Below are 144,179 nucleotides of genomic sequence, written 5' to 3'. Positions count from 1 at the left end.
TTATACTGTAACTGACTATAATCAATAACTTAATACTAAAAGCGAAACCACTGATGACACATGTCATCCACTGGTTGAAAATTTTCCCTCCACTTTTTTTTTTTTGGTTGTCTATCGTTTATATGAAAAGTATTTATAGCCTATAATATTCACCTTCCACAATTGTATTTTTTCTATACACACTCAAATGAAATATTTTTTTACTTATTTATTTTTCCTTAGGTAATTTGGTTATAAAAATGAACAAATAAGTAGTATATTAAGATACTATAAATTTTTTAAAAGTATATAATTGTTAAATTTTGTGTTAATGTTATACTTTACTATACAAGTATAATTTAGTATTTTTTTCCCCTTTCACAAAAAAAAAAAAAAAAAAAAAAAGAGTATAATTTAATAAAAACCGTGCATTGTACGGGACTTTAGCTAGTTGCCTTATATTGTACATTTGTACTCCGTAAATGACTACGAGAAATTATCTATTAATTTACTTTACTCTAACTGTCTCACATATATGGTCTGTTTATTTAGACTTTTATGCAATATCAATTTGAAAAGTAATAAAAACTAAGCATGTTTAGTCGACATGATGGAGAATTCGTAGTTCAAGCCCTATCAATTACATTTTCTTGGTAGTAGGAGGAATTCTCTTACCCTGATCCCTCATCTTCTATCAAACGTTGACCTATAAATCTGAATTGACTTAACTTATGAGAGGTTTCAATTTAATAGGATTTTTCATCTTACGGAGTACTTTTTTTTATATAAAAAATGACAAATACTCGTAATAAATTATTAACAGAGGACACAAGTTGACAAAAGACACAAGCGGGGCCATGGGCCCATGGCCATTATTGCTGAGATATATAGTCCATAATTGAACTCGTACTCACTCAAAAATTGAAGAAATTTTCCATCCAAAAATATCTGCAAAAATTTCTCACAAAGTTTGTTCATCCAAAATAAAAAAATAAAAAAATGGAGCACTCACATTCAAATGGGCACACAAAAAAGCTTCATGCAATACTAGTAACACTTCCACAACAAGGCCATGTAAATCCATTTGTACAACTAGCAATCAAGCTAGCATCTAAAGGCATCTCCGTAACATTCATCAATACCAACCACATTCACCACAAGATCACTCTCTCAAACGCTACCACCAATGATGATATCTTTGTCGAGGCCCGTAGGCAGAGCACTACGGACCTCGACATCGAGTACATGACCATTACGGACGGGTTACCTCTAGAGTTTGATCGATCGTTACACCACGACCAATGGGTCGGGGCTACTACTCATTGTTTCCCTGCTCATTTGGAAGTGGCTGTGACCAAGATCTTGGAATCTCGACCGCCTTCGACTACTATTTGTTGCTTGATTGCTGATAGTTACTTTGTTTGGGCGTCTAAGTTGGCTCATAAGTTTGGTTTGTTTCATGTTTCTTTTTGGACTGAATCTGCTATGGTGCTTGATATCTACTTCAATCGTCATTTGCTTTTGGAAAATGGCCACATTGGTCCTGGTAAATTTTCTTTCACATTTACTATTTCTCTTTACTCGTATTTACTGTTTACTCACTCTATTCGGATTTAGTTGTTACATTGACATTTAGAAAGGAATATTTTTTATGAACACATAATGGTCAATTTGAAGTTTGAAAATTAAGTAAATTGTGCATTATTTATCCATGTCAGATCATACAAAGTAATCTACCTTTCTTTTTAATTAAGGAATTGATTAGATAGACTATACTCCATAGTAGATCCAAAATGGAATCATCATCAAGTTAAATCAAACATTAATCACATTAATTAACGCGTGATTTTAATATGTATATCTGAATAGATATCAATTTTTATCAAGAAATTTATACTTCGTATGTACGGAGTATATCATTAGTTCATTACCCTTCGTTTAATCATTAGCTAATTCGAAAATGCATTATATTGTATGTAAATGAATTAGTGTGATAGTTGAGGAAGATAGATCTAGTGATCCACCATCCACTTACCTACCTACCTTGTGAAAGATGCATCTGGTCAATAAATGAACTTGAATACGACCGACTACCTAGTGAATTGTGAATGATGCATAATGTTTGTACAAGATTCTAAATTTGGTGGATTGTCCGTTAAATGTTGTACTAGTAGTCTAGTACATTTAACTAGGAATACTAAATTAGGGAATCTATGGATTTATGAGATGAGATTAAATTAAATTTGAAATTAGAGGTCATTAACAATGCAGTTAGCATTAAATTGCCGGATGAAAATATAACATTTTCTAAACATGACATTTTTCTTTGACCGAAAAGAAATTTTGTGAAAAGGAGGTTTATTCGAAGAAGAAAAAAGAGCATATTCCTCAATAATCTAAGACATTGAAATTTCAACAATCTAAGACATTGAAATTAAATTAAAATGAAAACAATTTTGTTTTTTAATTTCTTTTTTTTTTTTTGGGGATGATAGGGGAATCATACAAGTACTACATATTTACATCGTGTTAAAGATAAGAATGAAAAAAAAAAAAATTATATTACGTGTATATGGTCGCATTCTTCTTTTTCCTCTTACTTTCACCCTTTCTTTCTATTATTAAAGACTTAAAGTGACTCATGTTTACACACAAGATAGACATATAGGAAATATAGATTGTACTCTATTTATACTCTAATAATTGATCGTAGTTGTTAACCTAAGTTACTTCTTCAATTAGGTTCAAGTTCACGTACGGATACAATAACCTACATGCCGGGAATAAGTTCACTCAAAAGGACGGATTTAACATCATATCTACAAGAAGAGGATTTGACGACCTTTCATCCACAATACAATTTAGCATCATTGGACGACACTAGAAAGGCTCATTTTATACTTGGTAACACGGTCCAAGAGCTAGAGGTCCAAACCATTTCGGCCATCCAACCACAAGTCCCATTTTATGCTATCGGACCTCTATTTGCACCCGGGTTTACTAAAAGTCCAGTAGCCACTAGCCTATGGGCCGAGTCTGATTGCACACTTTGGTTAGACTCTAAACCTCCTGGCTCGGTATTGTACGTTTCATTTGGTAGCTATGCACATATTAATAAGGAAGAGCTAGAGGAAATAGCTAATGGAATTAAACTTAGTGGGGTTAACTTCCTTTGGGTTATCCGACCCGATATGGTTAGTTCGGATGTCCCCGACCCACTTCCGGTTGGGTTTAGGGATGAGGTTCGTGATCGAGGTTTAATTGTTACGTGGACTTGTCAAAAGGCCGTGTTAGCTCATCGTTCAGTAGGAGGGTTCTTAACACATGGTGGATGGAATTCGACGTTAGAAAGTATATGGTGTGAAGTTCCACTATTGTGTTTCCCGTTATTGACTGATCAATTTACCAATCGTAAACTAATTGTGGACGATTGGAAAATTGGGTGTAACCTTTGTGAGGAAAAGCCCGTAAAAAGAGAGGAAGTGTTACAAAAAATTAAGGATTTAATCAGTGGATTAATGGGATTTGAGCTCAATGAAAATGTCAAGGAAATTAGGCGACTATTAGAAGTTACAAAGGGATCTTCAGAGAAAAATGTTGATAGATTTATCAAGGAATTGACGAATGCAGCAGCTTTGAAGAAGAATGCTGGGTGAAATTATGAGCATTTGATTGTTTTTTCTTGATTCATTTTCATGCAAAAAAAATGGATTGAAAAAAATTAATTTTGGAGAAATTTTGAATCTTCTTTACTCTAAGAGTCTTTAGTAGGATAATATAATAATGACAAAGAATTGTACACAAATTTTTATTTGGTGGACGTGGCCCATAATTGTATGATAAATTTCTTGTTCATACATAGTACTATTTAAATTAAGCATTATTCCATCTTATTGATAATTAAATTCAACTTGACAGTTTGTATTTAACAATGATCTTATTATTTGTGCCAAAATTAGTCGTGCGTGCATGAGATCAATTACATTATTTGCACCTTTTCACTAATTTTTTAATACTTTATTCACATTTTTTCACCTTAAATTACTTACGAGTATTTTTTTTCGGATACTATACTTTCTTCTTACAGCCATTTATTTTCAAATTTTTCTTGCTTTATACGAGAATTTACAACAATACATGAATTCGTTGAACTTTCAAGAAGAACAATAGACACATGGATTATAAAATTTATTTAAACGTTGCATGTAGTACATATCTTTAATCAAACAAATGACAAATGGTTTCCCAAAAAAAAAAAAATGACAAATGAAATAAATTACTCCATATAAATTAGAAGGAGAATCTACCATGTTCTCAAAAATAATAGAGTACTGAAAGGATTCCCAAACTAGAAAAGGAGAGAAAACCCTACATCGCTACCCAACAACCATTTCCACCGACTACAATCAATTAAATTGAGGTGGCTCCCACCAAGCATGAGCAGTTGAGCACTACCAGTCCACCACATGAAATACGTGGTGCAGTAAATCATAAAAACAGCTCACGGATAGTGTCCCCTCAAAAGTACTCTAGTTTTTTTAAGTGTTTCAATTTACAGTGTGTTTCCGTTTGGCTAATCACATCGTATAGTCGGTTGACACACATCAAAATAATAATCGGATAATTTCTAATTTAGTAATCCTTGATCGACTGAGTAACTTCTGACCGATTGAGCTAAGTAACCCTTAATTAAGTGATCTCTAATTGATTGACTAACTCCAAACCGACCGAAAAATAACTAAGTAACCCTTGACCAACCGAGCTAAGTAACCTCTAACCGAATAATCCTTGACTGACCGAGTAACTTTTGACCAAGTAACCCATAACCGACCAAGTAACCCCTAACCGACTGAGTTACCCCGAGCACACTGTCTGGCCAGCCACATATGAAACTTTGTGTTAAATTTAATTGATATGGAATTATGGAATATATTTGTGAACGTGAAATACTATTATATAAATCAATAATGACCTTTTATCAAAACCAAGTATAAAGTTAATTTGAAAATTATACTTAAGGTGATAAAATCTTACACAATCAACCTTTATACAAATGTCAGTGTAATAGCTTGACTTTATTTTTATATAAATAATAATAGAAATTATAGGAGTATTATGAAACTTTATTTAAATACCTATTTAATAACATATTTTATGATAAAATATGTTTTTGATATTTTAATAAATAATTATAGTCAAAGTTAATAGATGTATCCTGGAAGAAAAAAAAATTAATTATTTTGAAATGAATGGAGTAATTAAGGGCTTGTTTGGCATTAGTTTTGGTTTTCAGTTTCCTATTTTTTTAAAAACCAAAAACCAAAAACAGGAAACAAGAAAAAGGTATTTCCACTTTTCTGTTGTCAGTTTTCAAAATTATCATGATTTTAATAAATTTATATAATTTTTGATTCATTATGGGACACATATCATATATTTTTAAAAAAAACAAAAAACCAAACAACAGAAAACCACAATAATGCCAAATGAACCCTAAAATTTTTGGGTTGATCTCAACAACTGATCTCATATTCTCATTAGCCCAATTTGGGGGAAAAAATTTTGTAAGTTTGGGCCAAAATCTTTGAACAAAGCCCAATGTTATAGGTTTAGACAAAAATATTTGGAGTAAAGCCCAGTTCAGCCAGCTATATAGACCGTTGACAACTACAGTACTTGCAAAGTATATCAAGACAAGTTTTATGATTACTTGCGTAGTTGGTATATTCTAGAGCTAAAGGCCTACTGCTTGTTGCATTGTATTTATCCAAGGGCAGTGTTTTCAGCATTAGTGTTATTTGTATACTTGTATAGCTGTATGTGACTAAGGTTTCCTAATGTTATTTTTCTTACCTTTTTTCTTAAAAGAAAAAATAACTATATGCATTTTTCACAAAGGCTTGATACCAGTTTGTAGTTCTACTATACATATCATATCCTAGTGTGTGCTAATAAGATTTTGTCAGTTGGACTAATAACAAAACTATCCTAATCTATACAGAGTACAAGTTAAGACACATGACTATTATAACTAGTAGGGTATATGACTATTTTTTTTTTGTAAGGATGCCCTCTCGGTTCACCATACCTTAGGTCCAACTACATCCGACTTGGGTCTCACACAGTCACACCTGGCTTAAAGTGGGTGACTCTCCCAATAAGAGTTTTTGCATACTGTGAGGCTCGAACTCGAGACCTCCCTTAAGTGACACCAAGTTGCTTACCATTTGAGCCACCTTTTGTTGGTAGGGTATATGACTGTGTTACCCATTCCATTTTATTTTCCTTTAGATACATTATGTAATACATTTGACTATTTGAGTAATAAAAAAATAAATTTACAAAGATTAGTTGGTTACTCGGTTATTCCTTGGCCTTTTGCTTTTCAAGTGTGACTACTGTGTGAGGTTTTGATTTTGAATCTTGATTGACACATTTCTACGTGAGAAGGAGACATAGCACAAGTAGAACTTGATTTTATAAGCTCTGGATGGCTAAAAGAGGAATTTCTCTCTTAACTGCGCAATAATTTGAATCAGTAGCATTTTCAGGTTGATTTCCAACTAACCTCAGCTTAGTAACACGAAAGCAATCCAAGTCAAGATACTCAACCTAAAAAACCAAGTGAATGAACCACACCCCTAATCCCATCTCTCATGTTGTTAATGAGCAGTCTTGGCAAAATTAACTAAGTGATTTACTAATTTTAAATTAACCCAACTTGAATTAATCGATTTTCCTACTCTATACCTAGCTGCAAAGTTGTAACCTATCCCAAAATTGGCTCAACTCAACCCAATATATGAACCGAAAAACTTCCTATTAAGATTCAATACAACCCAATCTAATTGAACTTTACTCATTGTCAATTTGAACAACTCATTTGTCACCTATTGATCGAAACTAAATTTAAACAAATATCATCATCATATCAATAGCAGAAAAAAAAATCCAATCAGAAAATGAGGGATAATTTAAGTGGTTAAAGCTTTCCTTCATCTTGGAATCGATTCACATCACCCGCCATTGTGGATATCTAACCACAAATAAAAAATCCAAATCAATATACCACTAGACACTTTTCTATTGGATCATGACTTTTCAATCATAGTCCCAAAACCCAACATCAAATGGACCTCATAATAACCAAATAATACCACAACATGTAGGTTAGCCCAAGCCCCAATTTTATATTAATAAAAAAATTCCAATTATCCATAACATAAAATTAAATTAATTTTATTTTAATTTTTAAGTGGGGTAGCCTTATTTGGGCGTTAGTATTTCGTAAATTGTCAAATGCCAACAGAAAATGAGGATTCAAAGCTCTCTTCTTCCTTCAAACCCTCTCCTCTATCTCTCTATATATACTCTCCAATGTATTCTCCTTCGCATTTTCCGGCTAACTTTCTCTTCCTTCAGATCCCTAATTTCACCTTAAACCCTAGATTTTTCCCCTTTTTAGGGTTTCTTTTTCTCAATTTCCCCCCCAATTGCTTCGATTTCAATCTCAATTTCTCCCTATTCTTGACTGTAATGTCATGGCGCAGCAGGTCCCGCAACCTCAACCTCAGCCGCAGCAGCAGTCATCTTCGCGGCTCAATCGTCTCCTCACCTTGCTCGATACTGGGTCGACGCAGCAAACTAGGTTCGCAGCGGCGAGGCAAATCGGGGACATCGCTAGGTCGCACCCTCAGGAGCTGAATCCGTTGTTGCGGAAGGTGTCGCAGTGTTTGAGGAGTCGGAATTGGGATACGAGGGTTGCTGCGGCGAAGGCAATTGGGGCTATTGCGGAGAACTCGAAGCGGGTTTCGATCGAGCAGCTGGTTGATATTGCGGCGAAGAAGGTTTCCGATGCCGGGTTCGGGTGCCCTGAGTTGAAGCCGAAGAATGAGGCAAGTATTTCATCGTTTCGTAGTTTTGATATTAATAAAGTGTTGGAATTTGGGATTTTATTGGCTTCTGGGGGGCAGGAATATGATGTTAGTGATGTTAATGCTAAGAATTCTAAAGAAAGATTGGCTAGACAAAAGAAGAATCTTCGTAGGAGATTGGGGCTTGATATGTGTGAACAGTTTATGGATGTTAGTGATATGATTAGGGATGAGGATCTTGTCATGTTTCCATCTTCGGAATCATCGAAAACTGTAGGTGATTATAGTAGGAAGAGAGGTGGGTATCGGGCGTTTCGGTCGCAGAGGCCGAGTGCCAGGGAACTGAATCTTTTGAAGAGGAAAGCGAAGGTTAATTCGAATGATGTTAGGTGTGGGGTGAATGTGGGGGTGCAGAAGGCGGGGGCTGTTTCATCGGGTGGGTCTGAGGGGTTTGGAGGAGGTAGTGGTTCGGGGAAGGGATCGGTGGAGTCGGCTACTGATGATGATGGGGTGGAACTTGAGGAAGATGGGTATTGGCAGTTTCATGGGTATGTTGAACAGCTTCTTGTTGATATGTTTGATCCTGTTTGGGAGATTCGTCATGGGAGTATTATGGCCTTGAGGGAGATTTTGACGTATCAGGGTGCTTATGCTGGGGTGTCTATGAATGACTCGGGCTCTCAGGGTGGTCAGGCAGTGGATAGTGCGAGTGAGAAAGTTAGTTTACCTGTGAAAAGGGAGAGAGAAATCGACTTGAATTTGGAAGTTCCAGAAGATGGGTCTATGGAGATTTTGAAAAGGGTGAAGCTTGAAGGCAGTGAACCATCTTCGGAGCATATGGGTGTGAAGGTTGAGCAAAATGGAGAAAATGCTTCTAGCCTGTTTGTAACTGAAGCTGATGTTGGTTCTGTAATAATGAAATCTGAACCTGATGTTTTAGAGACGAAGAGTGTGAGTGAAGGTGGTGATTTGCATATGATAGATTCAATTGATGCTGCTGAGAAGAAGGTAGATGTGGTGGAAAGTCTTAGCACGAATCCTGAGCTGATGAATTTGGTTGGATCAGCTAGGAATTCATGGCTTAGAAATTGTGAGTTTTTACAAGACTGTGCTATTTGCTTCCTTTGTGTGCTATCATTGGATCGTTTTGGAGATTATGTCTCAGATCAAGTTGTTGCTCCTGTGAGGGAAACATGTGCTCAAGCGTTAGGGGCTGTGCTCAAGTACATGGCCCCTGAATTAGTGCGTGAAACTATGAATATATTATTGCAAATGCAGGGGAGATCAGAATGGGAAATTCGCCATGGCAGCCTGTTGGGGATTAAATATCTGATTGCTGTACGGAGAGAGATGATGTCTGATCTGCTGGGTTTTGTTCTACCTGCTTGCAAAAGTGGACTGGAAGACCCTGATGATGATGTCAGAGCAGTTGCTGCTGATGCTCTTATACCCGCTGCATCTTCCATTGTTGCTAACATGAATCAGTTTCTGCATCCGATTGTAATGCTGTTGTGGGATATTTTGCTTGATTTAGATGATCTTAGCCCGTCTACCAGTAGTGTTATGAATCTTCTGGCAGAATTCTATACTCATGCAGGGTTGACTGGAAATATGCTTGATACGTTGATACTGCAGGGTCCTCAGGAGCTTGATCTAAATGAAGATTTGTCATACAAAGATGATTTGGAGGTAACAGCAGCAAACGAAAACCCTTATATGTTATCAGCTCTGGCTCCACGCTTATGGCCATTTATGAGACATAGTATCTCATCGGTTCGATATTCAGCCATTAGAACGCTGGAAAGGCTGCTTGAAGCTCGATATAAAAGACACATCACTGAGCCTTCTGCTGATTCTTTTTGGCCTTCCTCGATTTTGGGCGACACCCTTCGAATTGTCTTCCAGAATTTGCTGCTGGAGTCAAATGAAGAAATTTTACAGTGCAGTGAGAGGGTGTGGAAGCTATTGCTTCATTGCCCTGTTATCGATCTAGTGACTGCTGCAAGTTCCCATATCTCCTCGTGGTTGGAGTTGGCTACTACTCCTTATGGCTCCGAATTGGATATTACAAAGATGTTCTGGCCTGTCGCCCCACCTCAGAAAGGAAGATTTGTCACTGCTGCAAAAATGCGGGCTGTGAAGGTGGACAGTTATGCTGGAAGAGGTGGTAATGTAGGGGCTGCAAAAGGGACCATTCTAGAGGACTCTGGAGATGCTTCTGCTTCCTCTGTCAAGATAGTTGTCGGTGCTGATTCGGAGAAGTCTGTGACTCGCACGCGAGTAGTGGCTGCAGCAGCTTTGGGTATTCTTGCTTCAAAGTGGCCAGAGTCATCATTACACCATATAACTGATCCACTATGGAAAGATATATCCTCATTATCTGGTGTCCAGCGGCAGATATCTTCGATGGTTCTGATTGCTTGGTTTAAGGAGATGAAAAATGGGGATGTTTCACCAGCACAGGGAGTTAATTCTGCTCTTTTTGAACAATTTAAGATTTGGCTGCTGGATTTGTTGGCCTGTACTGATCCTTCTTTGCCAACAAAAGATTCATCACTACCTTATGCTGAGCTGTCAAGAACATACTCCAAGATGCGCAGTGAAGCCAGTCACTTGCTCCAAGCTGTTGAGTCATGTGGAATGTTGAAGGATCTTCTGTCAACTACTAGTATTGACCTTGGAAACTTGGGTATGGATGATGCAGTGGACTTTGCTCTGAAAGTTGTGCTGCCTAGCTGTGATAGCTCTGCTGAGAGTCCTGGAGAAAAGCTTGTTTTAGATGATGTAGAGTCCTCAAGACAACGTTTACTGACAACCACTGGCTATTTGAAGTGTGTGCAAAGCAATTTGCATGTCACTGTTTCTTCTTTGATTGCTGCTGCAATTGTATGGATTTCAGATCTTCCGAAAAGGCTTAATCCAATTATCTTGCCCCTGATGGCTTCTCTGAAAAGAGAACAAGAGGAAATACTGCAACAGAAGGCTGCTGAAGCTCTTGCTGAGCTTATCGATGATTGTATTGCACGTAAACCCAGTCCTAATGAAAAATTGGTCAAGAACGTTTGTAGTTTGACCTGCATGGACCCTTCTGAGACACCTCAAGCAGGGATCATAACATCAATGGAAGTCATTGAGGACCAGGAACTCCTTTTATGTAGAAGCATGAGTTCTAATCAGAGGTCTAGGGGCCGTTCAGTAGCTAGTGTTGAAGAGAGATCAAAGGTTGAAGGTTTCATCAGCAGGCGAGGAGCTGAACTTGCTCTTAAGCACTTGTGTAAAAAGTTTGGGGCTTCCTTGTTTGACAAAATTCCCAAGTTATGGGATTGTCTTTCAGAAGTTCTTAAGCCCATTGATCTGCAAGGGGAAGTTTCTGCTGAAGAGAAAAAGATTACGGTAGCAATTGAATCAATCAGTGATCCTCAACTTTTGATAAATAACATACAAGTGGTACGCTCAATTGCCCCTTTGCTGGATGATGCATTAAAGCCAAAACTGCTCACTCTCCTCCCCTGCATTTTCAGATGTGTTCGTCATTCACATGTTGCTGTTAGATTAGCCGCTTCCAGATGTATTACTACTATGGCAAAGTCCATGATAGTTAGTGTGATGGCATCTGTGGTTGAGAACGCTGTGCCTATGTTGGGTGATACTGCATCCGTTCCTGCCAGACAAGGAGCAGGTATGCTTATTGGTCTGCTTGTCCAAGGATTGGGAATGGAACTGGTCCCTTATGCTCCCTTGTTAGTTGTTCCTCTTCTTAGGTGCATGAGTGATTCTGATGCTTCGGTGAGGCAGAGTGTGACACGGAGTTTTGCTGCATTGGTGCCTTTTCTTCCTTTGGCGCGCGGCCTTCCTCCTCCTGTTGGAATCAATGATAGCTTGTTACGAGACAAAGAGGATGCAAAATTCTTGGAGCAGCTACTTGATAATTCTAGCATCGATGACTATAAACTTTTTACCGAGTTAAAGGTAACCTTAAGGAGATACCAGCAGGAAGGAATTAATTGGTTAGCTTTCCTTAGACGTTTTAAATTGCATGGAATTTTATGCGATGATATGGGACTTGGTAAAACCCTACAAGCTTCTGCAATTGTTGCATCAGATATAGCCGAACATCGCCTGATAAATAATGGCAAAGAGCCTCTTCCCTCTTTGATTGTTTGCCCATCAACTCTTGTTGGTCATTGGGCATATGAGATTGAGAAGTTTATTGATCCTGCTGTTATCAGTACTCTTCAATATGCTGGCTCTGCTGAGGAACGTATTACCATTAGAAGTCTCTTCAATAAGCATAATGTTATCATAACTTCATATGATGTTGTGCGTAAAGATGTCGATTTTTTTGGGCAGCTTCAGTGGAATTATTGCATCTTGGATGAGGGGCATGTTATAAAAAATGCCAGGTCTAAGATTACTGCTGCTGTGAAACAGTTGAAAGCTCAAAATCGTCTTATACTCAGTGGAACTCCTATTCAAAATAACATTTTGGATCTGTGGTCTCTTTTTGATTTTTTGATGCCTGGTTTTCTTGGGTCTGATAGACAATTTCAAGCTTTATATGGAAAGCCCTTGTTGGCAGCAAGAGATCCAAAATGTTCTGCTAAGGATGCTGAAGCTGGTGCTTTAGCTATGGAGGCACTGCACAAGCAGGTGATGCCGTTCTTGCTCCGACGAACAAAAGATGAAGTATTATCTGATCTTCCAGAGAAAATCATTCAGGACAGATATTGTGACCTCAGCCCTGTCCAATTGAAACTGTATGAGCAGTTTTCAGGCTCCCATGCTAAGAAGGAAATATCAAGTATTGTCAATCTGGATGACTCCAACAAAGAGGCTAAGGATGAAAAAGTTGCTCCTAAAGCATCATCGCATATCTTCCAGGCACTTCAGTACCTGCTCAAACTTTGCAGTCATCCACTGCTAGTAGCTAGTGATGATGCAGTTGATTCACTGAAACATATTTTATCAGATATCCTTCCTGGAAGTCCTGATGTCATCTCTGAACTCCATAGCCTTCACCACTCTCCTAAATTGATTGCTCTTCAGGAGATCCTGGAAGAGTGTGGGATAGGTGTGGATGCATCAAATTCTGAAAGCATGATTAACTTTGGTCAGCATAGAGTTTTGATATTTGCTCAGCACAAGGCCTTGTTGGACATAATAGAAAGAGACTTGTTCCGTAACCATATGAGAAATGTGGCATATCTGCGCTTGGATGGATCCGTACATACAGAAAAGCGTTTTGATATAGTCAAAGCTTTTAATTCTGATCCTACAATTGATGTATTGCTGCTTACAACGCATGTTGGCGGGCTTGGTTTGAATTTAACATCAGCTGACACTCTTATCTTTATGGAGCATGACTGGAATCCAATGCGAGATCTCCAGGCAATGGATAGAGCACACAGGCTTGGTCAAAAGAAAGTAGTGAATGTTCATCGTCTCATCATGCGGGGAACTCTAGAAGAGAAAGTTATGAGCCTTCAGAAATTCAAAGTATCTGTTGCTAATTCTGTTATCAATGCAGACAATGCCAGCTTGAAAACAATGAACACAGATCAGCTCTTAGACCTTTTCACGCCTGCTGAAAACTCCAGAAAGGGTGGCTTAAAACTGAAGAACTCCGAGGGCAATTCAAATGAAAATAAAAAAGGATCTGGTAGTGGCAAAGGCTTGAAAGCCATTCTTAATGGTCTGGAAGAACTCTGGGATCAATCACAATACACAGAAGAATACAATCTTGACCAGTTTCTATCAAAGCTCAATGGTTGAGCATCAAAACTGGTGGAAATTTGTGTATATATTTTGTAAGTTCTGTAAATCCTTCTATTAATTGGCTTTGGTCCCTTGCCTTTGGATTTTTCACATTTTCTTTTGAAAGCGATACAGGTGGATAAGCTTCTTCTTGTTCATTGAGAAGAGCTTCATTTTATGTGTATACTTCCTCCATTTCATTTTAGTTGATATGTGTTGACTTTGAACATTATTTACGTAAGTTACTTTTGACTTCATGCTGTGATATATACTAGAGAAATTACATAGTCAATGGGGAGTCTTATTATATTCGTCTCATTGTATAGATTCCAAATATGAATTTTTATAATTTTTTGCGTATTGATCATTGAAGGTTTTAATGTTTGAAATTGTGCATTGACAAATGTGCCTAAAGAAATGTGTAGAAATTCCTTGTGGTTGTATGCTACTTTGCACCATTTTTCTGTGTTGTGTTTATTTCACAATATTGGGCAATCTAAAGGGAGTAGGAAGATAGAGGGTGGGGGGGGGGGGGGGTTGTTTATTTCACAGTATCGGGTAATCTAAAGCAAGGAAGAAGATGGGGGGGGGGGGGGGCTTTGGAATTGTAGTCAATTTTAGTGATTAATCTCCAACTTGGAACATAAAACATCAACATCTGCTACACAACTATGGCATACTAAGGGTTCTCTTTTTCTGTCAGGTATACTGAGGGTCAAAACAGCTCCATCTTTTGTAGAGTGCTTATCCTCCATTTGAGTAATTGTTGCCTGTCAGCTCTGCTGGTATGTTGTATCTAATATTTATCTGGTCAATTGTTATAAATACTGCTATTACCCAAATCTCTTTTCCTCTTTGCACACAAGATATTAATTTGCTGTTGTAAAGGTTCTAAAACAAATCTGAGACTAGCTTTTGTGGGCTTAGATAGACTTTTTTGGATTACTAATAGGGTGGGTGATTTTTATTTTATTTTTTTTTGTTGGGGGGGGGGGGGGGAGTGGAATCAATTTGAACTAAGTGATGTTTTTGGTATAAATGAGAGCTAACCTCCTGCCAGTTTTGTGACTGGGTGAGAGATGAGATTGTAGCATAACATTACTATGGCAACTAAATGTAAAATTTCCACTGGCCTATAGAATGTTGAGTATTATCTATTTAATTGGTAGCCATTATAATTATTCGTGTAAAGATGATTTACTGTGTACAACTCATCACTTGCATTTGAGAGAGTTATAGAAACAGACATGCTTTACAAGCTTCAAAACCTTTTCAACTTATCATGAGCTGACATGTTGTTACCTTGTCGTTGTCAGGAATAGCACGTTTACAAGGCCAGGGTTTGTAGGTGCTTCAGGGAAGAACAACAGGAACAATTCAAGTAACAGAGGAGTGCTTATTCTGCCTGTTGCTCTTCCAAGGTACATATTGCAAAGAGCTTAGATTTAAAAGTTTCTGGTTACGGCTACCTTTATCCTAAGACTTTTCTTTGATGACTAGATGATTTGTGTTGAGTTGTTTGTGAAATAGTTGTAGCTGCCTGTCTGTACCTCTTCTCCTTTCTGTTGTCCCTGTTACCCTCTTTCCAAGCTGCTTTTTCATGCAAATAAATGCTAATCTAATAGTCTGTCATCTATGTCCGCTAAAATTTGTTTTTTTCTTTTCAGTACACCTGCTTGGGCAAAGTCATATAGATTGTAAGAGATGCCAGATGAAGGAGATGGAGGAAGCCACCATTTCAGGTAGGCACCATATCCACTTATTAAAAGATATATATATATATAAAATCTACCGAGTTGTTAGTTATCCGTTGTTACTTAATATTTATACCTTCATATCATATCTATTTGTGCTAAACATTCACTATATGCATTCATCTAATTTTTTTTTTGTCTTTTTCCTTAACATTCTGATCTGTCTGTTATTCCCTGTTGTATGCCCATGTGTTGGTGGGCAATTGAAAATATACCTCTTGAAGGAGTTAAATTTGTTGGAGATTTTTCTGTATTTTTAGGTTTGAACCCTGAAGCCTAAAAATAAAAAATTAAAACTTGTTTACCTAGATCAGTCAATCAATCAAAGCCTTAATCCCATAAGTGGGGTCGGCTACATGAACCAAAAGTGATTATTCCGTATAGCCATCCATAAAAATCTTTCTCCACAAAAATTAAAACTTGTTTACCTAGAGTTGTGTGTATAATCCTTCCAATTTTGCAACACATATTAATGCTGTGAGATTTCCAACTTTCTATCTTAAGATGTCCTAGCATTCTATATAATAACTAATGTATAATTTACCCATGATCAGAGGGGCACTTTTTCTTTTTCTTTTTTTTTTTTTTTTTTTTTTGGTTTTTGATCTAAAGTTAATGCCATTAATTCTTAGGTATACTGGTTTTAAAATGGGGAGGTTAACACAAGATTGTCACTTGCTTCTTTTCTGTTCTCAGGTTGATCTTTTGTGGTTAAAACAAGATTGCCTCTCTTCTTATTGTTAAGAGGAACACAGCTGATGAGAGAGAATTGTTATCCAGTTTAACATTCAAATCGACAAGTGTAGTGGAAGTTTCCAAGAAGTGGTGAATTTTGAAATCATCCATTTTGTTGGATCTGAATTCTGAAGCCCATGAACATATGCAAATTTTGGAACAAGAAAACATGATTAACATTCAAATGAAGTAATGAAGCCTTTGAACTGATTATCTGGTGAAGAAAGTAGATGTCTGACCAATATTCAATTGATTTTTAGTTGGATTCCAAAGCATAGTTGGTTTTCTTGAGATATGTTGGATGTGATGTTTAGCTTTCTACTTCTATTAAATTAGAAAGGAGTCAAGGAGTCCTCCGCATATCTTCTTCCTTATGATCAAATCACACTATTCATAAATAGAAGTGTCTTATCTTGCTCTTTCCTGTAGCTTCAATTATCTTTTTATTCCAGCTAGCTTTCTCCCAAATTTTTAGCTGCTTTGCGTTTTGGTGAATGCTGTTTGCTGAATGCAATCATTGGCAGGTCTTTTCTGAAGCGTTTGTGGTATCAAAGATGCGATATATAAGTCATTGTAGTACCTTGCAATTTGCATTTACTTGCAAAATTGAATGCTGTTAGAAATCCTTTTTTTTTTCTTTTTGTTTTTGTTTTTTAAGGATTGTAACAAGTTGATTATGGTATTGATTTACCCCGAATATCAGACCATTTTTCAATAGTACAACCTGTTGCATACCACAGGAGACCGAAGCACTGATCCATGTAGTTCTGTTTGTTCTGCCAAGTATATATGATTGTTCCAATTTTAAAAAATGTTGGTTTTCTTCTCTCAAGCTGATGAATCAGTAGATTTTCTTTTCCTATTTAGTTTTGCTAACGTAAGTGGTTCTGTCACTTTGTGTAGTTTATAATTCAAGTTTTTTCTTATAGGTTGAAGAGTACAAGTTGCATATTCAGCTTAAGAACATTATGGAGATGCATCATTTTGTTTTGTACATGGTATTTTTCTGGTCTGGCACATATTTTTTGCAGAGAACTTGCAGTGAAGTTCAAGGGGTCTATTTTTCTTTTTTCTTTTCTTTTTTTTTTTTTTTTAAAGAGATGAGACAGTAGCTTTTCATTGAGATAGAGAGACCGCGCCAAGTTTTTGGAGAGACCTGATAGCCTTGGCAAGAGTTTGACACTTAGATTAGCTTAATATGGGTGTGGCGTGTGGGAGTACATTGTGGTTTGTGGATGCTAGAGTACAAGCCATGTGAGAAGTCATTCCTTGGTATTTGTAGAGGGAGGTTTGATCATTGGAACTTCGTGCTGTATAAAATCTATTCAATATGAGTACATTCTTTCACATTTCAGTCATATCTATATTTAGTACTGTACTACTTTCATCAGCTGCTTTCTTTGATTATTTCAGCAGAATATTATTCATTCAGAGCCTTCGATTTTTGGTGTATGTGCTCTTCATATATTCAATGATCGATTGTTTGTGATGGACATTTAGTGAATTGTTGGGTGCTAATTATTCCGGTGGGAAGTTTTTGTCCGAATGAACCCCTAAGCTTATAGGGAGGGGCTGTCTTAAAGTCTATTTTCTTCGGCTTAATTTCAGTTCAGCTCAGCTTAGCTCTAATCAGTTCAGTTCAATTCAGCTCCTAATTTCCTTATTTCATAAACAATTCATTTCAACTCTATTCAGTTTAGTTCAGCTTAGCTCAGTTCAGTAAATCAGAACAGGCCCTTAGTGCGTTACTGATCTTAGGGGTCATTTGGTTGAATGCGCAAGAAGTTTAGCACTTTTGTTGAATTTTATTCCTACAGAGCTCTACTTACCTTTGTGAAGTACTCCGTAGAACTTGAGGCTATGTTCATGTCAACCAAACATTTCGTTAAGCTTTCACTTTCTAAGAAGCGTAAATCTCACATTCTTGGAGAAACATTTACATAACTTGAAGCTGAAGGACAATGTCTTTTAAAATCAAAACAAAGTAAAATCTCAAGTGACTTATATTGAATTTATGAGTTTACATAAATGACCGAAAGTTATATTTTATCGTTAATTATCTCACTTTAATTATCCCTTTCTATATCACATTTTTGTATTTTCTTTTCTTCTATTTAATTCATGAAGTCACTATTGGATGTTATTAATTAAAATTCAGTTGATGATCTAGGAGATGGAGGGATGGTTAGTCCCTCCATCTCCCCCCTGTGACGGGGTTCGAAACTCATCCCCCCTCCTGTGATAGGAGGGGGCTCCCCGTACACCTTATCTGTTAAAAAAATAATAATAATAAAATAAAATCTCTTACTCCTTTATACAAAGTATGATACTTCTTATTAATTAACTTAACTTTGACTTTTATTAATTTCAACTAATTCTACATACATCAAAACAACACCAAATGATTATTTGGGATCTTGATATGGTTTATTTCATTGCATTTTTAGTAATTTTATTTGTTTAACCAAATACATAGAGTGCTACGTATGTATTTAAAGCTAGTAAAATGTATGCATTGAATGTTGTGAATAAAACAAACATGTATTTTTTTTATTTTTTTTTAGGAAAACCCCAAGTAAAATCATTCATACAGGGACGAGCAAAACATGTAAATTAGTACGAGTACTATAGTAGACAAATGAGTAATTATGAAATAATTGTAATTTTTAGTATTACGACCAAAATTATTTTCCTCAAGATGTCCTTTAACTACATAAACAAACAAGCATCTAGGTTTAAGAAAACCTTCATATTTTATGTATAACTATGAAAAATGATGGGATGAATCATTAGTACAAATCACATGATCAACTAAATAGACCGTTAAGTATATAGCCAAATATCTTAGTTGGAGTGGTATGGCATAGTGTACTAAAAACCATTAAAAAAATACCCACTATGAATCTATTATTAACAACATTAATGCTTCCAAAATTTATATTAACCTTGATAATTCAAATTTTACGTACAAATGATAATTTAACGTCAAATTAATTTAAACCTCTCACTTTCCCCCGTTTTATTACATCGTATGGGACCCACACCTAACCTAAAAGGTTGACGTTTAACTACCACGCGCGCATTAGTCGTAAATTTTTGATGAAGTGTTCTTTTCTTTGTAATGAAAATCCCACGTATATGGCCAAATGGCCCCTAATCTTTCTTAACTCCTCCTTCGTATGTTCCAGTAATAATTCTTCTTAATTTCTTATACACTTTTTTTTAGGGGGGAGTAATCTTTCTCTCCTCACTCAGTTTCACAATTGGAGTATCCATCATATTTATTGAGAATTTAGGAGGCAAATCGTGTAGCAAATTGGATCGCTACTGTGGGGACTTAGTTCCTGATAGTATGAAGTTTGTAATAACTCTAGTTTATTTTCAATTATTTGTTCTGATACATTAGAAGTACTCCTCGTGAGGAGGACATCCTAATTTTTTTTTTTAAATCTTACCTTTAAAAAAATATAAAAAATTAACATATGCGAATTTTAGATACCTTTAATTTCTTTTTAAAGGCTTTAGATATACGATTTTTTACTATTTACTACTTATATCTAGGTCCAATAATGTCGAGTTATTATATGAGGTTGATCATTAGTATACATTTATGCCTCTATATTTTTGTTTGTATTTTTTTTTATTCATAATGTCATCAAAATACATATTACTCTGTAAGTATTTTGTTTAAAAAAAATTAATAAAGTATGGCATATCTTAGTTATAGGACATAATTGAAAGTTGCATGTTCAGTGTTAGACTTTATTATCAATTTTGCGAAAATGAACCAAACGACTATAGGGCTATTTAAATTTGGTTAATGAATCTGATCTGGTCTAATTCGAATTTTTTTATATATGTACTATCAAATTGGAAAATTTTTGATATTTATCTAGATTAGATTTTCTTGCCCAACATGGCTTAATAAGTGTTTTTTTTATTTTTTTATCCATGTTTCAAAATGAGTGAATATATATACAAGCTTCTCACCTTGATAATCAATTTTTTATCCGATCCAATGGCAAATTTGTAAATAAAAAAACCAGGAGATTTGCTTTCTATATATTTAAAAAATGAATTCTTGTACTTTTGTCTAACTTCATTGGAAGAGGGAATGCACAACATCAATAGAGGAGAAAAAACTCACCTACCTTTTAGGTCAACTATGCCCTTTATTTCTCTATTTTTCTTAGGCACTTAGGGTCTTTGTTTTGCCATTGGAAATGATGATGTTTGTGTTGGTGAATTCTCCATCGAAGAGATTTAATGAAAAAGGAGATTGAGGGTGGGATCAAGTAAGGAGGAGGAATATGAAGGTACGTGGGATCGCGAGAATAAGATGAAAATAAAGGTGGGTTGGATTTCGGCGGTGCATCACATGTGGAAGGAGATATATATGAAGGAAGAAGCAATGACGAATCCAGAAATTAAATATAGACCAGGCCAAATATCGATCTCTAAAGTTAATTCTTAAATCATCCTATTTTAATTTACTAAGACAAAGAATAAAAAAGAAAGATTATAATATAGTAGATTATTATACATCCTTAAGGTAACATAAAGAACCCCCAAAAAGTCGTGGTCTGCTAGCATTGAACTCGCAACAAATCATTAATTGGGCTTTGAAGCACTAATAGAGCCAACTTAGTCAAGGTGCATTATAATTGACATTATGCAACTAAAATATACATATAGGTTTTCAGGATCATGGGGCGGGCTATGGCCTGGGCTGGCCACCCCCTAGATCCGTCATTGGGAAGAAGAAGGTAAAAAATGATTCACGATCATGCATTTTGAGTACACCATAATCTTGGCTCAACTACGTGTTGGTGTAATCCGATTTGATAATCAATGTATTTAAAAACGTTACATAAAGTAAAAAAACACACCAAAAAATCAACCCGAACAATTCATTACTTGAATAATGATCGACTCAAAAAGGGCCTGTTCTGATTTACTGAACTGAGTTGAACTGAATTGAATAGAGTTAAAATGAATTATTTATGAGAGAAGCAAATTAGGAATTGAACTGAACTGATTAGAGCTGAAGTGAACTGAACTAAAATCAAGTTGAAGAGAACATGCCCTAATAAATGTTGCGATAAATTCAAAACAAAAAGAATATACAGTTTTGCTCATAGCTAGAGTCATAGCAACATAGATTTGCTTACCAAATTTTGGTACAAGCACGTGGACTCTAAACTTCCTTGAGTGCGAGTAAGTGTACACACCTAAACCTGAAAGCGTACAACATAAAACACCTTTCCTTTATTCTCTCTCCTTCGTTTTTTTTTTTTTTTCTTTTTTAACATTTCATTTTCAAAATCAGAAAAATTAAAAAAGTTGTTTTTTTTTTTTTAATTTTTGATGAAATTATAGTGTACGCTCCTATCTCTTTGCTCTTGTCCATTTTTTTAATTTTATTTTTCTAATTTTCTCTCTCATCGCCGGCGACAGAAAGAGAGAGAAAAAATTTGAACCAAAAAATTTGAATTTCCGAAAATTTCGAACGAAAAATTTATTTTTTCTCACATTTTTCTTGCTCTCATTGCTCAAATTCAGATCGAGCTTCTGCAAATTTTATGCCCTAGAAAAAATTGTGTAATTTTCTGGGTAAATTATGTCGACGGAAGATGAGAAGTTGTTGAAGGAGGCGAAGAAACTTCCATGGGAAGATCGATTGTTTCATAAGAATTGGAAGGTTCGAAATGATGCGAACATCGACCTAGTTGCATTTTTCGACTCCATTACCGATCCTAAGGACACTCGGCTTCGTGAATTTGGTATATTTTTTAGGGTTTTTGATTTTGTTTTAGTTGATTAGATCTGATGAATTTGGGTATTTTTTTGATAATGCATTTGAATTTTGGGTTTGGATCTTATTTTGTGAAATGGGGTTTTTTTGAATTTTTATTTTGGTTTGGAATTTTTCAGGGCATTATTTTAAGAAAACAGTGACTGATTCTAATGCACCGGTGCAAGAGAAGGCGCTTGATGCTTTGATTGCGTATTTAAAAGCTGCGGATGCGGATGTTGGAAGGTGGGTTTGGTTTAAGAGAGTGAAATTGTTGGTTTTGGGTTGTTCATTGTTGCTTTGAATTAATGGGTAATTTTGTTGGTTTTGTGTTTATGATTTAGGTATGGCAAAGAAGTATGTGATGCCGTTGTTGCGAAATGTCTTACCGGGAGGCCGAAGACTGTGGAGAAGGCGCAAATGGTGTTTATACTCTGGGTGGAGTTGGAGGCTGTTGAGGCTTTCCTGGTATGAAACTTTCCTGCTAGTTTCTAGTACACAATTAAGTAGCCAGTTTTTCATTTTGTTTCGTATATGTGAGCTACTTTTCTACTGTGCGAACGAGAGCTAAGATAGATTTTGGAGCAAAAGTGTATTGCACTATGGCCTTGCATTTGTAAACTTGTAATGCAGTGGTTATTTTTGGAATTGCATTTACTTGTGTTTGGCTATGTACCTTTTGCAAGTGACATAGAGACTGTGTCTGGTTTTATCTACTCTGGAGTATTAGACAGCAGTATATGCTTCTTAGCTAGTATATTCATGGTCAGCTTTTCTAGCTGATGGGGTTCTGGTTATAAAAAACTTATCGTCTCCATTACTTTGTAAAGGGTTCTGAAGCCCAAGTTTAGGCTCTCATGTAATCTATGGAAAAGGTTTGTGGGATTGGGTTTCAGTTTAATAGAATATACATGTTGAAGTTTCACAGTAGAGAGTTTGAAGGGTGGTATATTGAAGTCTTTCTTGCTCTTGTTTCATCTAACTCAATACTCTCACTATATCTGGGGTGGCTGCAACATTAAGTTGTGATCATTTCCTTCCCTACATGGTTTTAGTAAGTTTTAGGGCGTAGTTTTATGGGTACTTTGGCCTAAATTTAGTGTTACTACCTTTGTATCTATCTTAATTGCTATTAGTATAGTATGCTTTTTGTTAAATTGCAATTGTAATAAGCTTTGGACAAGAAATGTACCTTTTGTTTACAATTATCTGGAAAAATGGTACCATATGTTTAATATATTTTGGAGGTAAGAAAACCCAATTCAGGAAACACTTGAAAGGTTAAAGTTCATATGGAGGAAGAAGAGATTAGATACCAAGCTCTATGAGATAATGAAGAGGTAATTGTATGAAATTGTTGGAACTTAGGAGTAGTTATTTAAATACTAGGATGATAGAGAGATTCAAAGACAATGGAGGTATTCTGTAAATGCTTACATATCATTCATGTAGTGTGGAGTACCAATGGCTAGACAATAAAACTTTATGTCAAGTCGTTGCATATAATTTGAAATGGAGAGTATTAGAGTAAGCCTAGTCTCAAGCCGCGCCTAGAAAACTTCAAGGAAAAGAAATTTCAATGTCTTGGATTTACCTTAGTCTAAAAGTATGTATGTAAGTATTTCAAGTTTTCTCCTGATTTACCAAGGAATGTTTAGGTTGCTTTTGGCTGATTCCTTGCTACCAGGTTCGCCTGGATGTTAATCTGTGGAAGCTCCCTTTGTTACTATTGGACATATTCATTCTCTTCTTTTCTTTTTATTCTTTTCCATAAAATAATATCTTGACTGAAAGGTCTATTTTGCAGAAAAATGTTAATATGGTTTAACCCAAATTTAAAGAGGAATGTTAAGATTATTAGTTTTAAAGTTTTTGTAATAAACGGGGTATTTTAACCAGAATTTTATTGTAACTTTATGTGAGGATTGAGGTCTGTGTGCCTCCTGTGCCAAAGTGATAGCAACTCATCTTGGGTTCCTAAATTGGTGTCCAACTTTACAATACTCTGTTTGTTTGGAATTGTATGTTAGATATGGTAAATAGTTAAAGAATGTTTTTCTTTATCCCAGGAATGGACATTTATATTTAATCTGGTTGATAAATTTATGTCCTACATGTACCCTATCGCCTATATATGCTTTTAGAAGTACTTTTAGGGTCAATCTGCCATCACATGTTCACATAAACTTCTGTCTTTGATTCATAGTAGCTCTCTATGTCTTTAGAGGGGTTTTTGTTCTTTACACTTCCTACCGTATGATTATGACAAAATTTGTATTTTGAATTTAATAACACACATGAAGCATCATGGGTTTTCTAGGAGCTGCTTATGTTTAATCATTGTAACAAAATTTTTCTCATGTATGCTGACAAAAGATGAGGTCTTTGAACTTACAGAGTTACAGTGATTGTGATTGAGCAGTTAGGTCGGTTTGGCTTTTAGTTGTTATGTGTAAATTGGCTCATCCTGCTGGCTTTAGTGTGTGTAATAATCACCTATGGCATTATGTTGCAACAATTTTTCAAATATATTTTGATGAGAGTTGAGATGTTGAATCCTGTGAACTTTCTGTGGTTATGATTCGACCTGTTTCGTTATCTGGTCTTTTGTATTCTATATTTTCATTTACACAAAATGGATTTAAGCATCAGCTGGTATTTCCGATGTGTTGTAGAATGCGCTTGTAACTTACTCAACAATGATGCAATTTTTGATTTTCTTTGGCACCCCATTTTTTTCACCATATGTGGTTGTTGGCTGATGTCAGCAGAAACATGCTTGTTGTTTCTGTTGTGCTTTCTAGCTATAGTAAATGACCTTGAAAACTCGGTATGTTATTTCTCTCTCTCTCTCTCTCTCTCTAACGTATCTTTTACTTATTTAATGCAAGGATGCTATGGAAAAGGCTATTAAAGCCAAAGTGGCTAAAGCTGTTGTTCCTGCCATCGACGTCATGTTTCAAGCGTTAAGGTTCGTGGGCTGTACTGCTTGTGCTTAATATATCATTTTTGGTTCTGTTATTATGCGATTTCTACGTAGTTTCTGTTATGCTTACATAGTTTCTGTTATGCTTACAATCTATCTTATTTTTGGGATGTTAAATAGTGAATTTGGGTCCAAGATTATACCCCCGAAAAGAATTCTTAAGATGTTACCAGAGCTTTTTGATCATCAAGACCAAAATGTTCGTGCATCCTCTAAAGGATTGACCTTAGAGTTATGTCGCTGGATTGGACAGGACCCAGTCAAATCCATCTTGTTCGAAAAAATGAGGGATACAATGGTAAAACTATCTATATATTATCATACTTTTTTCTGTGTACTTTTGTATCTAATATGTTGGAGTGATGATTTATTTTATTTTTGGGTCTTTAGAAAAAAGAGCTGGAGGCAGAGCTTGTCAATGTTACCGGGATAGCAAAGCCCACACGAAAGATAAGGTGATGCTAGTATGCAATTTAATTTTGTGCTTTCTGATTGTGACAAAAGTGTGTAGGGTCAAAAGTGATTCATTATGCTCATAGGCTGGAATTGTCTAAAACCTCTAAATTGTAGCATAGATGCTCATACCATTCCACTAGTTTCTTGATTATCTCAATTAGGCTGCTTAATTTCTGTAATAATATGATTGCTTAAGGCTGGGGTCTAAAATATGTCCATAAATTGAGCTACGTTTGAATTTTCTGAAATGTCCTGAATTTGAATGTATACTTGCCTGATGGCACAAGGGGTGATATATTTGTCAAGCAAGGTTTATCTGCTTTTATTAGGGTTTTCTTTTTCAGATACGGATTTTTCCTTAAAAGTACACTCTTTCTTTCATGGGGTTTCTTCCCATTTTCCTTTTCCTGATTTCTTTTCCTCTGATCTTGAATCTTTTTTGTTTTTAGTGTTGGCCATCTGAACGTTTTTGTTCGTATTAAAATTGGGTTGCTCATTTGATTTATGTAGTTAGATACCCTGTAATCATATTCAAAACAAAACCATTGATTCCAGTGCATCTTCTCTCAATTTACTATTTCATTTGGGAGGTAAATATTAATTCACAGCTTCCTGCATGAAATATTTTTTTATTGACCAGAATTTTAAGCTACCTGACCACCTGTGTGTTCAGCATGAATAAGGCTTTTGAATCCATAGGACTTCTCTTCTTCAGCTAAAAGGCGAATCAATTGTCTGTGAATATCACGAATATGAATTTTGTTTCCGTAGAACATTTGCTGAATACAATAATGATATTCTTTTTCATTATCCATGTAAATTCAGATCTGAACAAGACAAAGAGCCCGAACCTGAGGTTGTTGCTGAAGTGGAAAATGCAGGACCATCAGAAGAATCTACATCCGATGGTATGCAACTATATACATTGGTTCTTACTGTTCTTAATCATGTACAACCTCATATCGAATACTGTGTTGTCGATGACACTAGCAAATAAAAAATAAGGCTAAAAAGTTGATTGGGTAGATGATTTTGTCTCCTGTACTTCCATTTGGTGCTGTACTAGTGTACTGCATCAAATAGTACAATAATTCAGTGATATATGTTATAAATAGAGCAGTGCATGTCATATAGCTCCATATAATTACCATATTTGACTGGGGCAACCCCCAATTAATCTTGGCTTGCTACTGTGTTGAAATTGATAGCAGCACTTTGGTTTCAGCTCCACAGGTTATAGATGAATATGAGCTAGTTGATCCAGTGGACATATTAACGCCATTAGAGAAATCAGGATTTTGGGACGGAGTGGTCAGTTCTCTTATACCATTTTGTTCTGTTTGTAAATGTTGGTTCTCTGTACTATAAATGCAGGGTTTTATCATTTCAGTGGCTAATTGACACTTCAATCTACTGTTCATTGGTCACTTTATTCTTTGGAGAGTTGTGGGAGACTCATTGTCATTTCTGATTTGGTTTGATTAGAAAGCTACTAAGTGGTCTGAACGGAAGGAGGCTGTTGCAGAGTTGACAAAACTTGCTTCCACCAAGAGGATAGCACCAGGTGATTTCACTGAAGTCTGCAGAACACTCAAAAAGGTTGTTTTGACACCTCTTTTTTTCCTCTTATATATAATAAATCCTTTTCATTGACTGTGCTTAGTCTCTTGCTGTTTAACATGTTTGACTATGTAATATCGTTGCAGTTAGTCACAGATGTAAACATAGCTGTTGCAGCTGAAGCCATACAGGCTATTGGGAACCTTGCTCGAGGCTTAAGGGCGCACTTTGCTGGGAGCTCACGCTTTTTGCTTCCTGTTTTACTTGTAAGATATCACAATTCTTTCTGGATGGCCTTTTTTTTTAATCAGGCTGCTGTCTTTGTTGTGTTTTGTGCTGCATCTGCTTACTGTATAAGTTTGGCATTGTTATAATGATGTGTGCCACCATGTTGACTAAACATATCTATACATGACTCCTCGGTGTTCCTAATTCCACCCCCACCCCCCTCTTCTAAATGTATTTCTGTTTGTGACCTGGTGTAATGTGATTGCCTTGAAGATATAACTTTGTCTTTTCTGACAGGAAAAACTGAAGGAGAAAAAGCCTACCATCACAGATGCTTTAACTCAAACGTTACAAGCCATTTACAAGTCTGGATGTGTAAATCTCGTTGATATTGTCGAAGGTAAACTTTCATTTCTTACTTTTTAATTTTCCTTGAACTGCACAGGCAGATTTAGATGTCTGTAGACTACAGTCCACTGGTTCAAGTACTGTGATACTTGGGCCAGCTACTTGGAACATTGATGCATTACATGGTACATGCCATTTAAACCTACAAACTGTTTACGTTTGAGGCCAATTGCACTCTGAGCAGTGCTGAAAAACTGAACTTATTGATTAAGTTGTAGTCAACTGTCGTGGTGAAGGATTTCTGCATTCTTTTTCTTTAGTGACTGCCATTGGGACTTATAGGATTTCATTCATTGTTGTGATCAAATTATTTCACAATACTACAGGGGAAGATAATGGGTTCAGCAAAAAATCTAGAAAAGGAAAGATTTTTAGATTTGTATTTCTTTCCCCAGTTTTAGATTACTTAGGGTTATTAGAGGGGCCAACATTATGGCAGAGTAAAGAATTGGCATAATATAAGTGTGTTAGTAATTGTGTGAGTATACTTATTAAACATGAGAAATGTTGGGATGGAGGAAGTATGATTTTCTCTGTGACAAATTTCTTTTTTTGTATATCTCCCCGTAAGTGTTCATATACCTTTTTTTTGGTTAGCTATTGTAGATGTCGTCTAGCTGTCAATTTCCATTTTGTGCTCGTTTCTGATTCCTGTTTTATTTCTTCAGATGTTAAAACGGCTGTGAAAAATAAAGTTCCTCTTGTGAGATCGTTGACTCTAAATTGGCTCACATTTTGTATCGAGACTAGTAACAAGACTGTCATTCAAAAAGCTCACAAGGATTATGTTCCCATATGTATGGAGGTCAGTGACTTTAATTGGTGACTATATTTGCTGCTTATTTTGTATATTTATTTTCATACTAGTGATACCGGTTGCTTGAATTTGGATCTGCTATAATTCTTATAGTTCTAATCTTATGATGATATGCTTTGTGTAATGTGCAGTGTCTTAATGATGGGACTCCTGAAGTAAGAGATGCAGCCTTTTCTGTTTTGACGGCCATAGCCAAGGTGAGTATCTTATATTTTAACTTTTCCTCAGTCTTCAAGTCAACATGTTGCAAAGTAGAAACTGAAATGTTCTTCTCTTTTTTTGTTTTAGTTGGTAGGTATGAGACCTTTGGAAAGGTCACTAGAGAAACTTGATGATGTCAGGAGAAAAAAGCTTAATGAAATGATTGGTGGTTCTGAAAGTGGTCCACCTGCTGGTGGAAGCTCAGGTCTGTTCTTTTATTTTTAATTCTATTGTCCTTTGAAACTGGAGGTCCTTTGTATTAACCTCTTATTTTGATAATCGTATGTCAGTCAATGTGCAAGTCTCAAGTGGATCTTCATCTGAGGTGTGTTTTGCTGCTTATTTAATATTATTTATCTTTGTTTTCTATCTCTCTTACATTGATTTGTGTTTTTAGCTTTTGATGGTGCCTTCACTCCCAAGTCCAAATTGTAGACAATGTATTTCAAAAGCGTTTTTTTTTTGCTAATAAAGTACCCATTCTACAAAAAACAAACTTTTCCTTTTACACTGCTAATATTTTATACAATTATACCCTTGTATGCGTTTGTTAAATGCTTGCATTATCATGGACAATTTTTATTTTTTTTTATGTTAGACAATGATTTTCATCTTTATATAATTTTCTGAAAGTAAGGTACGTCCTCCGTTTTTTTTTCAGTTGCATCACTTTGCAATTTGCGGACTCCTAGGCAATTTTTGAAGATGAGATAAATAGAGAGATAAAAAAATGGACTCATGTGTTATAGGAGAGAGATAGATAGAGTTTATTAACTAGAAGGAAAGTGATGCAACTAATTTGAAGTTTTCGTTTAGGAAAGTGATGTAGCTAAAAAGAAACGATGGAAGTATATACTTTGATAAGCAATGCCTGGTTTTATGTTAATTTGCTTTTCTTTTTCAGTTTTCCTGTTTTAGTGGGCTTATTATTTTGTACAATGTGACACTGTTTTTGTTGTTGACAGGCCTCATTTGTTAAAAAGTCGGCAGCAAGTATGCTGAGTGGAAAAAGGCCTGTTCAGGCAGCTGTGAGTGTTCTTGTTCATTTGAATCCATTATTTATATAAAGTTGTAATTTTTTTTGCTCTGGGATTTTTTAAATTCATCTTGTCTGTTTTTACATTCTATTAGCCTGCTGCCAAGAAAGGTGCTACATCAAAACCTGCTGCCAGCAAAAAAGTTGATGGAGGTGGGCAGCAAAAAACCGTGAAAATTGAACAGGAAGATGTTGAGGTATTTTTTCTTTATTTCTTGATGAAGTTCTCTGGTACTTGATGTAAAAAATGTCATTTACCTGTGTTTGTCCTGGTGAGCAGCCATCAGAGATGAGCCTTGAAGAAATTGAAAGCAGACTGGGTTCTCTTGTACAAGCAGAGACTATTTCTCAATTAAAGAGTACCGTATGGAAAGAAAGGCTGGAAGGTTTAGATTCTGTTTAACCTTTATGTGTGGCATTATAATCTTTCTTTGACTTGCTTTCACGTTATTTTGATTTGTATCTGATCTTTTTAGATTGGTTTTGTGTTGCTTTGCTTTTTGTCTGTCGTTGCTGATATTGATTGTTTTAAGTGTTAGCTTTAATGTGTTATTCTTTCTCTTTTTTTCCATCTCTGTCCATTCAGCAATTTCCTCATTGAAAGAGCAAGTGGAGGGCATTCAGGAACTTGATCAGTCAGTGGAGATTCTGATTCGTTTGTTATGTGCTGTCCCTGGATGGAGTGAAAAAAATGTTCAGGTAAAAAAACAAAATTCTCATCTTATATAATCACCTGATAGCTTGCACTGATCCAAACTTTTTTTTTTTTGAAATCATATTTATTTTACAAGTAGTTTTTTGTATCGCCAATCTATATTTTGTAAAAGAATACACATTCTCTATTTTTTTGGATGAAACATATAGGAATGGCATGGGGATTTATGTAATCAGTAAAGATAATTTTTTAGCTATGTAACCCATGTGATTAAAGGGAAAGTGTGAGAGAGAAACTACTTTTTTTTTTTGTTTTTTTGACCACCAAATCCCATCATCCCACTGCTTTGCCACAGAAGCTGCACCGATCATCAACCTCTGCCATTTGGCTGCCCCAACTCACCAAACCCCATTGCGATGAACCCCATTATTCCTACTTCCATCATACCAAATTTCCAACTCACTTGTAAGCATTGCATGACCTTTAAAATTAAATTCACCAGCAACAGCTAGATGTTGGTGGTGGCTTAATGTCAATAAGTTGGAGGTTTTTTTTTGGGGTAGTATTCGTGACTTGTGTGTGAAGGTCTCATGGGCATAGAGAGAGGTAGATTGATGATGAAATAGTGGGTGGTTGTATTTTGATATTGAAAATGGTTGGAGGTTAAAGATGAAGAAATAGGTGGTTTTGGGTATATGAGTTAGTGGTTTTGTTTGATAAGGTGTGTAATTTAGTGTGTAATTCTAATAATTGATTGGAAGTTGTAACTTAATGTTTAGCTAGATAAATAAATAAGGATATTTTATCTGTGGGAAATTGTATGTGGTAAAATTTTGAAGTGTTGCATTTATTTTGAATCTTCTTTTTTAGGAAACTGTTTCCTCTGAAAAACATGGAGGAAATATCTGGCATGACATAACTATCTAACAAAAACCTTATTACTCATCCATTGGTCATATTCAGAAAGTTTAGTCATTGCTTTTGTTGCTTTTAGCCAAAAGCAATGACTGAACTTTCTTAGTGGAAGAGTGGGATCATGGAGGTAGTGGGAGACTGAAAATGACTTGGTTGGAAGAAGTTAGGAAGGATATGAAGCATATGGATTTGCATGACAATGAGGTATCTGATGGTAAAGGATGGAGGAGGAAGATTTTTGTGGATGATGATACGGAATAATCACTTTTGGTTTATGTAGCCGACCCCACTTTCGGGATTAACACTTTGATTGATTGATTGAATCGATAAAACAATTAAATCCAAATTCTCCAAAAATGACTTCACTTTTTGATTTTTTATTTCCTTCTAGATCTTACGTAATTTACATGCAAGTGTTGTAGAAATACAAGAAATATTGGTCTTCCCTGATATAAACGTTATATCCAATGACAATTAGTCACCCCAAATTTTCACTAATTCTAAATTGTTGGTTCCTTTTTTTATTGATGGGAAGACACTTGGCACATGCTATGGTGTAGACATACAGCTGTTGTCAGTCTTGTCACTTGTATTTAGATTGTCTAAACACACTACCATTAGTCCCTTGTGTTCTATGTAGAAGTTGTTAATAGAAATTGGGAAAATGGTAACACTTTTGTGTTTAGATTGTGTATAGGCTAGTTAGATAGTTTTCCGAGAGTGAGGGCTATGTGGTTAGAGCTTCCCTCCCGGTTTCAGGAAATCCTGAGATCGATACTCACCCCCGCCCTTGTGGCTCTCTAAACACCAAAAAAAAAAAAAAGATAATTTTCCCAATCCGCCTCTCTTTTCAGGTGAATGCAGAACAAAAACACACCCACATTTCTCTTAGCGCTATAACAAGTCAATCAAGTGTTAGCTTATATTGGATAATGGATTTATTTGAAATTGCCAATCCATAAATGAACATCTTTAGCTTTGAATCTTAAAATTTAGTTAGAGTAAAAAGGTACTAAACCTGACTCAATATAGGATACAAATAGATGAAAGGGCTGTATTCCGGAGCTTCCTAACACTAAAATTAGTCAATTGTTATTATCAGGGTAGAGAACAAGGAATATAGTTTGGAGAAAATTTGATTCCAAATTCCTTGCTCGTCTGTCTTATCCATATGCCCAGTCCATACTTGCTCTTTGTTTATCACTTTCATACTTCCATAGGATATTTGTACTTAGATATATCAAGAATTAAGGATGTGTTGAGAGTTTAAAGGATATCTGCTAAAGTATTGGTATTTCTGTCGTGAATGATGTATGATTCAGTATTATTCATATTTTACCTGTGGTTGTATTGGGTAAGTTTTTAAGCCTTTCGCTAATTAAGTCACCTTTTTGTAGTCAATCTTTTGCTCTATGGCAATCGTTGTTAATGTTTTGGTATCGTTTACTTACCACAGCTATGTTGTTTAGTGACTACTCTTTTGAATATCACAGGTCCAGCAGCAAACTGTTGAAGTTATTTCTTATGTAGCATCGACTGCTACAAGATTTCCCAAAAAGTGTGTTGTTCTTTGTCTTCATGGTGAGTAACTTGTTACTTTTGTCTTGCATATTAGTTTATTGTTGCTTTGCTTGCTAGTGATATCCAGAGATTCAATTTTTTTATATTCTGTATTTCTTTTTGATTGATGGTCTACTTCACAGGTCTAAGTGAAAGGGTGGCTGATATTAAGACTAGAGCCCAAGCAATGAAATGCCTGACTACATTTTCAGAAGCAGTAGGTCCTGGATTTATTTTTGATAGAGTAAGTAGTTTCTATCTTCATTCTCTGTATTCATTTCCCACCATGCAAACCCTTTTCTCATGCTCTTGATGTTGTCACTTTTCAGTGAAGGATTTTTTAATGAATTAAGTGATTTCATGTTTCTTTTTCGTGAATATGGGATATACCCCCACCTTTTCTATATGTTCTATGCTTGTTTTTTTTAATGACTTTCATTTGCTGCAGTTATATAAAATTTTGAAAGAGCACAAGAATCCAAAGGTCCTTAGTGAAGGCATTCTATGGATGGTTTCTGCTGTTGAGGATTTTGGTGTTTCTCTTTTGAAATTGAAGGTGATTATCGTTCTTCTTAAACATCCTATGCAAGATTAGGTCTATGTTATGCCATGAAATACTGAGTTATGAAATAGTTTTCTTTTGATGAAAATTATTTTAATGGAAATGCTATTTTTCTTCTGTGAAGGACTTAATTGACTTCTGCAAGGAGACAGGACTACAATCAAGTACTGCTGCTACTAGAAATGCCACTATTAAGTTGATTGGTGTCTTGCATAAATTTGTTGGCCCAGGTGATTATAGCCTCTTCCCTCGACTGCATGCTTTTTTCTTGTGAATGTGTGAAGCAGTGGAAAAGTGCTAACCAATGTTATTGCAGACATCAAGGGGTTCCTTACGGATGTTAAACCTGCACTTCTTAGTGCGCTTGATGCAGAATATGAAAAAAATCCTTATGAGGTATGTGCATTTCACTATCCCTATCGTAACGTATTTAGTTTGCAGGGTTTTTTTAGATTAGTGTTACCTGTGCTGCAGGGACCATCTATAGCTCCAAAGAAAACAGTAAAAGCAACCGATTTGTCATCTGTTCCTGCTGGTGGCTCAGATGGTTTACCACGTGAAGATATTAGTGCGAAGATAACACCAACCTTGCTAAAAAATTTTGAAAGCCCTGATTGGAAGGTATATTTTAATATATTAATTCAACATTTCAATTTATGTATTGTCATTTATTTTGTAATGTTGTGCTTCAGAATTTGCCTTATAAAGATATTGAAAGTGCTATCATCTTTATGTTTGGATAATATCCAGATACGCTTGGAATCCATTGAAGCTGTGAATAAAATTTTAGAGGAGGCCAATAAGCGTATTCAACCCATTGGAACTGGTATCACTGTGTTATGTTCATGGCTTCAATCATGTTTGAAGTTTCTGTTGTACTTTTAGTTGGCAGTGTCAGTTGTAATTTCTTCCCCCATTAGTTGTTTATGAGTATTATTTGACAAACAGGAGAGTTGTTTGGTGCTCTTAGAGGCCGGTTGAATGACAGCAATAAAAAGCTTGTGATGGAAGCATCTTCTACCATTGGTGGTGTTGCTTTTGCCATGGGTCTTCCAGTTGAGAAAGCAAGCAAGGTTGGTTTGTTCATTTTTTGATATTGAATTTGCTGGAGCTCTATCTGGGGTCTTTCCAGTGACTTTAAGTTTTTTTGTGCATTCTGTATGTTTTCTTATCTAAATTAAAATTGATTGTGGCTCTTACAGGGAATTCTTTCAGATGTATTGAAATGCCTTGGTGACAATAAAAAGCAAATGAGAGAATGTGTTTTGACAACTTTGGACTTGTGGCATGGTGCTGTCCATCTTGATAAAATGGTTGGTTTAAGATTATGACTATTGTTGGATTCTTGGGTAAATGTAAAGAAGCAAGAATTGACTGAACAGGAAATTGTTGTTTATGCTGTTCTGTGAGTATAGGTACCCTATATTACTGCTGCTCTTTTGGAATCAAAACTTGGTGCTGAGGGGCGTAAGGATCTTTTTGAATGGTTATCTAAGCATCTTTCTGTGATGAATGAATTTTCTGATGCGGTGCAGCTGCTTAAGCCAGCTGCCACTGCCATGACGGTATTCTTTGACAATTCTTTTTATGGTTTATGTTTGTTTTTATCGTGGTCCAATTAAATTTGTGTCATTTTTTGATTGGAGGTCTGTTTACCCTTTTGGATCTAATTTCAGGATAAATCATCTGATGTTCGTAAAGCAGCTGATGCATGTCTTTCAGATATTCTTAAAGCTTGTGGTCCAGAAATGGTGCATTTTTAGGCTCTGCTTTAATGATTTGTGATCAAGAAAGGTTTTTGATTGTGAAAATGGATTTGTTTTCTGACAATCATAACCTTATTGCCTTCTTAGGTGACCAAGAATTTGAGAGATATTCAAGGCCCGGCTCTTTCTCATGTTCTTGAGAAACTAAAATCTTACGGGGGTGTTCCAGGTGTGCCTTTATAAATTTTATCTCATGTCTGTTAATTTTTTGCTTAGTTTGTGCTCAAGTTTACTAAGTTTTTTTGCCATCAGACTTGCATGATTCTGCTCAAGTTGCTTCTACTACATCACTACCTAAGGGCAGCACCAGACTTGGTAAAACTAGCTCAAATGCTGCTGGGGAACGTGCGCCTAAGTACGGAGCGAAATCAGCATCATCGGTGTGTTACCTGTTTTAATTATTCTCACAGTTTAATCTTACTTATTTTGTGGCTTTGATTATTTAATGACTTTTGATCTTTCTACAGAGAGCTGCTCCAGCACGGAGCTCAAGAGCAGAGTCCATCATGTCTGTTCATGATATTGCTATCCAGTCTCAGCCATTATTAAATATTAAGGATTCAAACAAGGTATTTCATCCCGAGGTTATTTGTTTGTATTCCATTGCATCCTTTATTATTATAGGGGAGTGATAATTTATGCAGTTATGATTACGCTCTGCAGGAAGATAGGGAGAGGATGGTTGTCCGCCGTTTTAAATTTGAAGAACCTCGTTTGGAGCAAATACAAGATCTTGAGGTTCGTAACTTCTTAATTTCTCTTTGACTCTAAAGTATAACCTGATGTCACTTGGGCACATGTTTTATTAGGATTAGTGAGAAAATACGGTGGGGTTAGAGGGATCTTGTTGGTTAATATTGAATCAAAAAGTAAGTTAATGGATGATGGACAGATTGGAGACAATCAAAGTGACACGTGATGCTTCTACTACCTCTGTTTCGTATTATCTGAAACATTTTCCAAAAACGGATGCTACATATTATGCGCAACAAACCAAAAGTTTCCTCTTTTATTAAATTTTTTTGTGTATACTTACCAGCATACCCTTACTAAATTTTACTTAAGTTCAATAAACAACATATTAACTCTTTAACCTAACTTAATTTATCCATAATTAAAACCTTAACCCACATTCTATCTCCTCTCTCACAACCACATCCACCACCACCATCACCAATTTTTCTCTCTCCTCTCTCTCAACCACCAACAGCAGCCCCATTCTCTCTTTTCTCTTTTCTCTCTTCTCTCACAACCACCACACGACCACCACCACTCAGATCAAGTCGCCGACCATTTCACCTCACCCTTGCCAGTTTGCCACCGCCTCTTTTCCCCTTTTCCACTTAATCATATTACGACTTGCAATTTGGGAAAGGTGAAATTCGATGGTTTTTTTAACCAATACGAGGCGAGGTCTTGGTGGTGCTGCGTCTTGGATCTTGGTGGTGGTGAGGTGGGGTTTCAGATCTTTGTGGTGGTGAGGTGGGATTTTGATTCGTTTCCTTGGTGGTGGTAAGTTGGGGTTTCAGATCTAAATTAGTGGTGGTTTGTTGGGGTTTCAGTCCATTGGAGGTGTAAGGTGGTTGTTTTGGTTTGTTGGTGGTGGCTGGCCCGGTTACATTGGGTTTCGGTTCGTTGGTGGTCTGGTGATGTGGGGCTTCGTTTGTTGGTGGTGTGGGTTGGTGGTCTGGTGACGTGGGGTTTCGTTCGTTGGTGGTGGCTGATGACATGGGGTTTCGTTCGTTGGTGGTGGCCGATGATGTGGGGTTTCAATTGGTGGTGGTGGGAGTTGGTTGGGTGCGTTTTGGGCGGTGGTGGTGGGTTTCAGATCTTAGTGGTGGTGAGAGGGTGGTTACAAGGTGGGTACTGGTGGTGTTTACTTTCTCTCTCATCTAATTAATCACATGCCCCTTTTTTACTAATCTTTGCTTAAGAAATTTTGTCTGGGGGATTGTGCAACCAAGTTTGTTGCAGATAATACGAAACAGAGGTAGTATTTAGGGACAAGGATTTTTTGGGAGTAATGGGTTTATTATTTGGGGACAGAGGGAATATGTTTCTTAATCTAATTAAGTGGTGGGCTAATACGTTGAACTGTTTGTAAACTGGCTGTTTTGTTGCAGAGTGGGCTTGCCAAATTTTTTAGGGAAGATCTGAATAGAAGGCTTCTGAGTACAGACTTCAAAAAGCACGTGGATGGCATTGAAGTGTTACATAGGGTGAGTTAAGTTTTACTCTGTATTAAATTTAGTATGTATCATTGGGATTCAATTCTTATATCTAATTTCTTCCAACAGGCACTTCCAACTATCGTAAAGGATCTGATTGAAGTTATGGATATAGTTTTAAGGTGGTTTGTTTTGCGATTTTGTGAATCGAACACAACATGCTTATTGAAGGTGTGATATTTGCTCCCTTCATTTCATCTGAGTACCTTGAGCATTTTTTCTAATTCCTTATATAGTAACATATTCTTGCTCGTGGAATGTGTGTATAATATCAGGCATCTCTAATAGGCAATTCCCCTTTTCTTAATCACAGGTCTTAGAATTTGTTCCTGAATTTTTTGAGGCGTTAAGGATTGAGGGGTATGCATTGACTGAAGCAGAGGCAGCCATATTTCTTCCATGTTTGGTAGAAAAGGTTTAGCTTTCTCTTTTTCATTAGATATTTTTTTTTCTTTTTTTTTCTTTTTTTTTTTTTTTTTTTTGATATATCTAGATGCTGTTGTGCAATTGATGAAGCACAGAAACTCATTCATCTTTGTTTTATTGCAACTGTCTTGCAACATGAAGTGAATGATTTGGGTCTGACATATGATTTTACTGATTTTAGATCTTTTTGGAACATATTTGATATTTTCCAGTTAAAATCAGTATAATCATTTGGTTGTTGTGGTCTCTTTGTGCTTCATTCGAAGGCATGTTTCTGTCGGATGAGAACTAATTTTGGCCTCTTTTTAAATCTGTAGTCTGGACATAACATTGAGAAACTCCGAGAAAAAATCCATGAGCTCACTAAACAAATTGTTAGTATATATCCAGCAGCAAAACTTTTTCCTTACGTCGTGGAGGGACTACGCTCAAAAAATAATCGAACACGTATAGAGTGTGCAGATCTTGTTGGTTTCCTTCTTGACAATCATGGAGCTGAGGCAAGTTTGGGTCTTTTTAAAAAATATTTAGGATTAGTGTTTAATTGGTGGTGAAATTGAGCATCTACTTGTCTCCTTTTTCACAGATAAGTGGGCAGCTGAAAAGCTTGCAGATTGTTGCAAGTTTAACAGCTGAACGAGATGGTGAAACTAGAAAGGCTGCTCTGAACGCGCTGGCCACTGGTTACAAAATTCTAGGTATCAAATGCTGAATCATTAGTTCATATATTTTGTTCCTTAGTTGTTTGTCCTATTTTTACAACTTGTTCCTGGCTTGTGTAATACTGTAGAGTTATGGTGTTTTGGATGATTGGATCTCCATTTTTTTTATGAGATATGGCACCCCCTATTCCTCCATCCTTGGCTCTGATTTTTTTTCTTTTCATTTTATTCCTAAAAAGGCTTGTTTGAAGTTTACAGGTCAGAGTTCCAGCTTCTAAAAATTGAATATTAGCTCATTGAAGATTGTACATAGATTTGTAATGTGCAAACAGAATCAATAGATTTCTACACTTTTGCAAAATTGTACTTTGTATCTTTTTGGTGTGTGACCAAAGATTTAAATCTAGAAAGCCTTTTTTTAAAGGTAGATGGAGTACTCTCTGAATATCGTGTTGTCCATATGGAGTTTTTTGCCTCCACAATCTTAATTTCCCATATCATTTTTGCCTCCACAATCAACAATGAAATTGTTGTTCATCTCTGAATTTAATGTTTTCTTTATAATTATTGACTGTTCCGGCTTTTGCATGGTCATGCGCATGATAAACAATATGTAAGATACAAGAGTGAATTACAGGATGGTTCAGTTCTTCCAGTCCATCTGTGTTCATGCTTCTTTTAGTGGAATCGATTTATAAACTTCATTTAGTCCAACAGTTTTATTTAATGGAGAAGTATCTTAGTGGAGAATGAGATACCCTTCTAATTTTTTGTTTTGTGACACTGTTTCTGTTACAGGTGACGATATTTGGAGATATGTAGGGAAATTAACAGATGCTCAAAGAAGTATGATAGATGAAAAATTTAAGACAAAGGTATTTTATTTCTATCTTTCGTATTTATGGTAACTGTCTTGATTGTTTTAGCTAATCACAAGTGCTTTTCTTTAGGCTCGTGATATGGACAAGAGAAGGGAAGGGAGGCCTGGAGATGCAAGGGCTGCTTTAAGACGTTCGGTCAGGGATAATGGGTGAGGACATCCTAATATTTAACTATGCGGCTTTACTTTCTTTGTTTCTTATGATGTATTACTGTTCACAATGGTTCTATAGCAAAGGGTTATCTAATGACTCCATTTGCTTCACGATTATTGACAGTTTTGTTTGGATAAGCTTCGTTTTTCTTATATTTACCACCTAGTTCAGATTGCTTTTTGATGTGATTTTTATCTTTGCCTGATGGCCTACATGAAAGTATAGAGTTGGAGCCTGGAAGTCTTTGAGGTTGGGAGTGTATGCTTTGTGCTGAGTTATTTTTGTGCCAATCTATACTATCTGTGACACTGGGTAGGTTAGTAAAGTATTCCTGTGCCAGTTTATGTCTGTTCATTTTATGGTCATTCCAGTTTATCTTATGTTTGCCACCCTTATCTGCGGGGGTATGTTTTAGCAGCAAGAGGTGGGGACTTCCTTATTATTGGAGCTTTACATGTGAATTATGATGTGTATATGTGGTTCTATTTCTTGCTTATTCTTTATTCTCTTAATTTTTGTTGTATTTGTACCGCCTGTATTTTCAATTTTAATGCATACCATTCTTTACCTGGCCCTTAAGTTCTAGCAGGTCATTTTTCTCTCATTGCTATCCTCGTCTCACTTTAATTGGTTAATTGCTGAAGTAAAGCTTCAATATTTACTTGATTAATTTTTTATATGAACATATTATAGGTCTGATATAGCTGAACAGAGTGGAGAAGTTTCAAGATCAATTGCTGGCCCAGTTTTTGCCAGGTATTCTCTGCTTTTCTTCCTTTGGGCTCCATCCTATCTTCTGTGCTGTTCTTATGTCTGTTCAATTTTAAATTGGTTATTTGTTTGAATTGCCTGTTTCAGGGAACCCTATGTTCATCCTGAACTCCATATGGATAGAAATTCATTGCCTCGAGTGCATGCTGGTGTTAGTGGTCCTACTGACTGGAATGAAGCACTTGATATCATTGCACACGGTGCACCAGAGCAGGTACTTGTTATGCTAAAATGATCCTTTAAAAAATCCCGTAATTTTGTTGTTTGATGCACAATAAAGAAGGCCTTTATGTAGTTCTGATTTATAGCATGTTTTGAATATATATATTTGTAATCCATGCTTGTTGCTTGCATTGAACTCATTTTTCCTGTAACGTAATTCTGTGCAGTCTGTCGAAGGAATGAAAGTAGTTTGCCATGAGTTGGCGCAGGCCACAAATGATCCTGAAGGAAGTACAATGAATGACATTGTCAAGGATGCAGACCGACTTGTCATAATCTTAGCCAATAAGGTACTCTCTCCGTTTTCTCATATGTATTACAATTTGTACAGGCACATAATGTTAGCAGGTTTAATCCATATGTTATATTGTAAGAAATGATAGTGAAGATAATAGTTAATAAAATGTAAGGGATTTGAGAGGAGAGGTAATAAAAATGGAGCGGGGACCATGGGAGGAGAGAGAGAATATTATAATGTACTTCATCCGTTTCTTTATTGTTGCAACACACACTTCATCACGGTATTTAAGAAAAGTGGACTTCACATGATATAATAGTTCAATACACTTAAATTGCGGTTAAGAGGTTGTTATTAGAAGTATAATCAAGTGAGCCATGAAATTTAAATAAATGTAATAATACAATTTTCACCATAAAAACCTTCTTTTTTATAGTGTGTTGCTACTATTGTGACATTTTCTCTTTTAGAGAAGTGTTGCAACTATAAAGAAACAGAGGAAGTAGTAATTTATCAGAAATAAAAGTATAACACTTTAAATGATCAACTGAATTAGGCATGTGTAACACTTGATATTTGAGGGAATATTGATTTGCATTTTGTAATTTCTGTCAATTTTTATTTCCTGCAATGCAACCCTTAAGTTATGTGATTAATTGAAACAGGTTGCAAAGACATTTGACTTCAGTCTAACTGGGGCTTCTTCGAGGTCCTGTAAATATGTTTTAAACACACTCATGCAGGTGATTTTTTTTTTTCCCCTTCTTTTCTATGGATATTTCTTGTTGCAACTTATGCTAGTTTTTATGTCTATGTTTTTGTTGCTCTTCTGATGGTTTTTAGTATGCTGCAGACATTCCAAAATAAGACTCTAGCTCCTGCCGTCAAGGAGAGCACCCTTGATAATCTTATTACTGAACTTCTTCTTTGGCTTTTGGATGAACGGGTTCCCCGCATGGATGATGGAGGCCAACTTCTGAAAGCTTTGAATGTTTTGATGCTTAAGATCTTGGTATATATGAATTGGCCTTTTTTGCTACTGTTTCATCACCTTTATAGTGACCTATCTGAAAGTAATGTCAATTTTTGTAGGACAATGCCGATAGGACATCTTCATTTGTGGTGCTCATTAAACTACTAAGTCCAGTGAGCTCCTCAAGATGGCCAGCACCTGCAGTGAATGAATCCCTGAATGTTAGAAATCAGAAATTTTCTGATTTAGTTGTCAAATGTTTGATAAAACTAACGAAGGTAATTTTCCTATGTTTTGCTCGGGTGGGTAAAAGCCTTGGGTTGTATAGAGTGTAAGCTTTGCTGCTCGAAAACACCCAGTGCTGACACTTGTATATTTATACTCTTTTGTTTAATGATGCTCTAAAAAGACATTTTCTGTATAGTAAATATTATCAAAATCAATCTTCTTTGTCCCTCTTAATTTTCTACACAATTCTTTCTTTTTTTTTCTTAATTTTTCTCTGCTACACTGCACTTTCTTTGGATTAACTGAGGGTTGAAAGAGATCAGTTTTTTAAATTGCTTATTCCTACTTCAGGTTCTTCAAAGCACTATATATGATGTGGACCTAGACCGCATTCTTCAAAGCATCCATGTGTACCTTCAAGAGCTTGGAATGGAAGAAATAAGGAGAAGGTATTTTTCCCTCTTTGAGTTTTAAGCTCTGGTTTCTTCTTATTTGAGGATTATACTCACTCGTCCTTTTTGTTCACTCTTCTTTTTGATATAATTCTGTCTACATGAAGGGCGGGAGCTGATGATAAACCTTTGCGTATGGTTAAAACTGTTTTGCATGAACTTGTAAAACTCCAGGGTACAGCTATCAAAGGTCATCTCTCCATGGTTCCTATAGATATGGAGCCTCAACCCATTATCCTTGCATACATTGATTTGAATCTCCAGGTACTGGAATTTTGCTTTGCGTTTTGGGTTTTTGATCAGTTGTGTAGCATTTGATCTGGCTTTCACATGTTGTGCTTAATTCTTACTTTATGATTTTTACTATTTTTCCTGTATTAGACTTTGGCAGCGGCAAGGATGCTTACCCCCACTGGACCTGTGGGCCAAACTCATTGGGGTGACTCAACTGCTAATAATCCATCTTCTGCCACTCATTCTGCAGACGCTCAGTTGAAGGTAATGCTGGACTATCAATGTTGATGACATCTGGTCTTTTATGTCTTAAATATATGTGGTTGTGACTGATTATGATATCTTGGCCGTATGTCTCTTGCAGCAAGAACTGGCTGCAATTTTTAAGAAAATAGGAGATAAGCAGACTTGCAGTATTGGTCTTTATGAATTATATCGCATTACACAATTATACCCGAAGGTAACTATTGTGCACCAAGTTGGTCATCTCCTACTGCTTTGTTTTCTGCCCATTAGCCTCTTTCCTCTGTTTGCATTACACAATTGCTTGATTTTGCTCAAGTATTATGCTTCAAGCATATTTATGCTCACAATCTACTATTTGTAGGTTGATATCTTTGCTCAGCTCCAAAATGCCAGTGAAGCATTCAGGACATATATAAGAGATGGATTGGCACAGGTATGCAGCTAATTCACTATCATCGACATTAATTATTAATTGCGGTGCTGTGCTCATTTGTTCATTGCTGCAGATGGAGAAGAATGCAGCTGCCGGAAGGACACCTTCTAGTGTCCCATTAGCAACTCCACCTCCATCATCACTGAATCTTTCATCGCCAAAATTAGCTCCTTTGTCGCCTGTACATACAAACTCACTTCATGATTCAAAATCGTTGAATACTAGAGTTGAGCCAACAAGTTTTTCTTTACCCCCATCATTCAGTGACGATGAGAAGACAGCCAATGCAATCTCTAGAAGTTCAAATTTTGATCACCAACAGCTTCTAGGGGACCAAAGAAGTGACAGACTGGCAACAGGAGGTAACTTTTTTTTTTTTTTTTTTTTTGTGTGTCTGTGTGTTCTCTTCTTTCATTTCTTTCTTTTCCCCTTGGGAAGTTGATTTTGATTTTGGGAGCTGCTGTTGAACAGTTACTACTGGGACATTAGATGCTATTAGAGAAAGGATGAAGAACATGCAGTTAGCTGCAGCAGGTGTAAATCCAGATTCTGGAAACAGGCCCTTGATGCCAATGAATGGTAATGTCACTCATAATCAAGCTCAGCATGAGCTAGATGATTCAGCTGCTGACAACCTGGTTCACAGTGGAGTTCTTCCTATGGATGAGAAGGCACTATCTGGGTTGCAAGCCCGGATGCAAAGACTAAAGAGTGGGTCATTTGATCATGTATAGGACAGTAAATTGAGGATCACGTTATTGAAAGCTGCTTTACCATCTCACATAGTGCAGATCTCGTTCAGTGCCCTTTCTGGCAGACCTCTGTACACTCTCGGATTTTGTACATAAGAATATGTAACCAGGTTTGATGGGAAGCTTTACTTGAATTCCATGGTGGGTATAACGGATCTTTCTGATTGGTTTCCCAGAAAAGCTTGTTTACGAATGGTGCATGGTATACTGTTAGCTGTAATCTGTTCAGCTGTAAAAGGCCCGAGGTTTGTTCTTGGGTGATTGATGAGAGATTAATCGGGGAATAGTACAAGAAATTTTTCTTCCGCTAACCATTGTGTGCAATGATTCTTGTAAACCTTACAGCTTATCATTTTGTATATGATAATTGACATTATCTTTTGTTACAGATGTATCTTTTTGATGTAACTTAATGAGAAGTTTTGTTTTGTGTTGATGCAACTATTTCTTTTGGGCAATTTTATTTCTTTTGCTTAAATTTAGTGTATATGTTGGCACTATCCTCATATTCCTCAATAGTGCATCAAAGTCGATTAGTTGCTTTCTGCTTGCTTATAGCACAACTTTTTAAGGAAAGTGAAAAGATAGAGAGGAGGGAAGTCGGTAAATAAAAGGCGGTAAAATTCAAAAACTATGAGTTTGTTCACATTTACTGAGCTGAATTGAACTGAATGTTTTATGATAGAAGGAAATTAGGAGTTGAACTTAATTGAACTGATTGGAGCTGAACTGAATTGATTAGAAATTAAGCTAAAGTGAACAGGCTCTAAATAAAATACATAGTAATAAATTACAAGGTTGTAAAACTCGAAACTGCAATAATATGAAATGGAGGTTGGAGGTACTGTATAGTTCTTAACAAATTGGTTTTCTAAAATTAATTAACAATAAAGGAATTAATTTTCTCATAAATTATTTGAACCACCTAGCATTGCAATTAAACATGGGCATTGTGCCATCGCGGGCCGTGCCTGGGCGGGGCTCGTTCCGGGCCGTGCTGGTTTCGCGGCGGGCCGTGCCGTGCCAAATTTTGGCACACCCCAGCCCAAGACACGGCACGACCCACGTGCTTGGCAGGCCGTGCCGGACAGCGGGTCGACCTATATTTTTTTTTTTAAATATATATGTATATATAAAAAAAATCGATGTATATATTTTTTTTTTTGAACAACTTAAGTTTATATAAATAATGTTATTAATTTATGTTTATGTTAATATTAATTTTTTTTTAAACAACTTTAATTTAATTAAGTTTATATAAATAATTTATGTTTAAGTTTATATAAATTATGTTTATGTTAATATTAATTTTTTTTTTGAACAACTTTAATTTAATTAAGTTTATATAAATAATTTATGTTTAAGTTTATATAAATTATTCTTATAATGGAAAATTTTACATTATTCTTAATTAGAACAAGAAAAAAGAATTTATTGGACCCTCCCTTTCCCATTTAAGTAATACTACCAAAAAAACGGGGGACAAATCACATACTTAAAAAATAGGGATGATGGGAATTACAAGAAGCGCGTGAATATATGATAGTGGACTTCAATCTAATTTACCAAATCAATTACTTGTACTAGTATAATTTGTATTATTATAGTAAATTAATTATAAAATAAAAATCATTAATACAAAGTTCAAAACTTAATTAATTCACTAATCTTCCCCTGTATTTCTTTCTGTTGCTTCTTTTATCTTCACTCTTTCTGACAACTTCTCCTTTTACTCAACGCTTTCTCTCTCTTCTTGCTCTCACTATCTTTCTGTTTCTCTCTCTAAGAAAAGGGTTAATTTTGAATGGCTTCAACACTGTTGTTAGTGATTGTATTTGTGCTTGATTTGATTGCTTTTGCTCTTGCTGTTGCTGCTGAACAGAGGAGAAGCACGGTAAGTTTTCCATTTTTGCTTTACCCAAAATTAAATTAAGTTGAAGGTGGAATTTTTTGTGGGTTATATTGTTAAACCCCTTAAAAATATAAGAAAAATATGTTTTTCTTCCTGTAATTTGCTAAAGGTTGATTTTTTTTTCTTGGTTCTTGTTGTTTAATTTATCATTATTGGCTGATAAATTATGGCGTTAATTTTTAATTTAATGTTTTCTTTTTTTTTTTTTTTTTTTTTTTTTTGGTGTTGGGGGGGGGGGGGGGGGGGCGGGGGGGATTTTCATTTTCTCTTTGTTTAATGTCAATTTTAAGTTAATTGATTAATTAATTTTGTTGGTTTATACTTTTATGGGTTTCTTTGCTTTCAAAATACTAAAAATAAAGAAAAAATTGTTTGGGAATTTATTGTTGGGTTTTGCTTAGGTTTTGATTTTCATTTTTAGTTTATGTCAACACAAATCTGGCTGGGTGTTCCAGTGGATTTGTGTACTTTTTTGCCTGATTTGCATGAGTAGGATCCAAGTGATTACATTGAATATTAGTTAAAACTGAGTGAGTGATTGCTACAAATATATGCTCGAATAATTAAGTATAGTAACATCAACTGTTGGGTCGAATTAGATTGAAGCTGGTTGTCTTTTTAACTTGTTAGAGATTACCTTAGTAAATTATCAAGTTAAGACCGAACACTACCCCTCAATGATCATATGTCAAGTAAATATTTAACTTGACTAGGGGTTTTAGCCTGAATTGAAGAGAATAAACATGCTTGGAATTAATCCTATATGGTCAGTATCATGGTAATTACTTTCAAAACCGATGCATAATGGAAGTTTTTTTGTTCAAAATTTAACATAATTTAGGATATGGTTGATGAAACTATTAGTGTTGAAGGTTTCTTGTAGTTTTGGATGTAAAGTTTAAGCTTGATCATGTAGGGAAGACTTATCTTGGGTTTTTATATGCTATTTGGCTCTCCTTTGCTTATATTGGTCTTCAAGTTTCACATTATAAAACATGTTTATTGGATATAGCAAATGGGAAAATAGGATAGCCAATTAATTAGATATCTTAATATAACACTTAAGGGCATGCTTAGATTGAGGGAAATGTATTACTAGGGTAATAAAAGTCTAACTAAGCAAAATGAAAGTGAATAGGGATGGTGGAGATAGTGATGGTGTGCTTGTAAGAAAAATTATGTATTGATTGTGAGGTATGAGGTGAAGAAAGAGACTCATTTTGGAGGTAATAGTTACACTAGGGGGAGGGTGTGTAACTATTACCCATTTACCTGCATTATGAGGGGTAATAATTCCTCCATCTCTCTCTTTTCCTCATGAAACAACTACCTTATTTCATTTGTAATCACCATACCTCCTACAACAACTCTTCTAATTACTTATTATTTTTCAAGTTTGACTTTTATTACCCCCTTGATATATTACCCCTAATCCAAGCATGCCCTAAGGGTATTGAAGTTATGGAGAAGCGTAAGAATATTATTGATAATAGGGAAGTATGTATTCACAAACTATCGTAGTGTGAACATAATAATAGTAAAAAATCATGGGAGATCATTATTCCCCTAGTATTGTAGTGTGAACATAATTGTACAAAATCGTGGGAGATTATTATCTCCTATATTAAGAATACAAGCAAAAAGATTGAGAATTACTCGTAGCAAATAAGGTACATAAACTAGGAATGCATAAAGATAGTGATTGACTTGCTTCATCCCATCAGTCATATCCATTGATGTGTTTGTTGGTCATAGATCAATCATTAAATATCTAAATTCATGAGTTAAAATTGCACAACAGTAAGATTTCATGTACCACCAAAAATATTTTAATGCAGACAGTAGACTCTCCCTGTTTAAAATGTTACGCTATGCTTTTATTTCAGCAAGTTAGTATGATAGGTATGAAATTAGTCCTTAAGTCCTTAACTGTAAGGTTTTCCAGAAGTCAGAAAACATCTTCCATTTTCATTTCTTTTTAAGTAGATCAGTTTGGAAATACATATTGAGTTATGGGACATGAAGTAAGATATTATAATTGCTAATTTACTTTAAAACCACTTCTTAATAGATTCCATGATAAGAACCTTCGAATGAATGAAATTGCAGAATCTTATCACTGCTGTCACCAACTCACATCATTAATTTTCATAAGCATATTGAATTCTTCTGTCTTTGATTCATGAATTGGCTTATACCAAACTTGACTAGTGATAATAAAAAATTTCTTTTTCAAATATGGTTCTTCCTATCATACAATTAACTATCACCCTATGAATCTAAGATACAATATCGTTTTCAAACATCCCGGTTCATCCAATCAAAACTTTCATTATATTTCAAAATACTAGCCTTATGTGAATTGGCAGCTTGGCACAGCTCAACACCATGTTTCTACAGTGGCTTTTCATGGGATACTGACATTGGGACTGCCAACTATATTAGAGAACTGAGGAAAGTAATAGTATTAAACGTTAAATAGCTGAGAAAAGTAATAAGAAGGATTAGGAGCTTATGTGTTTATTACATGACATGAACTTTTACATTGTGTACTTCCACTAATAGATATGGCTTCAAGATCCTTTTGTCCCATTATGAACAGCTTTGTATTTTCAGTTACTTATTTGTTTTTTTCTTTTTGGTTACAGGCCTCACTGGTTAATACAGGGACTGAAGCTTATTGCAAATATGATTCAGATGTATCAACAGGGTTAGGTATTGGGGCTTTTCTGCTCCTCCTGTGTAGCCAGCTTCTTGTAATGTTAACCAGCCGATGCCTTTGTTGTGGCAGAGGTCTGAGACCTGGTGGTTCCAGGACATGGGCCATTGTGCTGTTCGTTAGTTGCTGGTATGTACCAACTTCAACTCTCTCAAAATTTGATAGCTAACTTCCATATAAGGAGTACATATGTACTAACTGCATGACGGGCCAACCTGCACATTAGCTTGTTTAATACGGAGTATAAACTAATAAAAAAATTTATTTGAGCGGGATTGTCTTTGTTAAAAAATTTATTTGATATGCTTACTTTGTTTCCTTGTATATCGTAAACATAATTGATCGCTCTCAGGGTTTACTTTGAATTACATGTTTAGATTCTAGAACTTGACCATGGTTCCCAAGTTCAATATTTAATCAAACTTAGTTCGAATAGTTAATTGTGGTGAAAAATAAAGCAATCTTAGTTTGATTGTTTCTAATAGAAGATTGTCCTTAGGTTTTTAAATGAAGGGTGTCTGAATTTCTGTAGACTGCAAACTGCTGTTTAGTTTTCAAGATGGTACTAAGTATTTATTTGGTCGTTATCATTGATCAAATATTTTGTTGCTAATGATGCAGGGTGCTTTTCCTTATCGCCGAGGCATGTCTGCTAGCGGGTTCTGTAACGAATGCCTACCACACCAAATACAGGAGCGTCTTAAATAGCCCACCTTCTTGCCAAACGCTTAGGAAGGGAGTTTTTGCGGCTGGTGCTGCATTTACAGTCTTTACTGGCATAATCTCTGAACTGTATTATGTCAGCTACTCCAAGGCCAGCGTGGACTGCATTCCTAATCACCCTGGAGACACAGGCTTGCGCATGGGCAACCTATGAGATCATTGATGCATATCCTGTTAACATACACATTTCTTGCTGATGAATTTTCTGTATCGTCTTGTAGTCTCATGGTGTTTGGCATTGCAGACTTGCAGTAGCTACTAATGAACGATTGTAAACAATGTCTGTCATTAGGTTTACACATAATTGGGTGTGATATTAACCTTGTTGCTCTACTCTAGAATTCTAGTATAGTAGTATTGGTGTGCATTCCTGTGATTTGGCTGACATTGTTGATTTGTTGTAATAGTTTTAGCAAACTTGTGAATTGTCATTCGATGAGGTGATTATTGAATTATTATATGTCGATGCCTTTTATGGATAATATATCATGCACATTGCAGCTCACAGCAGGCAAAGCTTAGGACTGTTTCTATTCAAGTATTGTTGCAGGAAAGGCGTTTAACTGATAAGAAGGCCGTCCCTTGTTTCAAGTTTGTTGGGTGACTTGAGTCGTTTTCTTATTTCCTTAACCCCTATGTGTCTCCCACTTTTTACTACCATGATCTCTAATTCAGGGGTTTCACCAAACCCTCAAAACTCTTCCGTACCATGTCCACCTTGACTATCATTGACCACCCATCACACATTTACACAACACCAATACCACCCCGCCATGGAAAACACACCCCGAAACAACCCTACCACCACAGATACCCAAAAATCTTGTTGGTAGTGGTGGCTATAAAGTGCAAGGGTGGTGGTGATAGAAGTTTCTTACCCTTTTTCATTTTCATACACAAACACATGAAAGATTTGTTTCCATTTTCTTTTTATTCCTTTCTTGAGCCATTTTCTTTTCCTTGAAGTGATCATGGATCGGACCAAACATTTAGCAACAAAAAAGAGCCGAATCCACACCAAAATTTAATAAACGGCCTAGCTCAAATTGTGCTAGAGTGGGCTTAGATCTAAAATGACATAAATAATTCATCCAAATTCTATAATCTAGCATGTTTATTATCATGTCATGTTTTCAATGTTAGGTAAGTTTGAGATATCAAAAGTTGTATTCCAAATTCTATAATCTATATATCTCAAACCTAACAATAAACAAGCTATTAGAAGCGTAGAACTAGAAATTAGCTTTCAATTTCTAAAGCTGATCACAGATAACATAAACTCTTATTTGATGGTTTTCAAGCAGTATTGTATAAATTTTATCATAATTGTTTATGAGAGAAGGAAATTAGGAACTGAACTAAATTGAACTGGAGCTGAACTTAACTGAACAGAACTGAAATTAAGCCGAAGAGAACAGGCCTTAAGTTCGAGCAACAATGTTTCACTTTTTATTTTTTATTTATTAATTTATTTAAATATTCATGTGAATAGAATAAATCTAAACTAGATATTCAAAAGGTAATATAAAGCATAATTCCATACATTCGCAATTTCGCATTTGAAAATGAAAGGTTTAAGGTGTTTCTTCAAAAAAAAAAGGTTTAAGGTGTCTTAAAAAGTAAAGGGCACAAAACAAAAAACCATAAAAATAAATGAATAAACATGAATCTTCTTAAGCAGACTGTTTTTAGTTGCTACAAATGTTAGTGGAAATACCCATAACTTTCTTTCCTATGTTTGTATGTAGCTAGACAAATATGATAATATAGTGGCAGACATTTCTACTCTGTAAATACTGTTAAGCCCAAATAAGGCCCACCTCAGGTTTACAGGTCTCATTAACTTATTCTGACAAGTGTGGATCACTTTGACCCATTTCTTCTAATTGTCTCTTCCATACAACAACAATCCTTTACATCTTTGAATAGGATCCCTATCACACTTTTAAATAATTATCGTCTTCGTTCTTTTTTAATCGTATGTTCTTTTTTAATCGTAATGTATGAAATGTACACTGTATACTCCGTAATTTAAAGAAAACCCGATAGAAAAAGAGATAAAAGAGGAATTTGTGTGATCGTAAGAGAATAGAGAGAAATGTTAATCAAATAAAATGATGTAGCAATTAGTTTGGAATTACTTAAACATAGATAATGCTTTGCTATTGTGAAGGAACTGAGAGATAAGGTATATGAGGTATTAACGAACTTAGCGTCATATTCAGGATTTTATTAAGATTTTGGAAGAAGCATTAATTAAATTAGGTATACAATGTCTTATAAAATTAAAACCTCATTAAGGTTAACGGTTTTTGAGTGATCAAATTTACTATGCAATTGACTAAGGTTTAAATTTTAGCGACTTTTACTTGTAAGTTGCTTTTTCAATCGCCCAAAATCATAAATCAAACGCATATAAAATTAATCTAGATAAGGTGAATTAATAATTTGCCTTTAGCATTTAAGCCTCCAAAACTACCTAATCTTATCTAAATTTAAGTCAAGATTGTCATAGTCAAGGCACAATTTTGTCGTTATTGTGAATCATTAGTTTGATGAGGTTTTACTAGTTAAAATTAACGGTATTACAAGGAGAGAACTTCAAGTGTTATTTTAAAAAAAATACTGATAAAATACGAGGTTTTATGGTATAATATTCAAGACAATATAAATCACAACAAATGTTTCTACATCATAACATAATTGTAAATTCATTTCAAATAAGGTTATTTTTTAGACATATAGTCATTCCAGAGTTATATTGGGAGTTCGTTAAAAGACTAAGTTTTGAAATATACCATAACATTGGCATGTTCTCTTCAGCTTAATTTCAGTTCAGTTCAGCTCCAATCAGTTCAATTCAGTTCCTAATTTCCTTCTCTCATAAACAATTTAATTCATCTCAGTTCAATTCTATTCAGTTAAGCTCCAATCAGTTCAGTAAATTAGAACATGCTCTAATTTTAAATTAACTTATACTAAGAAGAAGTTTAATATTATTGTACATTCAATTCTGCAAAACCTGTTTTCACTTCCCCTTAACTACTACTTAGTACGTACCTTTGTCCAAATATTTGTTTTGAATGACGATGTTGATTAATTAATACCTTTTTATCTGTAGTAAAATCGATGTGGAGCATAGACATGAGACTTCATAATATAGTATAATGAAAACCAATGCTTGAGGCATATGGCCTTTAAATTTTGCTCCATATTACGACTACATTAAGGTCGGAAACAATAACATCCTTGATAAAAATTGGGTATTTGTAGTCAAGCGAACTAAGGTGCACCAAAATATGACATGTACCGCTTTATTAACTTCTGTAAAAAAAAAAAAGTCGAAAAATAACATCTCTCTTGTAAAACCATCTAAATTATTAGAGCATCACACTTCTCCTTTAAAGTCTTTATTATAGTTTTATTTTAAAAACATAATTGAGTCAACAATAATATGAATACACAACTTGCATATATATGTAGAAAGCATGCTTTTATCAAAGTTAGGAAATATTCAAATTAGTTAACATGAGAATATTACACCTTTTTTTTTTTAATTTTATTTTTACTATATTTGGTAAGTGCATTGTATGACATATTTACTAATCCTAGTTAAAAGTTGGATACTTGAGATTTATACTACAAGTCTACAAGCAAGTTGTTTCAATGATAAGGATACCTTTTCTTAAGAGGTGGAAGAAAGATTGTAAGTTGCATTGTTGTTATAATGCATAATTGCATACCTATCTATTGACTTTTTCAATCACAATAGTGAATATAAGTGGCCCTATTGTACAACTAGGTCGGTACTCGGTAGACTTAGCGGCTTAAGTTAATTTAGCCGCCCTATATAATATCCACACTTTTTAACTACGATTACGAAGCATGTTGTTTGATGGTGTAACTAGTTTCACTCTTAATACGACTCATATCAATAAAAAATAAAAAAAAACATAAAATAAAATAAAAAAAAAAAAGAACTTAGATGTAATTTTCCATCTTTAATCAAAAAATTATAGCATGACCTTGTGTCCTTGTCACAATTTGCGTAGTACTTGACATAAACATACTCTATGGATCCCATAACATTACAAGTATCCTAAAGTTCTAACCCTAGCCACTCAAGGATAATGACAACAGACAATAATTCAAGTAAAAATCATTTGTTCTTCTTAGATGAAAATTGATGAGAAATGCCCTGTGGCTATCACCTACAAAACATGGACACACTTCTCACTAAGGATCTGTTCTATTCACCTTATTTTCACTTATTTCAGGTGTAATAAGTTTAGATAAATTCAGTTAAATTCAGATAAGTTCAATTCAGGTTTAATAAGTTCTGATAAGGGTTACCCAAGTACAAATTACAACTAAAATAAGTTTTAATAAGGTCTAATAAGTTCAGATCAGTGAAAATCAGGTGAATAGAATACACCCTTAGTAAATATGTATAATTGGCTAAATTGACAACTTTTGTAAAGTAAATGGTGCTAACCAATAAAATATGTAGTCTTTTGAGGTCTCATAGGGCTTATGGCAAGCACCCTGGCCTCTTTTCTTTGTAGATAAAAGTTGAAATTGTCAAAAACTAAAGAGTATAATCCGCGATATCAAACCAATTATAAGAAAAAATTTCCAAAATTGTAGTGGATACGTAGAGTGTTTCCTTACGTCATAAAAATTGGTTTGGAATCATAACAAGCCTACCAAAAAAGCTCTAAATAACCGGGAATAATTTGTTTCAATTATGTTTCAATTATTCATTATACTTACCATATATACCATTGTTGATCATAAATTATATAGATTGTTTATACTTCATATTATATTTGTGTTTGTTACTCAACACATGATCGTTGAAATGGTTGTTTACGATAATTTTTCATAATGAAACCGTTTTTTTGATTAAAAAGTATCCGTAACAATGGAACCTTATCTCACGGCTGCAAGAATAGTCATTATTGATGAAAAATCACACTTAGGGCTTGTTCTCTTCAACTTATTTTCAGTTCAGTTTAATTCAGTTTAGTTCAGCTCCAATCAGTTCAGTTCAGTTTAATTCAGTCAGTTTAGTTTAGTTTAGTTCAGTTCCTAATTTCCTTCTCTCATAAAATATTCAGTTCAGATCAGTTCAGTTCAGCTTAGTTCAGTAAATCAGATTAGACCCTTACTTGCTAGTTAGACTCAATGAAAATGTGAGAAAATAATAAGTAAATCGCAATCCCTTAAAATTCCTTATTGAGATTGATTACATGACTTAGCTTTCAAGTCATAAGTCCAAACCCATACCACGCACTAGACCAAACAAGTCTTTAGTACAAAATTGGTCGTTTGGTTAACATAGGAAGTGAAATTTCCCATGAACTTCTAATACATGGGTATTAAATTCCTCAACCAAATTCATGGGAATTTCTTTCGTGAATTCCTCAACCAAATTCATGGAAATTATTGTCAGATATTAGATTATTATTGTAAGATATATTGTACTCATCGTGAGTCCGACGACTTACCCAATTTTTTCGATATTTTATACATACAATTATAGTTTGTATGACCTAGTGTAATAGGCTTCAATCCTCCACCTTGTGAGATACTCATATCCCTTTGTATTATTTATTTGGCACGATACAGTGGTTAGACCATATTAATTTGTGTTGAACAGTCAAACCTTAACAATTAGGGTCATCGGAATTGAATTTTAGGAGATAAATAAAAATTCAATATAGACGTTTATGAACTTAAATTCTTGCATTCAAATCATGCTCGTATCTAAATTAATAATGGAGTAAATTGCTTTTTAATAAGTACATTGGTCAAGGCATAAAATTCAAGATTGAAGAAGTTAAGACCTGAAGTCGCAAATTCCACACCAAACCTTCCGTATGAAAACGACTTTAGATTGAAGTTTGTTGATGATTAATTTCGTACAATGTACCTTATAATTATCTAAGGCAACTATGTGTGATTGTACATGGTTGTATCATCTTTCCACAGTACAGTCATGCATTGGAAACTTATTATTTCCTTCATTTTGTAATAATCGCAACACTATGTATTGCACAAAGTTTTAGAAAAATTGGGCGACGAAGATGGAACATGATGAATGATGACCTGTAGTCTGTAGATGCATGCCCAAGTGACGAAAATGAGTGATAACACACGGTAGGTTGGTTGATAAACAAATAATAGTAGAATTATGGTATAATGTAAGGAACAATAGTATAATTAAGAAGGCCTAATGATGGGACAAAGCAATGGAAAATGAGAGAAGTGGACCTCTAGAAGTTGAAGCACATGATCAAACAATCAAATTGGGTATGTGAAGAGTGTGTGAAAGGACCACTTTTGTAAGGAAATGTTAGTGCTTCTAGCTTTACAGGTAGGGCATATCATACAATTCCAACATCAACTAAAGTGACCCACAACAAGGCCACAAGCTCATCTTAGTTAAACAATTTTGTTAAATCTCATCTATTTTGTTGGATATACATAATACAGGCAATTTTTAACCACCAACTTAGATTTTTCTTGTTCAATGAAATGACATATCTATTATTGTATTTTGTAGGTAGGGGTGGGCTTGGCTGAGCCGACATTATAATAGTCAGACCCATACGCATGTTCACTATGGACATTATTTTCAAATTTTGGCATGAGCTCTACATGAGTACAGTGGGTTGACCCCTTATTTGTACCAAAATACCGGATGAATAAAAAGGGTCTCAATGGCATGACTCAACACTGCACAACACACATGTGGTTTGGTTCTTGTTCATGTATGGGCTTTCTTTATGAAAGAACAAAATTTAACCATGACATTAATTTATGAGCATAAGAAAATCTGGTACAACATGTGTGTCTAAACAACCGGAATCATGCCTAGCTTTAATCATATGCTTAGGATTGAATTTATTTCATATGAAACAAGAAAATTGTACATTTAAAGAATTTGTAGGGTTAATACAACTACTTATATGGGTTAATAATTAATATATTTGATTATTCCTAGCTATCCTTTAGTTAACTTCTGAGCATGTCCATTCTGGTCTTGGTACACCCAGATACTTAAGTAGTTGCACCAAAGTTCCTAAAAAAAAGTTAGTTAAGTTCTTTCTTTTTTTTTTTTTTTTTTTTGAAAAAAATTCTTTCTTATTTGGACAACACATGCAAATCATATGAATAAATAAAATCTTCATAAATCATGTTCCAACCATCATTATAAAATAGACTAAAACAACAAAACATCATAATCCTAGGTGAGTAAACATATTTGCATCAATCCACGCACCAACTCTTGTGTAGCAATAATAATACAAATATACAATAATGTTTTATTAAATAATAGAAAATGAATGTAATATCAGAAATAGTGGCTATAAAAACCGAAAAAAAAATAATGCAAAATTTGGGTCATCTTTCTCCTAAATATCCCAACGGAAAACATGCATAATGTCCACAGGAATCTTATATCACATCTAGAGAATTATGACCATTATTCATAAATCATAATTCATTTCATAGCTGTTTGGCGACCCCATTATTTTTTGCCGTTACATCCCTATCTATATCTAATCTTATAACACTATCTAGTGCTCCTAATTATTTTACCAAATTATATGTCATACAATATAAGTCTAACTAACCCTATATAGCTTAGTTTAACCAAACATTATGTTCCCCTTCCTCCTAGGAGAATAATTTGTGTTCAAATACGTGGATCTAGTGGAGAAATCGTACACTTTCACAGAAGTATCGAGAAAGAGCTATATATAGTAAATGATATAAACAGAATTGAATCTGATCACAAGTATCGAACAATACGACTTAAAACCATCTAATTTTAAGCTGATTTGATTTTCGTTATAACAAAAACTTAATTCATTTATGACGATTAATTACATGGAAAGATGGATCTCTTATGAATGGGCGTCGAGGCATGGCTGAGTTGGCCCCCTATAAAAAAACCTTTGTTCTGACAATCGTGAATGCTTAATTTTAAAAAGCGGTTGAAAGTTTAAGTCTTAGTTCCGCATTTTCTTAATTTAATGTATGATCAATTACGTTAACTTGGCGAAGGGGGGATTGGAGAGGAAAACTACCTCATATACGACCATGTCGACCAAAAACAATGGACTAAAGGAAGGAAATCTTCTTTTGTTAAAATTACTTGTATTGGGTTATAACGAGTACTCCGTAACATATAAAGATCCACACAATTCCGTACATTTGCAATATATGTTGCGACAGTTTTCTATGAAAACAATATTTTGTTCCTAGTGAGGGCAAAATGAGTATATTGATGGTTTTCAGGATACAAAATAGTACTAGCCAATATCAGTGAATGCATTGCACATTTGTACCCGAATTTGCTACTAATATGAGTAATTTTTTTTATTGAGCCAAATACAAGCTCTTTTAGGAAGAGAATTTACCTCATAGAAGCTTAATGAGATCCCATTCTAAAGTCAATTATTCTTTATTTTTTCTTCAATATATATAAGATAATTAGTTACAATTCACATCCAGGTTTTTCATCATACGTACTCCATAATCTATTATAAAAGAAAGACGGATAGTTCATACATTAATTGTATGCATTTGCCCTCCGACATATTTTTTTAGGGAAGAGACGTGTGACAAATTGAAATTGTGGCTAAAGTATACATTAACTAACTTTGATAAGTCGTAAATGAATAAAGATCGAGTATATAATGTTAAAAATTTATCCAAAAAAACTTTTAAAAACCTAGGCATATGTATGAACATAAATTTCCCATTTTATCATCTAGCTATAAGTCCACAAAAATAAACAAATAAATCAATAAATAGCAAAAACAATGTCATAATGTCATTAAACGAGCACAACATGTAATTTCTTAATTGACTTTTTTTTTTTTTTTTAAACACATTCCTAATTATCTTCAATTTTAATCTAACTCAAGCACTACATGTAAGTATGTAACTCCATAATTGTTAACATATTCCTAATTTTATTAAACTTACAAAGTAATCAAATTTTAACAAAGGGTTGGGATTAATTTGATTTATTTCACTAGAACGGAGAAAAACTATGAAGCAATTCAATTGAACACAATTTAATTTAATTTTGAGTTTTTAAAAATTTTACATATCATTGTTGTTCAAATTATTTAATTTAATACAAGTAATAAAAGAAGTACTCCATATTATTGAAGGAGAATAAAATTCATGTCTTTAATATGCTGAGCTTAAGAATCTCTCATAAATATTCCAAACTTAGTTAAAACTAAAAATACATCATCATAATTTTGGATGACAAAAGTATGAATGAAAATTTCCTAGGAACAAGCAAGAAAACATTGAAAAACTAATTGAAACATGATTATTCTTAATCATGAAATTAATTAATGCTATACCACAATAGGAAAAACAACCCATTAAAAATGAGGGCATATTTTAATTATTCACTAATCTCTATTACATTACAATAGTCAAATGAACAAAACATTGTCAAATTTATCAAAGAGAAACTCCAAAGTCATCATTAAAAAAAAAAAAAAAAATTAAATAACCCCAAATTCCATATGAACACACATACTACAGTAATTAAGCTAAAGTAAACTCAAGTATTTATAGTTATATAATACTCCGTAATATTGTAAGATCATACTATAAAATTATAATATAAAGTTTTAATAATTATTACTTGATAGTGCATGTCCTGTCAAGTGGCTGGTGGATTGATCTCTGTTTCATCCCATGGCATGGTAAGATCAGCTTCAACTGAAACAAATTTATCAAAATCATCCCAACCCCAATTATTTGACATATCAATCACACTCATTGAGCTGCTATTACTTGTATTCATCACTGAATCTTCCAACCCATTTGCAGCATCTTGATGATTTTGTTGTTGTTGATGATGATCCTCTGTATAATTGTAGAAATTTGATGAAGAAATTGAACATGGGTTACTCTCAAAATTTCCAAGATTTGAGTATGGAAATTGAAGGTGTTCTTGATCATTGTTGTTTTGAGAAATACCCAGAAAAATCCCATCATTTAAGCTCTTGTTATTGAAGGTACTGGAGGTTTCTGGTAGTGAAGATGGTGGTTGCCTAACAAGTGTTTGATAAAATGCCTCAGAGAAACTGTTTTTCTCATCAAAAGAAGTACTTGTACGAGTACTTATTAGTGATGATGCTTCTCCAAGGGGAAGACTAAACCTTGTTGGTTGTTGTTGATGTTGGCTTTGTAATAAAGCCTTAATGTTGTCGTTTGTGGTGCTGCTATTATTAACTATGTTTGTGGTGGTTGTGATGGTGGTGTTTGCCTTCGAGGCGGTCTTAGTACCGCCATTCGACGTCTTAAGACGCTTATTCTTCCGGCCACCACCAACGGGGACGTTGCGGAGGGTGCCACCTTTGGTCCAATGCCTCTTACAAGCCTTACAAAAATGCCTAGGTTGTGATTTGTTGTAGTTGTTATAGTAGCAAAATTTTGTGTTGGATGAATCACATCTAGGGCACTTCAAAGGCTCTTGTTGTTGTTGTTGTTGCACTTGTGGTGCTTGTCTCTTTAATAATGGAGGTGGTTTTGTAAGCTCTAAGGTGCTAGCTTGTAACAAAGCTTGGTTCCAACCATGCCTATCACTTGAAACTTGTTTCGAGCTTAACCCCATTTTATGAACCAAAGAAACCAACTATAATGAACTTTACTCTATGCAAAAACAAAATTCTATGTTGTATGTTATCTTTGATGATTGATCCTAGGCTTAAAAAAATTTCTAACCTTTGGATCGCGGTATGAGTAGAGAGATGAAGTTGAAGAACAACAAGATGGGATGGTTTATTTGAAACTTATTTGTGAATAGATATGAAGAAATAGAAAGAGAGAAGGTTGATTTAAGGTTAAGGAAGTGGCTAGGAAGGTGAGGAGAAGTGAGCATATCTTATACACTCTCTTTCTCTCTATCTATCTATGTCTATGTTTTTATCAATCAATAGCCTATCTGTAAATGGAATAGTTATATGAACTAAGAAAAGAAAATATGTGATTTAGAATTATTTTCTTTTTTTACTTTGAGAATAGAGAGGTTAATTGATTGATATATAGGTGGGGTATATGAGCCATTTTTTCAAGTCTATATGTTAATAATTGGAGGTATCCCTAGTACGGAGGGTTTCTATTTAATGTCTATGTTACTCCGGCGACATAAACTTTTACATGTGACTAGTTATACGGTATGGTATGTGTTATTTGGTTATAGGTTAATCAATCGATTTGTGGTTACTCGGTCAAGAGTTATTCAATGACCAGGAATTACCAGATCAGTATTTTAATATATATTAGCCTGTCAGATCAAAAAACATTGTTTTATTATTGTAACATTTGAACTTTTGTATAATTCAATTTGAATTTTTTTTTTTGACCATTTATTAATATATACTTCAAATATTAAATTAGACGGTTTGTATTATGTTTCATACTTTTGTATTTTTTGATCAATTTTAATATATATTTTTATAACAACACAATTTTATAATTTATACAAAAAATTATTGATTAAAGTTGTAGATTGACAAGCGTAAAAATTTAAATGCTACTAAATTAAAAGAACCATTAAAATATCTGTTATTTATGTCTACATATTGTGTGATTAAATGGTCATGTAAATTTTAAGTTAAATAAATTAAATTAATATGGCATTAATTTATGATTCAGTCATTTAAAATTTAGTTTATTTAATCAAATTTAAAATATGATTTAATTTAAAACTCCATATTATAGTTTAAGTTATCTAAATTTTTTTGCAAATAATTAATTTTATATGACAATTAAACAAAATACAAGCAACACAATAAAGTAATTAAAACATATGATAAATTTCACTATCAACCAAAATTTACAAGATAATTCTACTAGGATAAATTATTAGGCAAGTTGAATACTTAGTGATTAAGGTGAAGGTGGGCTTTAGCCACGTGGAAGAAGAAGAACCCTTGATAGTGCCTTGTTTGTTTGGCCATTAGTTTTGGACAGTTTAAAAGAAGAGAAGATCTTCATACAATCCCATGAATGAATTTGGAAACAGAATATAAAAAAGGTCGGTGCTGACATGGAATGAAAGGATTGCCTAAGAAGCACTAGACTAGCCTAAGACCTTAGTGGGGCCTACTTAGTTTGTAGGTACCCCTCTTCTCTTCTCCTCTTCATTGGTAAAGTTCTTTTTAACAGTTGGCATCATGTGAACCCTCGTGGCCTTGTAACATACCTTAATGTTGGTTTAATTGATTTGATTTAGAACTAGATTATGGATGTGCCTTTGGTGGTTATGTATATCTTATCGCATTGGATCAGTTGATAAAGGAGTTATTGTACCGTAACAGATACGGGTTATGAAGTATATGTACGAAGTTTATTGATGAGGAGATTGATATAATGAAAGTTGTCGTAATCAAGATTGAATTAGTATGTGCATGGTTATTATTTTTCAATTCACTGTGTTTGTGAACTCAAATTCTGATTAGCTAAATTCTAATACACTATAAGTTAGTTGGTAACTAATCGAAAAAAGTTGTTCAGCGTTGCTAGTGTTTTTTAGCAGATTATCGACTTTGCCTAGAATTCAATGCTTAGAACACGGAATCTAAGTTAAATCTCAGGATACTTTGAACAGTTTGTAATCCTTTTAAGGCAGTTGGAAATTATTAATACGTTTAACAGTACTAATGAGGTTTTTACTTAGAATTTTCAATAGATATTGATATTAGAGGAGGCTCATAATATTGATAGCATTCAATCAATCAATCAAAGCCTTAATCCCAAAAGTGGGGTCGGCTAACATGAACCAAATTTGATTATTCCGTGTAGTCATCAACATAAATCTTTCTCCTCCATCCCTTACGATCCAAAACTTCATCCTCACGTAAATCCATGCACTTCATATCCTTCCTCACTCCTTCCAACCAAGTCATCTTTGGTCTCCCTCTTCCTCGTTTAATCCCTCCATGGTCCCACTCTTCCACTCTTCGCACCGGTGCACCCTCGGGTCTCCGTCTTACATGTCCAAACCAACGCAGACGATTTTCCCTTAATTTATCTACAATGCCCGCCACACCTACTTTCTTGCGAATAACCTCATTTCTGATTCTATCTCTTAAAGTGTTTCCACACATCCACCTTAACATGCGCATTTCCGTAACCTCCATCTTTTTAATATGCTCTTTCTTAGAAGCCCAACATTCTGTACCATAGAGCAACACTGGTCTTATGGCAGTCCTGTAGAATTTTCCCTTCAACTTTAAGGGAATGATGCGGTCGCATAGCACTCCCGTGGCCGCTCTCCATTTAAGCCACCCTGACTTAATCCTGTGGGTCACGTCTTGATCAATGTCACCATTCTTCTGGATGATCGACCCTAGGTACTTAAAACATTCACTCATGGTCAAATCCTTTCCATCCAAACTCACCACTTCATTGCTTGTCCCCCTCTGAGTGCCAAAACGACATACCAAATATTCAGTCTTACTCCGACTTAGCTTAAACCCTCTAGATTCCAACCTTTGCCTCCATTGCTCCAACTTGACATTAACCCCATCCTTAGTCTCATCCACCAAAACGATATCATCTGCGAACAGCATACACCATGGAACCTCATCTTGAATTGGTCTAGTTAATTCGTCTAGAACCGTTGCAAAAAGAAAAGGGCTTAATGCAGACCCTTGATGCAATCCGATTGTAATAGGGAAATCTTTTGTCAACCCTCCGCATGTCCTCACATTTGTTGACACATCCCGATACATATCCTTAACTAGGTCTACATACCTTCGTGGGATACCTTTCTTCAACATTGCCCACCAAAGTATCTCTCTTGGCACCTTGTCATATGCCTTCTCTAAATCAATAAAGACCATATGAAGATCTTTCTTCTTTACCCTATAAAACTCCATCATTTGTCTTATCAAATGGATTGCCTCCATAGTAGATCTCCCAGGCATAAAACCAAATTGGTTATCTGAAATGCTTGTGCATGCCCTCAACCTTTGTTCAATCACCCTTTCCCACAACTTCATAGTATGGCTCATAAGCTTAATTCCTCGATAGTTAGAACAATCTTGAGCGTCTCCTTTGTTTTTATAAACCGGGACCAAGGTGCTCTTCCTCCAATCTTGTGGGATCCTTGTAGCCGTCCATATCTTGTTGAAAAGGTTTGTTAACCAATCAATACCAATCTTACCCAAACACCTCCACACCTCTATCGGTACCCCATCAGGGCTAACCGCCTTCTTAGGTTTCATCTTCCTCAGTGCAATCTCCACCTCTACTCTCCTAATCCTTCGCACATACTCCATGTTGATTTCTTCATCACTCATAGAGGTATCTCCTATCACAACTCCATTACTTCCATTAAATAATTCATCGAAGTACCCCTTCCACCTGTCCTTGATGCCCTCCTCTTGCACTAGGACCATTTGGTTTTTATCTTTGACACACTTCACCATGCCAATATCCTTCCTTGCCTCTTGTCTTCTCTTTGCCATCTTATAAATGATCCTTTCTCCCTCCTTGGAATCAAGCTTTTCATAAACCTCCTGATATGCCTTTTCTTTTGCTTGGCGAACAGCTGCCTTTGCCTTACTCTTAGCCTCCTTATACGCTGCAAAGGTTTCATCACTCCTACATTTTCCTAAGGCTTGATAGCATTCCCTTTTTTGCTTAATTACTGCTTTCACCTCTTCATTCCACCACGAAGTATCTCTCTGTACCGAAGTTCTTCCCCTTACTTCCCCTAAGACCTCTTTGGCCACTCTTAGGAAACAGTTCTTCATTCGTAACCAGGTCATGTCCGGATCCACCTCTCCATCCCAATCCGCTTCTTCAATTACCTTTTCTGTAAAAACCTTAGCTTTTGCATCCCTTAGGGTCCACCATCTTATCCTTGGTTCTTCTTGTCTAACTTTTTTCTTCGCCTTCTCTTTCAGACGAATAGTCATTACCAATAGCCGGTGTTGGGTGACCACACTCTCCCCTGGGATAACCTTACAGTTTATGCAACTTTGTCTATCTATGCTCCTTGTGAGCAGGAAGTCTATTTGAGTTGCATTTGCTCCATTCCGAAAAGTTATCAAGTGTGAATCCCTCTTCTTAAACCAAGTATTAGCCAAAATTAAATCATATGATTGGGCAAAATCCATAATAGCTTCACCACCGGCGTCCCTCTGCCCATACCCAAAGCCTCCATGGACACTCTCATAGCCATCTCGGCTCGCCCCAACGTGCCCATTTAGATCCCCTCCAATATATAACTTCTCTGAGTGGTGGACACCCTGCACCACCTCGTCTAGGTCCTCCCAAAATTGTCGTTTCTCTTCTGCATCTAAACCCACTTGGGGAGCATAAGCACTGATAACATTCACAATCTCCTTGCCACATAGCAACTTCAGCCTTATCAACCTATCGTTCTTCCGATAGACCTCGATCACCTCTTTTGCCAACCTCTCATCGAGAACCACACCAACTCCGTTCCTAGCTCCACCATTCCTTGTTCTGTGGCTCGTTTCTTGCCCAACATACCATACCTTATACCCCAAAACCAAGCCTCGAGCTCCTTCTCCTGTCCATCTTGTCTCTTGGAGGCACATGATGTTCACGCGTCGTCTTTTCATTACTTCTACCAATTCTGCTGATTTTCCCGTAAGAGACCCCACATTCCAAGAACCAATCCGCAAACTAAATTCTTTTCTCCCACGCTCCCTCCTGATCCCAACTCCAAGTCCTTGATTATTTGACACCACAATTGGGCAATATGGCGCGTCGCTTCTGGGCGACGACCTAGCAACCCTTACATACTTATCACTGCACCCGGGTCTGGGAAGTGCAGCGCGTCGCTCAGTAGGGAACGTAGCATTAATTTCCCATTTAAATTTTCAACTAAATAGTTACGACATTTAAGAGTTTTACTCATGGAATTGGACAATACATAATTGAAACAAAATATATCTCATAAATGTTACGAGTAGCAAATATAAATTCGAATTACAATAATAAGCAAATCTTAGAGTAAAAAATTCCGTGGAAGATTAAACTATCTTATAACTTACTTGACATTTTTCACATTATTAGGTTAATTCAACCATTCGATTAAAAATATCATCTTTACCTTTATCCAAGTTATAGATTTTTAATATTGTCTTTTCACTTCTATATGTAGAATTATAGATCACAATGTTATTTGAAAATTGAGACATAAGTTTTGTGTGCAAAAATTAGTAAAGAAACCATCATAATGAAAAATGGTGGGTTGTTGGATTATATTAACTAAAAACAAGTGAAATATGGAGGCCAAAGAAGAAAAAGATGTAAAAGAACATTAAATAATGATACTAATATCTCACTCAAGAGCTTAAATAGTCGGCACTATGGGTCCCCAAGATTCTAATACACAACCTACTACATTCCTCTCTTTGGAGTGGTCAGAATTTGTCCTTTGAAGTATCAAATTTGGTATAAAATGTGAGTTTGAAAATAGGGGAATAGACATTAATATAATTAATTAGCTAACTATATTTCAATCCTTTGAAGGACTAGTGTTTAATGTGGTGACAACAAGTCAAGAGTAAAGAGTTGATTACCTAATTAATTAGAATTGAATTGAAGGGTACTTAGAATTAAATTGAAAAACCGTAGAATCCTATGTATACGATGTCCTATATATTTACTGACGTGTTTGTTAATTATATGACAAAATGGTGTTCAATGGAAAAAGTTCTATACAATTAATGATCGTAATTTAACATATGCTCCTCGTTATGGAATCTTGTATTAATTCATCTATGGAAGAAAACACAATAATGTTATAAATAACAAGCCTGGAACAAAAGAGTTTCAATAGTCAAGATTGTACATATTTGACTAGGTGTCTAAGGATAAACTTATAAAATGTTTAAATTAATTAATCCACATTTACTTCTATGTACCTGTCAAAAAAAAATTTACCTTTACTCTTATGTAAAAAACGTAAAAACAATGTAACAAGTTTTTTTGAATGCTTTCGAGTATCATCGTTTTATTATAATAAAATAAGGTATCAGTAGATGTAAGCAACCATCGTCTATTATCAAACCCGTGTCGTCCATTGTGATATTTCAAAAACAAAACAATCCACCTAGGTACATAGACTCAAACTCTAATGTTCGGTTCACTGTCAAATACGGAGTAAGTGATATCATATTGTTGTATTAGATATTAAAAATACACATGATCTTATTGTAACAAGTACAAAGTTTAATTTTATCTTACAACCAAATCACCAATTACACATAAATTCATTCTTACCATTATTTATTAATTATAGATTACAAGTACTTACTAAACATACAATTAGTGTAATAAGAATTATAATTTAAATAATTAAGAGAAATAAATTCGAAAATCTCCTTTTTATTAATAATAATAAGTCTAGCCCACAAATCGCGATTAAGGAAATCTTGGTCGGTTTGTTTGTTAGGTAAAGCAACTCTTTCTAAAGACCAATCAGAGAATATATTTTGTCGGACAACGAAGACAATGACGACCTTAGCCAATTAATAATATCCAAGTCATACTATACTATTATTATATGTTTAATTTATTCTTCTAATTATTAATCCAACATTTTTAAGTGGTCTAATCTGTCCACTCACAATTAATATTTGCCAGTCTGCCATCAAATAGGACTAATCAAAATCAATTTGCATTGATCAATTAATTTTTTAAAATAATTTAATTAAAATAAAATTATCGTACGCGTGCTACCATTATTGGCCCTTCTTAGCAAGCAACCATGTTCATAATCTAAGTAAAGAAAATTTAAAAAAAATAAATAAAATTGCGGCTTTATTTGTTATGTATTTGTTTCAATATAATCAATATGATAAATTGGTAATTTAATAAGATTACCAAAACCTTCAGCAAGTTAATTAATCTAGGTTTTATTTGACTCTATTAATTTTGTTGAATTTAACACTTGATTATTATTATTTTTTTTTTAAAAAAATAAAAGCATACTCCTTTTTTTAAATAAAAGCATACTCCTACTAGATTAATCAAACGTAATTTTACGATGATAAAACATTTTCTTTTTTTTCCAATTTTGGCAAGGTTTATGTGATTAATTAATATTATAGAAAGTGAATTATTTTTTAATGAAATATATTTTTTAAAATATATAGAAGAAAATGGAGTCTTAATAATCTAGGTTTACAATAAAGAATGTAAATATGTGAAATATTATTTAGTGTGGTATGTACTTATAGCTTTATACGTTAAATGTATTTTCTTTTAATTTTTTTCACAATCATGCTTTGATCTTATGAATACTTAATTAAAATCCATTTATATTTTCCCATAGTTATCCCTTAGGTATATATAACAATTTTCAAATAATTATAATTATCCTTAGTGATTATTGTCACAATAATGAAATTATGTTGTAGGGATTAAGTAATGGATCTTACAACATGCACGTGGTATTTTTAATTAATTAAGTGTGTGTAGGGTCACACTAATGCTTGGACCATCATACCAACTTATTATTGACTCAAGTTGTTGGAACATGGATTATTTAGCAATTGATTAATTAAGGAATGTCATGCACATTATTATGGAATATAATGTACATACTTGCTAGATACATGCTGCTTAAATATTATAATTAAGGTTATATTGTGACCAAGTGCTACTTGATGACTATGATGGCATAACACTGTCAATCTATGAAGCTCCAATGATATCTAGGATTTGCAATAATTAAATTGATTCACTTGATGTTAATGTTTCGTAGATAATTATTAGACAGCTAATACGCGCTCCTAATTCGCATATATTATAGTTACATACTAATAAGAAAAAGAACCCAATTGAATTAACACATCTCATAGGTAAGCTAGTCTAATTAAGGTCTGTTCATATTTACTGAACTGAGCTGAACTGAACTGATCGGAGCTGAACTGAACTGAGCTGAGCTGAAATGAATATTTTATAAGAGAGGGAAATTAGAAGCTGAAGTGAATTAAACTGATTGGAGTTGAACTGAACTGAACTGAACTGATTGGAGCTTAACTGAACTGAACTAAACTAAAATTAAGTAAATGTGAACAAGCCCTTACACTAGTCATTGCTTGAGAGTAGAGGAGGAGGCCAGGTAAATAAAAAAAACCTAATTCTAAGCAAATTTAGTTAGTGAATCTCGAACTTGTGACCTCAAAGCTATATATGCATAGTGTATTTTTTTTTTTTTAATCAACGTATATATGTATTACATTGGCATTGATAAGATATTTTTGTAAGAGAAAATATAAATAGGAATACTTTAGACAATTTAAGCTAATCAAACTTTTATTTAATCAACGTATATATGTATTACATTGGCATTGATAAAATATTTTTGTAAGAGAAAATATAAATAGGAATATTTTAGACAATTTAAGCTGATCAAACATCAAACTATTCAAAATTAGTTATATAGTAGTTAAAATTATACATTGTACAATTTCAATATAAATTATACATTGTACAATTTCAATATTTCACTAGATCAGATTACATCAATACATTGTTCCTACTTCAATTTGTAAGTACTAAATACGAAAAATATACATATATCCGACGACAATTTTTATTCAATTTTAATTTTTCAAGTAAAATTTAAGATGGCGACTTGATCTATCCCTATGTTTGGCCTCTAGCTTACACCAATATTAATCATACAAATCCATCAGAAAAGACTAAATTATATGTGTTTAATGATTCAAGTGTGCATGTGTTTATCCTAATCTCTAGTGGAAACAAATATGTCAATTTAACAAAACCTAGCTAATGTTTGATACATTGTACCCCACAAAATAGTATGACTTTGTAATTAAGCTAAATATAATATCTAATTAACCCTTTTTAATTGATGTTGATGAGCTTGACAATAACCTCCATGCATGTAGACATAGCCTAAGTACATATTACTCCACTCAAAATTTAAAACAAACAACTTTGCATTTTTTTTCCAAAGAAAAAAAAAAGGTAATAAAATCACCATCACTATCAATTAGATGTTAACTTTCAATTCAATTCCCACTAGTATCACAAATAGTTTGCACGTAACTTAATTTGACATATTATGATATATAATATGGTATTACAAATTGACTCATGTCCTGACTAATACATTTTGTACGGAAAGTGGGTCCAAAAATAAAGCCACAAATAATCACTAATAAATAAAAATAGTAATTTTCAATTGCCTATTTATGCAATTAAGGTTTATATTCGTGTGGCATTATATAAGAGTGCCAAAGAAGTAAGGTATTTAACGAAAAGTGTATTTATAAAAACGACATCAAATTTTATTTTTTTTTTTATTTTTTTTTTTTTTTGGCATAATATAGTGATAGTGCTACATGAAACAAAGTACATATTTTGCAATTTTTGCTTACACTTGTTATTTGTTTTCTTATGAACATAGGTTTATAAAAATAATACGAGTAATAAAAAAATATAAGGATATTTTTGTTTACACTTGATCTCCAAGTTAGGACAGCTTCCACTTATAAATTACTTGTATAATATAAAGCATTCATAGCATAAAATGGTCAATTATTTAAGTGTAATATAATTGTATTATTAGTAGTTTAAGCTTAAGTGGTAAAATCCTAATGGTTTAGTGTGATCTCATAGGCCAACAAATCTATAATACACACAATATAACTAGTCATCTCATGTTGATCATTGATGCGACAAGTAAGGAATTTTGTTCTCTTCTCTCTCCTAGTGTGATTTGCTATGTCAAGCTAAGCTAGGAGGGTTTGTCATTTAATTATAAGTGTTATTAATGATAATCTTAATATAGTTTTTTTGAAAATGAAACATTGTTAAGTGTTGATGTAAAAATCTCAAATAGTCCATTAATTATGATTTTGGGAAATTCTCTTTGGTGAACGCCAACTTTTTAATTTTCTAAGTGGTAAATGTTTCAAAATTTTATTATCAATGGTAAACTTAAATTTTTTATATTAAGTCAACTACAACATTAATGATAAATTTTAACTAGATATTTAACCATAGTTAGTTTTTTTTTCTTTTTTTTTACATTTATTTTAGAAATATTTTTTTATAAAAAAAAAAAGCAAACGCTACCCACAGCCCAGCCCCTCCCCCGTCAGCCACCCTCCCCCCGCCGGCGCTCGCCCTTCACCCGGTGCCGGAGACCCTGCACTCCTCCTTTACCCACGGTTTGCCACCACCTCCCTTTTCCCCATTCCCGCTGCTCCACCCACTGACTACCGTACCCCCTCCCCATTTCCCCCCAACCCGACTCTCACTCCACCCCAAACCACCCCAAAAACCGCCCCCTCCCCTCCCCCAAACTACCCCTCCCTTGTTTTCCAGCCCCCCAAAACCACTATAACCCATTCGAAACCACTCAAACCCGAAACATCCTGAAAACCGAAACCCTAGAAAACGAGTGGAACGAATTTTAGGGAGGTTTCGAATGGGCTGTTAAGGTTTTGAAATAGGGGAAAGGTCATTATTATTATTATTATTCCCACTTTTATATAACTTTGTTCATTTATGTGCTTACACAGTTATATATGGTACTCTTTTCGTCCCTTTATTTTTGCCCCATTGTTATTTTAAAGGTCAAACTTTGTAAACATTGACCGTAAATTACTGTTAATTTACAATAGATAATATAGTCATGAGTGATCTTGTTAGATTCGACTTATTGCATATTTTATTAATATCAAGTTTTTATAATTTTTACGTGTATCAAAATGAAGATATATGCGCTTTAAGACACGTCTTGTAGACCGTGAAAAGTCAAATGGTGCAATAAAATAGGGACGGGGGGAGTAAAAGTTAACTAATGCGCTAAATCAATAGAGCAAATTAAACTTCACAATTATTATAACATGAATTATGTGTTATTCAAAAAAGTAACTTAAATCCAATGATCCAAATTATAACTTCCTCCCCAAAACACTCATTCCTAGATCTTTAATTCTTCATACGTTTATTTTATGTGCTCCAAATCGATCAACCTAATGGACTAACACTATAATAAAATTAAATTAAATTAAATTAAATTAAACCAACACCACAAGTGGATCGAGTGCACAAAAATAACGACATTGTGGATAATAGACAATGTACTACTCATAACTTTAATAGTTGTACCATATGCCAAGAACTAAGTCTATCTATCCATCCATTTCCACTGTGTTTGGTTTCTTAATAGATAAGTACCTTAGTAGGCAGTAATACCAAAAATGTCATAAAAAAATAACAGAAAAACTATAATTAAACTTACCAATAACTTTATATTATACAATCATCACTTTTATTAAAAATGACTTTTAATTTGAATTCATGCATAAAGTAGTGGGAGAGCATGCATGTGAGGAAAGCCCACTAGAATAGACTATTGTATTTCATGCTGCCTACCTCTACAATAATAATTTACGTGCAGTAGCTATAATTTGTGGGTCTTATATTATTTGTTTGTGCCTATTTTTATAGGTTTTAGGGTATAATTTTCCAGAATTATAGCATGTTATTCAACTATGTCATCATTCTATGACTATTTATGTTCCGCACAATTTTGAGGATGTTTTTGGACCTTCCCATATGTTTTATGCTCTCTGTTTTTGGTAGGTTGTACAATTTTATCTTTTTTTTTTTTATAGACTTTTGGTTGTACTCGGTTGTGAACGTCAACTACCTTGAGTGGCTCTTTTACAATCAGAGTAAAAGCAAATCAATTCTAGTATAGCCGACTTCCCTTTATTGTCACGTTGACAGTATAATTTAACCTGCGAATATGACCACCGCTTATAAAGAGCAAGTACTAGCCAAAAACAATTAGTCAATTTAGACTTGAGTAATATGACAGACACGTTATAGGAAGATTTGACGGATAAATGATCATGAGAAAATAAATTAAAAAACCCAAATTACCAAAGAAGATAGAGTTCACATATAATGCAAAAGTAAACAAGTATCCTTGTCCATGAACATTTCATTGCCTTTAAGATAGTAGCAGCCTGCTAGTCATGACTTCATGAGTAAGGTTCAATAGTTTCTTGAATAAACTAATTTAGAAATTTAGTGTTGAATTTTCCTAGTTTCATAAACTTGGACTGTTTTGATCATTAGAGCCCCGTCAAGTATAAACTCAAAGACAACAAACCAAAAAAAAATGTGACACAAATCAATGGGACAAAAATTATGGTTCTCCTTGCATTCTGTTGTTTCTAAAATTGTCGCTTACCGGGCAGTCGGACACCCCCAGTTCACCTCGACCATTCAATATTTTCCAGAAGCTACAGCCTATTTCAATCATGAATGAACCAACATTTCTTGCTCTTAATTATAATCTTTGTGAATACCAAATTTAGAAAATCCTGTTTTCGGCCATTGCCCTTTCCAATTTGAAGTGTGCAGGAACTAGGAAGTAGCAATATAGCAGGGTTCACATTCTTATTATCCCCTTCTCATGTTCAAAGGTCGGTTAGATTAAGTTATGATGCAAGTAGAGCTCAGACCACAGCACCATCCGTGCATCGTGATTAAAACAAGGTGCTACACCCACATTCCAGGTTAAAGCTGCAAGCAATAAGATTGAATTGATATCTATCAATGCCTTTGCGTAAATTCAAATTTTTTTTTACATCTGAATTTTATCACCTCCAATCAACCAAACTAGCTCACACCGGTAAAACAAATACCTATAGAGAAATGAATCCAAAATAAAATAGAAAAAAAAAAAAGAAAAAAAATCTAACAATAAGTATATCAACTGTTATCTTTTATACAAGTAGGTTCATAGGTTTATACATCCAAGTTCAAGACAAAACTTAAACAGTGGTGGTGGCAACACAAACAGAACTATATTCTCTGAACTAAGATAATGCAGAACAGAGGCTGGACTAATCTCTGCTTAGTCATTAAACAAAAATTTATGCCACCAAGGATCTAGACCACACGGAACAAATCCCAACTAAGCGAGAAACTGCTTAACCTGATACAGATAAAATACAAAAAATGCATTTGAAACATCCTAAAACTTGAAATCCTTCTTCTTCGACTTCCCTTCCTTATCTTGCATCTTTCGCTTCCTCTTTTTCTCGTTCTGTAGCAGAAAATTTCACAGAAAAAAGAATTAGCAATGACAGAAACATGGAGTTCTTGGTTAAATAAAAATAAAAATAAAAAAGCAAGCACCAACCTCTGCAACCATATCACTGAAATCTTCACGCTGGCTACGTAATCTTTCCTCTTCCCTTGCTTCTTCATACCTGAAAACAAAGCATAGACATAATTTAGGTAAACAAAATGAAAAAAAATTGAGGTAGTAACAATGAAGGATACATAAACGGGTGGACGATATCTCAAATAACTAGAAACTTACTTCGCAGCCAATACGTTGTCAATGGTCTCCAACTCTTCTGGCTGTAGAGACACATCCACTTTATCTGCCTTTTGACCCCTAAGAAGATCAACCTGTAAACAAAAACCATGAATAAACATCAATAAGCGAATTAAGAGTTTTAACAGGACTAATTCCTGTAACCTCATATTCTATTAGTGAATGTTTACCTTCTCCAATTACTTACTAGGTCAAGTAAATAAAAACGATTTTTTTTTTTTTGGGTGCTAAAACGAATTAAGTATATAACTAGACTAGATATCTATATTATATCTTGTTATATATATAAAGACATCAAATGCCCAAAAACACTTACATTGTGCAACTAGGATCCAGCTATAAAGTAGTAGTACAACATTTATAAAGTCAAGTCATTCTGAAGAATGGAAAATTGGGCTACATAACACATCCTGAAAGGCTAATGGTCTGTTTCTTTCAACTTATTTTGTCTTATTTCAGATAAATAATTTCAAATGAGGTGATATAAATTAAGATAAATTCAGATAAAATAAAATTTCACACTGACAAATAAGTTATATGCAAAATAAAATTTCACACTGACAAATAAGTTATATGCTATACTGAAACAAGTGAATAATATCAGCTGAACCAAGCAGAGCCTAAGACAACTCGTCTCAACTTATTAATCTTTATACAGGACAATTTTGTGACGGTAAGAAATATAAGGTTCTGGGGGAGGGGAAGAGGACAAGAAAGAGAGTCATTTTTTTACCCTCTTAGCTCCTGCTTTGTCTTGATTAGTAGCTCCAACAACGTACCTGGTAACAATAAAAGATACTTCAGCAATGTGAAAATAGACAGTAAAATATAAAACATAAAATCAATATTCCCAGACACAAGACAGACAAATTAACAAGGACAAGAATACATACGTATGACTTGTTCCCAACAATGTGCCTGGAGCAACTCTCTCTTCTTTTTCTTCAAGTACCTTAAAAAACAAACGAAACAAAGATAGATTAGAAAACAGTCAATGACACATTAAGCACAAAGATTATAGCCACTGAAGAGCAGTAGCAGTCCTAAATCCTTGCTTACTTGATAAAGAGGTTTCTCAGGCTCTTTCCTCTGTTGCTTACGAAGGTCAATAACATCAGGCGTTTCAACACCAGTAGGAGTACTGCAAAAGATACAAAGTCAAAAATTCATCAGCAGAGGAAATATACTATGAATATCAACTCGACAACAGCCTGACACACAAGGATATATTTTTCCAGAAAACGGAAATGTAGCACGTTAACTAACTGAATACCTTGACAGACTATCGATAGATTGAATGCCATCCTCAAGCTCCTCCTCCTCGAGTTCTTCTTCCTCTTCCTCCTCCTCTTCTTCCTCTTCTTCTTCTTCCTCTAAATCTCCCCAATGCTTTGACTTGTCCACTGGTTCTTCCTGAATCAATTAAACACAATTGATTTATCTTTAAAAACAGAACGTAAAATGAGACTGGCCACATATTAAAGACTGAATATAGAAACAACCCATGAACCCAGTATACCTCATAATTAGGTTGATCTTGCTGCTGAACACCAAACACATCTCCATACAGTGGGCGTCCATACTATCAAACACAAACAAAAAAAAAAGAAAGAAAAAAATCAGCAATCAATTATGGGAAACAGGGCTAAGAACCCATCAACGCAATTAGAGTTAAAATAAAACACTTACTTCATCAACAGGAGGTTTTCCCCAGCCACCAGGATGATAACCAAAACTAGCACCAGGTGGAATAGGAGCATTTAATCCAGGGATTTTCAAGTGTGGGTATGATGGTGGGGGGCCATATCTCTGGAACAAGAAAGAGAATTATAAGTAAACAAGAAACAGATGCATACCAAAAGAGATGAATTACAAAACTTACCTGCATATTGATAAGCCATGGAGGAGGGGCACCCTCTGGCATCCCAAGAGCTTCCTTCAGCTCCTTAGACAAGGTGCCAGGCTTCATCTCCCTGAGTTTCACCTGCATTAAAACCAAAAAGTAGTCACTAATCATTTGATGCCATATGCGGAAAAAACATGTACATCACCTTGCTCTTTAATAAAGATTATTACTTCAACATTATAGCCCATTTGGTAGGTGAATGAATAATGGTGGTAATGATAATTAATAACAAAACTCCAACAACAACAAAGCCTTAGTCCCAAAACGATAATGAATAATAGAACTCCATCCCCAAATATTGAGTTTTACTTTATAAATTTACACTATTATTGAACATCAACTTTGGATGTGGCAAGGAAAATTTAGGAAGAGATTGAGAATTTAATGGGTGGACAAGCATTACTGTTGACCTTGGAATGAGATTACACTTACAAAATTACACTATAAATCCATTACCAATACCATCATTTATCAAAGCCTACCATACAGTCCACAAGTCAAAACTGTTTAAATGTGAGCAATTACATTGATGGTGAAGTCATTCCCAAATACACGCACTATCTACAAGGCCCTAGTCACACAAGCTAGAGCAGATATAAGAAAACTGTACAGATATTCAGCCTACTCAAGCTAGAATATTAAGGAACCTGTCCGTACAGATGGAGAAATAACATCACAAATAACAAGAGAATTCAATATGCTCTCCTCGGTTAGAATGAATAAAACAAGGCAGTCATTATCATTTACACATGTCATCCAGAAAGCACCATTTCCAATAAGAAACCAACTACAATGATACTTGGACAGAAGCAGCCAAACCTCTGGTCCTAAGGTACGAGATTGTCATGCAATTCAGCACATTAAGCTTAGACATCCAAGCCATATATGAACTTTTATTTTATTGAACATGTAAGGAAGATGATAATTTTGGCTTAGGACCAGACTGTAGAAGTAAAATCAACATACAAGGATTAATCGCAGTAGAAATGGAGATTCAAAAAACCATACCTCAAATTCTTTCCCTTCATAATACAAATCACCATATGACGTCAACTTTGGCTTGGTCTGATATTTGAAAAATGCATCATGCAGAACCTGAAAGAATGAAAGAAAAGATAATGTCAAACCACCCATCACCAAGACTATCGAGGACAGTTCCATAACCAAGCCATATAATACAAGGCACAGCACAATGCACCAGATACCAGGAAAATCAACAAACCTGATAATCAATATCCATTTTGCCCATCTTTGGCTGCATGCGTTCCCGTTGTTTTTGCTTTAACTTCTTACTATCTTCCTTTTCAATATAAGCCTGTAGATAGGTAAGGAAATGTAGTGAAGATTAAACCTTGCCAAACCCATATTCATGACCGAGTATTCTTTGTAACAGCATATTATCTTACTCAATTACAATCTAACAAGAGCCCCTAAACTAAATGTAAATATTACATGGATAATGACAAGAAGAAAGCAAGTAGAGACGTCAACATGCACTAATAATAGCTCATCAATCCAATCAGAAAAAAATTATCTAGGTCAACTTTTTGTTAAAGATCAGACTATGTCAACACAAGGACTGACAATCTAGAACCAACCAGAAGCAAATTTCTTCCCCTCAAATTCCAAAATGAATTTTGATTGAAAACGATATGGAAGGAAAAGAGGATGACAATGAGCTTAACTTTTTCTAATGTCACCAAATCATAAAATAAAGGAATCATTAATAAAAGTACAGAAGGCCAAGACCAAATAGGCAAATAAAGATTGCTTCAGCATACATGAGGAGTGCAAGCTTCCTTATCTCAGGTTTACACCACATTCCACAATTTAAAGCTATACAGGTCAACAATCCCTTATAGCTTTTAAGGTTACCTGTCTAATCTTTTCGATACCAGTTGCAGCAATAAAATCAGGAAGCTGAAACGGCTGCTTTTCAATACCACGCTTCCCCTGCAAAACATTGGTCAACAACCGATGAGGGAAAAGTTCATAATCCAATATGGGCATAAAATTTAACTGATAATAAAATACAATTTAGAATTTTAGATGTTAAACTGTGAGTCCAATCTAGAATTTTAGCCAGATCTCAGAACATCTGGGGCAAACATGTTCAGCCTAAGCAATACTCAAGTGTGCTGAGGAAGCTGAAACCAAGTAGAGACATAAAACTGACAAGATCACAAACACACTAAATATCAATGTGGGAAAAGCAAATATACAACTTAAACATCTTTAAACCAACATTATCAGATATCAATCATGTTCTAAAACCCAGCCCACACCGCCTGACATGTTACAAGAGAACCCATTCAATGGTCCCTTGGCAGAAACCTACCTGTCTCGTCTCCATGAATGTCACAGCCGCTACCCTGCAAGAACCACATATATGCGTATAAGATAACACCTCATCGACTGTTATCGCCTCACCCTCTCCCCCAAATCACACAGACTAATAGACCCATGCTTATGCATACATATATTAATATAAGTAGAGGGTACATCAGCAACATGTGCTAACCTGCAAATACTTCCTCTTCTGACACCAATGCCTAGGGACAGGAACCGTATTTCTGTAGGACTTGAGGAACACCAGCAACTTCGGGTCATGAGCAGTTGCATCCCAGATCTAAGAAAAAACAAACATAATCAGAAGTAATCAATGGGGCAGAGCAACAAAAAAAATGGTAATAAAACCCCAAACTAGTCAAAATCCAGTTACAAAAGTTAGGTGTTGAGTTAATGGATAGGTATATAGCAAATCGTTGTCAATCAACAGCACAAACTATGTTACTCAACACTTCATTTCACCTCAAGCATCTGTGTCTAATCAATGACGCTCCAACAGTCATATGAACACTTTGACATTCAATCCAAGGCCAAAACCATAGGTCAAAGAATAGCAAAATCGGACACTTAAAAACCCATGTCGGGTCTGTCCGAGTAACATAAGTAACATATTAAACTCTCTTCGGGTCACTTTTAAGTACCCATGTTGCATTTTTAACACCCCGACAAGGGTATGGACACTTTATTTTAGGCCAAAATCATGGGAATTTTTCGAATATAGTATAGCCAGACAATTGGACACATAGTCATGGCAGACACGAGTACTCAAGTTCAAATAACATTATTACCAAAGGTGATCATAGCACCCCTCAAATTTTATAATCTGGATTTGTCCCACACATACCCCAACCCAAATGTAACAAAATTGCATTAATCAGTAAAATCTTTAGAACATAAAATAAGCTACACACCTCTACCACATCAGGCCTTCGGCAAATCTGTTTCAGCTCGGCAATCTTCATCCTCCTTTGCAGCTGAAAAGGAGTAAAGAAGACAAAAAAAAGGTATTATACTGGAGGAAGACATTACTTTCTAGAATACATACTATACACAGAGGAAAATAAACATAAAATTGTGAAATAAAAGCAATACCTTCTTTTTCTTATTTGAGATCCCTTTCTCCTTCTGTTGATTATCCTGATCTTCCTCATCAGAATCTGAGTCAGCTTTCTTCTTTGCAGCTGCGTCTTGATCTATCTCATCCTTTTTTTCATCAGCCTGAGTCAATTAATGCAAACCGAAAAAGCTGATGTTAAGCTCAAAGCATATGTTCAATAATCTTTAAGGGAAAAAAACACTAGCAATCATAATACCTCATCTCCCTCAGGTTCTTTGAATGAGAACTTCTCAAAAACCCTTTTAAAATCATCAAGCAAGTCATCATCCAAGTCAGCTTTTTCAGGAACATATTTCACCTCAACTTCTTCCAAAACCTGAAAAAATGAAAAGAGAGCACAAGGGTAATATATTGCCCAAAGAAACTTAATGAAAAGCAGGAAGAGCCCCGCAACACATTGTAGATTCCACAATAGACAACAAAGTAAGACAATGGAAGCTGTGATTATCAAACAAAGAATTAATTATACATTCACAATTAATTATAACATCTGCAATCACAACAGAGGAAGACAGTAAAAACTTTTACAGTGTGCATAGAAAAAGAGGAAGGAAAAGAAGGGGAGGAAGGGGAAGAGGGGGGGGGGAGAATGGTGAGTATTCCTTCCAAATCTCTCCATTGATGGAGAGATCAATTTCTTGCAATTTATTTCTTTCATTTCCCTCCCTCCAATTCTCATCCCTCCTAATTTTCCATCCAAATGAAAGATTATCCATCCCTCCATTTCCCTTCCCTTCCTTTCAATCCAAACAAAGTGTTAAATCCAATGAAGACACATCAAAAGTAATTGCAAAATTCAATCACCAGCAGATAAAAACAAGAGAAAATCTATTGATCTACATTTAAAATTTAATACGAACATAGCCTTAAGTGGATCACAAATTTTGACCAATCCCGCTCACCATAAACTATGTTTTGGAAAGAGGGACTGCTTGTAATTACAGCTAGACCTTTTGATCACTTCTTCAACTCAGCTATACATGCCTCTATGCATAACTTAATGAAACAAAAAGAGAATTTTATCCACCCATTTCAATACCAGAGATGAGCCTCTCTAAAAATTCTTTCAGTGAACTTAAACTTCCCTATGCTTTAAACCCTTCTTTTACCCCCAATCAACGCTCAATCGATCACAACAAACTATTTTCAATCCAAACTCTATATTTCAAAATTACCCTTGATCGCTCACCATAAAAGTTTTTGGTACCTAACCCACAATTAAACTTATATTCTATCCATTGAGCCATATAAACATAGTCCATATAATATAACAAAACATCTTAATAAATACACCTTTTTTTTTGACGATGGGTACTTCCCTCCAATCTAGTTCTGCAATATAGTTATTAAGATCCCACTCACACACACTTTCAAACTCAACCCTCTTTTATTTCAATAGAATTGTTGCCTCCACAATTCAAGCTTTTCATTATCACCTCCACTAGATAAGTCAAATGTAGAATGACAGGAAAAGTGACAAAAATTTGTTGAACATTTTGTTAGTGTAGTAATTTGAAAATACCAGGTATAGAAAAAATTATTAAGCAAAACTTGCCATTAACTTCTAAACCGCCAAAAGAAAGAAACCACTCATGAGTCATGAGGACTCATGACTGGTGTAAAGTACCCGGCAATAGGACAAGAAAAAAACTTCCCCTTCACATGGCAGAAGCAACCTCAAGATGATAGCATTAGCATCCAGATCTTAGCAAACAACAAGCAAAACAATTTAATCCCGAGCAATTTTATACTTGTTCATCATCATGTAATACAACAAGGTTTACCAATCAAGTGTGTACAAGTCGAATGAAAATGCTGACAGCAAAAAGACGGATGAAGCCGACGTTTGAACATAAACATCTATCACCACATGTAGCCATGCCCGGTTTAACTGTGTGATCGACAAATCTTCGAGGGGAAATTGTATAGCCTATCATTTCATACTATGAACAAGCAAGTTGTTTTGGATTAATCCTCATCACAAGTAGACTATAATTAACTTCCAATTCATAGAAAGAGGAGAAAGATAAATTCAGCATAATAACATCCAAAAACATGAACAAAAATCACATTAAAAACTCATCTCTTAGCAAAAACCCTCGAATCAACTAACTCAATTTAAACAGTATAAACAGTAAGAAACCCTAAAACCTAATGTCAATAAAAACCATACACAAAAACATCAACCAAAATCAAAACCCCAAAATCAAAACCCTAAACTCACCAAAACACAAAACCCTAACCCTAACCATAGAAAATCAACAACAACAAAAAGGAGAGAGAGAAAAACCTGTTGAGGAGCGTCGCCATTAGAGACACCAGCATCAGCATCACTATCATTTCCATCATCTTTAGCTTGAGAAGAAGCACTCTTCTTCTTCTTCTGCTTACGACGACGGCGGCGACGATCGTTCTCCTTCGATTTTTTAGGGTTTGCATTGATATCTCCATTAGCGACGCCGCCGTTCTGGAAAGCCGTCGCCGCCGCAGCGGAATCGACGCCTGTATTCACAACTTCCACCGTCATGGCCGCCGCAACAGTCGGCTATCTCACTATTTCGGAGTGTCTGGGTTTCCGATAATCAGGGTGAAAAGAAGGGAAAATTTTAGAGAGAATGAATAAAAGGGTAAATCCGAAAGTTTTGTTTTGATTTTTATATATTCGGAAAGATATGTCATGTCACGTGACATTTGATATTAGAGTCTGATTTTTTTATTTTTTTTATTTTACGAGTCTAGTGTGGGAGGGAAACGATTTTAATACACCTATGTGAGAATTGAGAACACAATTTTTTATACTCTTCTTGCATAAGAGTGTGCCAAAATCAATTTTCTACGAAACGGATTGCTACCTTGAAACATAATGTTAATTATAAAATAAAATAAAATAAAATAATAGATCTGAACTTATTTTTTCTGGTATAAACTTATTAGACTGAATAAGATGAACAAAACATACTCAAATTACTATTGGTTAAGTTGTTAAGAAATGTGACCGTATGTCTATATAGCCGAAATAAATTTGGTGATTTTTTCTAATAATTATTGTCAAAATTATTAAATATGTAGACCTTTTTTCACTATTTATATACGAATTATTAACTTTGACAATAGTTTTTTATTTACGTAATAAAAACTAATTTTATAATAAAATATGTTGCTAGATACATTAGGTATTAATATAAAGTTTCATGATAGTGTTTTTTTTTCTTTTTACTAGTGTTTGATTATATAGAAGTAACATAATGAAGGTCAATCAGTGCATCGATAGATGTATCAACTGACAATGAAGGTCATCCATCAATAAATTAATACTAAAAACAGACACCATGAATGACACATGTGATCGTTAAATTTTTTTCCTCCTAAATGTTTTTTATTTTAATTTTTTTTTTGTCAAAATCTTCCTAAACAATATTATATCATCTAAGATATTTTTTTCCATATTTGGTTAACGTATATCTTCCATTTTTTATATTTCATTTTTATTATACCTTTCATTTCCCCCCCCCCCCATTTTTATTATACCTTTTAATCATCTTAACATCTTCTATTTTTTCCCATTTCTATTATACGATATTTGATATTAGGTAATTTGTATTTTTCGAAAATGATCACATGTAATAATGTTATTACTAAGATGTTTATGACATTATCATTTGCATATTTCTTTGGTGATACTCATTTCATTTTAATTCTAATGAAACATAGTAATAAAATCATTTTGCTAACAAATATATACGTATATTTTATATTTTGAGGAATGTTATATTTTATATTTCATTTTATTACACATGCAAAATAAGAAGGCAATAAACATGTCATAGTTTTATTTTGTCTATGTTATTTTTAATATAACTTTTTTTTTATTTAAATATAGTGAAATTATCGTGCATGACACGGGACCTAATCTAGTAGCGTAGTGATAAATGCACACAATTTGTAATCTTCCTATTTTTTGATTTCATATTTGTAATCATCAAATTAGTTTCATATTTTTTTTTTAATTTCATTGTATTTAAACTAAAATGGTTTAATAAAAAGATAAAGAAGTTAAGTGACTCTTTTTAATCTTCCTAACTCTTCCTTCCTTTTCCTAATATAAGTTTGGATTTTTTTAATAACTTTTTTTTAATAGTTGTATATGTTTTAAATATTAGGCCATATTCACTTCACCTTAAAAAATTATATTTAGTAAAAATAATTTCAATTCAGTAAAATTAATTTCAATTTAGTAAAAATAAGTTCAATTCAGCAAAAATAATTAAGTTCGGTAAAAATAATTTAAGTTCTGTAAAAATTAGTAAACTTAAAAGAAAAAATATAATAGCAATTCAATAAAAATAATTTTCAGTAAACTTAAAGAAGAAATATAATAGCAATTCAATAAAAATAATTTTATTTCATAAAAATAATTTGATTTCAATAAAATTAATTTCAATTCGGTAAAAATAATTTCAGTTCAGCAAAAATAATTTTAGTTCAATAAAAACAATTTCAAGTCAGCTAATATAAGGTGAAATGAACGGGGCCTTAATGGTGTTAATTTTTCCATCAAATTTAATGAATTATTTTTTTACAAGGCAATTTAATGATAATTTGTAAGTATAGAGTTACCTCATAAAGTAGTGAAAAAATTAAGATTACATTATATAATTTCACAACTTTTTAAATACTTGTTGCATTTCTACTTTTTGCACTATTTATTTGTCATACTTTGACTAATGTTTATGATTTATCATAAGAAAAAATATAGTCTTGTGGGTACTTGTTGAAATCGTCTCTCTCTCTCTCTGTGTGTGTGTGTGTGTGTATATATATATATATATATATATATATCAATTGTTAGAATTTATAATGGAGTATAAGTTTTCCCGAAAAAATACAATCAAAGGAAAACCTTTTTTTATGATTAATCTTCCATTAGAGAACGGTTTTCAATAGAAAATGATTAATCCCATTAAAATGAGAGCTGAGAAAAACTATCAGAATTAAGATTTGAACATCCGATTCGATAATTTAGCATATCTGATTCGATAATAATTTCATGATTTTGTATCAAATAACGAATATCCAATTTAAATATCGAAAACTTTGGGTATTATGTTATATTTTATGTTAAAAAAATAAAAATTATATATTTTTTTATATAATTTTTCAAATATCTGGTACATCTTAAATTTTTTGGATATGGGATATCAGAAAATCAAAACATTTCGAATTGGATTTGGATAATGGATATCCCAACTTTTAGAAATCGGATATTTGATCCAAATAAAATCATAGACTATTTAGATTTTTTTTTTTTTTTTTTTTTTTTTTTTTTTTTTTTTTTTTGTTGTTGGTTAGGGATACAACATATAAATTATAGAGTATAATATTGTAATTGATAACTCCCTCTATTTATTTTTATAAGCTAGAGTCAATCAGTCAAATTTGCACAGTTAGCGAGACACAATTTTGACCAATAATATTTTTAATGAGAGATTTGTAAAAATTATGAAAAAATTAATTTAAAAAAGTAGATATTATGACAAATCCAAGAATATATTATATGATCATATTTAGGTATAATATATTGGTAAAAAAAATTAAGTCAACAATGGCATATGAATAGTGAACGATCTTAACTCTAACTTATGAAGTATATTAAAAAATAAATAAAAAATAAATAAAATCGGAGGGAGTATAATTAATGAACAATGAAGTGACTATTAATCAATACTCAATAACTATATACTAAAAGACATATCAGCAATGACACGTGTCATCGCTTGGTTTTTTGTTTTTTTTTTAAAATTATATTTAAAGAAAAAAAATTTATACAAAAATAATTCCCTAATGGTATTCAATATAATTACTAAAAATAAAAAGATTTGACATATCTTTAACACAAATTTCTATATAGCTAAAAAAAAAAAAAATTCTTAACATAATTTTGATTATTTTCTACATCATTTTATACCTAACATATCTTTTGTAATTCAGTATTTTGATCAAAATTTGTCAACTATATTCTTAGATTTTTTTTTGTTTATAAAAACCAATTATAATGATAGTTCAATAATGGATTAATGGTTATTGAAAATTACCGTGCATGGCACGAAAACAAACCTAGTAAGTTTATAATTCTTAGAGCAACTCCAATGGTTATAGCTAGGGACTTGCTTACAATTTTCAAAAGTCTCTAACTATTAGGTTGACTATTGGAGCTAAAAAATACAATTAGATTGACCAAGCTAATTTGCTTGACATGAAAGTTTTCAAAATTATTGGAGATTCAAATAATTAAATTTCTAGAGCTAATTGAGAAAGTCAAGCTTATTTAATTAGCAAGCTAATAGCTAACCATTGAGACACAAAATAATTATAAAGAAAGTTAGTTTGAAATCATATGGCATGACAAGCTCACAATTAGCTTATCATTGAAAAGCTGCTGTTTACACCGACACCATCAACCAAATTCTTAATCAAAGGGCCATACTACTCTACAACACACCCGACAAACCCTACCAAGCACCTCACCACCAGCAACTGCCACGTCACTCACTAAGATTCCATCAGTTACGTGGCAACATCTGATTCAACGTTATTCCATTACCCAAAAAAGAAATGAAGCGCAAATTCTCTCTCCAAAGAATATTTGCGTGAAATTTGGGTTTTTTTGTCTTAACAAAAAAAAAAAAAGTTGAAATTTACACAGCACCCACTTTTTGACTCACCATCACTTTTTTTGTCCAATACTAAATGAATTTTCTTCACTAAGATCTCTCATTTCATAAAATTTGAAGAAATGATTGTATAAATTCAATACAAACCCAATATTATTTTTTTTTTTGATTTTTTTTGGGAGTTAATATAGACGAGAATAATGAAAATGGGTATTATTGAAGAAAATGGGATGGAAAATATGGGATTGAAAAATATAAAGAATAAATATAGAAGAATGGATTCAGATTTGAGTGTAATTTCAGAAAATGAGGCACAAATTTTGAGGAAAAGAAATACCAGAAAATTTGTTATGGCTTCTGCTGTTTTTGCTTCTCTCAATTCTGTTCTACTTGGTTATGGTAATTTTTATTTCCCTTCTTAATTTCTATTTATTCTTTCTTAATTTTTAATTGTTATGTTTATCCCAATTTGTGTTGTTGGTGCACATATACTTCGTAAATCGTAATTTTATTTGTAAAGTTGGTGCACATTCATATTATATTGATGAATCTGATTTTGTGTGCAATTGAATAATGAAGTGTTCAAATAGTTAAACTAATTAAATGCTGAAATAGAATAATGTATTATTTGTTGGTTCTTACCACTTTGGGTTGTACATTGATTCTTTTTGATGTTGAATTAAAAATGCTGTATGGTACATTGGTACGTATTGTAAATTGCAAATGTTTAGTGGGGTAAGGAAAGGTAAAAGAGAGATTTTGGCCATGTAATATATTGAACTTTTCATCACTTAAGACATTTTTAGGGAGTAATGTGATATACGAGTAGATATTTTGATATTTAATGTGTCACATTTGCAATATGATGTACTCGTGTATGATAAATTGATAATTATGCTTGATACGGAGTATGCTACAAAATTGATGGTATGGAGTGATGTACGCTCTTGTTCGTGATATGAGAGTCTGAGATACAAATCTTTACCACTAGACCTTGATTTTTATTTCGGACATTGTATATGAGGATTTGTGCATTTGTCATTTATATTTGTATGCTGACAAAAAGAACTGATGCAATTTTAACTGTTGTTGTCATGCTTCATCTAGAAGTGACTAAGTGAAGTTAATGTTTGCAAATTTTTGTTTCAGATGTTGGGGTGATGAGCGGGGCAGTTATATTCATTCAAGAGGACTTGAAAATATCAGATGTGCAAATAGAAGTCCTCGTCGGAATCCTAAGCATAATTTCGTTATTAGGCAGTTTAGCCGGTGGGAAGACGTCTGACACAATAGGTAGGAAATGGACAATGGCATTAGCAGCCATGATTTTTCAAGTAGGGGCTGGTATAATGGCATTAGCACCAAATTTCGGGGTGTTACTCGCAGGAAGGCTTTTTGCTGGAGTAGGAATTGGCTTTGGTGTCATGATAGCTCCTGTCTACATCGCTGAGATAGCACCAGCAATCACTAGAGGATCGTTAACATCCTTTCCTGAAATCTTTATAAACTTCGGTATTCTTTTGGGTTACATTTCAAATTATGTATTTTCGGGGCTTCCTGCTCATATAAATTGGAGAATAATGCTTGGTGTTGGGATTCTCCCTTCCATTTTCATTGGTGGTGCACTCTTAATCATCCCTGAATCTCCTAGATGGTTGGTAATGCAAAATCGTATTGATGAAGCAAAGGTTGTTCTTCAGAAAACTATTGATAACGAAAAAGAAGTAGAGGAGAAATTAGCATATATACAGCAAGCTGCAGGAACCACAAATGCTGACAAGTATGAAACAAAAGCAGTTTGGCAGGAACTCTTACATCCAACTCCGGCTGTTAGAAAGATGTTAATTGCAGGATGTGGAATTCAGATTTTCCAGCAGATAACGGGTATTGACACCGTTGTATATTACAGCCCTACGATATTCAAAGATGCTGGAATAAGTAGCAACACCGAGCTTCTTGCTGCAACAATGGCAGTCGGGTTTACAAAAACTTTCTCTATCTTGATCGCCATCTTTCTCATTGATCACCTAGGTAGAAAGCCTCTGCTTTATGTGAGCACAGTTGGAATGACTGTCTGTTTGATAGGGCTCAGCCTAAGCTTAGCCTTACTTGGGCATGAGCCAATTGGTATTAGATTGGCTTTGCTGTTTGTTTGTGGAAATGTGGCCTTCTTTTCAGTAGGAATTGGTCCAATTTGCTGGGTTTTGAGTTCAGAAATTTTCCCTCTTAGGCTTCGAGCTCAGGCATCAGGTCTTGGGGCTGTCGGAAGTAGGGTCAGCAGTGGCCTAATCTCGATGTCCTTCCTTTCAGCTGCCCATGCAATCACCGTGGCTGGAACCTTCTTTTTATTTGCTGTAATCTCAGCCTTTTCTGTTGTATTTGTGTACAAGTGCGTGCCTGAAACTAGAGGGAAATCTCTGGAAGAGATCGAGGTGATGTTTGATGATGATAAACTCCCAGGATCAGGTGAAACGGAGCTTGCAGACACCGTGAGTCTTGTGCCTAAAGAACCAAATGGAGCATAGACGAGCACTTACTTGCAGGGACCAGGGACTACAGTGTGTATAGCACAGGATGTGATAAGCTTTGGGGATTTTTTTTTTCCCGAGTTTGGCATCGACTCATGATACGCCTAAAAGGTTGGTTGGTACGAGTCTAAGCAGGTTATACAATTATTCTTTACGGATGATGAGAAGACAGTAGTTTATGCCGCAGCTGCAGACCTGCAGTATGTTATGAATGATAAAGCGGAGTAGGGGTTGCTTCATCAAGTGTGAGTGATATGTAAGTTGCTTTGATGTGGAATTTCCCAAGAAGATTAGAGGATTGGTTTCACGTATCGCACATTCTTTATATGATATGTTATAAATCCTACATTTGTTCGGTTGTTCCTACAAAATTTGAATCAAATCAAAGATCCGATTTGTACTCAATTTGACAATAGATGTCACAAAATATGCAAAATATGATAGTACCAATGCTTGAACTCTAGAAAGATTGTGAAATTTGATCTCCTAAAGTCCTACTACATACTACTTGGTATGTACTATGGCACAGATGTAGGAGCTTCTTTTTAATATCAAGAAAACATAACTCGGGAGTTTACATATGTTACAGTAAGTTTCAACCAATAGTTTCCATAAAACTCAAAAAGAAGACCATGTTCCAACCTCTCATACCTAATGTTGCTAATGAGGTATATTAGAGAGCTAGAAAAATTAATTGTGCTCCAATAATTCATGTTTCGGTATAAACAATATGGACCAAAGAGGGTCCTTAGTCCAATGGGCTGAAGACGGGGTTCGGTCCAATTGACTTTGGGCTGAAGGTTTATTGTACAGCAAAGCACATTAACTAACCAGAGGTTGTACGAGGAACTCCACTACGATGCCTAAGTCAGTTATTTAATACAAGTTGAAAGTACTAAATGTTATGCAAGAGAGTAATTGTTGGAGGCTAATTGTGAATACCTGATTATGGTATAAATTGGACTATTTATACTCATGGGATAGTAATTGTGGATACCTGATTATGGTATAAGTTGAACGCATGGGCTCCTTTAGTAATCTATTCATGGCCTTTGGGCTGATTTGCTTGGACATGACTTATGCATATTGGCTTTAGTGGCCCAATTGAGAAATAAAGTCCCAAATGAAGGATCATTTTAGCACCCAAACAATTCATATGCGGAGTACTCGTGTTAGGTTTGTGATAAAGACATTCACTAATCGGTTTAGCTTCAATATTATAAGTTTAGGAGTCAAATATTGACATGTATATATCAACATTTACTCATTTAGGAATAGTTTATGCGTATGTTAGAGTTTCAACAAAAAGAAGTCTTGTTTCGTGAATCTCAAAAGAAGTCAAGAAGACATACTCTAGCCTCTTACCCCATGTATATGAAATAGAGAGATTATTGAAAAATTAATTGTACTCCACAAATTTCCAATCCATATATATATATGGAGCACATTTATGTTTGGGAAGAAAGATCTCAAAAACAATAAACTTAAAATAAAATTTTCTAAACCCAAAAGCATTGATTCTTTAGCTATGAAATGGACTCTTTACCTCTTAGGTTCAAATATTTGAAAAGTGGCCACCTTTGTGTCATCAACTCCATTAACTAACAATACGAAATATCATTCATTGTTTTAGAGAGACAAATTGGTTTTGAGAGGCAAATCAAGCAGCATAATTGATTCATAACAAATTCTGACCACATCTCACTAACCACGCATTATTTAGTTTTGTTTTTTGTTTTATTATACCGTTGGAATGTAATGTAATATTTCTTAACATTAGAATTGAAGTATATATTTGCCTTATCTACATAAATAAAGCAACTAAATATACGTTTTATTATCGTCATGGGTGGCGCTAGCCGGCAGTGCTAACAAGATTATATTCCTAAGTTTTGGATTATATTTCAATAATATATATGCTCACGTCTCCATCAAATTACTCCATGAATACATGTCTTTAATTAAAAATGGGTACAGTACATTGTAATAAGACGTTACTTTTAATTGAAATTAATTAATAGTATAATTAATTAAAAGACGAAATGAGCTGCCCAAAGGCCAACACCATACCATGCAATTGTACGACCCCTTTTCCACACACAACGTTAATAACTACGACTATAGTACTATTGTATTACTCGTTGTTTTCTTCTGTATTAAATCTCAAAATTCTTGTGTTTTACCTAGTGGAACTTATACTTTCAACGGATGCATCTTCATATTTTATATGACCATATGCTAGCATTTCATCACCAAAATAGTTTTATTGTAATGTTTTACTTTATCTGCAAAAATCACATCAAAAATAAATAAAATGAGGAATATATGGTACAATGCCTATTCAAATTCGTCCTTTTTAATAATTTTGAAAACTTAAAACAAAAAAATAGTTTGTGTTTTTGTTGTCATTTTTTAATATCTATATGATTATCATAGGTGTGACAAATTTTAATTTTATCATTCAATTATTATCATATACTTTTGTTGAAAAATAAACCTCTCAAGTGTCACCACATGTAAGTGTCCCACATTGGTTGAAAAAGAGAGAGTTAAACACTTTATAAGGCTAAGGGGCTACTCCTCCTATTGCCATATGATTTTGGGATGGAACCTCCTTTGATCTTGTGAAGTGAACTCTCTCTCTTGGTTTGCGGGTGCGGCCCAGACCCGCGTTTAACAACTTCATTTTATGTAACTTGTAGTACAATACTTTCAAAATAAGCTAAATAAAAATTCAATGTCATAAACCAATATCTCACATTCTTATTTTTACTATGCCTTTGTCCTCTTCAAATTGTTTAAGGTGTTTTGATTTGAAGTTTTTCAGTTCTAATATGGCTTGGCCTTGTTTATTTGTTATGGTCTAGCATAATTTGAATTATCCTAGCCGCCTGGTTTGGTCAAGTTTAATTTTTAACTTTGACTAGACTAAGTTCTTTATAATATTGTCGTCTCATTTGTTCTGATATGATTTAAACAAGAATAAGTAACAGGGATAAGATGAAGAGAACATAACCTATGTCATACTATTATTCATATAAGGGAAAATAAGATTTCTGATCGTTTGACCTTTTGTTTTAATGATAACTTTACCATACTAGGGTGGCCAATTTTAATGATAATTTTACCATAGCTAACAATGTTGAGGAAGCTCTTTCGATTTGGTCTTACATAACAACTTTATTTGTTAGTAGCATTAATGAGGAAAAATTTGCTAAAAAATATTTTTAGGGGTATAAATGTCTACTCACTATTTTTAAGAGCTTAAAAAAAGAGCTAATTACCATTAATGGAGGTAATTAAGTAAATAAACATTTTAGAAGTTTTTTGTTTTTCAAAGCAACATTTTAAAAGTTATAATTGTCCAAATACTATTTATAAGAGTTATCTCATACTTTTTAAAAGGTAGGGATAAACATTTCGAATCCTATTAATGCGATTAGTTTGATCACAAGAAATATAGGAAAGGATCTTCCCTTAGGAGTTAGGAGTAGAGCTAGCTTGAGGCGCCAAACCGCCCAATTAGTAGGCAACAAGCTTCTTACTTTGTTGGCCTGTTGTATTTTTGTGTTACTCAAAAAAGTAAAATGGGTGTGATGACTTAGGTGTTGTTTTCTTTGTCATTGATACGTAGTATTAGTAATATGTACAACGTAGTATAGCTTTCAATCAAGTAAATTAAGTGTTTTTATTATTTAATAAAAATACAAACGCGAATGCAAGCATAAAGATAATTTCTTATTAACAAAATAAGTTTGAATCTCTAGAATTCATTGTCAATTAATAAAAATAAGTTTAAAGTAGTTTCAGTAATTTAAACTTGTTTCATATGAAGTGTGAGGTAAGGAGAACAAATCTAATGGGAAAAAGATTGTGAAGAATAATCTCAAATAGTACTAACATGGTAAGCATTATTGATGTAATGTCGAATTACTCTTAGGATTAGATAAGACCAATTAATTAAAATACACTATATCTACTTAGCATGAAGATGAAATTCCAATTAAACTCCAACAATAATGCATAATGAAAATGATTTGAAACCATTGTTGCAATTTGCAAGCCACCATATTGACACGCTATGTTGACAACATTGCCATAAAGATACTATATGTTCCAAAATCTTCAACTAAACATAGCAAGTATTGAAAAAAAAAATCACAGGAAAAGATGCTCAATGTCTAAACTTTATTTTCAATATTCTTTTCCAACTTTTTTAAAGAAAAAAAAAAAATTAAAACTATTAAATTACAACTAATGTTTAAGTTACAAAGGATTTTAAATCCCAAAAGTTACAAAATAGCATGACTTATGAATTAGACGAATCATGGAAGTTTTCATCATCTGATAAGTTACCACATTACTTCATATTTGATAGCAATTGCATGATCAAATAGTTATTGATACAAGCATCCAATATTACCTCCTTTGTACCATTCTTAAGAGATTGTTCTTGACAAATTGCAAAAAACACAAGATTTCTTCATCAATTGACTGATTATACTCCCATCTTCAACCTTAATCTCTCTACTTTGCCTATTCCACAAGTGAATCGCATAACTATCTTTTTCAATTTGATCAATCTTATCATCCAGCCACTTCTGATGAAGTTCATCCACGGGCTTTTGAAAGAGGTCACCAACCTTACCCCATCCCACAACGTAAAACGCAGACGGGGGCAAAACCGTAAATTCACTCACACCGCCTTTCGTGCTACTATTGGTTACCCTCTCCACAACCCTTGAAACAAGGTAAGGACCATTATGCCCCCACTTATTCCCATTGAAAGTAAGTGCAAATTCCACAATAAACTTGATCAAAAGAGTGTGTTTCTTATCAAATATCATCAAAGCATTGTTCAATCTACTCCAATTTTTCGTCTTTGGATCGACGGTTTGTGCTCCGATCACATTCCTTAGAGTGTCTAATCTCTTTATAACAATGAAATCGGTGTCCATATACACTCCACCATACTTATAAAGCAGAGCAAGTCTAAGCAAATTCGAAAGATTTTGGCCTAATGAAATTTCTCCTGGCTTAATATTCCCTTTTTCTAGCTGTTGATACCAAATGGCAGCCATTGTATTCTTGAATATGAACTTAAAATCGGGCGAAACTGCCAATACCTTGTAATTCAACCTTACAAAGGGTTCTAAAATTTGTGATCCTCTGTTTGAGTCCATTGAATTTGACACTATGATCAAACAAGCATTTGGGTGAAACTTGAAGAGGCTCTCAATGGTGAACTTTTCACGGTCTCCAAAAGACTTAATCGACGATATCCATGTCATAAACACCCGAAACTTGCACGAATTCTCATCGAAAAACCGCCTCACTCGCTTTGAAAATGATCTCATTTCATGAAGAGGCTCTTGAGAAGGAGGTTTGATCACTTGTCTAACTCTTCGGATCATTTTAGGACTTAAGTGGGTGAATTTAGGAGAATTATGGGAAGATTTGACATGGGTTTTCGTCGAAAACGTAGGAAAACTCTCATCATTCATTGCAAAATTAGCTCTTGATGAGGATAATTGAGAAATGGGCATATTTTTCTCTGTTTCTTTAACATTTTCCATTGAAAAAATTGGGATAAAATAGAATATAGTGAAGGAATTATACCCAAGAATTAAAAGAAGAACGATGGCGAAAATTGACGTAGGGAAGCAAAGATTAATTGGTTTTTTAGGAAGATTTTTAGAAAAAAGAGATTGAAGTTTAGAGAAATCATCATTCCTAGTACAATGAGTAGGTGGTTTATCCATGGTTTTTGTGTGCTATTTTTTTCAAGTTTTTGGTTAAATAAAAATAAATGGGTGTTTAAAAGATTTAATAAGAGAATTTGAAGGGTGTAAAAATGATGATTTTAGTGTATTTCATAAGTAGGCGCGCAAAAGATGTTTATAGTAAGTGTGAAATTAAAGAATTATTGGATTAGGATTAAGCTAACTTAGAAACTATGAGACGCAAGGCTCATGCCATAATTTTATTTGGAAATATTCTTATATCACAATCAAAATATTTAATTAAATAATTTATTTAGTAGGGTAATGAAAATTTATTATCTTATACCAAAGTTGACTTAATACAATTAATTGAATTGATCGTGATCTTGACTTATCTATTATTTTAATGACCATATATGACTATATCATTTCAAATAATAAGGCATCAACTTCTTTAAAATAAAAAAAAATAAGGTATCATCTAATTAAGCAAGCATAGGTGGCTTCATAATTCAATTTGTTCTGACATAGGAGAATTTTCAATCAGGTGGTTTGATCTATTGATTAATTATTTGTACAATAGTTTATTTCAATAATTACACGAGGTATCTTGAAATCATCATAAGGAAGTAGTAGTATTATGTATGTCCTAATTGCCGATTAACTTAGGTGTATTCGCTGTTGACATATTTTTATATCTAACTTGTGTTTTTCTAAGGTGAAGTGAGCGGACTTACAATTATAAATTTTTCACTACAAATAACCAAATGTTTAAGTAAATCTCATACAAAATGGTATATATATGGAAAGGCCGAATTCTAATGAGAAATACTAGTTTAAGGTAATTCCTACCTCTACTATGTCGATTTGTTATACATGAAAAGATATTCTTGTAACATTTCCATCTATTCAACATGTGCAATAATATTAGAAAATTTGTTTAAAAATAAGAAATGTAGTTGAAATAGTGATGACATACCATATATTTTGAATTTGTGATGACACACACCTAAGCTTTATGAAAGACATTATATTTAATTTCAAAAAAGAAAATGTTTCCATTTAATTTTATTAGTCCAAGCAATAATGAAAACAATACAATACTACTCTGTACGGAGTATTTTTTTTTTTTTTTTTTTATATTTAATTTCAAAAAAGAAAATGTTTCCATTTAATTTTATTAGTCCAAGCAATAATGAAAACAATACAATACTACTCCGTACGGAGTATTTTTATATTTTTTTTATTTTTTTATATTTAATTTCAAAAAAGAAAATGTTTCCATTTAATTTTATTAGTCCAAGCAATAATGAAAACAATACAATACTACTCTGTACGGAGTACCTTTTTTTTTTTTTTCTCGGGTGGGATGATATTGTGACTAGTCGTTAAAACATTAATCCCATAAACGCCAACTAATATAAATTGACAGATTGCCCAACAATTTCTATCAATTTATGTAATTAAAATTAATAAGGGAAAAAAATCCTATCCCCATCATTATATTTATGTAATTAAATTAAAAAATCATCGATTTAATTGTTGGATATTTCAAACCAATCATAGAGTGACATGAGCTTGACCCTTTGCCTTTCCAACTTGTTTGTTTTAGGCATGCATGATTTGACTTCTGCTTAGCTTATTCGAGCTCCAAGTTTGGGGAGACATTGAGTGACAATAGATTAATTTGGCTTGTCCGAGGTTAACATAAGGATCGGTACTTCAATCTATGGGCAGGTAATAAGAATCGATACTAAAATCTCTTGGAATTGGGAGGAGAGTTCAAACCACTTGAGCTATACCTCACTATTTTTTTTTTTTCCATAATTTTATACGGATATGCTAGTAGTATTTAAGTTTTGCAACTATGGTTTCATCATCAAGCAATGTTGAAGATTGGCAGGGTTATTAGAGTAGATGAAAAATTCTATGAAATTCCTGATTTCGTTCCAGCAGAACGTTGTTCACAGTAAGAGGATATATCCACTGCAAGTTTCATTCACCTTTTCGCTGCGTAAAATAATGCAGGCTATGCATCCTTCAGTAGACAGGCAGTGAGGCAGACAGAGAGTTCGGTTGGTGAAGTTTAAAGGAGCTCTAACTTGTTATGGAACTAAGGCTGAAAATCATGTTTAGCATCCCTGATTCACTACACATCTTTATATATATTCTATTATAGTTTACTGTACTTAAACGAAAGCCACCAAAGCAGGTTTTCCTCTTCAAATTCCCTTCAGAACGCGCTAACTCTGGTGTATGTTCATATAGTAGGTTAGAATTTTTCTCCAAAAGTAATGGCCCTTTTTGTGCGCTTTGTACCCAGTCACACACAAGAAAACTCTACTCCTAGGTTGACATTTGTAACAGAAGTGCGTAGCTGTTTAGCACACTGCAACGTTTGTTTTTCCTGTGTTTCGAGAAATATAGCCATGTAAAGTCCAGGGCTGATAAACATTTTGTTCATTTTCTTAATTCCATAGTCAAACCTGAGGGATGATAGATGCATTTCGAAAGGGATGCTATGGAATTGCTGTGACTTCATAGGGGGGCATTTTTGAGTGAAAAAGGGTTGAGCTCACTCGCGGGTATATATTGCTTATACAACCTCCATTCAAGTCATGGACATAGAGCTTTGAGTTTTTCTTCTTCCTAGGTACTTCGTATTTCTTTCCTGCATTGCACCAAGGGAAAAATGTTGTCATAGCAAATTAACAGCATTGTTGCATAGGTGAACTGGGAAGCATCTTCATTAATAGTCTTCAAGAAATCCATGACCCTGTAAGGCTGAAACAGAACGCCAATCGATTCATTAATTAAAGCAAAGATATAAGAAGTAAACGAATAGTATAAAATAGTACTAAAAACTTCATGCTGAATAGTCATTCTACGAGTTTTCAACTAATAAACTATGAAACAAGCAAGCGAAAAGTTGTTGAAAAACAAGCTAGGAATGAGGATGAATACCACAAGAAGTAATACCACTATAACCCGAATTGTATTCATCTCAGTTAATACACGAGTTCACGAGAGACATTATAGGCTTGGAGCACTACAGAAATATGAGTATGAGGTTATTAGATCATAATGGAAAATAAATAGTGTGTGTGGATTCTAATGTTACAAACTTACAATAGTTGGACAACCCATCAATCAACCCATCTGGGATTCTTTCCTGGGTGTAAACCAAATGTCCAACATAAACAGATACTAAGCAAACACTAATTCATAGCAGACCTCTTCGCCTTTTGTAATCACTCACTGACAGAGTCAATGCATGTCTACGACCATCATTCTCTGGGACTTGAAGTCCCATTGTTGCCTCAAGCCTTTGCTTCCTAGCCATAAATCCTGATAAAACACCCTGAGCTCCTCCAAACCTCTGCAGTGTATTCAATGAGATTGGTAGGTCGAAGTTGTGAAGCATATTATATTCTGTCCCTTGGTCCACAGGGGCCATCGTATCCACCAACTTTCCAGCATCAGCGGCAGCCTCTAAGGCTGCTACTGTGGCAACAACTCCAGACTTCTCTCCTCCCTTGATCTCAGCACTTTCTTCAGCTCCACCAGTTGCCTTGTTCTTATCACCTGCAGAATAATAATTAATAGACCTAGTCCACCTCCTAGAGAAGGGATCATAACCAGCTTCTCCCGATTTGAGGTTAGCATTCATTGGCTTCACTTCTGATGCATTCTTGAAGTTTTCAACTCTATTCTTTCTATTCATCTCTGACAGTCTGTGCGCCTTGGAATTTTTATTATCCTGTGCTAGCCGAACAGCTGCCAGTTCTTCTAACCTAGTCTTAATTTTCGCCACCTGAGCTTCATCATTCCTGTATTGAGCTGCTTCCATTTCTCTTCTCAGCCTTTCCTTCTCAGCTGCAATGTTCAAGGGCCTTGTTGCAGCAGATTTTTTCTCCTGTAACATATGCTTCACAGTTTCTGCAGAGTAAACAAAAGAGTTTGTTTTTTCGATTTCTTCCTTCTTTTCTGAAACTTCTTGCCTAGTGGGCATCCTTCCACTGCTGCGCTCCACCTCTTTCTTCCACTGGATGTACTCTTCTTCAAGAGGAGGAGAGTCAGAAACTCGAGCCATCTGCCACCTAGCAGCAGAACTTTCACTACCCCACACACAATTCAAGTACTTGTAAGTCATCTTGTTTTCAAGCTTATATTGCTTATCAGGGTCTGAAGCATCTACATTCCGGACAATGCATAACCTGTAGATGCTCTGCCCAGACTTCATACCAATGCCCACTCTTACGAAACAACCTACTATCAATTCTTCAAAGAAAGGCTCCATGAACCATTTTGCTAACTTTGACCTCCTAATAGTAATTCCTTTGATGTCTTCATACGTGGGGATGTTTGACTTGGGCTTAGACATCTCATCATCACTATCATCTAATCTTCCGCCCCTTTTCGATCTCCCATCTTCACTCTGAGAATCACTTTCACTGTCACTCTGGCTTGAGCTGCTCAGACCAGCAGAGGTATAAGCTTTTCTTTTGACAGGTGAGTAACCCCGGGACCCTGAACGATCTCTGGCTGCATCATTTCCCTGTTGCCTCATCCGCTTTGCTCGCAACTCATTCAAAGCTTCAGCCTTATCGCCCTTATGAGCTGCTCGGTCAGCAGACCTTGCAGATGTGCGTACCCCACGAGAGGAAGCTAAAGGAGGAGTACTTTCTCTCTTAGGTTGAGGCTTACTGTCATTCTTCCACCTTGATTTAACTCTTTCATGCAACTTCTTATCATCTAGCTTCGTTGCTCGATCAGATAAGATCAACTCTCTCTCAAGCTCAGTCAATTGAGCAAGCTGTTGTCTGTCATCCTCGTCCTTGTAGAGATCACTTCCAACATCCGAATCATCCCCACTTCCACCCCCACCCCCACCCCCACGACCAGAACCTTCTCCGCCCTCCTCATCATCCTGACTGCCCTGATCATCATCTCTGTCTTTACCCCTCTTTTTCAATGGGACTTGGGGTCCATTGGACTTCCTTCCTCCATAACCCCGATTGTCATCCGAATCCTCATCCTTGGAGTCACTGCCATCATCTGAATAGGCATTTTCACGTCGCCTTCTTGATGAAAGAGCCGAGTGCCTGCTTCTACCTGATCCTCCAGTTCTTCCAGCTGCCTCTAGGAGCAAGTTTTCCAAGTCTGCCATAATCTGCTGCTCCTCTATTCGTTATGCTAACCCCTGATTAAATACAGTATCTAGGAATTAGCTTATTTAACACTGAAGAAAAACTGCAAGTTCAATATAATTCATACATACTACTACAATATACTTATATAACACCCAATTTTTCTCCAAATATTTGTTAAAACATTAGCATACCAATCTAAAAACCTGTGTATATTCATACATGACATGAACAGCGAAAAGAGATTAAGTAAATATACACAGAATTTTAACTACAAATCGAAAATTCAAGACTGTAACAGATTCATACAAATGCATAACCTATAAAAAAAAATTGAAAATTACTCCTACCTCTAAATTAGTAGTGAAACAGCAAAATTTTCGTTACAAACTAGAGCAGCGCAACACATAATGTTCATAACTAACTTACTCCACTACTAGCTCCAGCTAGTACGAACTCGAACATTAATTACACTGATCGACTCAAGACTCCATTGTTTTACCATTTTCGACGAAAAAATAATAATAATCTAACGTCATTAGCTGTGAGCTACCAATTTGAATTGATTTTCGATCACATCATATCCAAATTCATCAATTTTTCATAAAAATTAAATCGAATCTGCAGACAATCATGATTCTCTACAACTAAAATCAAGTAAAAAAATCCCAAAAAAATCGAATTTTAAGAATTGTGCATATCAGTAGCTAATCAAACAATAGCAATTCTCAAAATCTTAACCAGATCTTCACTCAGAAAGTAAAATCACCCAACGATCCGATCCCAAAATTTGAACTTCAATTCAAAATCACAACTCAGACAATCAAATTCAGCTCAAATTTCAGCCGAATTCTGAAATTTAAAAAAATCAATCAAAATGAACTTTTACCAGAAAAATAAAAATGAAAATTTTGAGAAGCAAGATGTTGCGCGATCGCATTGGAGTTGATACTTGCTGCTATACTTCACTGTTCACCATTTTTTCTCTCTCTATAATTTGAGCTGCGTTTTTTCTCTCTCCTCAGTTTACTTATCTTTTTTTTTTCTTTTTTTTTTTTGAAGCAATGGAGCGAATAATACGGTTGATTGATCTTGTCTTTATTTTAATTTATCTTTAATTTTGGAAGAAAGATTTTGAAATAAAGTCGTCACGCAGTGTTTTATTACTGGGTGCTGTAATAAATTTTGCAGATCTCCGGCGGAAAGTTAACTGCCCAATGGAGGGAAAATCTTACGCCTTTGAATTTACCACTTCACCCTTCTAAGATGCCACTCGTTAAGCCAAACTGTGGCCGTGGCACGACACAACCCAACACAAAAAGACATAGCATTGTCAGTAGGGGGGTTCAAAAATTGGTCCGAACCGAAAAAATGACCCGGACCGGATCGGATCGAATTAACCATTTCGATCTCTAGGTCTAAAAATTTATTTTTCCAGCCTTCGGTCCGGTCCGGTCCAAAATCCCATAAAAATCGATCTTGGACCGAATCAATATTTTTTCCTTAAATTTACGCATAAAATCTTAGATAATGGTTAACATTATTTTTAATAACCTTTTAAAATTTTAATTATATGAGCTTTTTTGTAGTACTTACTATACAAAAAAGACGCTAAAATACAGTTTTTCCTATAATTTTTTCGAGTTTTCCATATTATTATTAAAAATTTTAGCATTTTTTTAAAAACAATTCTAAAATTGGTCCAAAGCGGTCCGCTCCGAGTTTTGGACCAACTTTTTCGGTCTAGTCCGGATTCGGTCCTAACTTCACCGGTCTGATCTTCGGTTCTTGAAATTAAAATTTTCAGTCTTCGGTTCTAGTCCGGGTCAGTTTAGTTCGGTCCGGTCTTGGACCAATGAACAACCCTAATTGTTAGGCCCTGTTCACTTCTCCTTCAAAAAATAATATTCAGTAAAAATAATTTCAGTATAGTAAAATTAATTTTAGTTAAGTAAAAATATGTTCAGTACAGCAAAAATAATTTTAGTTCAATATAAATAAGTTTAGTTCAGCAAAAATGATTTCACTTCAGTAAAAATCAGTAAACTTAAAGAAGAAATATAATAGAAAATCAGTAAAAATAATTTCAGTTTAGTAAAATTAATTTAAGTTCAGTAAAAATATTTTAAGTTCTGTAAAAATATTTTAAGTTCAGTAAAAATAATTTCAGTTCAGTAAAAATAAGTTGAAGTGAACGGCGCTTAACTCGATTAGGACTTGTGGTTTTATTAAATTATATTCGAGTAGCATTGTTACTCGATTAGTATTTGTTGTTTTACTAAATTATACTAGGGGTGACAAATAGGTCGGGTTCAGGTCGACCTGTTTATATAAACAAGTCAGCACCCTAAACCTGAACCCAACCTGTTTAGATAAACAAGTCAGATTTTCGAACCTGACCCGACCTGTTTATAAACGGGTTGACCTGAACCTGACCTATTTAACCTGAATTTTTAAGATTTTTTACACAATTTATTAAGTTATATATATATATATATATATATATATATATATATATATATATATATGTTTAACTAATCCAAATTAATGCTTACACTAGTTGAAAACACATCCAGTAAACATTATACTATTACAAATTATATATTAATAAGTACATTTTTGCAACAGAATTTACATCTATTCTTCTCCATTTTTCCAAAAAACTTTTATAGTAGTCTTTTTCATTAATTCCTTCTTTCATGGTTGATTTCCTGCAAGTGAAAACAAATTCAAACGCATAAGAAATTAACAAAACAATTAAATTGCAGAAAATAAACTTGAAAAAAATAGAGAAATTAAATCTGTAGAAAAGTAAAAACAAACACATGCATAAATGTTAAGAAGTAACATATCAACATTATTAGATTAAAATTTAAAAGGCCGAAAAAAAGAAGAAAAAAAACCCGAAAACACAACAAATAGAATACTTAAACAAAATCAGGCTAATTATTCAATCTGATAAACTTAAAAGGAACATAAATAAATAATCTTGACATTCAATAGAGCAATATAAAGTCATAAACAATCTAAAACAAACGCATGCATTGAATTGGAGATATAATAGAGAATTATAAATACATAATCAAAATAAAAAAAACAAAGAGATTAAGTAAAGATAATGAAATTCACAAGTAAATTACCTTAAGATGAAAATTGACGAGTTTAAATCAGCAATTTTAGTGGAAAAAATTGAAAATAAGAGAGAGGAGAGAGAAAGAGAATGAGTGAGAAAAATCATAAAATGAGAAATGAGGGTTGAAAACGGCGTGTGATCTATGAGGTAGGTAAGAGGAATTTTAGGGTTTTAGCAGTTAGATTTAGATACTTTGGCTTGGCCCATATTTAAAAATAAATTAGGGTTTAAATTAATCAAGTTATACGGGTTGGCTTTGGGTTCACCCGACCTGAAACTGACCCAATTAATTAAATGGGTTTAGACGGGTTGGTTTCGAGTTGGGATTTCCAACCTGAACCCGACCTGTTTAACTTCAGGTCGGGTTCGGGTTGACCCAATTACATAAACGGGTTGAAAATCTCACTCAAAACCCATTTATTTCGTGTTGGGTTCGAGTCAGGTTGGGTCAGCTTTTGCCAGCCCTAAATTATACCACTCGTACTACTTTATTTTGTTTTTTTTTTTTTAAAATACACAAGTTAACATTCAAAACTAGACTACATCATATTTCAAAATATATATATATAATTCCAAATACCAAAAGTCATTTTTAACCAAGTTAGTACTCTCAGTGTCCCTTAATTATATATCTATTTCTTTCATTTATTACTCACATAAATAAGAGAAATAGACATATAATTAAGGCACGGAGGGAGTACTCCGTATTTAAAAAAAAAAAAATTGTAAAATCGCTTACGTTAGTAGTATAAGTGGTTTTACCTTGTAAATAGATTTGTAATTCGCATATAGTACCAGTGTACTGAGGTCTAGTTTATTACTTTCTCCAATTTCTCTTAAAATTCCGCGTATGGAGAAATAAAGCAAGTATTTAAAAACGGACAAAGTACTTTATTTACTCATTGTATTTCAGTATTTAAATAGCTGTAAGAAGAAAGCAAAAGAGTGTAGGTTAGTTGGAGTTCAAAGTCAAAAGATGGACCAAATTCAGCACAGCCACATTGAAGTAAGAGGATTGAAGCTTCACATTGCTCAAATTGGAACTGGTATGACTTTCTGTCTCTCCTACTTCTTTCTCACATTGATGTAGTAAAATCACCACCGTTGATCCTAATGTGATAATATGATTAGGATCGACGGTGGTGATTCTACTACATGGGTTCCCTGAAATATGGTACACGTGGCGTCATCAGATGGTTGCTTTATCAAATGCTGGTTTTAAAGCCATTGCACCTGATTTCCGAGGCTATGGTCTCTCCGACCAACCCACTAATCCTAAAACGGCGACGTTTAAGGATCTTGTCGATGATCTCCTTGGAATTGTCGACCACCTAGCCATCTCTAAGGTCTCTTTCTTACTCCCTCCGTATCTTTTTTAAATGAAATGTTTTAACTTTTGAATTACTCCATATTTACGTAATTCACTTTGACCGGTAGCAAGATTAGCACAATCTTATCTTAAAACTATAATTCATTGTCACATCAGTTATTAGGTTATTTTTTTAATTTATAATTATATTAATACTCCTTAAGACTCGATCAAATTTACAACTTTATCCCTAAATTCACTTAAAACTTCTCATACTATATATTATTGTTATTTTTTTATTTTAATTTTTTACTCTTAGTAATAATAAACAAAAATATAATAGGGCCCACACTCAAGTATTAAGTTAAGTCTTGAATTTTTAAGACTCAACTTGAAACTTAGTTAAGATTTCTCAAGAAAAATGGGATCAAACAGAGAGTCTTTTCTTTAGACTCAAGATGATGAATGATGATGTCATGTGGAGTTTTAAGACTCGGGGCTAATCTTGCTCAAATATTATTGATCTATACATAAGAAAATATATTGTTTTATGAATATTTGTTGAAATCATCTCAATAAATAGATTATTAATATTTAATTGTTATAATTTTTATTTATTGATAATCAAGGATATTATCTATTAAAGATTCCACTTAAAAATACGAATGAAGAACTTCATTGTTTTTAACGATTTATGATAAATTCATGTCGAGACGAATTCAATAACATTCCACATGCTAAGATTTTGATCTTTATAATACTTTATTATTATAGTCAAAGTTTTTAAAAGTTGATCACAAAAGTCAAAGTGTAACAATTTAAAAAAAAAAAAAAAAAAAAAAAACTTAAGGTGTATGAGCTTTTTGGCAATATAAATCTAATATATATATATATATATATATATATATATATATATATATATATATATATATATATATATATATATATATATATATATATATATATATATATATATATATATATATATATATATATATATATATATATATATATATATATAAAAAGGGACGCATGATTTAATTTTTTCAGCGCGTCATGTAGGATAATAAATTTTAGTGGCAGACAATTAAATACAAGATTATTAATTTTTTTTAGAATTAAATAATTTAAACGACACGTAAGCAAAATTGGAGAATGAGATTTTCCAGTTTAAATTAATTAAATAGAAAATATTATCTTTTGATGTCAGGAATTTTATCTTAATATATATATATATATATATATATATATATATATATATAAAGGGGAGTTTTTTCCTGAGTTTTAGAGAGCCACGTAAGATTTAATTTTTTCAGTGCGCCATGTAAGATAACAAATTTTATTGGTAGCCAATTAAATGCGAGATTATTAATTTCTTTTAGAATTAAATAATTTAAATGACACGTAAGCAAAATTGGCGAATGAGATTTACTAGTTTGAATTAATTAAATAGAAATTATCTTTTGATATCAGGAATTTTATCTAAATATATAACAAATTTTAGCACATAAATATATGTATAAAAAAAATATTTTATAAAATTCAAACAAACTGTACATCGCACGGACTTCATCTAGTTATTATAATTTAACAATTTAATATGGGTTAATATAGAGAGATGGTGTTTTAAAGGCCTGTTATTACTCCTACTTATTTTTTAAAAAATAAACTAGTTTTTAGCCCGGGTTCATTATATAATAATATATTTTTGACAAGAAGAAAAGGGATTTCATTAATGAAAGATAGCCAAACGGCACTTACAAATAATTCCTTGGAAATCTAAAATTCCAATATAAGTACAAATCACCTTAAAACTAGTTACATCGCAGATTCGATCGACGATTGCCTTAATAAAAAACTTCATCTGAAACAATACAATCTGTGAGTTAGCTCTAATTCGGCTTGAGATCCACGGATGGGTAGTTGTTTGGGTGAAGAAACTCATATGGCCTTCTAGATACTTTCGGAGACGATGAAACCCTAAATCTTCAATTTTTGCCACAAGAACAAACAAAAAACATAAGCCTAATTGAATAAACCCCATCATAAAGATGAGATCCATTTATTGAAAGCAATTAAAAAGTTTTTTGGGCTTACCACCAGTGGAAGCCCTTACAAAAATTTACAATTGAGATCAGAAAAAAAGAGATGGAAGAGAAGAGAAAAAAGGAGAAGTGTGAAGGAAAACCTTCAAAAGAGCAGAAAAAATCTAGCAATTGAGGCTAGAAAAACTCTCCCAAGGAGAAAACCTAGATAAAAATGTATTACCTACAATGTTGATTGGCATATATAATAATATATATTGAAAATGAGCTTTTATACATAGTAATAAAATTATGTGATGAAATATAAATATAGATGCCTATTATAGTACTCATATTATTTAAAATATATTTTTTTCAATCACTCTTGAACATTAATAGATATTTTGGGATACATAAATAAAAAATTAGCTATAGGTTTTTACTTATGTATGAGCAAATAAATTACAAAAATTAGATTATTTTTTATATTATGTATAAAATTAAACATTAAATCTTCAAGTTTATGAATATGGTTAAGCTTTTTGAACAAAACATTGTAGACATAAAATGTATTATTGTTGTAGTGGTTAAAGTTAAAGTGTAATTCTGTTGATTGTTTCACTAATTGTAAATGAATAAATGATGTGTGAATGATAATTGTTAATATTTTTCCTTTTTAGAATGGATTTAGTTGGAAGATTCTTTGTTATATAAATTATTATAAGGAAATTTGATGTAGGTTGAGAGATGGCACAGATGGGGTTTATACACTTTAGTCTTTAGATTGACGAGAAAGCCCCAGTTAATCTCTGGGTGACTTGATTGTCATCTCTTGTTGACTTGATTTGAAGTAAAAGTTGAAGTAATATTATGTGTGCATTTTGAAGTGGCTTACCCACATATTATGCCTTAGACCATATTCTAAACTTGTGGTTGAATTAACTCTTTCGCTTAGTAGTAGTCAAAGTGGTTCTGAAATTCATACTCTAGGAACCGTGTGCATCACCTACAATTTTAACTCCGATGGTCATTAGGCATTAGTACATGAGCCAAATTGAAGCGTTATTCTTCTTCTATTCATCAAAAGGACTAGCTAATTGCTATCGTGAGCAGTTTCCAGGGCTTTTGAAATGCCCTCGTACCATTTGAAGCACTTGGATGCAATGTGAGGTCTCCATAGGATGTTCTACATTCACAAACTTTCTGTACTAAGCTTGATGCTACCAGCAACTCTGGTTTCTGACAAATGTTTCCAGGCATTTCTGATAGCCAAGGATTTCGGTGTAAGACCTGCATACCTATTTGCACTTCATCACCCTGACCGCGTTGTGGGAGTAATCACATTGGGAGTACCGTATGCTCCTCCAGCTCCATCAACCATTTATAGACATCTACCAGAAGGTTTTGCTATAGACTACCAGTTCACATAATATTTGCAATAAAGAACAGAGAAAACAGAGGCAAATAGGCTAAAGTTGGGATCTTTGATTGATAAAAAATGCAAAAAAACAGTAACAATGGAGAAGAAAGCTTCTACCTTGGAGGCTACACTACTACTACTCTACGGCTACAAGATTACTTCATTCAACATACCAAAACACTGTTACATTGCTCTCCCTATTTATACTCAGAATCTGCCCTGATCCCAATACCCTAGCATTCCTCAACTTGTCCTTTTGTGACAGAAGAATAACAGCTCTTTTCACCACACCTCATAGTGGGAAATCATCTAGTTTGTCTTTTTGCTACTTGCTACAGCATTGGCTACTGGCCCTGCTCTTTGTCTTGTTGCTTCTTGCGCCTTCTTGCATACACTTGTATAGGTGCCTCAACCCGATTCATAGCATTACTCCCCTCTCGGACATTCACCTTGTCCTCAAGGTGGAAAGATGGAAAACGAAGGTTAATGCTGTCAAAATCCTCCCAAGTGGCTTCAAAGTCAGGTAAGCCTTGCCACTTGAGCAAGACTTCAGTGCTAGGCTTGCCCTTGTCCACTGTCTGTCGTACCCCCAAAACTTCCTCAGGCACTGCTACCAACTCCAAGTCTGCTGTGATTTGCTCAGGAATTGTGGGATTGACTGGAGCATCTCCCACCTTCTTCTTCAACTGAGATACATGAAAAACCGAGTGCACCCTGCTGTTCTCAGGCAATTTCAGACGATAAGCCACCCTTCCAATGCGTTGCAACACTTCAAATGGGCCATGAAAATGTGCAGACAGCTTCTCAAATGGTCGCCTCGCTAGTGACTGCTGCCTATAAGGCTGCAATTTTAGGTACACCCACTCTCCCGGCTCAAACTCCACATCTCTTCTCTGACCATCCTCATTTTCTTTCATTAATTGCTGTGCACGATTGATGTTCATGCGCAACTCATCTAGCATCAAATCTCTCTCCCTAAGCCCATCCTCCAAACTCTTCACCATGGTTGCTCCCTCGGACACTCTCCAAACCTTGGGTGGATCCCTCCCGTAAACTACCTTGAACGGAGTCATCTTGGTTGAGGTGTGTGGTGAGGTATTGTATGCATATTCAGCCCATGGAAGCCACTGTGCCCAAGATTTAGGTTGACTAGCCACAAAACATCGAAGGTAAGTCTCAAGGCATTTGTTGACCACTTCCGTTTGACCATCGGTTTGTGGGTGGTATGAAGTGTTGCGTTTGAGATGTGTTCCCTGTAAACGAAAAAGTTCCTGCCAGAAATTGCTCATGAATACCTTGTCACGATCGGATACAATAGAGGAGGGAAAACCATGTAAACGAACCACTCCCTTAATGAAGATGTCAGCCACCTTCATCGCGTTGAATGGGTGTTTAAGCCCAAAGAAATGGTTGTACTTAGACAACCTGTCCACGACCACCAATATCACATTAACCCCCTTGGATAGAGGAAGACCCTCTATAAAATCCATAGAAAGGTCTTACTCTGCTGGCATACTTCACATTGACTCACATACTCCCCCACTCTCTTGCGCATTCCAGACCAAAACCAGTCAGTTGCTAATCGGAGATATGTTTTCACCTCACCATCGTGCCCTGCAGTTGGGGTATTGTGATATTCGTGCAATAATTTCGGAATGAATCTGGAAGTTTTTGGCACTACAACTCTTCCCTTGTACAGTACCCTTCCCCCAACCAGCGAAAACCCTTTACACCCCTCAATCCCTTCTGCTAGCTTCTTCCTGATCTCCAGCAACCACGGGTCTTGGGCTATCTCTTGCTCTAACTCAGCCCACTCTACTCCCTGTGAAGAAATTAGAGCCCCAAATTGGATGGCTCCCCCACCTTTACGAGACAAGGCATCAACAACTCTATTTGAAGACCCGGGTTTATATTGAATTTCGAAGTCCATACCCATTAACTTGCGCATCCACTTCTGATACTCACTTCCCACTTCTCTTTGCTGCGTCAAAAATCGCAAACTCTGCTGATCAGTTCGTATGATGAACTTCCTGCCAAGGAGATAATGCCTCCACTTCATCACGGCTAAGCTAATAGCCATTAACTCCTTCTCATATTCGCCTGATTTCTCACCCCAAGCAACTTGCTAAAATACGCCACGGGCTTCCCCCCTTGCATCATCACTGCCCCCAAACCATACCCAGAAGCATCGGTTTCGATTATGAACTCAAGCTCGAAATTGGGCATTGCCAGGACAGGGGATGTTGTCATAGCAGCCTTGAGTTGCTTAAAGGCATTGGCAGCCTCTGTATTCCACCCAAAACAGTCCTTCTTAAGTTGGGAAGTTAACGGGGCTGCAATTTGGGCATAGTGGGCTACGAACTTCCTGTAGTATCCCGTGAGTCCCAAAAATCCCCGTAATTCCTTCAAATTCCTCGGCTCTTCCCACTCAACAATCGCCTTCACCTTCTCCAAATCCATTGATACCCCTCTCTCCGAAATTACATGTCCTAAATAGGCTACTTCCCGCCTCCCAAACTCACATTTCTTCCAATTTGCATACAAGCTATGTTTTGCCAAAGTCTCCAAGACCACCCTCACGTGCTCCTTGTGCTCACTCTCCTCTCTACTATACACAAGGATGTCATCAAAGAAGACTAATACGAACTTCCTCAAGTATGGTTTGAAGATCTCATTCATTAGAGATTGGAAAGTGGCCGGGGCGTTAGTCAAGCCGAAAGGCATTACGAGGAATTCGTAATGCCCCTCATGAGTACGAAAAGCGGTTTTGTGCACATCTTCCGGTTTCACCCTTATTTGGTGATACCCCGATTTCAAATCCAACTTGGAAAACCACCTTGCCCCATGAAGCTCATCAAGTAGCTCATCGATGATTGGAATTGGAAATTTGTCCGGAACGGTTTCCTTGTTCAATGCCCTGTAATCTACACAAAAGCGCCAACTTCCATCTTTTTTCTTCACCAAAATTACAGGGCTTGAGAACGGGCTGGTGGAAGGTCGGATGATCTTTGCTTGCAACATCTCATGGATCAAACGTTCAATTTCGTCCTTCTGAATCTGTGGGTAACGATACGGTCTTACACTGACCGGGTCGCTGCCACCTTTTAGCACAATCGAATGCTCATGATCCCTTTTTGGGGGTAACCTTTCTGGCATCTCAAACACACTATGATACTCTTGCAACAACCCTGTCAAAAATTCTGGAATTTCTTTCTCTCCAATCCCCTCCAACTGCTCCCCTGTTCCGGCCTTCTCCATCCTACTCAACTCAATCCAAATTCCTTGTCCCTCCTTGCTAGGGATGGCAATTCAATCCGGATCCGACCCTACTCCGCCCCGATCCGAGGCAAAAAATCCGCTCCGAGTCCGAGAAAAAATTAATCCGAGTTTGACTCCGATAAAATAATCCGAATCCGAATCGGAGGAGGGTCGGAGTCGGATCCTACAAAAAATCCGAGAAAAAAATCCGACTCCGGCGGATGTCCGACTCCGACTCCGACTCCGAGATAATCCGACCCGTAATCCGACTCCGACTCCGACTTATATACAATTTTTTTTGGGATTTGTGTAATTGTGTACTCTAACTTATATATATATATATATATATATATATATATATATATTTATTTATTTATTTATTTTGCATTTATATATATATATATATATGTATATGTATATATATATGTATATATACATATATATATATTTATTTTGCGTCACATACTCACATTATATGATTCATCAATCATCAATCGATAGTATACTAAAAGTCTAAAAGACACACCAACAATGAGTCAATGATACAATTTAGTTGCGTCAAACAATATAAACACAATTTAGTTACGTCACATTATATACTAAAAGACACATCAACAATGACACGTGTCATTTCCTGCCTTCCTGGTGTGTCCCTTATATTTTAATTTTTTTATAAAAAAAATCAATATTTAAAACTTTAAGTTTTTACTAATTCACAAAAACATAAACATAAACATATATGTGATATATCTTTAAAGTTATTAATTCAGCTTTATATCGATAAAGTCAATCACTAATTCACAAAAACATAAACATAAACATATATGTGGTTTCCTTAAAGTTATTAATTCAGCTTCATATCTATAAAGTCAATCATGTGCTCAATCAACAGAGACCAATCAATACTCAATAGTTAATTCTTGATCAAAAGTTTTAAACATTTACTAATTCATAGTAACACAAACTATTTATAATTATTAATTGTACTTTATATCTATATAATTATTAATTGTACTTTATATCTATAAAGTCAATCACTCCATCAATGGAATATAATGTTAATCGATTCATAGTTTAGTCTTGATCAAATGTTTAAACTTTTTTAATAATTCATAGTAAGTCAATACTCAATAGCACACTCAAATACTCAATCGGTCTAAATTCTAAACTTTTTACTAATTCACAGTTACACAATCATAGTTAAAGCTATTAATTCACTATTATATTTATAAAGTCAATCACTCAATCAGCGAAGTATAATGTTAATCGATCTTTATTCCAAACAATTAACTACGCAGTAAATTACAATAACACAAACATTGTTAATCGGTCAAAATTATAAACTTTTTACTAATTCACGGTTACTAATTCTATTTTATATCTATAAAGTCGATCACTCAATCAACGAAGTATAATGTTGATCGATCAATAGTTGATTAGGATAGTTTTCAACAATGTGGACTACCTTGATTCACGAGATCTATTCTTAAACCTTACCTCTAAATCTCTAATGACTATTACTCCATACTTTATTAGACCAAATTTTTTTTTTCTTGAATATTAGACCAATTTGATATATAATGACATAATAATTTAGTTGCACAATTTTAAAATTATGTTCTTGTTACACAATTAATATTTGTAATGTGTAAAATATAAGACATTCTTTTTAATGTAAAAGTTAGATTTAAATGAACAAATTATTTAAAATTATGTTCTTGTTACACAATTAATATTTGTAATGTGTAAAATATAAGACATTCTTTTTTATGTAAAAGTTAGATTTAAATGAACAAATTATGTATTTTTTTCAAATTAAAATATCTAATTCTAATTTTGTAGTCTAAGTGGTCTTTTGTCTAAAAACCCTAGATCACCCCTCACCCTTTCTTTCACAGTTTCACGCAGCCAGCCGCCCAGCCCACATTCTCAATTTCTCACGCAGTTCAGCCTTTCACGCAGCCAGCTAATTGTTCAGCACGCAGTTCAGCTCTTCACGGCGGCGCGTCTCCACGTCAACCACCTTATCGTCACCGCTCTCAGACCGATGCAGCGCAGCACCGTCAACAAGTCAAGTATATTTTCATTTTTTTTAATTTTTTTTATATTCTGAAATCGAATTATTTGCTCGATTAAATGTGTTGTTTGCTTGATTATTTGCTCGATTATGTGTATTGTTTGCTCGAATATTTTGAAATCGAATAGTTTGCTTGATTTTTTTTTGATTTTTAATTTATTTTGCTCGATTTTTGGTTGTGTATTATGCTCGAATTTTTTTGAATTCTTTTTTTATTCTGCTCGATTTTTGGTTGTGTTATGTGTATTGTGCTCGATGTTTTTGATTTTTTTTTTATTCTGCTCGATTTTTGGTTGGGACAGAGTAGGGGTCACCATGATCGTACTGCTCTGATACCAATTGCTATAGACTACCAGTTCACACAATATTTGCAATAAAGAACAGAGAAAACAGAGGCAAATAGGCTAAAGTTGGGATCTTTGATTGATAAAAAATGTAAATAACAGTAACAATGGAGAAGAAAGCTTCTACCTTGGAGGCTACACTACTACTACTCTACGGCTACAAGATTACTTCATTCAACATACCAAAACACTGTTACATTGCTCTCCCTATTTATACTCAGAATCTGCCCTGATACCCTAGCATTCCTCAACTTGTCCTTTTGTGACAGAAGAATAACAGCTCTTTTCACCACACCTCATAGTGGGAAATCATCTAGTTTGTCTTTTTGCTACTTGCTACAGCATTGGCTGCTGGCCCTGCTCTTTGTCTTGTTGCTTCTTGCGCCTTCTTGCATACACTTGTATAGGTGCCTCAACCCGATTCATAGCAGGTTTCTACATCTCCAGATGGCAGGTACAAAATCCTTATCTTTCACCACTCCATCATCTATTTTTTAACCCTATGTTTCTAAGGAGTTTACTTTCGATTTAAAAAAAAAAAAATTGCCTTCCTAATATCAGGAAGTTGGAAGAGCAGAAGCTGATTTTGGCCGCTTTGATGCGAAAACATTAGTGAGAAAGATCTACACCATGTTCTCCAGGAGCGAAATACCAATAGCTGATGAAAACCAAGAGATAATGGATTTGGTTGGACCGGAAACTCCTCTTCCCCCTTGGTTTTCCGAGGAAGACCTTGCAAATTATGGATCTTTGTATGAAAATTCTGGATTCCAGACTGCTCTGCAAGTTCCTTACAGGTAGTGATTTCTTGGTATTAATCATGGTTCGTTTGTATGGTTTTTTTTAGGATGAAAGTGCAACCAAATGCCTTGATTGTCACAGCTTAATAAGTACTGTAGTTTAGTGAGTTTACGGTGAATGTAATATTGATTCCAGGTCACTGAATGAGGAGTTTGACATACAAGATCCTGTACTAAAGCTTCCTGTGTTGATGATCATGGGTGGAAAAGATTACAGTCTCAAGTTTCCAGGGGTGCAAGACTACATCAATAGCGGGAAGGTTAAAGAGTTTGCCCCAGCATCCGAGGTTGTATTCTTGCCTGAAGGTACTCATTTTGCTCATGAACAGCTTCCTGAAGTGATTAACAAGCTGATCGTCGACTTCCTGTGTAGCCATGCTAAGGAAACATGATAAAGAGAAGTAATTAGCTTTGTGGGTAAAACTCCCATTCTATGTTTTATTGCGAAACTTGTCTTTTTTACGTATTAAATAGATCTTTGCTGAAGAAGATGCCCTTCTGAAGAGACTTTCTCAGGGGTTAATCTGCATGTTGATTACAAAATATTTGATATTTCGAATCATATCCTATCAGCCCTCATCATAGCAGTTTGTTGTCAAATTTAATGGAATATGAAGTATTAGATATGCTATATACTATATACTATGCCATTTCAGGTAATTCTCAGCCTTCAGAAATAGTACACTGGAAAAATTATACCCCGTCGTAAATTTAGAGAAACAAGTCCTCATTGAAGTCAATGCAAAGTCCTCAACTGCTGACGGAATTGCTAGCAGTGTAAGGAGACCAGTAGGGGTGATGAGCAAGAGCAGGAGCGGAGCAGTGATGCTGAGTCGTTAACACATTGTTGTGCTGGGAAGGGAGTGATCAAGGGACATGAGAGAAAATGGGGGAAGGAAGCCTTTTCTATTATTCTCGGTTAAACTATGATCTATTATTAGTTAGGTAATGTGACATCAATACAAACCAAAACATAATTGACGTAATCCTTGATATAGAGAGCAAGAATAAATTGCGTAATACACAAAAGAGATGAAAGCAATACGAGGCTACAAGGGCAAGGAGAGCAATTACACATTACAACTTTTGATTATAGGCATTGCCATCATCTTTGTATACACTATAAGCTATCCTCATCCTCAACACAAGGTGGGATATAGAGCTAAGACTTTGCTGTGAAATAAAAGAATTACAAGAGCGCCAAAAATACAGAAACCTGAAGGTAAAATAAAAAAGAAAAAAAAGTGTGGCTAATGACTAAATCATAAACTACAATTTTCAACCTCGGTTGACCATTAAACATCGATTTTTCTTCTGTGCTATTTTGGGGTTATGCTATCCCAAAAGGATCCTAAGAGCAAGGGCACCAGTTAATCAACCAAGACTAAGATATTATCGACCAATAAAAACAGAGAAATCTGTACACAACCCTGTTCTTTCGCTTTTTAAGGCAGTCTACATGATTCAATTACTTCACTCACGGTTCTATGGGTCTCTGGTGAGATCATGTTCAATGTCAGATGAAACGTCTGGAAAAAAAGATAAAAACAAGTCAGATTAGTGTGTCAATTTATCACTAAAAGGGTTGTAAAGCTAAACGAATGGCTACAGGAAAAGAGAGGAAGCAAATTCCATGAGTTTGTTTAGTCAGAAAAATCATGGTACGACATTAAATACTGTTACTGACTTACTGTAAAACATCTGTTGCTCTCAGCTAATGTCCTGAACTAATTAAATTGAACTAGCCTTTTGGCCCGTTCAATGCACGGGTTGTTACTTGAGTTAAATATTTTCATAAATAGGTATGCTTTACAAAAGTTGAAACTTTTGATATTATATACGAAGTAATTGTTTCATTGCTAAAACTTAAAAGAAAAAAAAAAAAGTGTCAAAGTAGAGCTGTGAAAGAAGATGAAGGAATTTGGTTAGGTATAAATACATGAAGATTGTGGGATATGAAATGACATATTAGTTTAAGTTATATTTTAAGTCTAGGAGATGAAAAGACAATTTTTATTATAATTCATATGTTTATATAATGTGTACTAACTATAGTGGAAATGAAACATTTCATTTTCTTCCTTGAATTTGCAAGTTATAGAATGCATAAAGACTTAAACAAAAATATCAAAGGAGGTGACATGTGGCGCATGGGGTAATGCGTAACTTGTGATGACATGTGTCCTCTGAAAAATGTGGTTTGTGTTTTTGAATACTAAGTATAGATATAGATATAGATTTCACTCCTTCAAACAAAAATAAAATGGAATAACATTATATTGAGTGCATCAACTTACCACAAATCTCTCCAGCACAGGTACAAGAATTTTCAAGCTGTGATCCGGTAGATAATTCGCAATAGCACTGCGTATGCTTTTGCTGGTTATATCAAAGAAATGTTTTCAATACTAGGAACTAAGAGAAGAAGCATAATCATAGGATATATACAAAGCAAAGGGAAGAAAAAAACCTCTCAGTTGAGAGAAATGCCAGCAGTAGTGCAGCGTATGCTTCTACAATCATCTTCTCAGCCTCTTTCTCCCCTTGCAAAACCACTTCTTCAGCATCCTGTGCACAACGGAGAAATATCCATGTTTAGCCATTATACATGACATCAACATTTTGACCACGAGTAATATGACTTCTGTCAATTTGAAATTTCTACATATCCACCATTTTGAATATAGCTAAATCATTTGCATCATGCCAGATGCTAGTGTTTGTTGCAAATTTGCACTTGCAAACAAACACACCCTTCCCATCTCCAAGAAAAAAAAATCTTCAAAAGCAATAAAAACACATTGTTATATATACTTATATAGGCTAAATGTATTGCATGGAAGACCTCACTAGTAATAATTTTTTGGTTCCCTTAGCAAATTATATACTGGTTCAACCCATGCCAACTCCCCACAAATTATTTTTGGTTCTGCCCCAGCCAACTCCCCAAAGGACAGCTTCCACAGTCGAATAATTGAAAGATAAGCAAAAGGGATGAGAACTAAAAATGGAAAAGCTTTATCACTCACCAAAGACTGAAGTTCTTCTTCGGCTGCTTCACCAGCTCCTCTATTAGCCAAAAATATAGAGCATAATAGCGGTATCACCCCAGTATGAACTTCAGACAGCCGACTTGAGCACTGTAACGAAACCTCAGCCGCTGCAAGCCGCGATCTGCAAAAAACATCATAACTTCAGCTTGAGGACGAAGGAGCTAGATACTGATAAATATTAAGTAAAACTTTGAAATGGCATACATCCACAAATAAAGATCTCCGCAGCGAAATGAATTTTGATCACAATTCATCAGACGTTTTTACAAACAGAAACTTAGTAAAGCAGTTCAGCAATCATCTAAATTTGGTGATAAATCTTCACTACTTTTGTGATGCACAAATTACAACATGAAATTAAATCTCCCCACACATATGAACACTCTAAAATTACTACTTCACAATTGACTTGAAAGCTGACAACCTTCCTTACAACCAAGCCTTGACCTTAATGGCTACAGTCCTACAGAAACCTCCAAAACCACATAGGAATACAATACTTCAGATAACTACACATTATTTCTTTAACCAGAAATGGGTCAAAAGGAAAAGTAAATCTAGTCCAATCAGCACATTCACATTTATCCATACATATCTTCCAAATATTTCTCATTAACAAGATATCTAGCAATCATAAAACTCAGAGGATACCGGAGTCCAGGACAGTACCAGATAAAGTTAGATACAGGCAACACATGGAATAAAAATGAAAGGAATTGTAAGCTTTCTCTCCAAATACCCACACTAAAAATATATCCTAACATCTCAAGGCAACAATGCAGCATATATTACATAACTTCCGATAAATAACATAACAAAGGTTCACATACAGTTTACTGAAATTAATTATTAGATGACCAACTAAGACAATCTTACGCTTGATAATACACAGCATTAGCATCAACAGAAACAAGGTGGGTGAAAGAAGAAGTAAAAACTAATAGCAGGAGTTTTCATTCTGACTAACCTGTTATCACCATTGTTCTCCACCATATTAACAAGCAAGCCCAGAATTGTAACAAGAAAGTCTAACTCTTGGTCATTTAGATGTACATCTGTCTGACTTTCAAGTTCCATAGTTGTACAAGCGAACAAGGTCTTCTCTTTTTTCTCACTAGAAGTAAAAACACTGAGTTTAGGGAAGTGTCTTGCTATCAAAGATGAGAGTGTTTCAAGCCCACCACAAGCAGCAATTTGCTCACAGCCAACAGCATTATCATTTGTCAGGTTCATAAGCACCTGTAAAAAATGTAGGGTCCATCTTGGCTTAAAATCCCATCTTACAAATATATACATGAAACAGCTGAATCCATAAACAGAAAATCCAAAGCAAGAGTCAAGTGCACAAGATATGACAGATTTTCTGGTCCTTGATTGGAGACCAGCCAAAATTCTAAAGAATCAGCAAGGCTGCACTCTCAAAAAAATGTAACTGATTTTTTTTTTTTTTAAAGAAACATTAACCTGGCACGAAGAAGAATTTAGAAGAGGATTTTCCAGGTGAAAGGCATACACAGAATATTGGGGAGATAAAACTTAAATCGTCGAGAACAGCATTGAAACAATGAATGACTGTTAAGATTGTAGGCATAGACTGAGCAACAAATCTTACCTTGATAGCAGTCAACAGGCAATCAGCAACAAGGCAAGAGATTTCTTTGTCAATAACAGTTGTACATGAAGTGTCACTTGAAATACGATTTCCCACGTTTTGTTCACCATTGCCAAAATCTTCTTGGCTTAACAAAGTTTGAGATACAAAGTCTTCCTGACTAAACATTGGCAGGGAGAAACATTCCTCCACAGTATCTTTAAATGATGGCCTTCTTTTTTGTTTGCGCTGTCCTCTATGCCTCCCTCGTAGCTTTTCCCACTTCGAGGGCGCAAGGTCCTCTTCATCAAATGCAAAAGGATCTTGACTGTCCTCAAGATCTATAAACATGTCATCATCTTCATCATATGGGCTTTTAGCAAGAGCCAGCTTTGTTTTTGAACTATGAGCGGTCACAGGTGCTCCAACACTATAGCTTTTTGATGTCTGACTGCATGAACCAGATCCAAAGGAACTAACTGCTTTCTCTAACAAACAATTTCCCACGCCAAACCCTGTTGTAGCTCCAGAATTTGATGATGACAATCGCTGGCTGCTCTGGGATGTACTCAAACCTGTATCCGAAGAGTACCTTCCTGAGCTACTACACTCTTGAGAGGAACGGAAGGAAAAAATCCCATTGCTGTCCACTGAAATATTAAAAATAAAATGAATAAGCCATAAAGAAAACTTATTAAAAGCGAATGTTCGATTAAAAAAAAAGGCAATTTCTATGGAAAAGGGAAACCCACATCAACTCATGTACACAGCTACGCTGATAACACAAGCCTAATTTTACAAGTTACCTCTATAGTTATTATGTTAAAGACAGACTGATCCCAAGAAATTAAGCAACTATTACGCTAAAGTCAGATTAAGCCCACAAAATTTAAAGTATATAGCAGCTACCTTTCTGATCTGCATTAAAATTAAATTCACGATAACGATCCGACCCATTTGAATGACTTGTAGGCATTTCAGGACTAGAGTTTGTGGAGGAAATTCTCAGCAGTGAGAGCTCTGCGCATGAATGGAAAACAAGAAACAATAGGTAAATCATATCGACATGGAAAGGCTGATACTTCAAGTGAAAGATTTTACCAAACTATAAAAAAAAAAATAAAAAATAAAAAAAAAATCGACATCACCAAGTTGTCAGATATACCTGAGAGAATATTGATGAAACTGATCATGAGTTTTACAAAGGATAAAGAAGAGCCTTGACCAGCAGCCAAGTTTCCTTTCAGTCCAAGCAAGTGACTCTGGAATTACAAAGTTTAAATTTAAGTGCAAGAGACTGGAAACTCAAGGATATTGAAAATTTAGGAGTATTTTTGTCTTCAATATATGAAAGAAGTAGCAGAGAAAATGAAAAGTAAACAGCGGTACATCATTTACCTGATTTTCCTTGCTCAAAAATGTTGAATTCTCCATAATCTTTAAACACTTCAAAAGCAGTGGCAGACTTTGTAGTTTGCCATGTTTCAACTTCCTTGTGGAAGCTGTAACATGCTCAATTGAATCCTGGAGGAGAATTTTAAGTCAAATTAACACAGCACAGCAAAACATATACGAAGTACAATAATTAAATCATGTAACAATTATTCTAACTAACTTAGCTAATAACTAGCTCACTGACCCACATCCTACTCCCGGCTCCCCAAACAGAAGGAACTACATTTAAGAACAAGGAATCTATTAAAACATGTTACCCATGCCGTCTCATTTTCAGCCAAGACATGTACTGACATACTATTCAATTACACTTTCCTTCTGCAGAATATGAAATCACCCTCTTCACGGGCTTTGTCAGCAAGTAAACAGTTAACCAGACACAAAGCCATTAAATCATAGCACACTTATTAGCTTCCAATTCATAATATTAACAAGCCAAACATAAACGAAAGAGGAAAAAAATTACAGTAACCCAACTATATAGTGAGAACTCCCATAATGTACTAAAATTCTCAAGGTACAGCCACATGCAACAAGGGTGTGATCATGAGTTGTGTAGACAAGTACAAAGGAAACAATAAGACACAAATGCGCACGCGCGGGCACACAAACACACACACACTTTTTACGCATTAGGATAATAGCATCTCAATGCACAACAAACCAAATGATGCAATAAACATACAAGCTCACACCTCCAAAGTGGAATGAAAATTTATTGCAAGCTCAAAGACTGCATCAAGTCCCCCCAGCTCTCGTAACTTTTCCTTGAAGTTGCCACCTGTTTTCCTTACTGTGCCAGAGGTATCTGAGTACACAAAAGAAGAAAAGCTATCAAAGATCATGGAAGAAGTTAAGAAAAGAATTCAATTGTAAAGAAGGTTGAGAAGTCTACCACAATGACAAAATACTACTATGCAGAAATGCTAAAATAGTAATGACAATGAAGTAAATAAGTATTTTGCTGTACTAGGTAAAATCTAGGATAAAGAACTGATATATGATTATAGGAACATAGTTTTCTACCTTTTTTCCTATCAAGTGTAGGATGATGTATACAAAGTTTATAATTTTAGATTGTGGATGGTTATGAATGTTTTTGGCTTATTAAAAAATAGTTTTTTTTTTTTTTTTTTTTTTTTTTTTTTTTTTTTTTTTTTTATTTTTTTTTTATTTTTTTTTTTTTACTTAGGGGGAAGAGGGGGGGGGGGGGGGAGGGGCACAAATAGCTCTGACTTTTCACTAATTAACAAGCCCCGAATATTGCAAAATACAGAAACACAGGTAGAATCTTCTCCTGTCAAATAAATTATACTCTTTCATGCCTTTTAATGTTGATTTTGTTAATGTATTTTACCAAAATCCCGTGTACAAAATATATAGGTTCCATAATAAGATGGGAGAAGCTAAAACAAAGGAATATTGGCCAAAGAGGGAAGAAAGTTCCACATAGGAGTCACTTTGAGACATTCACCCCCATACAATTCCCACAAGAAAAAATAGAACACATGGACGAACAAATATTTTGTGCCACGTAGAAAGCTTCATCAATAACCAAACAGCTAGTAATAGGTGAGAGTTGAGAAGACAAGCAGAAGATTTCTTCCTCAAGGAAAAAGGAGTAATGCAGATTGGAAAGCCTCAGCTAGATGAGAATGAATAGACCCAAATTTATAAGTAATGATGAGCAAAATAAAATAAGGTTGGGTAGCCAGGACATGACTCAAACTAAATAAAATGTAACATATCCTAATTCTTTAAGTTGAGTGCTTAAAAATATTAGAGACAAAAAATTTATATGACAATGCATGTATAAAAAAATTATTACGCTTTACCTTCAATTGAAATTGAAGACAAGCAAGCCTTTTCAAGAGTCAACAAAGATACCCAGTTTGGATTCAACTCTGGCCTAGAAAAGTCATCATTCTCAGCATTGCTAGCCTTCAAGTCCTTGCAGCTAACAAAAGTCTCCAAAACCTTTTGGATTATTGTAGAAGAGCTTGAATCAGCTTTCTTTGTCATATCCTGCGACAGAAGCAAATCCTTCCGCAGCGCAAGAAGTTTCTGGCTGATGCTTGGTGCTTTTTCAGGAGCAGTTTCAGCAACTACTGGTTTCAACAACTTAAGCAGAAATCGAACGGATGGAAATGAATCCAAAAGGTAACTGTCCTGACCCTAAAATAACAAATATCAAAACTGAAATACTTAAGTATCAATAACTTAAAAATATTTAGAAGAGAGAGAGAGAGAGAACAGCTCATCATCAATTTTATAATTCCCCAACTAATATCAATACAAGTAGCAAACGTTATTGAAATTAGAGAAAAGCTTTTTTTTATATACAGAAACTTTACAAGGCAACTGGAAATCCTGTACAAGGGCACTTAAAGCTAGCAGAAATGAACACAAGATGAAAGCAGGACCAAGAATACGTCCAACTCAATCTCACGACCATTTTAAAACAATCACAAAGATGACATCTAAATCGATTGTATTAGTGACAAGGGGGGGAAAAAGGCTTTGCTGGTGTATGATTTTGAGAAGTAAATTATAAAACCCATTCTACGTATACGACCTACTAATTAACTTGTATCAGAAATGAAGTGCAATCAAATATACTTAAAGATTAGGACTGCAATATCATCCTATCCAACATGACCCAGTAATGCAACCTAAACCTTACTCGTGCAGTGGCTCACAGATTAATTAACAAATCCAGATTATCAACGCCTTACCCACAAAAAACACATACACATATATTGGGAGGGTATCTGAAGATAAGAGTAACAGCAAGCTAATTGATGACTCGACAACCTAGAAAATCTATAGTTCGATAATTCTGGACGTGAGCAAAAACCAGGCAATATTACTCAACATGCATACTCATCATGCTTTGAGTGTAATATGGTGCAGTCTGCAATGAACAAGCGACCTCCACCCACTGTTTTGGCCTACAGCAGACGACACAAGGGGCAACAGCAACAGACCACCAACAACAACAAACCATGGCCAATGCAAGGAGGGGCAGGGGACCGTTAGAGTGCAGGGGACAAGCAGCTTTAGCTAATTGTTGTTACTAGCTTAAAGTAGTAAGAAGACAAAAGTAGTACTTGTAGTAATGAAGGCTTTATTGCCAATTCTATGTATGTCATGCAAGTAGGAAGGCATCCAGAAAATTATTAATATGTAGTCTAAATAGTAGTGGTCTAGCAAGTAGGAAGGCATCCAGAAAATTATTTGTATTGACATTGGAGAGTCATGGCCTAAAGCCATGTTCGTTTTACACAAGCTTTAAGCTAATACGATTACAACCTTCCGGCTAATTCTATCTTTACTTTGAGTGAACACGTTAGTCCGTTGCACAGTCCAACATATGCAACTTTAACCCTATACATGCATAAATTACACAGGCATACAAGAACGGGCAGAGAAACCAAGCCCCTAGATAGCATAAAAAATAAGTTCAAAACTACCATTCCAAATATAAGTTATAAGAGTAACATCAATATAATAGAGTTGAGTCAGCAAATAAAATATAGATTGAGAACGGCTACATTCAAAGTTCAACCACAAAAAAGATTTAAGAGCAGAGTTTAAATAGATTCCAGCAATTACTTACATCACTTGTCAGTATATAAAACAGAGTCGCAGCAGCCAGATTGCTTGGTGAATCATCAAGGCTTAAATTCAAGATTGTATCAATAATAGTCTTTGCCATGCTGAAAAATATAACAACAAAGTAACATATCGTAAACCATGAGGAGGCTGTGTTGATAATGAGGTGAAGCAATTGTAATGAATGGTAAATAAATCTTTAATGGACGTAATACTGGCATACATACAGAAAAGTAAACCAAAAAAATATCTTACAAACAAAAAGAACCACCGCCTTTGTCTATGTACTTTACTGGCATACTTGGTAAATGGTACAACCGTACAAGTTCATTTATTAAGAGGATGGTAATGACTATTTCGTATTTGACTAACAAAATTGTGGCATAACTTAAGAAATCCCATGTGCTTCATGAATCATAATGCATCTACCTACTATGTAGAGATTTTATTCATTGGTTATCGTTAACATAAAATGTACCTGAGGATATGGGTGTGAGTTGTAAAGAAATAAAGAAAATCAATGAAAAATGGGAATACTCTATAGTCTGTACTTGTCTACTTAATAGCAGATAATAAGTACTGCAAACATCTAAAAAAACAACATTGTATGAAATATTAAATAAAATACACAAAACTTACAACCATTGCTTTAGTTTATGAGTTAAAACCTAATATCACACAAACCGCAAGTTCATCCCAGCGCTTGACCTAAATCAAAACCACAAGCACTTGCATCTGACTCAAAAATGTTGAGCAAGGTTATGTCAATTTAACTATTTGTTGAAGACACTCAACTCCATACTATGGCTCATTCTTTCAAGATCATTCCAGCATCAGAACCAACAGCAATACAAGTTTGAAAAGCTAACTATGCATAGCTCAATATCCCAATTAATAAACACTATTCTCTTCAAACAGCTTTCTGCCACATAGATGACAATCTTTAACCATCAAACTAGATAACAGTTAGCAAGATGAACCCACAAGATAGCAGCATAATTCAATATAACATCAAGATAGCCTATCATATGTTGTGACTTCCACTAAATCTCGTCTACTTAAGCTTAATTTTGAAGCATTTAAACAAACAGCCTACTTCATAGCTTTCCAATGTGATGTGCAAAATAATAAGGTTCCTCAATAGGTCAATCGTGAGCCATCTAATCTTTATATTAATTAATCCTTCTATCTCAGCTCAAGGTTAACATTTACCCAAAAAGGAATTTTCCTCTGTGGTTTTTAAGTTGGGACTCACATTCACCCACCCACTTTTTTTTCTCTCCACTTTTTCTTTTTCCTTAGTTTTCATACCCTAGATTAATGTTCACTTAAACTCCTTGCCCAGGGAATCTAGGACTAATGGAGAGCAACAACTTTAGCAAATCACCTATGAGTGCATCTTCACCTCTCACCTTTCGATTATTCACCTCGTGTCTTCTAAGCTCTAACAATTGCTAAGAGCGCACTAAGACAATACACATATGATAAATGTATCAAGAGTTTCAATTTATTGCCAAACTCAAAATGTTCAGCATTGTTCAATATAGGATACAAAATATAGCTCTCATAAGCAAAATGACAATTCAGTATGGTTTGATCTTAAGCGAATCACCAACATACAAACTAAGAGTCTGTACCATTCACAGGACTAATATAAACTCCAAAGCAAATCCTATATTCTAATTTGTTCCAAAGTAGTTCTCTTCCTGTTTGTTTTGAAGCAAACTCACAATTTCCCTACAAACTGTACTGAAATTTAATCTTCCTTAGTTGACAGTAGTGCAATAACTATAGAAGTAATGCTATACAATCCCCAAACTCATATGACATACCCAACTCGAAACAATATAACACCACATATGACATACCCAATTCAAAACAACGAAAATTAGACAAATTAAGACCAAAATTAAATTGATAATTCATTCATTCATACCCTTGAGCTTTAAGAAGACGGCGTTGATGAGGAGACCCACAAACATTCAACAAAGACAGCAAACTCGCCCGCCGAACCCTAACCCCTTGCCCTCTCTTCAACCCATCCAATGCAAAATCAACCTCATCCACACACTCCATCATCTCCCCATACTCCTGCGTCTCCATCAAAGTTGCCGTTGTCGCCGTCATCGTCGTTGTCACCGTATTCCGCCTCGATACCGCCTTTTCTTTCTCAATCTCTCTCCTCCCATCATTCAACTTCCTCGCTTTCTCTCTCCTCCCTTTCTCAGGCGCCAGAAGCTGCAACGACGCCACTGAGCTACTGTTCTCACTCTCTGAGTTAACCCATCGAGTCGAATCTTGGGATGAAAATGTAAAACCCCCAATTTCTTGAGGGCTTTCTTGGAATAGCGAATACGACGTTGATGTTGATGTTGTTGTTGTTGTTTCCCTAAAAGTAAAAGGGTCGTCTTCTTCTTCTTCTTCCTCCATTAAAACGTCGTCTTCAAAGGATAAATCTGATAAACTTCTCCCGATCTTCCGCCGCCCGTATGTTCTCACAATCATCTCTTTTTTGATGAATTAATTTGAAAATTGGGGAAATTAATTTCCAAGAATTTGAATCCTTTTCAATTTTTTGATGAATTTGAAATTCAACGGCTCCAAAATTGGGGGTTTTTCAGAGAGTAGAAGAAGATCTTTGAGCTGTTTTTCGAAGGTGAGAGGAGAGAGAAAATGAGGATTTGGTTTCCGGAGATTTTTTTTTCTACTTTTTGGAGTTTTGGGTGAATTTGAAAATGGCGTCTCGTAATTCCGATTTTACCCCTAAAAGTTTGATGAAATTACATTGATTTTTGTACTACTATTGTTGGGAGTAGGGGTAGTTGAGGTAATTTTGAAAAAAGGGTTGGGCGTTAAATTACCCGTTGACGTTGGGTTGAAATTGAAATTTAACCGTACGATTTAGGGTGAGATTTATTTTTTTATTTTTTCAATTTTTTTTTTATTTTTGTTTTAAAGGAAATTCAAGTTAATCTCGGTAATAAACTTGGTTAGTTTATCACATGGCATTTCTGTAATAATATTGCATCGATTTTTGCAAACATCCAATAAAAAACGAGGTCAGGGGCCCACGTTTGTCAACTGCCATGTAAAAGCAAAGTAACGGTAAAACATTCGTTTCCCCAACGTTAACCCCAACACCTTAGCCATTAACTCAAGGTGAGTTAACTAATCAGTTAAAAATGAGAAAGTCAGAAAGTTAGAGAAAGTCATCCACTTTCCTCTCTTCAACTTTCCTTTCAACCCTCCATGGCTAGAGTAGCCTACATTCCCAGTAGTAGAGAGGAGTTCAACAATGCATTTGGTTATCACAACAAATTTTCCCCAAAATTAAAAATAAACAAAAGGAGCAAATTATTATGAATAATGTATAATCATACCGTATAGTCATACCGCCACCTCCATTATCCTGCACAAGTTTCCCACCAACACACTCCCTATCATCACCATTAAAAACAATTCATACAATTACCAACAACATATAGTCATATACTATGTTGTAAGTATGTAACAATGAACACACTCAGAAAACACAGTTACTAAAATCCTAAATAGATGTTTTCAGTTCTAATTTTAGGGAAAATTACTCAAATTGACCTCCCATTTTGATTCCCAATCAAACAACAACAACAAGTGCAACTATCAACAAATTGATTCAAATACCTTTTCAAGATCGCCGAAGCGAAAAAGCGAAACAATCACCGTAACGAAAATTGACCATCCCCAATCACACTACAGATCGACAACAAACCTAGACCAAGGAGATCCCCAATTCGGCAAGTCGATTAATTAATTCGTGGAAAAACAGTTTAAAAAACAGAGAAAGCGTGCATCGAAAAGAGTTTCCTGAAGCAATCGAGCATTGAAGAGGTTTCCTGAATTCACGGATATTACTTGGAAAAACTGACACAAGTTAACTATGGTTAACTCTAGGGACATAACGTTGTTTGATATTGGGTCAACATGCAAAATTCTGAGTTACAAGCTGTTTACCAAAGCACCCCTGACTTATGATGTGAAAAGACCTAAAAAAGTAGTTGGAAAGGTATATAGATTTAATTCTGACGAGAAAATCTTCATGAATGCTCTCTTTCTCTCATATTTCTCCTATTTCTTATCTCATACTCATTCATATCTTTCTTGCTCAGCTCCAACCTTAGTGTTCCCTCTTCCTCCCTTGATTTGAATATTTTAGTAATCTTAATTACCTCTACTCCTCATTTATCCTACGGAGCATTTAATAAGCTCTTTTAAATATTCTTTTTTTTTTATCTGAATTGTAATTCATCCTATTTAGTAATCTTTTCGTATCCTTTTATGAATTTGCAAACTTTATAACCAATTAGCTCCTTAAACAACCTAACATAAAATATTTTAATAATGTACTTTGTATATAACTAAATAATAAATTTTCTCAAAAAAAAAAAAAAAAACTAAATAATAAATAATTTTAAAAATCTCTTTGATAATTTGGCCCGCACATTAAACATCCTAGCACTATTTTGAGTACTTTCTATTACGAGTACTATGTACTCCGTAATTGTTTGCAACCAAAAGTGTGCATGACTTTGGATTAGTCCGTGAATTTTTAATTTGCATTGGCATATGAGGTCAAACATCATTGATAGTCCAAAGTTTCATGTGGAATTTCGTGGGATGTCTGTTAGAGAAACTAACTCAAATGTCCTTCGCAATAAATTCATAGGCATACCAAAAATTGAAAACAATCGTTTCAACACAATCACTAAAACTTTATAATCGGATACAAAATTGTTGAAAATTGTTAAAACTTTAACCTTCATTTAGAAATGTCAGATGCCGCAGCTTGTGCTTAAGCAAATTATTCAACACATTATAAATACTACCATGTCTATATAAAGTCACAAACCACCCATCAAAATTGAGAATTGTCTATAAATAAAAATTGCAAATACAAAGCAACCATCAAAACTGAGAATTGGAGCAATAATTATCTGAGTAAAGAGTGAATCCAGTGAACAATTCTTTATATATGTGGACCACGCATTTTATACATATACAAACTACTAAGAGCAAACACAATGGTTGCCCACAACCATTGTGGTTATTGCTTATTTTAATAGTTTCTACATCTTCCACCTCACCTATAACCACTCTTATACCCATTTAATAACCAATGCCTCCCAATAGTTAACCATAACTTTTTGGTTATACATTTTCTCTCTCCTACTTTTACCCAACCCCACCACACAATATCACTCTTAAATCCTATCATATATAAATAATGCACTTGGTAATAATCAATTAAAATTAATAATTATTATTAGCATACATTAATTAAATAAAATGACTTATGTTTTCAAATTTATGCCTTATATTATTTAATTAGTAAGTAATTAGTCGTTAATTAAGAAATTAAGAAATACACAATAATTGCAACTTTACTAAATTCGATAATAATAAATAATACATATTCTATCAAATGACAACAATCTTGAAAAGATAACAACGAACCGTGATTGAGTACAAATACAATAATTTAATGTTACGATTATACAACTTTTAACGAAAATTATTTTGCCTATGGTTTACACCGAATTTGAGCCACATATGTTCAACTAAGTCTTTCTTCAAGGCTTTATGCATAGCTTCATCACGAACACGAGCTCTATTAGACATATAAGTTTCCAAACTTGCAATTCGGTTGTTGCTATTTTCGAACTGAAAAGGCTCTTCAGTATTTCTATTACTTGAAGACGCATTTGTAGCTTGATCATATTCATTTGGATCGTAATACGTTTTATATGTATCTCTTTCATCCTCAACGATCATATTGTGCATAATGATACATGCTATCATTATTTTTCCTAACATTGATGAGTCACGAGCTAGCACAGGATTCCGTATTATTGCAAAACGAGCTTGTAATACTCCAAAAGCACGTTCAACATCCTTTCGTCAAGCTTCTTGTAATTTGGCAAAAAGACCTTCTTTTTCATTTTGTGGTAGTGATATTGTAGGAATAAATGCTGCCCATTTAGGATATATACCATCTGTGAGATAATACCCCATATTGTATTGATGGTCATTCACAACATAGTTAATAGAAGGTGCACGACCTTCAAAAACATCGTTAAACAAAGGGGATCTATCAAGAACGTTAATATCATTACGACTACCTGGTGTCCCAAAAAAAGCATGTCAGATCCAAAGATCATATGATGCCACAGCTTCCAAGATTAATGTGGGTTTACCTGGTCTTCCAGAAAACATACCTTTTAATCGAAGTGGACAATTTTTCCATCGCCAATGCATGCAATCAATAGAACCTAGCATGCCCGGAAATCCTCGACGTTCACCAATTCTTAGTAGTCTTACCAGATTTTCTTCATTGGGCTTTCAAAGGTATTCATCACTAAAGTAAGAGACAATTCCTTCCACAAAATGTTGTAGTGAATCTCTTGCAAGAGATGCACTAATTCGAATGTAGTCATCCACAGAATCAGCAGAGGTGCCATAAGCTATTAGCCTCATAGCAGCTGTGCATTTTTGCAATCCGGAGGCACCTAATCTTCCTGTAGCATCTGGTCTTTGCTGAAAGAAGGGATGACGTTATTCTAAAGTTTGCTTTATTCGGAGAAATATATGTTTGTTCATGCGAAATCTCCGACGAAATAACTGTGGGGGAAACACAGGATGGTCAGCAAAGTAGTCATTCCATAAACGACTGTGTCCATCCTCACGATCCCTTGGAACGGGGATCCTTGGTGCCCTTGGAACTTGATTTAAAATTTGATATACTTCAATTGGAATGGACATAAAAACTTCATCCATCATTCGATTAACAAGACGATTGGCTTGCCTTCGTCTTTCATATCGTTGTGTTTGGCTATTTTCTGAATTGGATGAAGAATTAGAAGAGTTGGAGCTTTCGTCGGATGACATGTTATTAAAACCAAGTTGATATGAGAATGGAAGGTAGAAGTTTTTTAGGGGAAAAGATGGATGGTTAATCAAGTGAAATGTATCTCATCCATTTATAGAACAAATGTGTTTGGTATGTAGCCATCTTTATTGTCTTATATGATAAATTTGAAGTCTTGCATGCATGCATTGATTCAGAAAAAATTACTATTACCTTTTCAGTAATGTAGATGCATGCATTTGTATTGTCAATATCAACTTAGCATTGTTATGTACGTAAAAGTAATGTTATGCTACTATTACCTTTGTAGTGTCAAGTATATCAGTGTACAGTGTTTATCACTATTACCTTTTCAGTGTTAAGTACATCAATGTCCAGTATCTAATATTTGCTTTTCAGTGTTGGGTACATCAATTATTTTTCAATGTAATGTAAATCAATGTACATCTTTTGCAGTGAAATATCAAAGCGAATTGATGAGTTTAGTCAGATCAATATAATTATATGTACATATAAAGCATATAACTTGTTTTTTTTTTTTTATTAATAATAACATCACAATATAACATTCATTTATTTCCTAAATCAACAACACATTAAAAATTGCCAAAATAAAAATCGAACCTTAGTACATAAAACATAAAACTAAAAAACAAATTATTTGAAATTAAGCAACATGAAAACTATGATTAACCATAAACTTAGTACATTAGTCTGAGGGGAACAACTTCTTCAATAAATTGTTCCTTAGTTCTTGATCTTCCGAAGATAGGTTTGGCTTTGAATCGAGGTGCTTAAATAACTCCATATTAATCTTTCTTTGCTTCCTTGCTTCTTTCTCCCTTTCTAGTTGCAACCTTGTAAGTTCCACTTGATTTTCTTATAAGGTTCATGTCCTGGGCCGTGTCCAACCATTGTTGCCATGCTCCAACTGGCATATTTGCCATCTTGCTCTTTCCTTTATTTTTGCTAGATTCGTTGCTGGTAGGCAAGCCTGAATACCCAATATCACCACTGGTTGGTGTTTCTGGGTTTGATGAAGATGAGTAGTTGCCAGCTTCATTGATACATGATCTCTTTGAGTCACTTCCTTGAGTAGATGTTTTTTGCTTGCATTTTTGAACAATATCTTCACTTGGTTTCCACGCATCATGTTGTACCAAAATGTCCCAAACATGCTTGTCTTGAAAGGTTTTAGACATCAATGATGTCTTTGTTTTGTCAGCAGCATATATACTATATGCTGCCTTCATAACATCTTCATCATTGTGACCACTTCCCCTTCTTGATTCAGCATGAGCATGTGAACCACAAAATTTAGAACATGAAGCATTGATCCTTCTCCAACGGTTTCTAAGTTGCTCCGAACCCCTCATTTTCAACAAATCTTCTCGTATTACCCCGTCAGTACCTTCTTCGAAACACCTTTGTTTGTATAGTTTAACATTATTATACATTTCCTCAATTTTCCTCCAAAAAAATCCCCCTTTTGGTTAGTGTTAGTTTTTTTATTTTGACTAACCTCAAGCCAAGCCTTCACAAGAATCACTTCTTCAGCTTTTGACCAAAACTTTGTTTTTCCATCTTGATGGCCTCCTTCATGACCTCTTTCATTGACTTCAACTTCTTCAACTTCTGGTTCATTGTCGTCATCTGATCCATTCGAAGTGTATGAGCAATTGAAACTCGGAAGTGCACTATCATCACCTTGTGACATAGGAAATTGGGACATAGGAAATGTTGGATCACCTTGAGAGATTTGAATATTCTCAAAAGATAACATTTTGAGAATATGAATAATTAGGATTTTGTGGTGGTTGAAAAGGGAAAGGAGTAAAAGTACTTGGATTTGAGAAATTGAGATTTTGTGGACCATAATTCGAAAATTGTTGAAAATTTGTATCTAAATCTGAGTTGAGATCAATTGGAATGTTAGAATAGTAAGGTTGAAGATTTGGATTATTTTGGGGTTGTGATGAGTTCTGAGATTTTGTGGGGTTTTTTTTTTCTATTAGATTTTGGAATATTCATCTCTACACAATTTGATAATAAAGAGAGTAATATTCACTAAAAAAAAAAATTGTTTCAAAATACCTCAATATTGGGCTCATTTTATAGAGAAAAATAAAATAGAGCCGTTGGTGTTTTTTTTTTTTTTTTTAGAATTGTATTTTAAAAATTATGGCCGTTACAAAATTACAACGATAATAAAATCAGAGCAAATCTCAGCCATTGATTAAATGAATAGGTGTCACAATCTCAAGAAGCCTTGTCATTATGTGTCACTATCAAAAACAATAAAATATTCCATGACCAAGCTACAATAACCGGTTATTCTACTAACCAGGTTATTGAAAATTTTCCCCAAAAATTTCTCTCTTTATTATTTTATTATTATTCCACTTTCTCTCACTCAATAACCAACCTCAATAACCAATGGCTGGGTATACTCTAAAGGAGGAACTATTTTTAAACATGTTCTTAATAATCCCTATGGTAACTGCTTCTTTTAAAATACTTGGATCGTATGCTTCCTTCTTTTACAAGACGGGCGCGACAAAGAAAATTGTATACCTAAAATTACAGTATGGAATTTAATTATGTACAATAACTGTGTATGTAAAAAATAATAGCATAACAAAGTCAATAGCTTCACTTTATATTTCTTCCTCTCTGTGACGGACAATCAACACCCTTCTACTGAGATGCTGCAACAGAAGCATTGTCTTTATTTTGAACAGAAGCGTTAGCGCTGGTGCATTATTCATTGCAGCTATGGTGGCAACGCAAATCAAAGTCATAGACACTACGTACAAAAATGTCAATTGGGACAACTTATTATTAAACTACGAGTAATAAATAATCAAATAAATAAAACCTTCTCTATTGCTGACAAGGTGAGAAGGATAAGAAATAAGTATTCACAAAAAAAAGAAAAATATGCCAAATAATCTTACAAATATTTCACGAACATAATTGGTTTTAGATAAGTGGTTAATACAAATATTCTTACAAAGGAAACCCAAAAAAATGTATAACTATTCATATAATTGCAAAATATCATCAACCCAAATTTACTAAGGGTTCGTTTGGCATCGTTGTGGTTTTCTATTTTTTGGTTTTTTGTTTTTTTAAAAGTATATTATATATGCCACATAATGAATCAAAAAATATTTAGATTTATTAAAATTATGATAATTTTGAAAACTGACAATAGAAAAGTGGAAACACCTTTTTCTTGTTTCCTGTTTTTGGTTTTTAGTTTTCAAAAAAAAAACAGAAAACTAAAAACCTAAAATGATGCCAAACGAGCCCTAATAAAATTGGATTAGATTTTGTGTTATTATACTTCCCCTTAGCTTATTTGACTTCTGCAAGTAACACCAATTAGCTTGTACCAGATCTTCCACATACTATTCATGGACAGAGCATGAATCCTTAAACACGACAAAGATTAATTGGTGCTCAAGAAGTAATAAGCTGCATAAGAGGGAATGAAACATAATATTGGTTGATTTTCAACCCACCATCTATCAGCCACTTTCTTCCTTGAGATATACTTCAGCTACCTAATCTATCAAATATTGCATTCAGTAAGCAGCTAGCAATAACTTTCCCTGGGCTAGCAATTAAGGTCTGGATTTATTTCAATAAAATTTAAAGCATCCATATTGATACCCACCCAAAGACACGACCATATTCACAGCTGTTTACAATTACTATAATAGCTTTCTAGAGAGTTAGATATATGAATAGAGGCCTACAATTGCCAACAAGCATCAATCTCGGGTCCGACAGACATAATTAATCAGCATGGACATTAATATTGGGATGGCTACAATAATAATCTCAACCTCAATGGCTACAAAAAGGCGAATTATATTGGGATGAGTAACATTACTAAAAACGAGAAACATCCAATACAAGAATCACAAGCATTAGCATACCTTACTCCAATGTACTCTGCGCAGAATCATAGCATTATTTTGCATTTACTTGTTGCATATTCAAACGGATTTGGGATGCTGAAAGAGAACCATTTGAATTTCCTAACTTGTCTAACCACTCAATAGTCTTCTCCCTGGCATTCTTAGTTAATAGTTTCTACTTCTCTACTGCAAAATACAAAATTATTTGGCAACACTGCATTGATTTTGTAAACAGTATAATTGAAAAATCTGTACAAGAGGCCATCTGGCAGCAATACTGCACCAAAGAATCAAGTATGTTAAGTTTCTAACACGCAGTTAGCGCATTACAGTCGAACATCCCTACATCAAAGACGCTCAGTTTTCCAATCAGCTCAAGACAAAAGAACATTGGATGCAATTTTGAATCCGCTCCTACAGTCAAGCTTGCATATACTATATACATTTTTACACGATGATCAATATTTCGATGATTTCAATCCTTCATCCTTGTAACTCAAATCTTAAACCCAGAATATTTATTAAAAAAAATTAGGGTATAACATATAATTATTAGTTCAGACTTAAAAAATATTTTCCAGCCAAATTTCATGATTTGACTCATTTATTAGTTCAGACTTAAAAAATAACATATAATTCTTCATGTAATCAGATTAAATCGCACACACATAGCAAAAAGTAGCAACAAAATTATTCATTATAATAGCTCATAACTTCAGTAATTAGAAAAAAAAATATTTCAATAATTCCCTATATTGATTATACTGACAACTAAATGAGGCTATGAGTAAAATTAAACCGTAGATTGTCAAATTCATACTCAATGGTCATAAAGAAGGATGAAAATTTACCTCAGATCACAAGAAGTTTCAATGTAGGAAGCTTAGATAACGCTTCAATGGGAAACTCGGAGTGCACCACAATGGAGGAGAGAGTGAGAGGACAGAGATGTATGCTGGAAATCAGCTGCGCATAGGAAACAGAGGCAAAGCTAATAATCTCTATCAGGCTTTATGAAACTCAGGCTCTTTATTGAACCACAATAGCTAAATTATCATGATAAGAAACCAGGACACTTTGAATACCTTCAAGAAAAATTACTACTTGAACAGTAAGATTGACACCTGCATTCAGTCCAAAGTCCAAACCTTGTTCTCAAGTCCAATGTACTCCATAGTATGTAATATTGCAACCAAAGTTCCAAGAAGGATGTTCACTATGATTTTTCAGAAACTAAAGTATCTTCAGTTGATTACCCATTTCTATTTCCGATTCTAATTACATATTAGTCTTCTATTTGTAAACATTGCAGAAAATACTGATACCCTTCAATGCTTTGTGCATTAAAATTCATAGTCGAATCAAGACATTATTTCAAACTAACATGTCCAAAAATAAGGGAACCATAGCTATTATTCAAACTATAAAGAACTACAAGGTTATATCATATGTACTCCACATATGTTATAGTGTAGCACTGTAGCTTGGGGTGACCGTAAAAAGTTGTAAAAGTATTACCAAAATTCAACAATGCAGCTAATTTTTGTATTTTTTTTTTAACAACAGGCTCAGATCCACATTTCATCAGATAATCTGGTGGTTTCGAGGTGGTAAAATCAACCATGGCGGCAATCAATCAGATTGGGCCAAATAATTTCCAAAGTCTAACTAAACCAAACCACAAAATAAAAATAATACATCGTATAAAATAAACCAACAATTGATCTTTCTGCTAAGCCAAATGGAAAAAAAACACCCAAAACCTCAAATAATTCTCCATATTAAATAACACTCATCACAGCCTATAATGGTTGGTGATTTTTGTGGTTAGAAGATCAAGAAGCATGCAGTCAGGCATTCAGCAGAGTTACACAGTCACAGATCACAGTAATATAATTTAACAGTGTCTGGATAAATCACCTGCGAAAGATAACCTCATAATATAATAAGTGATACGATTCTCATCGAATCCTAGCTTTCAAAGAAATTTAGACCTCATACATAACCAATTGTCTTCTCTAGTCCTGTTCATCAAATTCAAACATAAAAATCAACCTTTGCCATCTAACTTTCAGTAATTCTAAAACAACCTGAACCTAAAATTTGTCCATCTCAACATCTTCAAATCATCGCATTCTTTTTTTCATGCCAAATAATGAGTTCTGACTAATGAAAAAAATGACAGAGGAGGCTTAGATCAGCATAGCTTCAAACAAAAATTTTGGTGTGGCAACTCAAGCAAGGGAAAAATCAACCATGACGGCCAACTAAACCTGAAAAGATGCGTATTTGAGGAGAGAGAAAATTTCAACCCCATCAACATGCAAAACACCCATCGTATTGCTGCCAAATTAAACCAAATGGCAAACTACCCAAAACAAGAATGCCTTCAAAAATCAAACTGAAAATTGATTACTATCAAACGATTATTTATCATCACAGCCTTCAAATATTAATTTAATCGTAAAAACAATTATCAAAAATAAAAAATCGAACTCAATTACATACCAAAATCCAGAACAATATACCTATTTCATCATTTCACGAGCAAGTACAATACGTTAAAAATCGAAGAATTGAAAAAACAAGTGAAGAAGAAGATCGTACCCATAAGAGGATTATCGAGAAGACTGCTCATCTTTTAAATTTTCTTCATCTGGGTGATCAACAATTCACGGATATTTTGAAAATTGATGTCGATTAGAAGGTTATTTTTTTGAGAATTTGGATTTTAAAGAGAAAAAACTTCTATATATCGATAATTCCACAGATATTTGACTAACTGACAATTAAATTAGGAGAGAGGATGAGAGCTCAGATGGAGAATTAGGCATTTTTAGAGAGAGAGAGAGACTGATGGAGAATTGGATATGCGGAGGGGAGGAAAAAGCGGGGAAAAGTAGAAGAACTCAAGCAGCAAGTGGATGTAAAATTGCACTGTTCGCAAGGGCTAAAAAGGCATAACACTATTCATTAGCGGGTAGTGTTCATAAGGAACAGTAGCAGAAGTTCGCATGTTTTGTAATAAAAAAATAAATAAAAGGGTTTTAGATATGTGGTTCAAACGGCTCTATGTGACTTAAAACTTGTTTAGTTTACCTTATTTTACTTATTTGAACTTATCTAATCTGGTTTAATTTGATCTGATTTTATTATCTATTTTGACCAAACTTTGACATTAAGTGTACGATAATTTATAAGGAAAAAATATATCAGGTGTAGTCTTGCTAGATTCGTAATAATGTATATTTTATTGATATGTAATTTTTATAATTCTTTTCGTTAGAAAATTAAATATATTTACTAATAAATACTGCACATAAAACGATGATCTAAGTTGAGCCGAGCTCTTTTTTTCTGATCTAAACTTATTTTTTCTAAAATAAGTAAAATAAATTGAATTAAACAAGGCCTCAATGAGCTGCAAATTGCACTTCTCACAAATATACATTTGATATTCACCCCTATAGATTTAGAGACGTAATATTCTACTTTTTCTCTTATTTTACCATTTTTCTGTCGCAAAATAATAAAAGAAAACTAGTAAAGTGACACAACAATAAATGTATCAAATTGTGAAAGGAGTAAACTAAATTGTATCTTAAAGATTAATCCTTCCTCATCATATGCTATATCCGTTCTTATTTATATAAGATAAGATGTTTCTTTTATAACAATTGATGAATACTTGTAGCTCATAACAACTCTTCAAGTCAGGCCCTGATTAGTTCACCTGATTGTTGCTTATCTGATTTTATATGATTTGGTCTGATGTGATTTTGTCTGGTCTGATTTGATCTGATCTGATCTGATCTTATTGTCTTATTTGATCAATCTTTGACCTTAAGTGTACGATAATCTGTTTGGTAAAAATATAATTAGATTCGTAATATGAGTATTTTATGAATATGTAATTTTCATAATTTTTTTCATTACGAAATTAAAGATATTTAGCGATAAAAAATTGCACATAACGATGATCTGATCTGAACTTATTTTTCTGATGTGAACTTATTTTTTTTGAAATAAGTAAAAGTAAGGTGAACTAAACAAGGCCTTACTCCTATTGCCTTTCGTTTATGATTTGATTATTTTGCATATTATCCAAGACACTAGGGAGGCTAACGCGTTTGATGCGTGCGTCATAGCTAGTTATGTTCAAAAAGTTCTTTCGGGTTAGTGTAATGTTATAATTTTAATTGTTAATAGCATTAATTAGGGAAAAGATGTAAAGAAATATCTTTAGGGGTATTGTAAAATTTCTACAAGTAGTTTTTAATTGTTAGATCAATTCCAATGGTTGTAGCTAGGGACTTGCTTGCTATTAAATAATCCCTAGCTACTAACTTCATTGGAGCTAGAAATTGCAATTAGTTTGGCTAAGCAAATTAGCTTTGTCTTGGAAAAAAAACTTGCTAAAATAAAACTAATTAGAATAAATAAAATGAAAATTATCAACGTAAATTAAGGAGGTGTGATCCATTTAAGCTATTAGCTATCCATTGGGGCTAAAATGACAATTAGCTTAAAAGCTTATGTGGCATGACAAGCTAATTTGACAATTAGCTTGCCATTGAAGTTGCTCTTAGTAGCGTTAATTGGAGAAAATATGTAAAAAAAAATGTCCACACTCTACTTAAGGTTAAAAAATATTCAACATTAATGAGCGCAAATATGTACGTAAAACATTTTAGAGATATAATCGTCTTAACACTATTTGTAAAGTGTGGTCATATTTTTAAAAGGAGTAAATTTATTGCTAAAATTTTTGTGAATAATGTGATTTATTGCTAAATTTTGTTATATGTTATGAAAATATTGTGTGGATATTTATTGAGATATATCAAGATAGAATTTATGAAATATATTTATGTTGAGATATTTTATGTAAAATAGGATATATTATTTCCTAATCTTTTATCTCTAGGATTTCCACATGATATAGTTTCTCTAGAGTTAGGAATCGTAGGATCTTTGTATTATATATATGGTGCACTTGCCAAATTGAATACAACATCAAGAATTCATTATTTTACATGGTATCAGGCTAATACTCTGTTTTTTTCTTTTCTCAATAACCATCATCAATGGCGGGTGATGATATTCCACCACCGCCACCACCTACGGAGATCAAACCAAATTCCCCTTATTATCTCGGATCCCAAGACCGACTAGGGGACTTTATGACACCAACTCGATTAAGATCAGACAATTACGATAGCTGGGCGGCAGAGATACAAACTGCTCTTGAAGCTCGCCGCAAATTTGATTTCTTAGATGGCACCATTCTTGCTCCATCACCACCATGCACCAAGTCTGATTGGACAGCCATTAATGCTATGCTAATATCATGGATATCAAATACAATTGATCCCGAAATACGATCCTCTTTGTCAAAGTTTAGGGAAGCAAAACCGTTTTGGGATCACTTGAAACAGAGGTTCGCACAAACTAATGGCCCTCGAATACAACAATTAAGGTCCTCGAACGCTAAGTGTGAACAAACAAAAACAATGCCGATGTTAGTACACTACGGCCAATTACACTCCTTGTGGCAAGAATTAGATTATCATGAACCCTTAATATCTTGCACCGTATCTGGTTGTACTTGTGGTCGTCTACTCGAAGAGCGAAGAGCACAAGCCAAATTACATGATTTTTTAATGGGATTATATCCTGATTTTTATGCATCGTTGCGTACCCAAATCCTATCTCAAGACCCTCTGCCTAGATCGTGCATACCAATTAGTAACCCAAGAAGAAAGGGTGCGCTCATCAAGACAAGAAGTAGATCAAAAGCCGTCTGAAGCTCTTGGCTTCGCTGTTTGTACTGATGTAGGAAAGGGTCGAGGCTTTTCAAAAAGGCCCTTTTGTACTTAAAAAATATTTTTAGGGACATATTATCTCAATACTATTCATAGAGTTCACTCATATATTTTAAAAGGCAAGGAAGGATACATACAGTTGAGCATTATGAGTACATGATTGTCAATCAAACATTCAATCATATAAATGGGTACTTTTTTTTTTTTTTTTGAGGGGATATAAATGAGTAGTTGATGGTTAATATTTTAATGAAAATTGATTGTCAAATAGCTACTTTAGGAGGTATAAATTAAAGCAAGAATTAAGGTAATTCTCTACTTTATTTGAATAGCAAACATAATAATTTCAAAATTTTCACAATATTCACATACAAATGTACAAGTAGAATACTACATGAAAACAGCTATAATGGTTCGACTAAGGGCCTGTTCATATTTACTGAGCTGAACTGAACTGAACTGATTGGAGCTGAACTGAACTGATTGGAACTGAACTGAACTGCACTGAACTGAATTAAGCTGAAATGAATATTTTATGTGAGAGGGAAATTAAGAGCTGAACTGAACTGAACTGCACTGAACTGAATTAAGCTGAAATGAATATTTTATGTGAGAGGGAAATTAAGAGCTGAGCTGAGCTGAACTGAACTGATTGGAACTGAACTGAACTGAACTGATTGGAACTGAACTGAACTGATTGGAGCTGAACTGAACTGAAATGAAATTAAGTAAATATGAACAGGCCCTAATTTGTAGTTTCGTGCTCTCATGCTATCACAAAATTTTTAATTACTTATTACATCTATTTATATCATCTAACCACTTAACTCCGTCCTAAAAACATGCTCTAACGTTCAACAATAATAAAATTAAAACTAGCTTTCAAATTAAACCAAACCAAGTCAACTTTTTACTTAAAAGTCAACTATAATTCTCATCATAGACATCCCCAAGACCCTCTCTTACCTTCACCACCCTCCTTTATAGCAAACATCACACCCTTCCTAATTAGCCTTCTCCTTCTTCACAATTTTCTAACACATAAATTAAAGCTCTTTCGATTCTTCGATCACCTTTCGATCATTGACCACCTTCTTCCTCTCAAGGTTACGCGTCGTTTCCTTAGCATTTCGAGCATTTTGGCTCACCGTCTCCTCTTCCTCCTTGGCTTTTTGGGCAACCATTTCTTCATGATGTTTGCCCATGTCTTTAACCACCTCCAAGTCTTCCTCAACATTCTCTTGTGTTATCTTACCCTTTACTTCTTGTTCATGGCCTTCTAAATTGCCAAAAAAATTGAATTTTTCATTAACAAAGCCTTGTTAACTGCAGATTTAGCTTTATCCTTTATACGTCGAATTGTCTCGCCCATCTTATCCCCCATAGCCTGGCATGTTTCGATGTCTCAACAGCGGCGAATTCTGTCACAGGAGGAGCCCTCTCAACCGGAACATCCTTAGCAGTTTCACATGATTTCATTGAATGTTGGCAATTTCTCTTTGCTCTAATGGAGGCTTCCTCGGCTGTTTCATATGCCCTTGATGTTGCTTCTCTAGGAATGTTGGACCTTAGCTCTCCGTTATCTGCATGCCCAAGAGATCAACATTATATAGATAAATTTTTAAGTATGTTTTTTTCTTTGCTATATAACAATAGAGTATAGATAGTCTACAAAAGTAACAAATGCAACCGTTACAACCCCTCTTCCATTTTGATTTAAACAAAAAATTTGAATGTAGTGTACAAAGTTAATTCTAAAATAATAAAGTAGAAAAAAAAAAAAAAAAAACTAATGAATGAATAAATATATTACTAATCACAAGTGTAACAAACAAAAAGTAAAGATCTTATCAAAAAAAAAAAAAAAATTGAAGAACAATATATAGAAAAATGAAGGTAGAACACGATAGAGTAATTAACAACACCTTGGGTGGCCTGAGGAGCATCGCCGCCAACTCTACAACCCGAGCGATTCAACCGGAGGACCTCCACAATCATATCCTTCCCCCAATCGGTGGCCTGCTTGGCAACTCGACCCCAACTCTTCGACGCTGATCCCGGATCATCAATCATCTCTTGCACCGCCGCGTTCGCTATCGTACCATTACAATTCACCCTCGTCACTGCCACCACCACTAGTACGAGTACCTGTACCTCTAGTGTAGGCCACCGAGATACCCCCATTTTTTTCCCGGAAAAATTAAGAGTTGAGAATATATATACAATTATTCTTTCTTTGTTGTAAGTGTGACGACGATTATTATGTTACGTTTTTGTTTTTTCTTATAAGTGGTGTTAGAAACTAAAGATATTGACGATAATGCAGCTGCTGGATACTAATAACTAATAAGTATAACAGATGTAATGGTATGGTGTAACGAGTTGAATGGTTTGAGCACGTGTCAACTTTTAGACGTCGTCGTAGACTCGTAGTTTGAGTACGTTATTTTGTTTTTGGTCAGGTGAGTTAACTTTTTTTTTTTTTTTTTTGTTAATTAATCTTTATCAGAGTGTAGTTGTGCTATCTTATGGGATAAACGAGTTTTATGTGTGATAGAATATATAAATTGATTCTGAAATTCAATCATTACGTTAAATTTTTTTGGTTAAGATGGTCTCTTAGCATGCTGGTATTAGAGTTTTGGAATGATGTGGTAAGAAGTTATTTGGAAAAAAAAAAATTATTATACTTTTCAGAGTTATCTGGCTTTTAGCTTATATTAATTTATGTTTTCACAGATTAATTTTACAAGCTGTGAGACACACGCAAATTGTGTGTGTAACATAAGAAATTTCTATGCATGGCTCGATTCACTTTTTTTTTTTTATTAAAATATTATTTATCTTATTTTAATAAATAAAAATGAAGTCATGGAGGTTAAAAGGTAGGATATGATTTCTTAAAAAAAAAGAGTAAAAAAAAAAGGATGGTAGTTTTTTTTAAAAGTTAAAATGATAGTTATATTTTTTTAAATAATGGTAGTTTTTTCTTGAAAATTATAAAAGATAAAAGGGGTATTTTGGAAAAGTGAAATTTATCACCCAAACGCTCCTTTCACTTCATATATTACTATAGATAGATGGACGACACCAGAGAGTGTCTGCTCAAAATGACTATGATGAATTGCGAGTGCAGTGTGTGTATTATCAATGACACCAAGTTTATTTATTTATTTATTTATTTATTTTTTTTTAAGTTTTGATTGTAATGAGATGATGATTGTTGAGTAGCTAGCATACAAGCCTTTTTTTTTTGTTGTTGTTTGGGAAAATAGGGAATAAGAATATTAATATCAATTTTAGATAATTAATATTTGTGATATTATTGGAGCTAGTAAATCTCTTTTGAGTAGTTTACGGAACTTAAACTGCATTTTGTATTACTTTAATTTCATCTAATGTATTAAGCATATGTCCAAAAAATGGATAATAGCCTTTGTAAATTATAAAAAATGATCCAATAGTTATCATAGTAACCTCGATCTGGTTGTACAAAGCTTAATTAGGACTCTAAAAATGAGCATTTTTCAACCTTTAATAACTAAAGTCATTTATGTCTTTCATGACTCTAAAAACACTCTAAAAACACTTGTTAGTTCGTTTAAAATTGTATTTTGATGGTAGTTCATTTAAAATTGTATTTTGATGGTATTAATTTAATACCTACAAAGAATTCTATTTACACTTTGCATTTGTTGGTATAACTGAAAAAGTATTCAAATTATTAGAGGTAGAGTAATTTCCTCAGCCTCCAAAAATACAATTTACAAGTGTATTCAATAATATCACAAATTCACAAGGCCATATACGTTCATATAATAACAGTTTAAGTAGATTTTTTAGTGTGAAAATTTTACCAATTAAGACGATTTTTGATGCTGCCAAAGCAAATACAATGGAACAATATCTTCTTACCAAGATCGAGCAATCACCTTATATATGCCTATATGATTAAATATTGCTTTGAAAAATCTTAACCCATCTTTAATTAGGAACTCAAGAACACATCAATATTAATGCAAGCAACATATTTACACCATTATAGCTCCGCATCGTGATGCCGCCAAGACAACATCCCCCGGACCTTCTCCATTGCCGTATACAAACCCTCACTCGCCGCCTTCTTGGCAACATCACACCTTTCTTTGAAGTTTCCATGTCCTTTCTCCGTTGTTGCTTCTTGGGGCTTCTTAACAAAGGCATCCTTTACATGTAAGGCCTCGTTGACTACTTCATCAGCAACTACATTTGTCTTCTCTTTCACCT

At 34.3% G+C, this 144,179-nt stretch overlaps 11 protein-coding genes and 1 pseudogene across 15 annotated transcripts in view; 6 read left to right on the top strand and 6 right to left on the bottom strand.

The window, feature by feature from the left end:
* The first annotated feature begins 925 nt into the window (after positions 1-925).
* LOC145579436 (UDP-glycosyltransferase 86A1-like) lies at positions 926-3,848 on the top strand. The gene is made up of 2 exons (XM_081636685.1): positions 926-1,525; positions 2,722-3,848. Exons 1-2 carry the CDS (start codon positions 979-981, stop codon positions 3,633-3,635), a joined length of 1,461 nt encoding a protein of 486 aa, XP_081492811.1. The 5' UTR covers positions 926-978; the 3' UTR covers positions 3,636-3,848.
* A 3,395-nt stretch (positions 3,849-7,243) lies between these two features.
* LOC145577421 (TATA-binding protein-associated factor BTAF1-like) lies at positions 7,244-16,564 on the top strand. 2 transcript variants are annotated; one of them, XM_081634845.1, is made up of 5 exons: positions 7,244-13,660; positions 14,311-14,392; positions 14,924-15,028; positions 15,275-15,349; positions 16,058-16,564. In XM_081634845.1, exon 1 carries the CDS (start codon positions 7,521-7,523, stop codon positions 13,623-13,625), a length of 6,105 nt encoding a protein of 2,034 aa, XP_081490971.1. In that variant the 5' UTR covers positions 7,244-7,520; the 3' UTR covers positions 13,626-13,660; positions 14,311-14,392; positions 14,924-15,028; positions 15,275-15,349; positions 16,058-16,564. The 2 variants fall into 2 exon arrangements, with proteins under 2 accessions (XP_081490971.1, XP_081490972.1); XM_081634846.1 differs by lacking the exon at positions 14,311-14,392.
* A 4,921-nt stretch (positions 16,565-21,485) lies between these two features.
* LOC145577420 (protein MOR1-like) lies at positions 21,486-44,375 on the top strand. Of its 3 annotated transcripts, XM_081634842.1 has the most exons (54): positions 21,486-21,879; positions 22,031-22,136; positions 22,235-22,358; positions 24,782-24,861; positions 24,997-25,174; positions 25,267-25,331; positions 26,158-26,240; positions 26,558-26,643; positions 26,818-26,931; positions 27,039-27,158; positions 27,418-27,520; positions 28,197-28,333; positions 28,477-28,542; positions 28,634-28,751; positions 28,837-28,871; positions 29,512-29,574; positions 29,678-29,779; positions 29,863-29,968; positions 30,169-30,281; positions 32,646-32,733; positions 32,856-32,956; positions 33,161-33,268; positions 33,399-33,504; positions 33,591-33,670; positions 33,749-33,895; positions 34,025-34,100; positions 34,223-34,347; positions 34,477-34,587; positions 34,690-34,839; positions 34,951-35,025; positions 35,128-35,209; positions 35,293-35,420; positions 35,508-35,609; positions 35,704-35,778; positions 37,164-37,259; positions 37,338-37,439; positions 37,582-37,683; positions 38,012-38,194; positions 38,281-38,392; positions 39,155-39,231; positions 39,307-39,386; positions 40,084-40,146; positions 40,249-40,375; positions 40,551-40,673; positions 41,287-41,364; positions 41,475-41,633; positions 41,714-41,872; positions 42,174-42,271; positions 42,382-42,538; positions 42,656-42,772; positions 42,873-42,968; positions 43,116-43,187; positions 43,261-43,549; positions 43,659-44,375. In XM_081634842.1, the coding sequence occupies exons 1-54, from the start codon at positions 21,717-21,719 to the stop codon at positions 43,919-43,921; spliced, it is 6,069 nt and encodes a 2,022-aa protein (XP_081490968.1). In that variant the 5' UTR covers positions 21,486-21,716; the 3' UTR covers positions 43,922-44,375. The 3 variants fall into 3 exon arrangements, 2 of the variants coding, with proteins under 2 accessions (XP_081490968.1, XP_081490969.1); XR_014098790.1 differs by lacking the exons at positions 42,873-42,968; positions 43,116-43,187; positions 43,261-43,549; positions 43,659-44,375 and having other exon boundaries at positions 42,449-42,538; XM_081634843.1 differs by lacking the exons at positions 42,873-42,968; positions 43,116-43,187; positions 43,261-43,549; positions 43,659-44,375 and having other exon boundaries at positions 42,456-42,538.
* Positions 44,376-45,644: 1,269 nt separating this feature from the next.
* On the top strand, positions 45,645-49,781 carry LOC145579435 (uncharacterized). The gene is made up of 3 exons (XM_081636684.1): positions 45,645-45,833; positions 48,500-48,699; positions 49,192-49,781. The coding sequence occupies exons 1-3, from the start codon at positions 45,744-45,746 to the stop codon at positions 49,445-49,447; spliced, it is 546 nt and encodes a 181-aa protein (XP_081492810.1). The 5' UTR covers positions 45,645-45,743; the 3' UTR covers positions 49,448-49,781.
* An 8,917-nt stretch (positions 49,782-58,698) lies between these two features.
* LOC145579434 (uncharacterized) lies at positions 58,699-60,353 on the bottom strand. The gene has a single exon (XM_081636683.1). The coding sequence runs from the start codon at positions 59,951-59,953 to the stop codon at positions 58,997-58,999; it is 957 nt and encodes a 318-aa protein (XP_081492809.1). The 5' UTR covers positions 59,954-60,353; the 3' UTR covers positions 58,699-58,996.
* A 12,737-nt stretch (positions 60,354-73,090) lies between these two features.
* Positions 73,091-81,696, bottom strand: LOC145577419 (uncharacterized). The gene is made up of 18 exons (XM_081634841.1): positions 81,395-81,696; positions 79,301-79,420; positions 79,080-79,205; positions 78,899-78,961; positions 78,160-78,267; positions 77,514-77,591; positions 76,861-76,953; positions 76,647-76,733; positions 75,615-75,716; positions 75,422-75,541; positions 75,252-75,314; positions 75,006-75,145; positions 74,792-74,873; positions 74,626-74,684; positions 74,466-74,511; positions 73,715-73,806; positions 73,532-73,601; positions 73,091-73,435 (listed from the first exon to the last, which is right to left on the bottom strand). The coding sequence occupies exons 1-18, from the start codon at positions 81,629-81,631 to the stop codon at positions 73,364-73,366; spliced, it is 1,758 nt and encodes a 585-aa protein (XP_081490967.1). The 5' UTR covers positions 81,632-81,696; the 3' UTR covers positions 73,091-73,363.
* A 4,075-nt stretch (positions 81,697-85,771) lies between these two features.
* LOC145579433 (putative polyol transporter 4) lies at positions 85,772-88,723 on the top strand. Its single transcript, XM_081636682.1, has 2 exons — positions 85,772-86,174; positions 86,925-88,723. Exons 1-2 carry the CDS (start codon positions 85,976-85,978, stop codon positions 88,298-88,300), a joined length of 1,575 nt encoding a protein of 524 aa, XP_081492808.1. The 5' UTR covers positions 85,772-85,975; the 3' UTR covers positions 88,301-88,723.
* Positions 88,724-92,277: 3,554 nt separating this feature from the next.
* Positions 92,278-93,744, bottom strand: LOC145579432 (uncharacterized). The gene has a single exon (XM_081636681.1). It carries the CDS (start codon positions 93,715-93,717, stop codon positions 92,743-92,745), a length of 975 nt encoding a protein of 324 aa, XP_081492807.1. The 5' UTR covers positions 93,718-93,744; the 3' UTR covers positions 92,278-92,742.
* Positions 93,745-96,901: 3,157 nt separating this feature from the next.
* Positions 96,902-100,255, bottom strand: LOC145577417 (protein RTF1 homolog pseudogene; annotated as a pseudogene). The gene is made up of 2 exons (XR_014098789.1): positions 100,066-100,255; positions 96,902-99,229 (listed from the first exon to the last, which is right to left on the bottom strand). The product of XR_014098789.1 is annotated as a protein RTF1 homolog pseudogene (transcript).
* Positions 100,256-103,285: 3,030 nt separating this feature from the next.
* LOC145579431 (epoxide hydrolase 3-like) lies at positions 103,286-114,017 on the top strand. Its single transcript, XM_081636680.1, has 6 exons — positions 103,286-103,355; positions 103,441-103,655; positions 106,899-107,043; positions 113,173-113,195; positions 113,303-113,538; positions 113,678-114,017. Exons 1-6 carry the CDS (start codon positions 103,286-103,288, stop codon positions 113,931-113,933), a joined length of 945 nt encoding a protein of 314 aa, XP_081492806.1. The 3' UTR covers positions 113,934-114,017.
* Positions 114,018-114,603: 586 nt separating this feature from the next.
* Positions 114,604-125,884, bottom strand: LOC145577416 (wings apart-like protein 2). The gene is made up of 13 exons (XM_081634840.1): positions 125,192-125,884; positions 123,260-123,359; positions 121,476-121,815; positions 120,336-120,448; positions 119,584-119,709; positions 119,351-119,447; positions 119,095-119,205; positions 118,207-118,835; positions 117,562-117,833; positions 116,571-116,715; positions 116,012-116,109; positions 115,839-115,920; positions 114,604-115,070 (listed from the first exon to the last, which is right to left on the bottom strand). The coding sequence occupies exons 1-13, from the start codon at positions 125,758-125,760 to the stop codon at positions 114,987-114,989; spliced, it is 2,766 nt and encodes a 921-aa protein (XP_081490966.1). The 5' UTR covers positions 125,761-125,884; the 3' UTR covers positions 114,604-114,986.
* A 17,818-nt stretch (positions 125,885-143,702) lies between these two features.
* LOC145579430 (uncharacterized) overlaps positions 143,703-144,179 on the bottom strand; it is a 2,081-nt gene continuing 1,604 nt past the window's right edge. The window contains exon 2 of the mRNA XM_081636679.1: positions 143,703-144,179. This exon is cut by the window's right edge and continues 78 nt beyond it. Coding sequence (XP_081492805.1) covers positions 143,953-144,179 — 227 coding nt within the window. The 3' untranslated portion in view covers positions 143,703-143,952.

Source organism: Chenopodium album, chromosome 14 (assembly GCF_948465745.1).
Source record: "Chenopodium album chromosome 14, dcCheAlbu1.1, whole genome shotgun sequence".
NCBI lineage: Eukaryota > Viridiplantae > Streptophyta > Magnoliopsida > Caryophyllales > Amaranthaceae > Chenopodium > Chenopodium album.
This window is presented reverse-complemented; position numbering and strand designations above follow the sequence as displayed.

Bases quoted from the DNA above. Each gene is read 5' to 3' on its own strand.
- LOC145579432 (XM_081636681.1), bottom strand. From the start codon at position 93,717: ATGATCCGAAGAGTTAGACAAGTGATCAAACCTCCTTCTCAAGAGCCT.
- LOC145577416 (XM_081634840.1), bottom strand. From the start codon at position 125,760: ATGATTGTGAGAACATACGGGCGGCGGAAGATCGGGAGAAGTTTATCA. The intron at 123,360-125,191 runs GTATGAATGAAT...TATATTTTTCAG, and splicing joins CGTCTTCTTAAAGCTCAAGG to CATGGCAAAGACTATTATTG. The intron at 117,834-118,206 runs GTAAGATTTGTT...CATTTTTTACAG, and splicing joins GCCTGTTGACTGCTATCAAG to GTGCTTATGAACCTGACAAA.
- LOC145579436 (XM_081636685.1), top strand. From the start codon at position 979: ATGGAGCACTCACATTCAAATGGGCACACAAAAAAGCTTCATGCAATA. The intron at 1,526-2,721 runs GTAAATTTTCTT...TTCTTCAATTAG, and splicing joins AAATGGCCACATTGGTCCTG to GTTCAAGTTCACGTACGGAT.
- LOC145579431 (XM_081636680.1), top strand. From the start codon at position 103,286: ATGGACCAAATTCAGCACAGCCACATTGAAGTAAGAGGATTGAAGCTT. The intron at 103,356-103,440 runs GTATGACTTTCT...TAATATGATTAG, and splicing joins CATTGCTCAAATTGGAACTG to GATCGACGGTGGTGATTCTA. The intron at 107,044-113,172 runs GTTTTGCTATAG...GATTCATAGCAG, and splicing joins TTATAGACATCTACCAGAAG to GTTTCTACATCTCCAGATGG.
- LOC145577419 (XM_081634841.1), bottom strand. From the start codon at position 81,631: ATGACGGTGGAAGTTGTGAATACAGGCGTCGATTCCGCTGCGGCGGCG. The intron at 75,542-75,614 runs GTAAGTTTTGTA...TTCTTGTTCCAG, and splicing joins CATGGCTTATCAATATGCAG to AGATATGGCCCCCCACCATC. The intron at 75,146-75,251 runs GTATACTGGGTT...TAATTGATTCAG, and splicing joins AAGATCAACCTAATTATGAG to GAAGAACCAGTGGACAAGTC.
- LOC145579435 (XM_081636684.1), top strand. From the start codon at position 45,744: ATGGCTTCAACACTGTTGTTAGTGATTGTATTTGTGCTTGATTTGATT. The intron at 45,834-48,499 runs GTAAGTTTTCCA...TTTTGGTTACAG, and splicing joins CTGAACAGAGGAGAAGCACG to GCCTCACTGGTTAATACAGG. The intron at 48,700-49,191 runs GTATGTACCAAC...CTAATGATGCAG, and splicing joins GTGCTGTTCGTTAGTTGCTG to GGTGCTTTTCCTTATCGCCG.
- LOC145579433 (XM_081636682.1), top strand. From the start codon at position 85,976: ATGAAAATGGGTATTATTGAAGAAAATGGGATGGAAAATATGGGATTG. The intron at 86,175-86,924 runs GTAATTTTTATT...TTTTTGTTTCAG, and splicing joins TTCTGTTCTACTTGGTTATG to ATGTTGGGGTGATGAGCGGG.
- LOC145577420 (XM_081634842.1), top strand. From the start codon at position 21,717: ATGTCGACGGAAGATGAGAAGTTGTTGAAGGAGGCGAAGAAACTTCCA. The intron at 29,780-29,862 runs GTATTTTTTCTT...CCTGGTGAGCAG, and splicing joins TTGAACAGGAAGATGTTGAG to CCATCAGAGATGAGCCTTGA. The intron at 39,387-40,083 runs GTGAGGACATCC...AACATATTATAG, and splicing joins CGTTCGGTCAGGGATAATGG to GTCTGATATAGCTGAACAGA.
- LOC145577421 (XM_081634846.1), top strand. From the start codon at position 7,521: ATGGCGCAGCAGGTCCCGCAACCTCAACCTCAGCCGCAGCAGCAGTCA.
- LOC145579434 (XM_081636683.1), bottom strand. From the start codon at position 59,953: ATGGGGTTAAGCTCGAAACAAGTTTCAAGTGATAGGCATGGTTGGAAC.